The following is a 123,222-nucleotide window of genomic DNA, read 5'->3' as shown; positions in this document are numbered from 1 at the left end:
ATCGGAAAGCATTTTGATTGAGTGTGGGAAGGAGAGTAATGAGGGGGTCAGGTTCGAGGCAGCCACTTGCAAGAAAATGTCTCTTTGGCGTGGGCTTGAATGTTTTCCTGCTGGACTGGGGCAGGCGGGTGCCTGGGCATCCAGCCTGAGAGAGGTGGGCATGGAGGACACACACGGGTGTTTTTTCTAGTCCCCAAGGGTCAGGCAGGGTACAGCTCTGAAGTCTTGGTGACAGAAATTAAAAGAAACTGCTATTTGAACAAATCAGGATTATTAGAAACCAATAAGGAGAAATCTTTATTATATAAAAAGTGAAAAGTATTTAATACATATTTATGTAAATGACTTGTGAGCACAAGCCTGAGGGCAAGATTGACACGGGTGTCCCTGCCGCATCCCAAGTGCGGGCAGGGCTGTGCCTCCTGCGCCTCCTGTATTTATGGACAAGTCTGCGTGTCTGTCTGTAGCTAGGGTCTGTGTTTTTGTGAAGCTGTGCCCAAAGATCTCCGCGCTGTGTTGTGATGATGTGTGTTCACAGTAAATCTATGCTGTGGGTCCGGCGTCTCTCTGTCTCTGGTGCTGACTCGTGCAGCAGTGTGCGTGTGCCAGAGCTCACGGGTGCCTGGGGCAGCAAGCCCGGCATGTTCTCGCCACTCTGCAAGAGGAACCGTGGCAGAAGTCACAGCTGAAGTGAGTGCACGAGCGTGGGGCTTTGCTGGAGAAGGCCAGACGCCTCTTTTTTCCTCTGCAGAAGAACCGGTCGTACTGGGAAAGAGGTCCTGGCTTCCCAGGGCAGTTTGCGGCAGAACGAAGATGCTGGGGCAGCGTGTTTGGCTCCTTTCACTTGGTCCACACCTCGTCAGTTCCAAGCACATCCTGGGTACCGTGTCCTCTTCCTCGCGCCTGATAATCCCTCGCTGCCAGTTCGGGTATTTAAGAAAGGTCGTGTTTACGTGCACTTGAAGCACAGCCGTGGTGCAGTGCTGTGCCAGGAGGAAGCCTGGCCCCTCCCTTCCACAGGGCAGTGCCAGCCTGCTCGCCTATGGCTGTGTGCTGCAGGGGGGGAGCCAGGCCTGCCTCGTGCTGCCAGGGAGCCCTTTTACTTTTGTTGGCAGCTCCACATTAAAGATGTGGCAGGACAGGTACCCTGTGCCCTGGCTGGCGCCTGTCGCGCCGAGGCTGCAGGGCTGCAGTGTGCCCCTGCCCCAGCAGCTGGCTGCAGGAGCGCAGGGGGCACAACAGCACAGATACCGCCTGTGCCCCTCCGGCAATGCCTGTGCCCCTCATCCCGCCATCCTGCCGGCACCCTCCCAGGGCCTGTAGTGCATGGCACCTGCTGTGCCAGCGCCGCTGCCGCAGCAGCAGGGGCCCTGCTGGACACAAGAGCCGCGTCTCCTGCCAGGATTTGTGTGTTCCTGTTGGGGGGATGCAGCGCCTGCCTCCGCACCCACGGAGCAGAGACCATGGCCCAGGCCTGGGCAGGTGGTTGACGTGATGGACCCAGCATCACCTGCCGCAGGCTGCCATTGCCAAGTGGGGCACGGCTCGTCGGCGGTGGCACGAGCCGGTCGCAGAGCAGGATCTGTGGGGTGAGGGCACAGGGAGCTCGTCACTGCCAGGACCCTGGGGCCTGCTGGTGGGTGGCTTTGCTGTGTACAAGTGCTGGGCAAATCTGCCTGTCTGCACAGCAAGACAAGAGCCGGGGGATGCTCTCAGTGCCAGCTGCCCTCCTGCCATGCTGCCAACCTGCAGGAGGCATGCCGGCGCTAGGAGCACTTTGTAGCTGGGAACCCTTTCCCTCAGAATGTGGCTCCTGGCTGCCCTGATTGCTGAAACAAGACCAGGCTCAATGTTGCTGCTGTTGCCTTGGACACTCCTCTGGCTCATCAGTTTGCAGACATTGAAGGAGCTGATTAAGGGAGGGCCATGTCATTGCTTTACTGGGACCTGTCTTTTGCTTATCTGTTCTTCTGGTTTTCAGAGCCATGCCACTTCCCCATAAATTACTAACCTTTAGCTCCCCTAGTCCTGCACAACAAGTGATGGACATGGCAGACCAGCAGAGCACAGCTGGTTTCTGTCCTTGATGTGAGTCCCATTTCCCCCTCCTCCTGTGGTCCAGGACTGTTGGCTCCAGTGCCGCAGTGGATGCCTGCTCTATTTGCCGGCTATAGGGGAGCAATAGGAGTTTGAAGGATTGCTGCTTGTCTCTTCCTCTTTGAGCTGAGAGAAATCAATTTGTCACTGAGCTGTACCTGCTTTGGAGGTCTGGGCTGATCGAGTTCCTCCTTGCAGACACCTGCCCACAGATCAACACTGATGCTTCTATTCAGGTCCCATGGCCACTTGAAAGCTTCCTGGCCTCAGGGTACTCCTGATCATTGCTGGAGGAGCATTGCTTCCTCAGGACATGCTTATGTGACTTACAGCACTTCCCTGTGTGCTGCCGCTTGTGTTCTCCACAATGGTAACCTGATTTTGTATCCCTTCTGCAGAACAGCCTACAGTAGATGTGTTCACCACAGCCTGCATGGTCCATCTCAACAGCTGGCCGGGCAGCTCTGCTCTGCAGGATGGTGCTGAACAGGTCCTGAGACTCCCAACGCCTTTGGCAAATGCATCATATATGCATTTCAGCCTCTCAGCAGGAGCACGGCCATATCCCTATGCTGGTTTAGCTGGAAAGCAGCTGTGGAAGTAGTTCTGGTTTATGGTGACAGTTTGTGGTCCCTCCCCTGCCAGCACCAGCCCTGGCAGCTGTCCCGAGCTTGTCATTACCTGCTGTACAAGCCTGGTTTGCTCTGTGGCCATGATGACCTCTCTTCTGAGAGTCGTAGCCCAGCACCGGCTTTCCTTTCCCTCACGTTCAACTCTGCTGTTGTTTCCTCCGGAGGACACCTGGGCAGGAGCAGAGCTGACGGGGCATCGGCATGGGCAGAGCAGAGGGCTGCTGTCCGGTTTGCTGCTGAGTAGCTACAGGAGCTGAGATAAAGTGACTTCCCCTTCAGAGGTGGGTTTGGAGCTCTGCCGAGGTGCGAAGGCCCTCTGCTGCCGTAGGGACTGGCAGCGCACAGTGCCCTGTTGGTGCCAGGCTGCCTGCAGGCCCTGACCCCTGTCCCTCCCCGGGCCGGCAGCACTGCGGTGCTCTGCTTCCTGCTGGAGCAGAGACATTCCTGGTTCAAGGAGTGCCAGCAGTGCTGACGAGAGCTGTCCCCCCAGGAAGCACCGGGACAGGCAGAGCGCCGCCATGGAAAGCACGGGTCTGGAGCTGCAGCGCTGGCGGGACGCACTGTGCTGGGCTCCATACTGGAGCATCCAGGGCTGCATCAGGGCCTGGAACATCCCCGGGACGGCAGGTAGTTGGAACTATAAACCACCTTACTGGGGCCAAGGAGGGAGTGGTGAGTGGCCCAGGCCGGCTCTCTGCCCCTGCTGTGCGTGTCCCTTCCCGGGGGCCACAGGCAGCCCCAGCAGCTGCACGGGAAGGTGTCAGTGGAAAGGCCAGCACTCGGCTGGGAGGCGGCTGGGCAGTGCCGGAGTGGGGTATGGCACCGCCGGAGGGGAGTACGGCAGTGCCAGAGTGGGGTATGGCACCGCCGGAGGGGAGTACAGCAGTGCTGGAGTGGGGTATGGCAGTGCCGGAGGGGGTACGGCAGCAGTGTCTGTGTGCCCCTGCCCACAGCAGGGACTCAGCACAGAACAGTTTGAAACAGCTGGAAGTGTTCTCGCTCGCAATTTATGTGGCTTTATTATTAATGTGTTGGGCTCCTCTCTTGACAGCAGTTAGTTACAGAGTGTTTCACATGGAAATGGGCAAAAGGACAGAACTCAGGGAACTAAATTCAAATAGAAACATGATGCTGAAGAAAAGAATCAGGGCTCTGTTCTTAAAACATTTAGCATAGAAGAAGCTAGGAGCACAAGTTGCCATTTCAATACAGTTAAGACGTTCACTTTTTTAATTATAGGTTTAAAATAGTATTTTGTACCTATTACATACAGGAAGATTACGCGTTGTTGCCCACATGCAGAACAAGCAAAAGCAAAGTTTAACTGTTTCTCTCTATAGTGTTGTATTACCTCTGGCTCTGGATGGGTTCTGCTGGCTCCTGCAGGCTACGCAGGGTCAGACTCTACAAATCGGCATTTTTGCAAGTCTTTTTCCCCGTAGTTTTTTTAAGACAGGGGGAGGGGTGGGAGGAGGGATGGGAGGGAGGACGAGGGGAGGAAGACTGAGAGGGAGGGAGAGAAGCTGAAGGCAGAACAGACTGCCACAAAAGACTGAAAAAAAAAAACAAAACTGTGGAGCCTTAAAGACAGGGAAGCAAATTGGTGTAGGATAAAGCTGTCCAAGCAGCATAGCTGCGGAATGCAGGAGCACAGAACGCGGAGGGCAGGTGTCTTTATTGGAACACATGCCAACGACCATGCTCCTGCCTGGAGGATGCAGGCACCTTGCAAAGCCTCACTATAACTGCTGCTTAGTCAGAATTGCTTCAAGTTTAAAACTGAGAAAACATTCATGTGTGGGTCTATCTAAAGTTAGTGCATTAGCTTTTACATCTAGCCACGCTCAGGGAGCCAGTCAGGGAGGGTCGCGTCGTTCCTCCAGCGTCTGGCATCCCGCGCCTGCGCCGGCCGCAGCCCGTCCTAGGGCAGTGCGCAGGGTCTCCCCGAAGCACCGAAGGCAAAGCCCTCCAGGCAGTGTCCGGGGAAGCAGGAGCAGGTGTGCCACTGACCGCAAGTGTTTGCCGTAACCAACAGTCGTGGACACTGACCCCCATCAGGTCTCAGAGAAGGACATCGATTCTTCTGGCAGACATGCTGTGATCCCATGGTTGAAATGAATACAGCACAGGGCAGGGATTTGCCAAATCCCGGAGCGCGGGCTGTGTCAAAAGGGCCGCTGCTGCTAGGGGAGGGGCTGCCAGCCCCAGGCTTTGTCCTGCAGCTGCTGCGTTTTAGACACAGCCTGGCAGCCTGCAAGCAGCGACCTCTTTTGCTGCCAGCGAGTTCCCTAAGCTCTTTTTATGTTGTTGTTGTTTTAACTGCAGCATCTAAGTATTTGTACTGAGAAACCTCTGAACTGACAATAAGAGGTTAACATGTATAAATTAAAATATTAAATCCACACAAAACACAGCTTAACATAAAAAAAATAAATATATAAATTAAATGCAAAATAAACCATTTCCCTAGAAACTCCATTTTAGTCCTAGGAGCAGGTTTCTAAGCAGCATTTTCTTTGTGTCAGCTGCCAGAAAACTAGCGCTGAGACTGAAGTGCCCCAGGCAAGCACAACACGGGGTCCTGGGGTGCGTATTCTGGAGTCAGACCTGGGCTGAGGGCCAAGCGCAGTGAGCAACACAGCAGATGGAAATACCTTTTAGTTGCACGTCAAGCATTGCGGCTTTGCTTTCTGTCTCATCTCTCCTCCCCCAGAGCACACGCTACTGCTGCTCCCTTTGTCTTATAGGAAGATAAAAGCCATGCTCATGCTAAGACCTTCCTGCAGTGTTCTCAGATGTGGCAAAGGCTCACCCGTGCTGCCACCTCAACGCACCCGAGTGCTACCGCTCCTGGAGCTACTCTCCCTGCAGGGCTGGGAGCCCCACAGCTGGAGAGGGTTTGCATGCCAAGGAGGCTCTGGGTGACTGGTCAGTAGCAATGATGCACTCACGGCATACAACTATGCTGCTACCAGGAGGGCCAGAGAGCGAGGACGTAGCCCACAACAGGTGTGCCAGCCGCGGGCTGCAGGGTGTGCACAGCACCTCAGCCACGCTGGCAGCAAGAGTCTGCACGTCCCTGCCAAGGAGTGGAGAAACTAAGAGCAACTACACTTAATAAACGACTTTCCCTGCGTGTTTTTGGAAGGGGGTTCTCTTTCCTCACACCATGGGTTCTAGTCCCTGCATTCTGGACATTTACCGGGACAACAAAAAGCTTGAAGACAGCTGAGAGGCTTGGATCAGCAGCACACAGGCAGCCAGGAAACTGGTGCTGCTTGCAGAGCTGGCGCACATCCACTACGCCGGGCAGGCGCGCGCTTCTCAGTATGGCATGTGGGCTCCTCAGCTGCCTCTGCACAATCCTCAAGAAAGCCTTTGGTTTACAAAGACAGGGAGGTTTCTCATACATCTTAGGCCAACAGTGGCCGGGGTTGTTTCAGCCCTTCTGCTTTAGAGGGGGCTGTAGTTGTGCGTTTGGATACTCCTTTTGTGTGACTGTTCAGGCAACAGCCCCTTTGTGCCTCCTGCTGTTGCACCGCTGGTGTGCAGGAGTAAGTTGGCCACTGGGTGTGTGCAACGCTCAAGTTAGCAGGTTAGGAATGTGCTCTTTGTAGCAAAGAACAACAGGCTGAACCCTCCCCTCCCACCGCCACCCCCAAACAAACATGTCCTTTATCCTTCAGCATAGTGGGCAGGTGTTGCAGGATGCCACAACCAACTACTTGGGACAGAAACCTGCAGAGCTGGCAAACAGTGGTCCTGCCTAGTTGGAGTACAGGTCTCCTTGCTCAGAGCACCACCTGTGTGTTCAGGATGGGAGATGGAAGAATGACCTTCACTGTCATGTTACAGCTGGAGGGTTTTGCCTTCCCTCATCTCCTAGGTGCATTTTCTTTGCAAATTAGTTTTCTTCTCTGCCCCTCCATTCACTGTCTACATGCAGCAGCAGCACTTCAGCCCTCACCAGAAAGATGAGGTTCAGGGTGCTACAAGTTAAATGGCAAGGCAGCCAGGAAGAGGGTAGAACAAGCTCTCACAGCAGCAAGGCAGCCAAGATAGTCTGCAGAAACTGTACAGGCAGCAGAGTAAAGCAGGGAAAAGTGAGAGTGCCCCTGGCCTGCAACTGCTCTTGCACAAACTCTTAGCTCAGTCCAGAATATTACAGAGCCCTGCACTTCTTTCTCATGGCATCCAGTGCTGAGCTAGATGGATACCCGATTGCCTGACAAATGGGAACCATGTAGAGGACTAACCCAGAGAAGAACTGGACTGTGATTAGATGGTGTCTCTGATGTTGCATCGGTGATTAGAGAGTCAATGGATGAACGCAAAGTGTGGGAGATTTAGAATTCGATCTTACAGGCTGGAAAAGATTCATCCTGCATCACAACAGTGCTGCTGCTTGCCAGTACCATGATGTTTAGCTCCTGCTGTTTCTCATGGGTCTGCTGGTACCATTCTCGTGTCACCTCAGTATCATGTGTTGGGATCAACGTCACCTGGGAAAAGAAAGTAGCAGGGCTGATTGTCTGAGAACAACTGCAGTGACAAACAATGCCCATAGGAGCTGAGGCTAAAATTTCCCATTAATTTTAGAACACTGTACCCTTGGTACTGCTTGTTCTATTTAATGTCTTTCAGATGTCAGGTTCTCTAAGGCAGAGCTGGTGCTTTATTTTATGCAGTACCAGCACAATGGTGCTCTGAGCTGGCTGCAAACTGGCAGTGCCAACACCACAATGATGAACATGGCTGCAGTGCAGGGGAGAGCATCTCTCTGTAGAGCTCCAGAAACAGCCTTAGAAAGATCCCTCAGTGTGAAAAGGAACAATGCTGAGAGTGTCACTGTTCATGGCCTGTTATTAGACTTTATGTGCCTAGTGACCCCGTGTTCAACTCGGGGACCTTGAAATCTGAGGCTACTTTATCTGAAAGTACATACACACTTTCTTGTACCAGTCTTCAGAAAAGAGTGCCCACCTAGGGTGTCCTGCAAACCTGACTAAGCAAGAACTACATGTAAGGCCACTCTTACAAGATCTTCAGCAAGCAAGGCTAGCAAAAAATGCCACTGGGTGTGGGACACTGATGAAAATTCAGCCTGTGATGGTGCTTGTTTTCACTTGAGGACAGGCTCGTCCTGCAGCAGATATGGAGGAGCGTGCTTCCTCCCCTCAGAAGGATGTGGAAAGGAGGACGTATCTGCTTCCGCTCACACCATTTTGCAGGTGTCCTCCTCCTTATGATTACAAACAGTTGCTCTTCTAAGATTGCAGAGCAGGACATGCCCAATACCGTTTACTTCCTCTTAGTGTACTCCCTCTAGGAATGCTTGTGACACACACCTTCTCCTCCACACTTGTGACACAAAGAGCATCACACACACTCCTTTGTGTTTCCATGACCTACCTGCAGGTTCTCTCCCCACTGAGACTTCCCTTCCAGGAGCGCATCCAACACTGCACGGCTTGGTTCTCCATTGGCTGCATCATTCCCACTCACAACATAATACGATGCTCGAACTCGCTTGAAGAACTCCGGATCTGTGTTCTTTCCACTGCAATGGTTGGGGATGTATGCCAAGTCCACGTAGACAGGTGGACCCATGGGCACAGGCATACTGCTCTTAGGACTATTGGAAGCTTTGGAAAAAAAAGAAAACGGAGGCTATCAAAACCCTTCTGGAAAGGACAAACACTCTAACACTGAAGGACTCAAATTCCAGAAAAGTTTTTCCCTGCAGCTGCAGCAACAAAGTTAAGATTTATCGAGGCTCTGCTGCTCAGCGGTGACCTGGGTGCATTTCCGGGCCAGTGCTGCCACAGCTCTTGGGAGGGAAATGGAGTTCTGCTGTTCTTTGGGGAGGGACTGGAAGGCCTTAGGCTCAGAAGCCTTTCCTGGGGAAGGGACTAACAAAATCTCCCTTACTAGCTTTTGCAGAGTTGCCGTTCCAGTCAATATTTAGCCCTGTTTTTTGTTGTTTAATAACCTACATTTGCTAAAGAAACCCATTCTGATGGCCTTTATATGCTACCCGAGGGTATTACGGTAGTCTTTCTGGAAGCTCCATGATGGCTTTTTGTCATCTCCGTGAATCGCTGCTATTCCAAGGACTCTGTTGCTCTTTCCTATTGGCCTTTTATATCTCTTTTCTTCATTTGCTGCTGCTTATGTTTATGAGATGAGAGATAGTCAAACAAGAGTTGCTATACTCAACAATATATATGCACATATATACACACACAACCCATAGAAGGACGGTCCCTTCTCTCCCTCCTGCTCTCTGTGCAATCACAGAAGCCTCTGTCCTCTTTTTCCTTCCATATACCACCTCTGGGTAGTCTCTTCCATGAGCAGAAAGCCACTAACTACTAGCATGGCCCACTTGTGCTGCCTAGCTGCTCCACAAACAAAAAACCCCTACCTGTCTCAGTCAGTCCTACGGATGTCTAGTCCTCATCCCAAGTCTGATTTGGGCAACTCACAGCACTGCTCCATCCTATCTCTGCCTCAATCCTTCCTTGATTCGCATACCCAGGCACTGCTCTTGCCAGTCCTTTCTGTGCGGCGCCTCTAAGACATGACTGTTCTGTACAGACACACGCGGGCTCTCTTCAGGTCCTCCCCGTCAGCTGTTCTCACTCAAGATGAGCTCTCTGGAGCACTTCTGCAAACCTTCCCCGCTTCTCCTGCTACACCCTCTCTTTGCCACAGTGTCTGCAACGGGCATCTGCTGAGACCACAGCACACCCACTGTGTTTCATTTTTCTCCGTTGTCCCTGGCACTGCCCACCTGCTGCCCCTGACCTTGCACTCATCCAGAGCCAAGGATCAGTATTTGCTCTGTGTCTGCAGAGTGCCCAGCACTACGGGGTCTCAGCACAGACACGGTGGCGCAATACTGGATCACCTAATACTGGTATCATCTTGTAGGACACCAGCAGAGCACTGATCTCTGTGTGAACACTTAGCAAGAGGCCATGGGCTGTGCACATGCTTGAAGCTGAGTCCCTCTTTCATACCTTCATTTAGGAAAAAGAGAAGACCTTGGTTTCCAACAGTCAGACTGCCTGTTCAGTGCCTGGCGTGTGGCACTCAGATGTGGAGCTGTTCCCATCCCACCTCTGCTTAACGTTTCAGAGGAAAGGACATATCCAACCATGGAAGTGTCCTGTTATTCTGTGTGACAGCTTTGTCTCAGTCCAGTGCAATGCACTTACCCCACTCACAGGCTGAGGTTGCCCCCTCTTTTTAAAACACACACATATTTTGTCCTTCAGTTGCTGGCATTTCTTTGACAGCATCCACCTCCACATACCCACTGCCGCTCCACAGATGTACCCCTGAGTGGAACTGAGTCTTGGCCTATAAAGTGCTGAATTAGGTCTCACAGGTCTGTCTCTCTGCAGAGGTGGTGGCATTTATCTCTACAGAGATTGAGAGTTTTCCTCAAGGCTTTGATCTCTTTACGTGATGTGTGTGAGAACCTTTCTACCTTATCACTGCTTATAACTTTTTACACCTGACTGGGAAGTCCTGTTCTCTGTTCTGCTACATTTAACCCAATGCTTTTTCTCTGTGTTGGACCTAAAGAGAAAATGCACGCTTACGGAAAAATTTCTTACCGGGGTTTGTTTTGATGCCATTAACAAGGCTCTTGCCAGGGTTGCTGTGACTACTCCGGGATAACTCATCCTCTGTGTGAGGAGGCTGCACCAGTGCACTACGTGGTTTGGGCTTCTCTCCTCCATCTCTTTCTTTTTTGGCAGTGACAGATCTTGGAGATTTGTCCGATGGCTGTTTCACAGGAGTGGGTGATCGTTTCCCTTTCACATCTAATTTCCGGGCAGGCGAGGAAGATTTGGGTTTGCTCACAGGCTTCCTCATACCTTTGTTCTTTTCCTTTATGTCTTTCTTGGAAATTTTTTCAGTTCTGCTCATGCTTTGCTCATTGACCAACACATCAGGGTCTACCATGCAGACATCAGGGTGAGGAGGATGGGGGTGGGGATCTACCATTGGAACAGGCTGAGGATCATGGCTGGACCTAGAACTGGCATGATGAGCATTTCCAACAGCTTTGTCCACTGGAAGGAAATCGGCATCTTCATCCGAGTCCATGTTGGCATCTGCTGTGATGGATGGACATTCTTCTGTCTCAGGTGGGACATCCGAGTCTGACTGGGAGGTTCCAGAATCACTCACTGATGTTGGAGGAGTTTCCTCCACTGTGGCACTTTGCATGGGGCTACTACCTGTGAGGGGTGGTCTTCCTTGCACTGAAGGATGACCATCCTCCTGTGAGAGGTCACTGTCTTCAGAGAGCTCGTGAGGGCTCGGGTTGATGAATGAGGGAGAGAGCTCTCCCTTCCTGTGCTTGTAGTCACCTGAGGAAAATTTCTGTCCACAATCAAAACTGCCTCCTAAATGTGGCTCCATCTCATGGGAAGCATCTCCATGGTCCTCTGTTTTTCCACCCCTCTGCACATTTGGGAAAAAGGGCTGGAAACTGTGTTCAGGGGACATCAGAGAGGAAGGACGGCTCTGCCTCTCTGTGTCCTCTTTGCCTGCGCATGGAGAAAAACTGCTGTCAGAATCAGGACATGTTTTTTCATCTTTTGCCTCTGCTGCATGGTATGTACTTTGGAAAGCTTGCAGACTGGTGCTCACCTCTGTTGGACCGTTGGCTGTGGTTTCATCTTCATGCTGATGATGAGGAAATGATGTCAACACGTCAGGGAGAGATGTCAGTGTCATCAGCTGTTCTGTAAATGGTATCTTCTGCTCTGGACTGCTTACACAGGGGTGCTGTTGCTTCTCTGCAGAGCCTGGTGTGGGCTGTGAACTCTGGCACTCCTTTCTGCACGGTGAAATGCTGTCACCCATGCCACTTGTGAATGGAGAGCCACGTTCTTCAGCAAACACAAAGTCTTTGGTTTCAGGTGTATGTGTTTTCACAGCATTATCTGGAATTTGTGGGGACACATCCCAAAGATTCCTGGTACTTGGTTCCGCTCTTGCATCCGTGTATGTGGAAAGCATATGGGAGTAGAAACTTTCTGCTGTAGTCGATATCACAGGAGTGGTAGCTTCAGATGAAGGTTCCTCTGACAGGCTGGAAGAGTCATCTTTCAGCTGCTGTGGGGGCACAGACTCTCTTTCCGCAGCTTTGGAGAACAACTTATCTTCTTCATATGGACTCAGTGGTGAGAATTTAGAAAAAGATGAGTCAAGGCTGCTGATTTTCTCAGCAACCTCCAAGTACTCATCTTTTGTCCCCTTGTCTGAGAGCAAAGCACAAGGAACCTTTAAAGGAAGAGAGATATCCCCTAAACGGCTTGCTGAGGTCTGCTCATGTCTGAACATACCGGAAGTTTCACTCTTTCCTAGCAGGGAGCATTCAAACCCAGAAGAACTATCCATCACTCTGCCCTCTACTACTGGGCCCTTTTCATATGCCTCTTCCCGTTTTCCAGAAGCAGGTTTCAAGTGTATGGCTTGCTCTTGGCACTCCGAGACCACCGCTGCACTCGGGTAATCTGTTACACAGAAAGGTGATTCCTTTGTGGATTTTTCAGCAACATCTCTCTTTTGTGAAGACTCTTGTCTCACATGGCACCTTTCTGAAGCCTGCTCATCTCTGCCTACGTCTGGCAGGTCACTGTAACCAGCAACGTATGTCCCCACAACAGTGGCTGATGCAGTTGTCCTACTTCCGTATTCCTCTTTCCACCCTGGATCAGAGGGTGAAGAGGCAGTAGAACTGGGTGAAACGGACTCCTGAGGCTTGCTTTGCAGAAGGGGTTCCGATACGTGAAACTTGTCCATCGCTGAGATGTGTGCATAGACTGTGCCTGCAGCTTCAACAGGGCTGTGCAGTTTAGACTCCTTCTCAGATTTCTCCTTAGCGCCTTTTTCTAACTCAGAGTCACTCATGCTCTCTTCCCCTTGACCTGCTTTCTCATAGTATGCATCTTTGGGATCTGGGCTTTCAGATTTCGGGGACAGAGATATCCGCCGCTGGCTAGACAAAATGATGTTCTCATCTGGACAAGCAGCATCAATATAGGCAGCTGATTTTTCTTGATAAAACGTGTCAGTTGTGTCTGTGGGAGAGGGAAACGCTGTGCTTGCGGATGATGGGTGCAGCTCAGAGTCCAGTTCTTCTGGCAAAGCAGAAGACACCTTCAGTTTTTCCTGACCTTCAGATATCCTAGGCTTACCTGTTTCAGACAAGGGCAAGTATCTTTCATGGATGTCTGCATAGTCAAAGGCTGAATCTGCTCTGTCTTTAGGGGATGCTGGAGATGACAACTCCTTCTCTGCAGAGGTATAAAGACAGGACTCTTCCTCCTTTGCAGAGACATGAAAACTTTGACCTTTTTGAGTGATCAGTGCACTTGCTGGCACCTTGTCTTTGTGGCCTGGGCTGTCTGCACACTTGGGTGTGAAGGGGGAGGGTCCAACTCCAGACACAATTATCTTCTCGTAGATGTCAGCGTACTTGAAACTTCTTTCATCAGGGTAGGGAGTTGGCTCTCTTTCTTCTTCCTCTTGTCTTGCAGAACTGTCATCACCTCTGGGTCTGCAGACCTCTTCCTCATAGGAATAAGGCTCAGGGGAGCTCCTGGAATAGGTCTCTGGCGGATACGCCGCTCGGCTGGCAGAACCCACGGTGTCAGCATGGTCCATGGCAGCACTGCTTTTTTGACAAGGGCCTTGTCCTAGAGGGGAGTGTGCGCGCTGCCCTGACACTGCAGCACTTCCTTCTGATGACGCTGCTATATATTCATGTTCTGCTGGTCTTGTAGATTGCAACAGAGTAGATGCTGCTGCCATCTGCTCTTTTTTTCCTGTAGAGTCATAAAGACCCTCAGTGGATTTGTAGTCATCCTCTTGCTTTCTATCTGACTTGTATTTACAGTCTATTTCCTGATACAAACCACTGATGTCCGATTTCTTCTCTGTGTCCTTTGATGGGACTTCGTCCCGTAAAGGTGGCTTGCACTGATCTAACTTGTAAGGCTTTTCTGCTTCTGGTGTTGTGTCGATCTCCTTTTCCAGACTGGCAGCTGTTACAGACAGGGGAGATGTCGTCAGTGCTTGATCTAGTGACTTTGCATAGATATCTAGGACAGCTTTCTCCTCATCATCTAAGTAGGAGTATTCTTGTTTAGATGTCAACAACAATTCTTGCCTTTCTTTGTTTCCAGTTAATGCTTTGGCCTGATTTTCCTCACCATAGACATATGGAGAAGACAGAGAACTCTCCATTTGTGTTCTTTCTGGGAGAGTGATCTCAGGAGGAACTATTTCCACTCTCTTTGTTTCTGATGTAGGTTTGGCACTCTTCTGTGTGTCTTCTTTGTAATCACACAATTCCATCTTTAAACGTTCTGCTTCTGCTGGCAGTAGCACAGGTTTGTCTTCAGCATGACGGAGATCCTCATCCTCCTCATCGGGTAACTGCCCTCCTCTTCCAGTCTCTCTTACTTCCTGCAGATACTCAAATGCAGAGGCCCATGGTTCACTTTCTGCTCTTCTCCAGGAGTGACTGCTAGGCACTGCAGGAGACAGGATCTCCTCCTCTCCCATTTTAGGAAGGGATTTTGTTTCATAATCTGGTACCTCATCCAAGAATGTGCTCTCTCTCTCTTTGTCATATCTCTGCCGCGTTCCCTCAACAGGGATCTCCTCCACCTCTTCTGGAAACCACACTTTCTTCTCATAACTTAAATCTTTAATGTAAAAGTCTTCCATTTCTGGAGATTTTTCTTCTTGAGCTTCCTTGAACTTGCAAGATTTTACACCTTCAGCAGAAATGGGTGAAGATGTTTTATCCTCAGTCGGGCTAGATTCTGTAAAGTGTAAGCCATTTGCATCTGGAGATACTTCCTGAGAGTCCAAGCCTGTAGTTCTTCCCCTAAATGGGCCCTTTTCTGCTGCAGAAAATAAACTGCTGCCATCTGGAGACATTTCTTCAGTTGAAGTATCTCTGGGTGATGTGTCTTTAACTGAGCTACCTTCTGGGCAAGGAAAAGATTTTGACACTTCTTTCGTGAGTTCTTTGGCAGAAATTTTCAGTGATTTTTCATATGTAGCTGGGCTCTGCTCAGTGAAATCCACGGACTTCACAGCTTCTGAAGGGAATTTCTCAGTAAAGTCAAACATAGTTTTTTCTTTTGCAGTTCTCTCTTCTGTGAAACTAAGAGATTTGATGTCTTCTGGGGAAATTCCTTTAACAAAAAGGTCTGAAGAGATTTCCTTGCTGGGACTTTCAGTGAGAGAAATGGATTTGGTCTCTTCTGGAGAAATGTCTTTAATGGAAACGTGAGAAGATCTTTCTTCTTCTGAGGTGTCTCCTGTGAAATACAGCAGTTTTCCTTCTTCCACAGTCACTCCTTTAACAGAAATATCTGAGGATTTTTCTTTACCAATACTTTCTTCTGTAAAAGAAAGTGATTTGGTGTCATCTGGTGAAAATTGTGAAGACTTGTCACTTTCAGATTTGCTTTGGCTTGTGAACTGTGAAGGATCCACTCCTAGAGATGTTGCTGTGGTAGAGAATGGCTCAAAGGACAAGTGTTTTGAAACTCCCATTAAGCTTTCTGTCATGGTTTTAGTTCCTTGCTCTTTTTCTGGCTCCAGAAACACATCTGTGCCGGGATGGGGCAGCACGGGATGCTCCTCCTCCTCCCCTATCACCACTGTGTCCTGCTTGTGGTAGGAGAGCCAGGGCAGCTCCTCCTTCCCCACTGGTTCTTCCTGCACCTCCTCCCCAGGAGACACTGGAACGTCACTGCTCAAGTCCAGCTTACGCTGTACAGGTCCAGGCACTTCTTTTTCACGTCGATATTTAGCTGCAAATACCTCGTCTTCTCTGAGAGGTTCGCCCTTGGCTCCCTTCACCACAACAGAAGTTTGGCCTTCCAATGTCTTGGCAGCAGCATCTGTTTGTTTTTCAAATAGATCTGAATCTACTGTTTCTAGTTTTTCCTCCACTGGAGACTGGTGAAAAGGTGTGTGTCCTGCACTAGTGGGGCCAGATGGGGTGGGAGAGGCCATTTTGACAGTACTATCGTCAGGACTCATGCATCGTTCTTCAGCCTCTGCAGAGTCAACCTGAGAAAACGGTGTTTCTTCAGTGGATAGTGGCAGACCAGAAGTTTGCATTGCTTCTGTTGAAACACTGATTAACACATTATCAGGACATCCTTGATGAGCAAACATGGGGGCACTGTAATGCCCTCTGAGTTTCTCAGGTATTTCAACATTTGGAGTCTCATCTTCTTCCTCTTCATCTTCTGCCTCTTCATGAAGATCCTTTTTTTGAGCTTCCAGTTTTCTCTCTCCTTCTGCTAATGCGTGGAAGTCTTCAGGAGGTGGAGATTTAAAGCATTTGTCTTCCTCCAAGGATGATGTAGGAGAGATTGTGCCAGCGGAGGGAACATAGTCGAGACCTTGGGTTGCTTCAGTCCGAGAGGAGGGCATGCTGTTTACTGTGTCTAGAAGCAAAGAGCTTTTCCCAGTCTCTTCTGTTTGTGGTGCTGTTATAGATGCAACAGATTGATCTTCTGCTACTGAAGTTGCAAAAGATGAAAGCTTATCACATTCTGTAATGGAGGTAGCAGAGGATATATGCTCCTCCTCAGCTAGAGGTGCTGCCACAATGTTTGTAGGATATGCCAGGATTTCAGACTCCTGGTTGGCATAGCCCTTGGCTGAAAGGTCAGCAGTAGGCGTGGCCTGTATTCCATGTATTGCTTCAAAAGAGCCTGGGTGGTCAGGGACAGAAATGTCATAGGCATTGACATCATACTTTAAGTGTGGGATCCTCTCTTCCTGTTCATCATGTATTTCTTCATCAGAAATGGTCTGCTCTGTTTCTGAGTAGCCTGGGATAGTTTCATCTTGGATGTACGAAACATGTTCTGCTGTTGCCCCTGGTGGGACTGGCAGATATGACTCTTCCTTTGTTACGTCCTTTCCAAGTAACTTGTTTTTCTCACCCATGTCACTAAATTCTTTTTCCTTTTCTGTAGTGGTAAATATTTTGTCCTCTTTCTCACCCTGATTCAGCTCATAGAAGTCTCTACTCTTCTCCACCTTCTCCTCTGCCTTCACGTGCTGTTCTTCCTTTTCTTCCAGTTCTGCCTTTTCTATCACATCTTCTCTTTTTTCCTGCTCATGCTCTTCCTGTGCCTCTGTCCCCTCAATATACTTTTCACAAGTCTTTGTTTCTGCTTCCCTCTGTTTTCTGTCCAAAGAGATTTTCTCCTCTTCCTCCTTTTCTTCCTCTCTGAACGCTGATGACCGAACATGCTTTGCTAAGAGGTCTGTCTGTGATGGTACCTGTTCTTTGTCTGGAAACAGCCGAATTTCCTTGTCCTGCTCAGCTTTTCCCTCGCCGTATCTCATGTCACGATTTTCATCTATTGTTCTTCTTTCATCCTCTGTTTTTTCAGCATGACCTGCTCTCAGTTGTAGCTGTTGGACTGTCTTTTCTTCTGCTGGTGATTCTTTTTCCATATCAGTAGTAGTTACTCCGTGATCAGGAATGTTTGTTTTCAAAATCAGATCCACTTCAAGGCAACTCTGAGTGATCATGTCAGCAGAGTCTTTTCTCTCTGTTTCAGGTACTCTCATAATCTTATCACTAACCTCAATATCAGACATTTCTTGAGTCACCTGCAAGGCCCCTTTCTCCTCGTGCTTCAGTTCCTCAAAGTCCTTTGTAAGATCTTCTGGTGAAGACACGACTAACCTCTGTTCAGCTATGGAAGTCTCTCCCGGCTCCACCTGTACAGGTGCTGTCTCCATTTGTGATGTCTTCAGGTCAGCAGGTCCTTCCTTTTCAGGTTTGACTTTCACCTTCTCAGTTTTGAGTCTGCCTGGAACTTTTGCCTTGTATAGTGTTTTCCTTACTTCTGGGGTAAATGGTTTTAAGTCTGGTTTAGAAATTTTTTAGGCTCTGGTTTGGTTTCTTTCTTTTTATCCTCTTTCTTCGAATCTTTTTTATCCTCTTTCTTTCCATCATCTTTTTTTAAGTCCTTTTTCTCCTTCTTAATCTCTTTCTTTTCTTTGTCTTTCTTCTCCTCCAGTTTGGATACTTTCTCTTTGAGATGCTTTTTTCCAACCTTGTCTTTTGCCAATTTCCTTTTCTCAGCTTTAAGAGCATCACTTGTTTCTGTCTTTATCTTTTCATGTTTAACAGGTTTCTCAGGAATTTTCTCTGAGTGTTCTTTAACCTTTTTCTCAATTTTAGCATCCTTTATGACTTCTGGTTTTACCTCCTTAATCCCCTCCTCAACTGCCTCTTCTTTCTTAGCTTGCTTTGTCACAGATGGCTTGGGGGAAGATTTAAGACTCTCTTTACTGTCTGCTCTTTGTTTAATTTTGGTCTGCTTCAGCACAGGTGGAGGTATTCCAGAAGTGATATCTTTCTGAGTAGCCACTGGGAACCTCAGAAAATCCAGGTGCTTGAGTTTCTCAAGACCTTCCAGTATCTTATTTTGAGGAGCATTTCCAGGAAACAAAACCCTTACAATTTTTTCTGTTGGGCTAGCTGGAAGCCACACCACTAGGGCTGTGATGGATGTGAGATACGGAACAGAAATTTCACCTTCTTTCCCGCTTGCAAGAATTATGCCAGTCTTTGCTTTACTATTACCAGCCCATTTCTGCATTAGAAACTGCATTTCTTTACTGTCCTTGACAGGATTCAGTATATACATGTCCAGCTTTCCCACTCCCATTTTGTGGAAAAGCGTGATTGGTTCGATGGTACTGCTCACCACCCTGTAGAGAGGCTCTGATTTAATGCCCAGTCTGTTGAGATACTGCAGTGTCAGACAAGCTTCTTCGATGCTCCTCTTTACTTTCATGGACGATTCAGGCATCTTCAGTTTTTCAGGAACATTAAAAAAAACCACCCCTAGCTCAGGAGAAATTAGGTTCTTCATCCAGTCACTGTAGTTGGTAGAGCCCTGGGATTGTTCCTCCTCTTGCTCAGCGACTTTCCTCTGCAGCAGACCATTGATGCCAGGTAGGTTGTCTGCACCAATGTGGGTGAGCAGGATCGAGTCAATCCTATCCAAGTGCCTTACCAGCTTCCAGAAGCAAGATTTCCTGTCAGAGCCACCATCCACAAGGATGTTAAACCCATTGACAGCGAAGAGAGCAGAATCACCTCTTCCCCCAGGGAATATGTAGCAGCAGGGTTTAGAAAGCTTCAAAAAGCCCCCTGAGGTGGGTGGCTCCAGGAGATCAAACGGAGACGGCACGTCGACTGTCTCAGAGACGTATTCTGCAAACTCAGACACCCCATCCATTTCTGGCAGAACTGGATCAGGATTCAGTTTCAGATTAATAATTTCCTGAAATCGAGGATGCCCAAGGTTGCTCCAGTCTCCTTCTCCCAAGCACGACACAGTAAGGGAGGCCTTGATATCTGAGTCAGTGTTGCTAAGAATCTGGGTGACCTAATGAGACAAGCACAGACAGATAAAAGTCAAATAGAGCTCTGAGAGCAATGCAGCACTTAAAAAAATAGCCAGTTAATGCAGAAATACTGAAGATGGCACGCGCACTTTACTAACAGGAAACATTGAGGACAGATTAAATAGTCCAAAAGCTCATTGCAAATAGATGCATGGGGTCATGTTCTGCTCTCTTTTGAAATTGTAATGCTTCCTGACTGTTGGGAGTGCACAGAGACAAGACCTCAGGAAAGAAAACAAAAGCAGGAACCACCTTGTCCTCTCTCCTTACTTCTTCCTATTTAACCTGGGATATCAGTCAAAAGTAGCAGTTTCTTTGTGATTTGTGAATTCTAATCCTGAGATATCGTTTTCAACCTAAGCATCATTATCTGAACTTATCCTTGCTCATCGGCTAGTGAATGATCATACAGCACTTCGCGCAGTTCTAGTGCCATAGGACTTTCTTTTATGTTCAGATTCATTTCCTTTCCTGGGACCTATTTTGAAAGTCATGACTCTATCTCTGATATACATACGGGGCTGGGGACGTGCTACATGATTAACAAGTAAAACGAAGGTTGATATAATTTCCAAGGGTCCTTAGAGCTATGCTTAACATATCCTGAGCAAAGAAGCATTAAACCTCAGACTTCCTAAGTATCTGGAATGAGATTAGCATACTTCTTTACACTGTGTTCTCTTGCTTAGGCAGCCCTTAATTGAGTAGTTAGTGTCCAAATAAATGGGTACCAGAAAGAAATGAGAACACTTAGCCTAAAATAAATGAAAGTGGGCAGATTTGCTGATGTAATTACAGCAACAGTGATATCAGTTGTCAAAATATCACCCAGCCATTCCTGCAGCAACTGTACATTCAATCACATGGAGGCATTCTAAACATCTGGCACATAATGATCCGTGGAAGTAGAGCTTACCAAAAACAGAAGCAGCATATCTGTATTGGCAATGAGCGCCAAGAGAAAGAGTTTAAAGCCTCTGAGGAAAGCTATAGTACACCTAGCTAAGATTATTAGCATTGGAGCAGAGGTTCAGAGAAGTCCTATAAGGTTTTCAAGACCCCACTGGACAAAGCCCTGGGCAATCTTGTCTGAATTCAGTGCTGACCCTGCTCTATGCAGGAGATTGGACTACAGACTTCTCAAGTGCCCTTCCAACCTGAATGATTCTATAATCCTATGATTAAATAACAACATTTTCAGTTATTTAATCATCATGTAGTTACTTAATCAGCATTTAGTAATCCCCTCATCATCTTTACACACCCCTAAAGAACACACTGAACCTTGTGAACAGCTTATGCTTGCTGGACTGACTGTGAAATGAAGAGAAATACCCAAATTTACTAGGGTGATGATGGCCTCTGTTGGCTGGTTTTTGGAAGCTGCCCACAGATATTTTAAGACCAGCTTTAAGAAATTTTGAGTGTCTGCCCACTGCAAAGCCAGTCTGGAAGGTTATTTCATGCTAAGCACTTAAAAGGTGGAATCACCCGTGCCTGCCACCTTGGAAAACTTAAGCCAGGGAGTTAAAGCAAGATGTCCAAGACTACAGAATGAGTTATTTATGATGTGTAATTTTTTACTGGATTTCAAGCCCATTCCTCTGCAGATCTGCCACCTGAAGGAGCGGCACAGGCTACAGTGCTCTATCACGTACTCTGTGAACAGGAGGGGACATGCTGGCTTACGGCTCACACTCACCTCCGGGTCTGAAAGTATCTCAGCAAACTTCTGGTAAGTGAAGGTGCCCGTCTGCAGGATCAAGTCTCCCTCCTGGTCTGAGCTCTGACCACAGAAGATCAGTAGTTTGTGGGCTGATGTATCACACACCAGTGAGCGGACCTGTTACCATGAAACGGAGTGTTGCAGTCAAAAAGTTATCTATATGCCTCACCAGCAGCCAGAAACCAAATCACACGGACAGGCATTATTCACAAACAGCCAAAACATAAGTTCTACATACAAGAGAGCAGGTTATTGAAGAGGGAAGACACTGCTACTGCCTGCCCAACACAGCTCCCTGTCACATCATAATTCACATTGAGAAAGTAGGCCAGTGCTAAGAGAAAACTTTTGGCATTACACTGCCATGTAAGAGGTTGGCATATTTAGACTCTCATCAAACTAGAATGCTCAAGGTTCAGAAGCCTGCCACCTTGTTTGCTAGGAAATGCTACAAGCTTCTGAGAAATCCTTAAAATTGGGCAATTCTAAGGCACTAAGTCTTCCAGGAAGCAGCTCGTTCCTAAAGGGCTATCACCCACCAAACCATACGCTCTCATGTGTTTCTTTGTCTAGCAGTATATCCTGCCACAGAATACTGGTTACTGCATATATCTTATTGGCAAGACTGGCCACTTCACCACACCTTGCAGCAGCCTGGCAGCATGTTCAGACTCTCCAGAAGGTGCAAAGATCATGACTTCTATGTCAAGCAAGGGCAGGAGTGCTGATGTGGAGAAAACCCACTGGCATCTGGTCCTTACCTCAGACACGATGCTGTCCACATTGGGATTTACCAGGATCACTGTCTCCAGAGTATCGCTCCGGTGATGGAGGGTTCTTTGGCCTGGGGAGAGGCAAGGGATTAGATAGGATGGGAGAAGCTGATGAGACACTGAGACAGTGTCTGCCTACAGATGTTTTAGCCTCAAAAATTCTGCTTCAGCATGGGTTTGATTGCAAGGCTTCCACTTGTATTCTAGACTCAATTTAATAGCTGGGTCTCATAGAACAAAGCAAACTCTTCTCAGTAACAAGGAAAAAAATCTTAGTTCTGAATCAGCACAATTTGCAAGTCATCTTCAACGTGTTCTGAAGTCCACAGTGGCAGGCATGTCAAGCTGCTCACTGGTGCCAGACAGCTGTGCCCCATGAACGCTGGCACAGACCAATTATCCCCTCCAGACAGAAGTATCTTGCCTCATTGCAGCTACCATGGAAAGGTATCTCTGGATGTTGTCCAAGCCTTAGTCACCACAGGGCTCTGTGAGCCAGCTGGTGCGTGCTAACCCTTCATTAGAGTGGTGCAGCACTAATAACAAATCGCTCATCAAATAAGTTTTTTCTCTTATGAAGTGCTTTTCTTTAATTCACACGTGCACTCCTAGAGGTAAACTGCTGCTGTGGGAACAACCTCTACGGTAAGAATGCTTGCTCTCCTGTCTCCCTCCTGTGAGAGTCACAAACAGCCACCCAGATAGGACTCTGCTCTCTCTATATTTAGGCAAAAAAAAAGGAAGAGCTAAAGAAAAGCAAGCAAGAGCCTGGTAGTGCAAAAAAAGCAGTTTGTGTGCTCACCTTGGCATGGGCATTACATGGGTATTTGGCAAAATACTGACACAATGCCTAGGCCTTATTAATTTATTAGAAAGAAGAGTGGTGAGTGCCTGCCATCCTGAAAGGCGAGGCTGAAGTTCTGTACCCACCTGAAACAGCTCTGGGAAGCGGGACGATGGACAGGACCATCCTGCAGCATCTCCCTTGACGTTGCAGGCAGCACATAATTTTTTGGATTCTGTTCTTTGCAAATACCTACCTCTGGACATTACACCCATTTCACAAGCCAGGCACTTAGAACTTCACTGATGAAATGTATCATTTATAGGGTTTAAATCTTTCATAGGCTTTAATCCCTTATACAGACTGGAAGGCCATAGATCGTCACTGAAAATGGACATTTATTTCTATTTTTCGTCTTCCAGGCAACTGCTGCTTTCTGATAATGTTGTTCTTTCTACCCTCTCTATTCCATAACCTCCCATCAGCTCTCTTTCTGGGCAGATCTCAATCCTTCTAAAGTAGCTTGATCAAACTGGTATTTCAAAGACAGACACCAAAAGGATACAAAAAGAAAGAAGTCAGGGAAAGGCCAATGCTCAGTATAGAATCATAGAATCACGGAATGGTTTGGGTTGGAAGGGACCTCCAAGATCATCCAGTTCCAACCCCCCCGCCATGGGCAGGGACACCCTCCACTACACCAGGTTGCTCAAAGCCCCATCCAGTCTGGCCTTGAACACTTCCAGGGATGGGGCAGCCACAGCTTCTCTGGGCAACCTATGCCAGTGTCTCACTACCCTCAGAGGGAAAAATTTCTTCCTTATATCTAATCTAAATCTCCCCTCTTTCGGTTTAAAGTCATTGCCCCTTGTCCTATCACTACATGCCCTTGTAAAAAGTCCCTCTCCAGCTTTCCTGTAGGCTCCCTTTAAGTACTGGAAGTACTGGAAGGCTGTTCAGCCCGGAGCCTTCTCTTCTCCAGGCTGAACAGCCCCAACTCTCCCAGCCTGTCTCCATAGCAGAGGTGCTCCAGCCCTTGCATCATCTTTGTGGCCTCCTCTGGCCCCGCTCCAGCAGCTCCATGTCCTTCTTGTGCTGGGCACTCCAGAGCTGAATGCAGTATTCCAGGGGGGGTCTCACGAGAGCAGCGCAGAGGGGCACAATCACCTCCCTCAATCTGCTGCCCACGCTGCTTTGGATGCAGCCCAGGACACAGTTGGCTTTCTGGGCTGCCAGCGCGCGTTACCAGCTCATGTTGAGCTTCTCATCCACCAGCACTCCCAAGTCCTTTTCCTCAGGGCTGCTCTCAATCCATTCTCCGCCCAGCCTGTACTTGTGCTTGGGATTGCTCCGACCCACGTGCAGGAAGCTGCACTTGGCCTTGCTGAACTTCATGAGGTTCTCACAGGCCCACCTCTCCAGCCTGTCAAGGTCCCTCTGGATGGCATCCCTTCCCTCTAGCGTGTCCACCACACCACACAGTTGGTGTTGTCTAGCTTTAATCAAACTCAGTTTACTGGGATGTTTTAATCTGGCTGCCAGCAATTAAATATAAACCAGACAGATATGCCCAAAAGGCAACTTTCAGCCCAAAATGAAAGCAGCTCTAAGCTCTCAGCAGAACTATTTACACTCTGCATCTCTAGCTGCTTTGTGAACTCGTGTTCTTTCAGTTTGTCTAAAAATGCTTCCTCCAGACTAAGACAAAGCTATCACTTGTGCAAATGAAATGCTTGCGCTGAGTTCAGTGGCATTTCTGCCACTTGATGTGGGATGCGGTATACGGATGAGAGGGGCTGGGAACCGAGCCCCTGCACAAAGGGATGCTGCACGTGAGCCCGAGGGCAGCAGCGTGGCAGGGTGGCAGGTAGTGCAGACGAGGAGGGCCCACATGGCAGCCAAAAGAAGCAAAAGCCTACTCATACTCGAGGTAATGGTAATTGCGAAGGCATTGCTGACACCTCGGCGGTGCTTAGATCCCAGCAGCGAACACGAGGAGCACCTCGTTTCCGCACTGATTGCACCGAGTAGTTTTCACACAGCTCACCCCACACCAGGACCTCTACTCATATGCTGCTCAGAGCATCCAGAACAGACACAAACTGCTCCCATTTTTCAACAGTATATCTGGGACAAAGCAAAAGCCATGTCACTCCCCAGGCTCCAGCTTCTGCCACCTTGCTGCCTGTACATCCCAGACAGAAGTTTTGGCAGTTGTTACCCATGTCACTTGGAGAACACAGCTTGGTGTACAGAACCAACACCAGCAGTCTCTTCCTTGTGCCACGTGAAAGGAGAGCTCTCAGGCACAGTGTAGTCACTGGTGCCCAGCATGGGGACATCCTTCTGGGCACCAGGTTGTCAAGGCGCTGAAGCAGTGCCGCCGGCCTGAGGGCTGCAGGCTGGGCAGTGCCGGGCAGACAGTGCCAGCTGGACAGGGAAAGGGGCCTGTCTGCAGGACTAACAGGCATGAAAATTCTGCTGCTCTTCATCATTTCTGTGGTTCAAGCCCAAGCAGCTGAGCTTTCACTACTAAGACTGATGAACAAAGCGGGGCTGGTTAGCATTCAGCTCGCATCCTCTCACCCCCGGAGGGGCTGCCCCCTTCATACTTGAAAGAAAGAGAAGGGTTCAAGCTATGGGGCCAGCAGCTGCTGGCAGATGAAAGGTGGGAATGGTGACGTACTGAGTCTTGTGAAGGGTCGTGAAGGTGATTAAGGGACTGAAGCATTTTCATATGAGGTGAGGTTGAGCATGCTAAGCCTGTTTAGGCTGGAAAAGAGAACACTTGGGGTGGGGAGGGATCTTATATATAAATACCTGATGGGAGGGAATGAGGAAGAGGAAGTCAGACTATCTTCTCAGTAGTGCCCAGTGACAAAACAAGAGGCATAAATTAAGACACATGGAATTCCATCTGAACAGAAGAAAACACTTTTTTTTTACTGTCAGGGTGCTCAAACCTGGAATAGGTTGTACAAAGATTGTGGAGTATCCATCCTCAGACATATTCAGAACCCAACTGGACACAGTCCTGGGAAACCTGCTTTAGCTGACCCTTCTTGAGCAGGTGGGATTGGAATAGATGATATCAAAAGGTCCCTTTCAACCTACAATTCTGTTATTCTGTGACTGTAGCGCAACACAGCCCTCCAGACCTTTGCTCCTGACCTGCTGTTGGGCAGATTTCCCTTTTTCATTTGCAGCAGCTGGTTCTCGGAAGGATACAGGAGCACAGCCATACAGACAGGCCATTTCCAGGAACACTGAATCACTGCACACACACACATGCCAAACCCCAAAACTGTTCTTCAGCGTGATTCAGAGATAATGCAGAACAGCGCGTAAACTCCAGGCTGAACTGCAAACCGTGAGCTGGCAACACGCTGACCTAACCCAGCCTGTGAACTCCCTGGGTGTTTGCCCCAGCCCCTGCTCACCCCCCGGCTGCCAGCAGCTGCCTCCCCCCTCAGCTGCCTCCCCCAGCTCAGCGGCAGCACCCCTGTACGCGACAGAGCAAATGCTGGGCTCTGCCCAGCTGAAGGAACACCCATCATCCCAAAGTCTCTTTGAATCCGAGTGCTCAAGGAGCCCTTTGCTGGCTGTTTCCTCCACACAGGCCTGCAGAAGCAGCTGCAAAGACAAAGGATTTAAACGCAGACTGGGGCATCCTTCTTCTTGCTAACAAAAATTATGTGCAGCAGGAATGAGGAGTGGTGCAACCGACACTGCAGACTGGCATGGTGACTGGAAGCACACCGTTCGGGTCTGCCAGATGTTTGTCCTTACTAGAGCCCTGTCACAGTGAAAAGCATGCCTGGAAATACCACTGCAAATGGTAAAATACCTTAATTACATTTACTAATACGAGAATATCCTTCTCAGGCACCTGAAGACTGCTGTCTTCAACTTGCCTGGAGCAAACATCTGAACATAGCGCTCTGACCACAGCTCTCCAGGCACGTTCTGAACACAGATCCCTGACCCTGCTCGGCCCTCTCAAACTAAGCTCACAAGCTGCTACGTTAAATGAAATCTCTTCTCCCCCAGTAACTGTGGGAGTAAACTTCATTAGCACTGAATTTCTCATTTCATATGAATCTTCACTTTGTGTGTTCAGGCACATTCTGCTTACTGCAGTCATCACAATGCCTGTGTGCTTCCAGAAAATGTTTCTATTCGTCACGTCCTCACCAAGGCAGAAATGCCCAAGTCTTCACCATCTGTTCCTTAAGTTTCTCGAGTCCCTCATAACCACTGTCACCTATCTCTCAAACTCTTCTAGTTCTGCTGTCGCCATACGATGAGCAAGAGCAGAAGTATACAAGACGAGAAGGAATACAAAAGATTCACAGGGTGGCATTATTTCGTTTTCCATATTGCTCCCCATCCTATTTTTTTATGCATCATAACATAACCTGACACTAGCTTTGCACCAAATAAGATCTTCTGATGATCTGGAAGGTTTCATTTTTCTAGTGTGCTTGATTTTGTAGTTTTTGACAATGAATTTAACGAGACGTCATGATGACTGTTAAATTTAATTGCAGAAGTTCTTCACAGTCTTTTCTAGATATAAGTAACCAAGTCATCTACAAATTTAGCCATCTCCATGTTCATTCCAACCCCTTTCCTCATCACTACTGTATTGATCAGCTGTATAGTTAGCAGGAAATCATGACGCCCTTGTATTTTACCTCTGAACAAACTTGACCATATATTTGTTTTCTAATTCAGTTTCTGTCTCTTGGGTAGGATTTGACTTATGGTATGAGTTGCCTTTTACCCACACAAAGTGCTTGCTGCATAATGTATGTAAAGATTTAATACACAAACGCACCTCATTCATGACCTCACTGAAATTCCAGAAAACAGACAGGCATTCTCCTTCTCCACACAGATCATGTTACTTACCTTCGAGTAGAAGTAATATCACATCCATCCTGAAGGACCACAGAGGTTTCTCTTTCTATGGGGCAGCCACCTCTTGGATGGCAGTCAGCAGAAACTGACCATGGAGGCATTACACAAAAATGTCTCAGAGGTGATGAACAGCTTCTCTAGGCAATAGTAGCAGAACTTCCATGGCTAATACGACGGCAGAATTTCAGGATGTGCAGGCTGCGCTCATGGATCATTAGTGGGGAGGGAGGAAAAATCTGATTTTTTTAAATTTTTTATTTTTAGGAGTATGTATCACTTACATACTAGAAAGGCTGAGGAGTGACCTCATCGCAGTCCACAGCTTCCTCAAGGTGGGCAGCGGAGGGAGACGTGCTGATCTCCCCTCTCTGGTGACCAGCAATATGACACAAGGGAATGGAACAAAGCTGTGTCAGGGGAAGTTCAGATTGGACATCAGGAAAAGGTTCTGCACTCAGAGGGTGGTCAGTCACTGGAACAGGCTCCCCAGGGAAGTGGCCATGGCACCAAGCCTGTCAGAGTTCAAGGAGTGTCTGGATGATGCTCTTAGTCATATGGTTTAGTTTTACCTAGTCCTGCGAGAAGCAGGGAGTTGGACTTGATGATCCTTATGGGTCCCTTCCAACTTGAGATATTCTATGATTACGTGGCCCATTGAGTGTAGAATTAATTTGTTATGGTGGATGATAGCACGTGATGAGCAAAGCCACATAGGTTTTGGAGTCAGTGTGAACTAAGCATCCGGGGCTACATGCACAAAGAGATAGAAGGTGAGAGAATGAAAGACCAGACACTGTTGTTTTAGTGATTAGCAGTCAAGCAAAGAGGACTATGCAAGGAGGTCAGTCTAGGCTAAAACAAAGGACAGCTCTCTAGGGTGACTATGTGACAAACAGGATGCCCAAGAAAGAGATGATCCTAGAAGCAGACAGATGGCCATGGAGGCAGAAAAGGAGGTCACACTGTCAATACAGATCCTTGTATGCAATGTCTTTTGCCACTCTAATTGAAAGCATCTAAAAACCCCGGTAGCTGAATAATAAATTCTGGGCTGGTCCAAAGGGCTGGCGAGGATAGCTGCAAGAGCTGCTGATTGTCATTCGCTTTAATCTTTCAGACCATCAAACCTCAGAGGTCGTCTTATTCTGTTAATCAGAGTGGGAAGAACCGTGGTTACAACTCACCATGCTGAAATCAGAGATCAATTGTCAGGGCAGCAGGACCCAGGTTCTCACCTTTGTGAAATATGATCACCTGAGCCAGAGCACTAAAGAGTCATCTTTTGAGGGAGAGACTGTGCTGAAGTCAGTCATGACACTCAGACTGGTACACCAAATCATAATGAACGTAAGGGCCACAAAGATGATTAACGGACTGGCACATCTCTGATGAGAGAAGGGCTGAGAGGTGGGACTGTTTAGCCTGGGAAAGAGAAAGCTCAGGGGAGGGATCTTACCAATGTTTGTACACATCTGATGGCAGGGTGAAAGTCTGGGCTGCAGAGCTCTCAGGACCTTGCCATACAGAGGATGGAGACTGTTCATCTGGCCACACAGAAACCAAGCCTCTCCCCATCCAGGGAGCATTCTTTATTCTTCATTACCTCCCTTGTCCTTCCCACACCCTTTGCCTCTTTTGTCCCTAAGATTATTTGAGCTTACCAGGTGTGGTTCTACCATAAAGCAGACACCAATAGTAAATGGATCAAAAATACCAAAGTTTCAGTCTAGACATGTTATCAAGACACACAAGCCACACTGATTAAAAACTGACTCTTCCTAACTTTCTGATCTCTTACCTCATGTTATGAACATCTCTCTTCAGGGTAGCACTTCTGAAAGGACTCTCCTTACAAGACCCTAGATATTGCTATGGTTCAGTACCTTTTGCTACACTTAGCAAAGAGCTGAGCCTCGTATTACATGGTCTTCCTGATGATCTATTGAAAAAAGTCCACCTCTGAAGACAGTCAAACCATGCATGAGGGTTCTCAGAGTTCACATATTTGCATAATTAACATGAGCTAGTGCAAGCTAAAAGACTGCCATTTCCTTCATTCTGAAATGACATCATAACGCTGAGATAGTAACTGACTCTTTCATTCTGAGGCTGTGAAGTCCCCAACTGCAGCTTCTTCAGTGCCAACGGCAGAAAAAGGATCCAGCCCCAAATGGTGTCCATTCAGAGAAAATGACACAACGCATTCATTCACAAACACTTCAAGACCGTACCAAGTACAGCAAGCTACAGCTCCTTGGGACAGAGATTATAAAGACCAGAGGAAAGGGAGGAAAGGTCCTGCACAGAATTCTGAGAAGGGTCTTGCCTCTTATCTTGTCTGTGCAAATACACCTTCCTGTCTCCTACGGCAATATGGACCCACTCTACACAAGACCAAGAAAGCCCTGTGTTGTTTGGCAGTGAGGGAGAGGAGCGAACGTGCCCTTGCTTGAAGCAATGTCCTACACCCAGCACCTGAGGGCACACAGCTGCTGAAGCTCCTTCCTCCAGTGCAAATGGAACAGAACAGCGTACTGCTCATGGGACCAGCTCCAGCTAGTGTAGATTTGGAAGCTCTGCCAGCTAGTCAGATGGGCTCAGGAATTAAAAACTAAACACAAAGATTGCTTTGGCAGCCAGTGCACAAGTCAGCATCTGCTAATTCACCATTCAGCTCCTCCTTACCTACAGACCTGTGCATCTCAGAAACATCTCTCAGCTTCTCCGTGCCTGGGCATCCTTGCTGTACCGCAGGAGTGACAGCCCTGACCTGCTACAGCAGGTCAGAGGGATGGATCAGCCCTTGAGACACGCTCAGGCGGTTTATAGCTGTGGGCAGAAGTGTGGGAAACCTGTGGGCAACAACGGCACCAGCAGCACGAACTGGAACGTGCTACAGAGCAGGCAGCCCTCCTGCTGCTGTCTGCTCCAACCACCCGAGGACAGGCCTCAACAAATTTAAAAAGAAACAAACCCCTCCACAGAGGGGTGGGCAAAGAGGTTCTGAACAGCGTGAGGGCATTTGTGGTGGGTTCTAGAAAGGAAAGATTCTGGGCACATTCAATTTTAAAGAAAACTCATTTCCTCCTCTTGGCAGAGGGCAGCAGCTGCCTCAAGCAGAGCGCAGGCACGGCCCTGGCCCCGCGCGAGCGGCCGCTGCCGCAAACGCGGCGCGGAAAGCAAAGGGCTGTGCCTCGCTCCGGCTTGATGTCTAGAGGATAAACGGGAGTCCGGACCGTGCTAGCGTCGGCCTCTGCCCCAGCCGAAGGCAGCAGGCTGTCTCCACCTCTGGGAGCTCAGCCAGGCAGGAGACAGCCACCACCACCCCTTCCACACCAGATGGCCCAGACACCAGGAGAGCAGCGTGGCCGGTTCCTCGGACCAGGCAGAGGGTGACCTACAGTCTCAACCAGTTTCCACGGGCTGTCAAGTAGATTCCAAAGCTGATGTAGTGCTTATGTTGGCTGCAACAGCAACTAACGAACTGGCATTAAAAATTAACACTTAGTTTATTTCAAAGCATAATATTAAGATTTTTAGATTATAACAAAACATATTTGTTAGAGTGAAATAATGGCTAAAATTCTTGATAACAGCAATCAAAGATTTTTTTCTTAAACTTGCAGCAATTCATCAGTTATTTTTCCTTCTCTTTCTTTTCCCTAAAAACGTTGAGAAAATAATTTTCAGGATACTCAGTTTACGTACACAGAATCCTGGGCTCACAGTTGGTTTTTTTTTCAGACAACAATGGCTGTATTGGGTTCAGCATATGTTTTGATTGAGAAGATATAATAAGGTCACCACACTTCCTCAATGTGAATCCCTTTGTTCTTTCTTGCCATGACCACTTTGCTCTCTGGGCTCTTGGGATTATTTTTTCATTTGTCTTGACCGTTCAAAACACCTTCCAATTTGTGATTGGCCATGCCTAGGGTCAACATGCTGTTTACATCCCAATCCTGGTCTGCCATAAAGGAGTATTAGGGAAACTGGAAGAGCGTATTTCAGAGCAGGTCTCCCTGGACACGGGCGGCTCGGCTGCCTCAGCACTCGCAGCCCTGAGCTGAGGCTCCCACGGGGCAACCAGCCCCTGGTGGGACCCCACAGGCACGGACCAGCCAAAGAGCTGCAGAGGCAACCATCAAGGAACAAAAACTGGGCCCCTACACTACGCCACCACTTCTACAGCTCCTCCCGTGCAGCCCGGGTGGAAAGCGAGAGGCCTATACCCAGTTGCCGTCTTCCCAGAGGACGACAGACAACCCAAAAGAAGATGGCACAGGGGCCTGTTCATTGGCACCTTCTCCCAGGAGATGGGCAACCTCGGACTCCCTTCCTGCCAGAGGCAGAGCGGGACTGCTCTCAGCCCCGATGGCTCAAGCTCGTCTCTTTGGCGCACACTTGGAACACCCACTAACACAGAGACCTGAACGGGATCTCCACACATCTGCATCCAGAAGACCAGACTGTAGAGCCAGTGTCTTTGCTCCCTCCCCCAACAACTCTAAGGAATAATTAATTATGCAAGCCACAGATATCTCAACAGGGGACATAAAGATGCCCTTGGACTGGAAGCATCGCGGGGCAAGGGAGACATCTTTGCTTTGGTGCAGTCCTAAATCTAGTGTTGGTTCCAGCTCAGGGACCTCTAACACCCCAGGGGATGCTCTCAGATGCGTTTACCAGAACAACAGGACATTTCCCACTCTGTTCTCCTTACCTTTTAACCGTAGCCTTGTGTCAGATGAGATGAGACTTTCAGGCAAGGTAAGTGGAGAAACACTAGGTGAGGGCTACAGCTGGAGCTCGGTGTCAACTGCCCAGAAAAGACTGAGAGCTACTTGGAGTGCCAGGTGGGAGGCTGCAGTGCAAACCGGAGCCTCACTGTTAGATTCAGGTGCCCAAGGAGATGCAGTGATCCCAGCGATTCCAGGCACATCCAGCTCTTTGTTTCTTTTCCGGAGATGAGCAGAGCAAAGAGCACAGCCAGCTCACTGGCTGATGACAGCTGAAAGGGCTGCTCATAGCCTCCTCCCCCAACTTGTATTCAGAACATGTGACAGCTACAGTAATTACTTATCCTAATAAAAACATTATTAGGAAAGTGCTGTAGTTTTAGCTTTCTAGTGTGATTCAACAGCTGAGAATGACGAGGAATTGGCTTCAGGCAGTACTTTGTGATCCACCAGCAAGTATGCTGCTTCTCATGGTCTGAAAAAGTCTACAGGTAAGATTTATTGCATATACTTTCTATTTTTAGGTCTTCAAACACTCTGCAGAAATAGATAAATAAGTATCTATTTATTCATCAATGGCTAAATCTAAAGATCTATTTCCTTAGAGATTTTCTTTAGTGATTTTCTCTTAGCTAAAGATAATCAGTGTGTACTAGCAAAGCGAAAATGTATTTTTAGTGGGAATACGAAAATCAGCTGAAAATTGGGAGGCAAGAAGCTGTAGCAAAGCCCTGAGTCCCCATAAGGGAAGGGTAGGGCAGAGCATGCGAGCTAAAGGACAGGCTGTCACCAAGTGGGTCACAGATGAAACCACGCAGGACATAAAATGAGGGATTTTAAACTGCACCTAGAAAAGAAGGGGAAGCCAATGGTGTTTGAGCAGGAAAATACTATTGTATGTATGAGGTTTTACTTTTTACAGACATTTCAAATAATGTGTGATGATCTTTCATACTGGAATATTAAGTCACATAGTTAAAATCACAGCACCACTGAAATAAAGCCCTGCAAACGTGCAATAGGAGACACACCTTATCTGGAGGAATGGAATAAACAATTAGAAAGGACAGGAAAACACAAAACTGTGCAGAGAGAGTGAAGATAACTCAGACGTCGCTATGAAGCAAGTCATCCCCTGGGGACTGCAGACCTGACAGCACATTCACATTGGCTTCGGCCCGTTAACAAGGGGAAATCTCCAGGTGTTGGCTTTAGCTTTAGCTAACATCCCAGTCACAGACTGATGGGAAGTTTGGGTACACATGGTATATTTACCACTATTACCCATATTCCAGTTAGACTGAAGCTGGGTAGAAGAGCGCCACTCAGGAATACGACAAGACATGCCCTAAAACCCCCTTAGAGTTCAAGGGTTTCCTGATGTGTGGCTCTGCACATGGAGAAGAAGGTGACAGGCACCGCACCGACCCTGACGGGAGGCTGGGCACTATGGCACACAGCATCGAGTGGAGAAGGATGCAGCGTGTGCAAGAGCGCTGGGTCAGCTGGAACAGAGCTGGTGACACATTCTCTACTCCTTCAAGGGCTTGAGAGAGAGAGTTTCCAACCAGAGTGTCTACTCAGTTGTCTTCAGGAGGACAAAAAGGACAACTGGTCACAGACATGCTTCCAGGAAACACTGGTACCACCCAACTCTCTGTGTAAAAGGAGCCAAGAAGTGCTCCAGGGAAGAAGAGAGCAGCTGACCTGGGACAGAACAACAGGCACTGACTTCAAAACAGCTCAGAGGCAGAGAAAAAGCATTAAAAGCTGCAGAACTCTGCAAGTAGAGAACTTGGTGTAAAAAGGTACAGAAAAAGCATCAGCAAGACAACCTCAAGGACAGAAGTTTCTCAGCAGAAGCTGTCAAAAACAGTAGCATGTGGTGTGGAGACCTAGACAAAGCAGGAGAGGCACAGAATGGTCTAGGGTGAAGAAGAACAAGGTCTGGTTTCCAGAACCATTGCCGAGTCTGTCAGGATGGAGAGGGCTGAGGTGTCTGAAGGCATGTTCAGGTTTCCTTTTGTGGATCTAGCTGGAGATATTTAATAACTTACTTTACCATACTGTTACTGCATGTCAGGAGAACTGATCATGCTTTCAGGTAAGAATAGGCTCTGCAAAACAACTGACTGTCTCCTGGGGAATTACTATAAAGGTGAACCAGCAGAAGGACAAGAGAAGGAGGTGGAATACACTTTAAGGTATGGAAGGTGTGGGTACTGGCCACATCCCAGGAGATATTCCTCCTAATCATTTGCCTGTGTTTTCCTGTCTTCCCTCCTCCCTATGATATTTCCATGCCATCTACAGCTCCTCTCCCAGGCAACTTCTATTTCTATACTGTGCCAACCATAGCAACCATCTCATTGCTTCCTCTTTGCACATGCTGTCTCACTTTTATGCTAAAGAGCAATTTGATAGCTCAGCCATTTTAGAACCACTAATTGAAGACACAGATGTTCACTTTGGAAACAGCTGTATCTATTTCCAGAAGTTACTGTTCCTAACTGTTCATTAAATGCCCCTCAACTGGAAGTTACAGCACCACTGAGCCACATTAACGGGTAAGATGAGCACTTCTACCTAGTTTGCCAGGTGCAGAACTGCTCACGAGAGATTCTGTTCCCTCCAGCAGCTTTGCTGACTCCAGCTACAGCCTTGCATGCTTTTGCTGAGAAGCAGCACACGGCACGGACGCGGATCAGGAACACAGCTCTGCATAGGTGCACTGTCTGCAGCTGTGAGGAGCTGGAGCTGGAGCTTCTTACGTGTCTCCAGCTAAACCCACAAAAGGAAACCCAAACACACCTTAAGATACCCTCTTATCTGATGCTCTAACTCCTCCAACCCCGGCAGACTCATAGATTGGTCTCTTTGTAAATCAAATTAATATTTGGTGTTTACCTTGTCAGTGGGACTTCAGTTGTGATTTCCTGCCAGTCCCTGAACAGAGGATCCCACAAAACTGTTCCTGTCGGCATTGAGGCAGAGCCCTGTTCCAGATGCCAGGGCTGAAGACTCCTGTAAGTCACAGAACTGGACAGCTTCTGATTTCTTAATTTCACTAAGAATATGCATCACAGGATACATATTCTTACAACCAAAACATAGCACAGATTCAAGAAAACGGCACATTTCCCCTAGTTTTGAAGTATCTGGGTAATGCTGATTCTGACTGACTTGGAGGTACAGCTCATCATCTGTCCTATTTCTCTCTCTGATTTTTTTTTTTCAGACAGCTGATCAATATGAAACGTGTAAGCGAGCTGCCTGAGGCAGAGAGAACTTAGTTATATCAAGGCGGGGATGGCTGTCACAAATAAGGAAGTAATTCTGAGATTTCCTCTTGTTTGCCTATTGAGATGCCACATTTCTGGCAAGAGGCTCCTGCTTCTGACTTCCAGCATCTGTTTATAGACTCCTTAAACCTCCTTCCTGTTCCCTACAGTTAACAGTCTCATTCTAAGTAGCTTTTCTTCCCTTTCACCTGCTTGTTTGGAAGATAACCTGCTGAATGTCATCTCCATTTAAGACAGAGATATTAAACCAGCCGTGGACTCTGTGGCTGGGGAGGTAAAGCACAGAAAGGCTGTATTCTTCACTTGAAAGTCAATAGAGGAAAAAAATGATCCAGACTTGCCAGTTACAATGCCATTCTTTTTGGCACCATCTATTTGTAGCTATAGCATGTTGCAAAAAAACAGCTTTCACTGGAAACAATCAAAAGGACTTTTCTCAAGACTACCAAAATACATGAAAGGTAGAGCTAGCAAATACCAGCCCACGCATGCAGTGGTACCATACAGCTTCGGGACAAGTCTCCAGGTGAGAGCTAAAGCTATAGATTGTGCTACTTCTGTCCTGCCAGTTGGTATTTCCATTTTCTTGCCATGGTCAGTATCCCAGAGGCAGGAATGGACTCTCCTTTCCAATCTTAAAACAGCTACACGTTTCAGGTCAGGTATTCTATGAACATATTCAATAACAACCGTTTATGAAGCCACTGCTGCCTGAGGCATTTAGCTGACTCCCAGGGGAGTCAGAAGAGGCTCAGCCTTTTGCATAGGAGGGGTCTGAAACTGTCTTGCTGTGCCTAAGCTCTGTGATTTGTTTTCACCTTTGCTTCACACTAACAACAAGGAGATAGATTTCCTGGCTGGTGACTATAGATGAGTTCTCCTCCTGTTGCATCTTCTCCAGGATCTCAAAAATTAGTACAAATTTACAAACCATTTTTTGTTTTGCAGAATGCCAGAGACACCAAGAACCTGACATACCTGGCTGAGCTGTGAACTCAGGGCCATGAAGCAGGTTCTAGTAAATTGCTATAGACTTTGGTACTTCACAAGAAAGCTTATGAAAGATTAATATCTTCTGTTAAGTTATTCAGTAGGACATACTGATAACAGACATGCATATTAAATCCTACCCACTCTGTAACTTACATGGCTCCTTCCATTTGAGATTCTCAACCTTTGTCCCTTTAGAGGAAACATCCAAGCCTCTACTTTCAAAAGCAAAGAAAGAGCTCACTCATTTCTTTCAAAACACAGAAAATGGGATAATGATGCTTTTCAGAAAGGTAGAAGTGAAGCAAAATTGCATTCCCCATAAAAAAAAAATCCAACTCAGTACTATTCAACACATTTGAAAGATCAGTCCAGCAAGACTTCAAGGCCTGTCGCAGGAGAACTAAGAACCTGCTGGCCAAGGAAACCAATGCTCAAGTTCATCTGTGAATAAAGCCTTGGAAGGACAGAGATTTCCTGAAGAGGTGGATACACAATTAATTGTTCCATTAGTACTAACTTTTGAGATTCTGGAGATGAAGGCACAAGAGGAGGAGAACTGATCTATAGTCACCTGTCAGGACATGTAGACTTTTATCTCCATTTCTTTAGTGTGAAGCAAAGGTAAAAACAAGCCACAGAGCATAGGCACAGCAAGGCATGGAATTAACAAAGACTGCTTGTTGTGTGTCCACCCTGCACTGTCCCACTGCCATAACCCCAGCTCCCTTCCCGTCCCCTGTAATATCTTCAGTTCCTCTCATAACTACCAACTGGTCAAGTGGCAGCACGCGCGGAGATAGAAGCGCACTGTCTGACTGCTGGTGCCTAAGTGGCAAGTGCCCAGATGGCTGGCCAAACAATGGGTACTGTCCCACTAAAGGCACTGATTCGGATCACTGTCCTCTGCGGCCCCACCAGTTTTCACAAAACTGATAGAAACTTGTTACTTTTAATGCTTTCGCAGAAAAGAGTTTACTCCAGACAAACACAAAGCATGTGTATTTGCAAGAGGAATTCATAGTACTCAGCCAAGCACTTCGAAGGGGATGGAGAAAAAACTAATACAAACTGAGAAGTTAGAGCCAAAGTAGCTCAATACCTTCTCCAGTCTTTTCTGTTAACAGCTACAAGGCTTGTGCTGGTGTCCAGAAAGACATGGTCCTGTAGCTGATTCAGGATTTTTGAGGGGAAAGAAAAATAAATCCTCTTTTTCCATCTCGGTAAATTCTCCCCAGAACAATTTCTAAGCATTCATTTACCCATAATTTACTCTTTCCTTCCATACACAGTTACTGGGTTGATGGATACTCTGTCACCTCCCTTTCTTCCCCAAGTACTTTTCCTAATGAACCCTTCACAGGCTAGCAGTACACCCTTAATTTTGAGCTAGCTACTACTGCCAGGTCCCTGTGTGTTAACCAGACAATCTCGTCTTCTTCGGCCTCACATAGCAACTCCATCCAAGGGCTTGGAGGTCTCTCTCTTCTACCCATCAATTACTAGTGGAAAGCCTGTGATAACGCACAGAGCACGCTTGGCTATGCTAGCCAAGTGGGCAGAAGTAGCACCCACTAGGATCTCTGTACTCAAGACACCCATCGCAATGATATATTGCTGGATCCTTATTTGGCTCTCAGTTTCTTCTTTTGTGAGATGCAGCCACTCCAGGAGTTACCTAGGATGGTTTGTGTTTGAACATGTACAAAGAGCACAAGACTATGTCCCATAGAGCTCATGCTGAGGAACCCCTCTTCCACCTTTACTCCAGTGTCCAGCCATGCTCCTTTGAATGAGACACACTGCGCCTCTTGTTCACATACACACGGCTTCCTTGCTTTCACCAAAGAGACCCTGTGCTGGCTATTGCTCACCATACTCCTGTGATCAAGCCCATCATCCATTTACCACCATATCTGCTGAGGACATGACTCAGGCATGCCAACAACACAGACATGAGGAAGAGTGGCAAAAAGACATGATGGCACGGATTGTTTTGTGAGGAAAGAAACTACTGCAAAGCTACACATCTCTCTGTGTACAGAACGTGAGCAGGGCCTTGTCAGATCAGGGGAAAGGAAAGGATGGGAGGAAAAAAAAACATTCACGGCCTGTATACGATAGCTACTTGCTGGAGAAAGTCTAAGGGCAGACATGCAGTCTGGATGCAGCCAACCAGTATGGAGCCATCAAGGAGACAGGGAGGGAACTGACCTTATGCAGCAAAAGGTGCCCTGCCCCATCAGAAGAAAGAGGAATCCCTGTCACTCTGGATCAGTGCCCAGCCTGCAGGGCTTTTCACAGGGAATCAGAGCTACTTGGAATAGAAACAGCCTCGTCTCTGAGATCAGAGTTTAAACCGGAGCTTGTTTTTTCTGCAGTCATAAGCCAGCAGGCACCAGCTGCAGAATTTGCCGCAGTGTGTGTGTGCGCGTGTGTTTCTGCGTGTGCGAGTGTGCAGCAGCCACGCTCCTCCCCTCCAAGCTCACTGTGTGATAAATGTGTCCAGCTCCCTCCTTCTTCCCCTCCCTACATCACTGACAGTCCCACTCTGATCACTCTCAGCCCCCTCTTCTCTATTAGGAAAGCTTTTGCTGGAATCACTCCTGACTGCTTTTCATTGCTCCCTCCCTCGTCAGTGAGGTTTGCCTCTCCCCCCTCTCCCTTTTAACCAAAACAGCAGTGTCTGACAGACATTCATGGTCACGTACTCTGGTCTGTGCAACGTGCTAGCCCCCGCTCCAGCTCCTTTAGCTCTGGACCCTGGCGATGAAAGGCCCTATTCTGAAATACTTCATACATTAGCCTACCAATGATTTAGCACTTTTAACAAGACGTTTGGTGCTGGCAACACTAAAGGATGCCAAAGATACCCTATGAAAAGAGAACCCCGTGTGTCTGCGGACTGCTAAGGTGTCATTGTCACACGGTACCACCGGCGATGCAGGACTGCTGGGAGGAGCTGTAAGGGAGGAGCTGGCCCCTTACACCTCTGTGCTACATGGAAATAAGCGGGGTAAGGGACAACAAAGGACCACTGCTTGGAAAAAGAAAGCACTTTGCTATTCTTGTTTCTAAAGCACAAAATCCCTCCCTATAGCCTACTAGCATGAAAAGCAGCTCCAAGCCTGGCCACATCTCCTCTCCTCTGCTGCCCTAGAAAGGCTGCATCACTCACATTTTACAAGAACCTTCCCTTTTCCTCCCCCACTAACTGGATACATTTGGATGCTTTTTGGCTTCCTGTAGTGGAACAATGTAGTGTTGAGCAGCTCGAAGCCAGACTTCAGCTACTTCAAGACTACTCATGTGTGGGTATGCAGCACCAAAAGAAAGACAAATCGCAGAAGGGGCCCTGTATCTCTCTTCCATCTAATCAGCAGCATGACGGTCCACCTTAACAACCCTCCCCCTCCTGACTGGCATTAGCCTCATTCCAGCATCAGCGCTGAGCTGAACAGTGACACAGACATTAATACTGGCTTTCACCAAGCCTTGCCCAAAGGGAGCATCTGTGGGATGCCTTGTGCCACCTCCTCCTTTCTCCAGTTCTTCTGGAAAGAAAAAGAGCACACCATCTTCTGGAAAGACCATACCGGGATAAATCATAATGCTGCAGGACTCCCAAAGTCCCTAACAGGCAGAATATCGTCTCCAGATTCTTCTCTAGACCCATCTTCACCCGTCCTTCCCTGTGCTTGAGCTAATGACACAAGTGCAGTAAACAGCTGAGCAGCTAGGGAATTCGGTGTCTGTTCCTGGAGTCAGGACACAAGCAGCTGAGGAGGGGCGAGGTCCACACATCATAAAAAAAATACACTCCATCTGCAGCCACCTTTCCCTCTTGTCACTAGTCTTTTCAACTACCAGTCGGCCACCCCCCCTACTCCAATAGGATCACATTCCAAGGAAAGAAAAACGCATCTGCTACAGACTGCTGCACAAAGATGTCCTCACCTGCTCCTCTGCAAGGGCAGAGCAGACCCAGGAACGCAACCCTGAGGCACGGCAGAGGACAGCAGCCTGCTCAGGGCTCGGTCCGCTTGCCAGGTACCTAAATTTACAGCCGCCTCCCCCAGAACAACCCGCCCTCCCCGGGTCTACCGGCTTTCTTCAACGAACAGCACCGGAGCAAGAACAAAGCCAGCGCCGGCTCAGTCCCGCACCCTCCCACCGCCGGACGGTAACGGGACCGCCACCTCCGAGCGCCACCGCCACCCTCCGCTGCCCACTCAAGCCCCGGAGCCGCGGGCCGGGCTGGCGGGGTCGGCCGCGCCGCGCACGTACCATCGTGTCCGGGGGCGAGCGCGGAGCAGCAGCCGTCAGCGCGGGGCCCGCAGAGCCGCAGCCGCCGGCACAGCCCGGGCTGCGCAGCGGGGCCGCGCGGGCGGAGGGAGGAGCCGCCCGCGCCCCCCCGCCCCCGCCCGAGTGCGCAGGGCCGAGTTAACCCTCTCGGCGCCGCAGGCAGCGGCCCCGCAGCGCCGCTGAGGCGCTCCCCGCGGCCGGGGCCCCGCAGGCAGCTCGGCGCGGCTCCTGCGCTGCGGCAGCGGGTCCGCACGCAGGGTCGGGGCAGCCGTGAACACCGGGACGCTGCCCAGCGCTTCCCAGTGCGTAACTGCACGAACTCCTGCAAACGCAGCGTTCCCATGCTGTCAGCACGCTTTTTTCCAGCGCCCTACAGTCAGGCTACTCCTCACGGGAGCGCCCCAGAAGGACACTGCCCATTTCATCTGAGGGGGGCTTTGGTTTAAGTTACTCCTAAACTAGAACCTCATGCCTGGCTCCAACTGCAGAGCAGCTCCTCTGATTAAAGAAAAGCAACATGAAACACCCGGCACAGCATCAGCAGCCTGGCTGGGGACACTTGTGCCCAGTGTCACATTCCCAGTGCCTGGCTGCTGGCGAACGGGGATGTGTCGATGATGATCTCAGATCCCGTTGAACAAACAACAGAACCTGAACGAGCGATGCAAGAACACCAGCAACCTGACCTCTGCAGACCTATTTCCAGCATTGTTTTCAGACAAACTCTTAAATCATTTTATAAGAACCTTGCAACTCATTTCATAACCAGCATCGGTGTCTGGCTCATTTGACCTCCAAGACACTTGACAGAGAAGCATGCTTCCTTGTTCCTGCTCTGCTGGGCTTAGGCCTGTCAGCCCAGTGTTGGACTACAGAGATTACTCCATGGCAGGCTAGTTACCAATAGTGAGCTTTTTCCATAGCAAGCACTGAAGCCACTACGGGTGCCCTGCTTGCCTTCCATAAGATCCCAGCTTACTTTTAGATTCCAGAATTAACTGTGGTGGAGCTGGAGATGTCCTGCCTGCGCTACAGCAAGTCTCCCTCTCAGTGATCTTCCAAAGGCTGTCAGAGACAATGGAATGCTCAGGAATAAAAATATAACAGAATTTTGATGAGTTTAAAAAAAAAATAAAATTAGAACCTTCTCTTCTGTAGCTTTTGGATGATGCCAATGAGTGACAAATATCTGTGAACCTCAGGAAAAATTAACACACTGGAATCAAACATCTTCAATTTCTGTATGTTTCAAACAGGTAACACATCCTCATCTTAGCACTTTATTCAAAAAAGGCCAAAGATTAAAAAAATCTCAAGGGACAAACTATTGAAAAAAATAGTTCCATTCATGGGAGCTGCTGAACTGCTCCATTACATGTGTCACATCCCAGTCTCCTGCTTGACAGTTCCAACACACGGGCAGTAACACCAGCTACTTGGTGATGCCAGTTAGTCTACTGCAGTGGCTGGGAACCACTCCCAGTGGGCTGGAGCCTCTGTGGTGAGCACTGGGAAAGAACAGAGCCTTCTGGATTTCACTTTTACCTCCAACACAAAAGTCACTGCAGGGAGCAGTTCTGTAGATCTGTGCCCAACCGCTCACTCAGTCAAATCAGACAACTAACAGATGGTAAGGGACAAGGGACACAGTTCTCTTCCAGTCACCAGAATAACCAGTACAGTGTAACCTCCCAGCCACAGGAATACAGCAACAACTACAATGAAGTGATCGAGTGCTTCTTTTTAATATATGCCTTTGGATTGTTAAATCTTGGGACAAAGTGTTGGAATATTCTCTGAAAGATCTGCAGCAAGGCATACTTCCAGTGACCAGAGGGGCAGCTGGGTCTGGTCACCAATATAAACAAACACAGGTAACAGTCAACACTCTCAAGCACGATTCTCAACTGAGATACTTAAATGGGCTTCATCTTTGGAAAGAAAATGAGGGTTCAGTCTGAAGCCATCTTCTTTGGGTGAAAAAGCCTGGGTTCTGAAAAGAAGTTCAAGTTCCTGCTGTCTTCTTTGAAAGACAGCAGAGAGCTGACACTGAGTAAAGCTGACCCTTTTTCTGGTTTAGTGGAAAGTGACAGTTTTTTTGAAACATGTACTACCTATAGGGAACGAGAATCTATGGATTTACAGTTGTTTAATTCAGGAACTAATGGACTGAGTCTACTGGAAACTACAAAGACTACCTAAAGGTAAAAGCTCCTTTGGATTTATGTCAGTGCTGGGATTACAATGAAGAACAGGTCAACATATGCCAAAGAAGGGGCCACAGTCAAATGGCTACAGCCACTCATCGACCCCAGAATCTTAATATTCAGTTCAGTATCTATTGAGCACTACATGCTACTTCAGCGAAGTCTTGTCCTCATGGAACTCATGGATTCTGACAATAGCCAGGACTGTGAAACAGATGAACATAGAGATGTGGAAAAGTAAATCACTGCATAGGACAGACTGGAAGTCTCTTATCTTTGGCCACAGAAAGGCTCAGCTCCCCACCTGCAGTCAAGGGAAGAATTCCAAGTTTCACTTCTATGAAATCTTTGCCTCAAAAGAGCAGAAGCAAGCCTCCTTCATGCTGCTGCTTCTTGGTGCTGTTGTAAGTAGTTCTGTTAGTTGTAAGGAAACGATCAATCATTTCAGTCACTCTGGTTTGCTAGTTTTAATTAAAACTGTTGGGACAGCAGTCAGAACATAGCCCACCACATCTTTATTTCTGCCTGTAAAAAGTGGAGAAGACACAGATCAGGCCATGAGCCCATCTAGCCCACAGCCACGAGTGGACAGCTAGGGAGAGAGCACAAAACACACGACAGATCAATATACCTTCAGTTACACCTCTCAGCTCCTGGCAGATGCCCTCACTCACCAGCAAAAGCTGTTTCTGCATCTTTATGTAGAAATTTCATGAGCTTCTCTATTGCTTTCTGAAGCTATGTATGCTTTTGAACTTTGTGGTAATTGTTTAGCAATGCATCATGTATAAAGATTGTTTCCTCTTTTATGTTTGGTTTGTAACTTCTGCTTAGTGATCGCATTTGATATTTGCCAATTCTTAGGTTATGAGGGGAAAAAGAGAATAACTTCCCATTAACCTTCACTAGAGCATTTGTATTCTCCTATGTCACATTGCTCTTGCACTATTCTATGAAGTAAAACTGGCTAGGTTTGGGTCTTTTATTTGGTTGGTCGATCGGTTTTCAAGTCTCCTCTTGTAGTGAGGTCTTTTTGATCATCCCTATCACTTTTCTGATGTTACAACATTCTTTCTGAGACAGGGAAGGAGGGAGAGGGACCAGAACTGCACATCACATTCAAGAATTGAGAGCACTATACAACAACATAAAGGCATAATGATGTTTTCGATGGTGTTTTCTACTATTCTAATTCCTAATGTTCCATTTGCTTTTTGACTGTAGCTAAGCATTGAGACTGCTGCTACTCTCTAGAGCCAGCCCTTGATGTAGTGACCATCAATAACTTCAAATCAGGAGCCAGCTCTTGTTTCAGCATCGACACTATACTCCATTTATGAACGTGTCGAACAGCACAGACCTCGCACAGATCCAGGGCACGGTGCTCGTGACAGTGATGCTGGTAAGAACCCCGCTCACCATGATAAAGAAGAGCATCAGGATAACATCTGCCAGTATCCATCTATTCACTGAGAACACAAGTATAACACTAATCTTAGTGATCCCCAGGTCCTTCCAAGTCCCTTTTAAGTGTGTCCCATGTTCCAGGTTTTTTCTCTTGGTATTCTGAAGACATTTATGTTGATCCTTAATATATAATAACTAACTGTGGAATAACATATTCAATATAGCTTTAGCTTTAGAAAAAGTTTTAGCCACCAGTTAGCAAAAGCTTACTGATTTCCATGAAATCATAGAAGAGGAAATCTATACTACCCCTGCACAAGACAGAATTGTACTGATTCGACCCTCATCAGCCTCGTAGCTTTTTTTTTTTTTTGCATATGTATGCAGGCCATATTTGCCCCTCTTCTATCCCCCAAACATGAATATATTACCTTTGTTGTCCATGCTCCCAGCATCCTCTGCTCATCATCACTTCAGACTCATTTTCTCATCCCCTGTGCACCACAACAGACATTCTTAGAAACAGAGGTCATTATGACCATCTATTGTGCTTATCATCCCACTGTAACGAGCATGACACAAGCTAGAGAGGTTTGCACAGTCAAAGTGAATAAGGATTCAGAAGTAAAGAGCAAAGTAAACAGGTGGGGATGCAGAATGACTGCAAAACAAACATGCAGTCTCTTTTTTCAGCTTAAAGATGTACAAGGTGAGCAAAAGATATTACCTAAAAGGTCCTACATTGCAACACTGCTGAGTACAAAGCAAGAGGATGTATTTGCTACTACTGCTGCATATAAATTAGGCTTCTTAATATTTAACATCACCCACTTAAGTGTAAGAACTGCCCAGTGGCAGCCTACAGGCTGGACCTGGCCTACAGCACAATTTCATCCAGCCTACAGTTTTTCGAGTCTTTCCTAATAAACCTACAACACTGAGACATGTCTATGTCACTCCAGAGAGCAGTGCAACTGGTGCAGGCAGGACGGGAGGGGGTTAGACAGCCTTGGTCTAGAGCTGTGCTATGTTGGGAATTGCATTGCCATCAGTAGATTTTTCAGAGCATTTCAGGATCTCAGCTCACACTACCACATACAGGAAAGACATACGCATCAGGACATTTCAGACAGGGACGCACAACTCTGCAGCCTTTGCCTTTTCCTCACCCATTACAATGGTGACCAAATTTAGCCTCTAGCAGGATATTTAGGGCAGCAAGATCTCCTTCTGTATTGATTTTTTTATATTGATATAGCATATTCTATTTTAAGCAGCAAAATAAGATTTTATGTAACTGTCTAATCAGGACATTTACTGATATTAGTAATTGTTCCAAAATCCCTCTCTGTTAACAGTCATGCAAGTACACTTTTAAGCATGAACTAATCTGATGTCCTTAATTGTATTAAAACTTTTTGAATCTATAAAGTAAACAGGCCAATTTGTTATCTTCCATCCATGATCTTGTTTTATAAGGAAATGATAATTTCAACAATATCGTATCATGCACTTACCTCTCTTTGCCTCAACATCTCTGTCATAAAAATTCGGTGTCTTCCAATTGCTATTGAGAACCTACATCAGAAATAGTTATTCTTTATGAAATTCATGACTGAAGGTTGATGCAACTACTGTCTCTAATTTACCTCTCTCTTTCTGCTCCTGGTTATGTGTTCAGGCCCCAGCAGCCAGGAATGCATCTTTTTGTACTTCACAAGTGTTTTAACAAAAGAAAATTACTTATGAGGTATGGTGCTTTTCACAAAGCACAGTTCTTTGGCATATATGTACTACTTGACCATCAGGACACTTACTCAAAGCTGAAGAAGTTCTTAAAACAGTTGCTGCCGTTACCATGCACCAGTTATTTTACTGGCCTAAAAAGCCCCCTGCACAGTTCCTTGAGACAGCCCTTCTGCCTTCATGTGATCAGATAACAGGTGCAGATAACCTTTTCTTTTTAGCTTTTAAAGAAAACAACAAATGATTATTTAGCAAAAGCCTAAAAATAGCTGTCAAAAGCAGAAGTAAAGGGGCACTAATAAGGAAAGCACTTACTGAGCCTGAAGTCTCTTCCAGTTCCTAAATAGAGGGCACTTGGCTTCTAGTTTCCACTTTCTACTTTCTAAAGCCAGGAAGACCTACAGCGCTGTGATCAAGAACACTTCCATTTCTTCAGTCCTTCAGGACATCACAGACCAGGCACCAGAAACATAGAAACAGGAGTATACAGAGTCTTAGGATAAAAAACAAAACAAACACCCAACAAACCAATCTTTCCCTTTGCAAAACAATAAAAAAAACCCACACCACAACAAAACGAAAAAAAAAAACTAAACCCAAGAGAACAATGCTCTTTCCAGTGTTGAGGTAAGGCTCATTGACGTGCAATTCCAAGGACCACTCAAACATTGATATTTAAAGACACTATCATCCTCTGATGCAAGGACAGATTTATTTCAACGATGGAATTCGAGAAGAGAGACAGAGTTTTTCCTTCTTATGCTAACAAAATAAACTCTTCTCCAATTAGTCAAACAGACAAGTCACAGAGTGACTATGGTTTGAAACAAAGATCCTGTCTTTTGGCTGAGGAAGTCTCTTCCTTGCTCATGGAGCTTTGAAAAGGCCTCAGAGCTTCCTGGGATCTTAGGTGTAGTTCCCTTCTGACTAGGATATGGAATTAAACTGTTAACAACGTGAACACTTACTTCATCACTACACACCTGAGTCAGTGTCACACCGACAGGAATGTTCTGGATCACAAATACTAAGAAGCCACGGACTGGCGAATCCCCCAGGCCTGCATAAATAACAAAGTGACTTCTTAAAATGTTTTTCTGTTATTTTCAAATTTTAGAGTGCAGCCAGGGTCACGTCTCCACGCTTTTTCTCAGTGCACAGAACTGCAACCTCTCCGGTACCCTGCATCCCAGGCTGCGAGATCCCGTTACACAGGAGTGTCAGAGTAAGGACACGAGAAGAGGCTGCCACCACAGCACGCTGCACTGCACAGGAGTGCAGGGGTTTGCATGCATCCATCCTCTTGCAAGAGTTTCTTTTCTTTGACTATACAGTTACTGACTTTCACAGGCTATCTGCTTTCAGTAAACCAAATAACCAATTACTTGTTCAAATCTTTGGCAAATCTCTTCTAAAAGCCTCTTGGCTATCCTCATTTCTGTCTAGGTACAGCAATTTGTACTCTTTTCTACAGGCTTTACTAGGATGTTTTTAAAGCATACTTTTTGCTGAATAATTCTGAATCTTTCTGTGCAACTATTTAATGAATCTTCCCTACTTCCTATCTCCTTTCTTAGTTACAGATATTTGTACCTTTTTTTTCTGTATGGTTGCTTAAATTCTGACTAAGGATTTGTTTCTCACTTTTGTCAAGCTTCCTTATTTTTTAAATAACCATTTGTGAAATGAAGTGACATCTCATTAGTTGTTTGTATACTTCTATTTCAAGGAAACTTTGATCTCTTAAGTATTTTATTCCTTCAGCTGCGTTGCAGATCCAATACAGTTACATATTTAGGCTTCTCTTCCTTAATTCCTTTTAGAATTAATCTTTCTGTCTTTCTGATACATCAGGGCCTAAGGAGTAATTATCTGAGCTACTGAGATTTAGCTTCTCTAAACTTGCTGTGGTGTTTGACAAGTTTATAGGTGATCCATTACAATTAGTTCTTTATCATTTTCTTCACCAAGTAAGATTTTACTTTTGTGTCAATAGCATCGCCAATGCAGGTCCAGAGAGACTGCCAGCACCCGTGACCAGCTTCTTTTCCGATTCCTACTTTAAACAAATTCATGAACCTGTGAGTTTTCTGTGGCAACACTCTGGTCTCTCTTGTCCCAGAAAATAAGATTTTAAAAGTAGTGATCCTAATTTAACTCAGCAACTCAAAAGCTTTAGGGAAAACGACAAAAGATGACCTGTCTAGAACTCTCGGTGGAAAGGATAAAGAGGTTTATAAATCAAGGCTGCGAAACTGGAGCAAACACTGGCAGTGCTAAAAGACCAGAATGAACATGAAAAGAGGGATTGAGGGAATTACTGGGGTGTGGTAAGAACAGCAGTGTATCCCCTGCATGAGTGCAGCATGACTCCTCAGCATCCAAAAGGGTGGCTTCATGCGGCAGAGAGGAAGGAGGGACTACGATCAAATCCTAGCGATTTCTTAGCAACACTGGGATCAAACCCTGGTGTTTTCCTGGTGACACTGAGTTCAAGGAAAGACTTCTCCAAAAGTGCTTCCAATAAGCAGCATATGTCTACCTGAAGAAACGCCCGTGCCTTCTACACAGTGCTCAGGTGGGCTGTACTTCCTCAGCAGTCTTTGCCAGCATTAGCACCCGACCAGCACCCACAGGACTGCTCCAGCCAGAGGCACAGCAAAGCTTTCCATGTGTCCCAGCAGACATACAGGATGAAGGAGAAGGTACAAGCCAGGTCTAGCACTGAAAGTAAGAAAGAAATGCAACCAAGGCAATGTGAGAGAAGTGACAAGAGCCAAAATATGGTGCAAGATTCCTCTTCCTTCAGAGAGTATCCTTTCCTTCCAGATATGTTTAACTGCCTCAGATCACATTCTTTCTCCGAACCAGCCATTAATCTTGTAAAAGAGACCAGCTGCCATGAGAAGGGCCAGATTCCCAGGAACTTGCAAATGGAAGGTGGGGAGCTAAGCTTGGCAGACAAACCAAAAGGAAGGCTACGGAGCGGGTAGAGTAGGATTTAGAATTGGCAGTGGCACAGGTAAAATTTCCAAGATGAAATACACTCAGGAAAGTTGACAATTCTCTAAATATACGGTCACGCTTATGTGACTCTGTGTCAAAAACTGTAGAGGATTTAGTAAACCAGTACTGACCCCTGAGGAACACCACTCGTCACTGGTCTCCACTTGGACATGGAGTCATTGACCACAACTCTTTGAGTGTGATGATCCAGCCAATTCCTTATCCATCGAGTGGTCCATCCGTCAAATCCCTATCTCTCCAATTTAGAGACAAGGATGTCATGAAGGACAGTGTCAAATGCTTTGCACAAGACCAGGTAGATGACATCACTTGCTCTTCCCTTATGCACCAGCGCTGTAACCCCATCCCAAAAGGCCGAATTTGTCAGGCACAATTGGCCCTTAGTGAAGCCATGTTGGCTGTCACCAATCACCTCATTTTTTTTACCATGTGCTTATATTATAAGCACATATATTATTATACTATTCATATTATTATTATATTATATACTTATTATTATTATTTTTGTATTTCCATTTGTTGCTTATAAGGACTACTAGTCAAGAAAGGAAAAAAGATGCAAAATGGGCAAATTATTCTTCTTTAGATGTTCTTTAGACGGCGATCAACTAGGACATCCATTTTAGGCACTATTCCCTCCTGGCTTTATGCCCTCCTGTAGGATGAGATCAGCACTGCAGCACATGCTTTGTTGCAAGTATATAGCTCAGATGAAACCGGAGATGAAAAACAAATGGAGGAGAGGGGAAATTAAAAAAAAAAAAAAAATCAATGACCACTTTGAATTATTCATCTCCATGAAATAGGAATAAAAATGCAAGCAAGTTCCATCTTTAGAACAGTCATCCCAGGAGAATTTTCTTTATAGGAGTCAAACTGTCTACTGCAGATTTTCCTGTGGAATCATTAGTACTCAATAACATTTCAGAGGCAAATAGGTAGGATTATGTCAAACCCAGACCATTCAGCTACCTGAAGGCAAAGCAACATTGTGAATAGCCATACCCAATTTCCAAAATAACTACTGTCAAAAGTGAAGGCAGAGAAAACCCAGAACAGGCCTCAGTTTACAAAAATACAAGTAAAACTATTGAGAACAGGTCATCTGAAAGAAAAATATGGCCTTGTCCTATTATGTGGTTCATGGATTTTTTCCTGTCTCAATTTTTTTTAAACATGAGAAATTTTGTGTCTCATCCAGTTTGTCTGTCCTAGAAAGTTCTACACATAAAGATCAATATCACTGGGGAGAAAAAACAGCACTGTTTTAAATTGATTCAATATGCATTTCACCTAATCCATTTACCAAAGGACTGAAAAATCAAAATCACTGAGTTATTCACAAGCTACTACCTCAAGGACAGGCCAGTGTAGACTTAGTATTTATTTTAAAAAGAAAACACCCACATCTACCAGGACATAAAGTACTACAGAAAACAAGACAACGAAATATGCTTGTTTTCTTCTGTGTCCTGAAAAAACGTCCAACCCTTCCCCAACAATCTCATAATTATTTTCCTTTTCTATCAAATAAAATGCATTAATCTTCTCTCAAGGTCCATTCAAACAAATCGTGACACCTCAAATCCTTATCTATGAAAGACAGTACAGCAGAACTGGTTCAGCACAGTGCACTACCTCCACTTTCCCTGAAGGATGCAAAACACTGTTCCAGGACAAACCCACTTACCCTTTACTCTTTGTCTCTGTATACGCTTCAAGAATTTAAGTTCCGTGAACCGCCAACAACATTTAACCACAGTGTCTGGTTTTAGTAGCAAGAGTAATATTTAGTAGGGCAAGTTCTAACTTTAGAAAAGCTACCAGTGAATTCATGACTGCAGTGATTTCAACTGTGGGAGCTTTGATCTAAGAAATTCACAAAATTAGAAAGTTAGTTATCTGTGGAGATAAAATCCAGGAAACAAAGGAAAAACCTCACCGAGCATTATTTTTGCCTGTGTTTTATATAAAGACTATTTCTGAGTAGAAAACAACTATATCAGTTTATTTCTAGTTAAATAATTGTATCAACTCAATCTGGTTTGTGAAGACTTGTTTTCAAGTAAGTATGCCTGCATCAGGAATTCTACTGTTAGCACTGTACTGCCAGTTTTGCAAGTAGATTTCCCATATACACCAGTCTTAAGCGACGACTAAAGAAAGGAGAGAGGTGGAGCACAATAATCACCTGTATTGGCTAGGTTTTCCAGCATAGCAGTGTCTTACTGCCTCTCTGCAGCAAACGAGCCCCACGTGTAACACCTACGCCAGACAGCTCATTCTCTACCATTCCCCCCCAAGACAGGAGGAATCTTTGGTGTGCTGAACATTTTCCTCTAATGAACATGTATGCCTGTAGTACTCCATTTAGAGACAGCAGGTCAAAGAATCACACTTAGACACAAAACAAGAAATGAGCTTGTGGTGACCACTGGACCATGCAGGAACTCCTATATTACCAAATTTAGCCTCCAAGAAACCACATCTGCATGTGTCATTTTCACACACAGAGCACAGTCCTGCTCCCCATGATGTTTTTTATTACAAGCTACACCCTGCAATTTTAGGAGCCATCCTATCCTTAAGGCACGTCATCGAGTGTCCTGAAGCAAGAACCAAGATCTGGACTGTGACTCATGGTTCTATGGGGAAGCCTATTCAGGCAGCCAAGGACAGGTCTGATACATTTGTATTGTCAGGCAGAAAGAAAACAGTTCCACATTCTAGAAGAGTTTTAGCTTATATTGGGAAGGTTAAAATCAGTTTCAAATGATGGACAGCTGATGAGCAGATATATTTGTTCAAGATATTTCTAGGGGAATCTCATATAACTGTTGTTATCAAGGAATTAATTACCTGCAAGAAAATACACTAATTGTTAACTGAAACTCATGATTGGTACCAAAATCACTGATCTGATTTGTCTACTGGACTAGACATGTTACAGACAAGAGCAAGAAATTTACACTATACTTGTGCAATGATAGTTATAGATTATCTGTTTTAGAAAACTAACTTCACAGCAGAGAACAGCAGGCATGAGCTCAGGCCAGTGTACGGAGCTAGCTGAAGATGTATTGCAGGCTATTAATTTAGAGTAAGATATAATGTCATTACAGAGACCCCTCGAGGGGTTTTTGGATTTGTTTTGTTTTGTTTTGTTTTTTCCTATGGTTTTAATTTTTTGAAAGACAGATTCTAAGATTCGAAAACTGAAAAGATCCTAACAGTTACAAGCATTGTTTGAGGTCAAAACACCCAAAGTTAGTCTGATTAATACAACAGCATTATGGAATGAGTAGAGAAGACAGCTGCAGGTAGTCAGATTTCTTCCAGAAGAGAACTCAGACTTAGATACAGGCAGAATGCAATATAGTGGCTGGAAACCACAATAAACAAATTCAGCCTGGAAGTGAGGTGCAGTTTTAACCATGGGTAATTAACACTGAAACTAATTACCCATGGTTTATAGCAGACTGCTTGTAACCTGATGCATTCAAATAAAAAACAACACCTCACCTTCAACAGTTTGTATAATACAAAATTCATCACACTCTCCAAAAGACAAAGACAATCAATAGTCAAAACATGCGTTTAGTTTAAAATGAAAATACTGTCTTCAGGCAGTGAATTTATTTTCTTTGCAGTGCTCTTAGTTTTCCAAAGCTTGAACTCAGGAATTGACTCATTTGTTCTGTTACTGCTTCATACGGGCTAGCAGGATAAAGCAATAAGTAAAAAAAAAAATACAGATGGAATAGGGATCTGATGTCAATCCTCAGCAGTAGAACATTTGCCATAGCAAGAAATTACAAAAAGCTGATTGCTTTTGCACGCAGTCCCCTGAAGTTTCCAAATGAAGCAGCAAAGGTATTCCGTTACACAGAATGGAGTGAAAACAAGTCGGTACTTCAGAAGAAAGATGCCTCTAAACACAAGCCCATCACGATCCTTGTTAAATCCACTTCAGAATTCATGATTTTCTAGCACAAAGACTTATGATTTCTCAGTATCAAATACAAAGCACGTCGTCTCAGATTCGCTAGGAAAGAAGCGACACTGGATCAGGAAAGGAGAACAGTGCCTCCAGTCGGCAATGTGAAGTTCTTATGGGAGAGGAAAAAGGCCCACGTTGTGGCGAGGCCATGGTTAACAGGGCGAGACAAAGTGCTGGAGCGGGGCCAGTCGGGCTGAGGGACAGCTGCTCCGCACGGAGCGGGGAATTATGGCATTAAAATTACAATAGCGCATGACAACAATTAATCTCACGGCAAAATAGGATTAACGGGCTCCTTCCACACTGTTTTTCAGTCGTCTGAACCTGCACCCAGCGGAAGAATTTATTTCCTGAAATAGCAGCTGAGATCCTGGACGAGATGCCTTCAGGGGAGCGGAGCCAGACCCCGTGCCCCGCCGGGCGCAGCAGAGCCCAGAGCCGGCGCCATCGCCGGGCCGGGGCCGCTCCGGAGCGGGGCACACGCGCCTCGCGCGCCGGTGCGGGGAGCCGAGCGCGCAGCCCGTGCCCTGCATCGGGCACGTTAATGCCGCCCGGGGCTCGGCCCGGCAGGAGCAGGGACAGCGCTCATCCGCCGGCTGAAGTGAGGAGACTTTCCGCTTGATGAACCCGCCCGGGGAAGCACGGCGGGCACCGACGGGCAAACCTCTCCGGATGCATCCCCGAGCCCGCGGGCGGGACTGGCGCAGCCCAGCGGCCTTAGCCCAGAACGGCCGGCACTGGAACACCCGAAGCCGCCCACCCCCCGCGGCTGAAGTGTGAAATAAGGTAAAGAGGAGTCGAGAGCAGCTGGTCAGAGATTCCCCCCTCGAGCCCACGCCAATACTGTGGATTTTTAAAAGCAAAGGAAGAGAGCTGGAGAGCTGTATTCATAGCACAGTAGAGGGAAACAAATCAAGAGATCTGTCAAAAAATTATACACAGTTGTTGAAAGTATCACATCTTAAAGATTATTTTCCTGCTTAATCCTCCTTCCCCTTTGCTCTTCTTGTTTGTCTTAGCACGGTCCAGTTGACCAGGATTGGAAAAGCCTCCTCTAAGCCACTGAAGCCAGGGACGCTAGAGGAGGAATGCTTACAGAGCCCCACTGAAGTAAAGATACACCAATACTGTGTTAACAAGGCTTTCGTTACCAATCTTTGGGTATGACTGATGCTACAATCCCAGTGACATTTGTAAAAAAAAGTCACCCAAAACTTGTATTAGCTTGTAATAAGTATCTCTAGTTTCAACATCTCTGCTAAACATGGAACAACATGAAGACTCCAACAGAAGTGTGTATTAGAAGTACTCTTATTTAGGAGGTCACTGTCATTGCAGTTGTCGTGCTTACAATGCATATGGCCACCAAGAGAATGCTGCCTCGCTCAAGTTAATGAGAGGTCACTGCAGCACTAAAAAAAAACCAAAACCAAAACCACAAACAAACACCAACCCTCCCCCCTCAAGGTTATTCTGTGTGCAACTGCTGTGATGGACAGTATGACACAGTTATCAGAACACTGTTTAAAGAACTGTTCTGCATCATGCAGATCAACATAAACTGTTATCCAGTGACTGAAAGCTGCTAATTTTATAAGATGGAGAAAATGGTGTCTTCAACAGCCTTTGTTGTTTTTCTGCTGGCATTGAGTGGAAGCACATGCCCCTTCATTCTTTTTTGTTGTTGTTGTTGTTCACTGGCTCACTCAGAGCTATTGCACAGTTCTTGTTTTAAAAAAAGGTAAACAGTTTCTCAAAAAAGTAGAGATAAGAGAATAAGGCCAGACAGTCAACAAAAGAAAAGAAAATGCTATTCTAGGCAAAAAAATAGAACGAATTAAAATGGGTTACACACTAAAAGATGGCAGGTGTCTGCTGAGGGAAAAAAAATAATCTTACATAAGGTGCTAAAAACAGTACCTGCAACCCTTGAAATGCCTGAGTTGTCAGAACAATGGAACTGAGTGTTCACCAAGGTCATAAAAGATGCTGCTCTGCGTACTCAAATGCTGAGCCCTAACAGCCAGTTCAGCTTTCCAGCAAGAGGCCCCAGCTTCCAGACCCTGGGCCAGCAGTGTACTAACCTCAGCCAAATTTTATGGAAGCCAGTCAAGTTCCAGAGGATGCTCAAGTCTGGAGCGCAGGTGGGAGGGTTTAGTTTGTGGTGATGTTACTCATGAACAACAGCTGAGGATGAGAACTGGAAATCTTATATTTATTTTCAAGTTCTACAAGAAGTCACATAAGCACCATACCATAGATAAAGTCCATAGCATCACAGAGTTTTGGGTTGGAAGGGACCTTTAAGATCATCTAGTTCCAATGCCCCTGCCATGGGCAGGGACACCTTCCACTAGGTGGGGTGGTGACCCATCCAACCTGGCCTTGAACACACTGGAGCATCCACAACTTCTCTGGGCAACCTGGTCCAGTGTTTCATCACCCTTATTGTAAAAAATTTCTTTCTTAGATCTAATCTAAATCTCCCCTCTTTCAGTGTAAAGCCATTGTCCCTTGTCCTGTCACTACACACCCTTGTAAAAAGTCCCTCTCCAGCTTTCTTATGGGTGCCCTTTAGGTACTGGAAGGCTGCTGGAAAGTCTCCCTGGAGCCTTCTCTTCTCCAGGCAGAACAATCCCAACTCTCTCAGCCTGTCTCCAGAGCAGAGGTGCTCCAGCCCTCGGATCATCTCTGTGGCCTCCTCTGGACCTGCTCCAACAGCTCTGTGTCCTTCTGATGTTGGGGGTCCCAGAGTGGAATGCAGCACTCCAGGTGGGGTCTCATGATTATAGACAGGCAGTAACATTGAATATTCATTAAAATAGAGAATTCAGTATTTTTCTAAAGTTCTTATGTGATGGACCTCGTTCAAAGGTAATGTGGTTTTTTCCATTCTTTAGACTTCTAAAGTTCAGCTTCATGAACTCTCTATTATCTTCATAAGAGTAAAAGATGATCTAGGAAAGAACTGCATGCTGTTGCTGCTTATGAAGATAATGCAGAGTGTTGTGTCTATCAATTCAATTTTATCTTAGATTGTTAAAATAATTAAGAGGTTTGAACACTGGCATTATCATAAGAGTCTTAAAAGTTGAGAACTCTTCAATTTAGAAAGCTTATTATAAAAAAAATAGAGAGAGAGAGATCAGGTGGTTACTCACCAAATCCTAAAATGGTAGAAGCTAGGGAGCACTCAGTAAAGTTAAACCAACTTCAAACAGAAGAGGAATTTCTTGACAGCAGTCAGTGAATTTCAGGAACTTGCTGCTATACATGACTGTGGAAGCAGACAGCATTTGTAGATTCATGAGGGATTAAATAACTTTTACTAAAAGGAGCTGCTCGTGGTGTGCCCTTTAATACCCCTAATCCAAACATTATGCATAGTGAGAGACCTATGAGGGGGAAAAAGGGCAATCAAAAGCAGTTAGGCTCTCATGCTTCCCTGAATTCCATCTCTTGTTGCTACTTCTGGAGACAGAATATTGGGCTAGACAGACCACTGATCTGATTCAGTAAGACATTTAATTTCATCTTAATTGCTTTTAAAAAGCTGAACAGAATTTTCACCTTACTATTCAGTGGAGGAGTTTAATAGAACCAGAGCATCTATGAAAAATCATTGCTTTCACAGGAATGATGCTTCATGCAAGCAGATCCTATATGATTTTACTGAAGCCCTCAGCAGTTTCAAATATGTAAGAAATATGCACAGACATGTCAGTCACAGAGGGTCAGTTTAACACATACATGAATTTTGGAGTGAGAAAGCACCATCTGCCCTTTCAGTCAGTAATCAACATTTGGACAGAACAGCATGAAAGCAAGAAGATTAGGTTAAATTAACCTCTGCTTAGCTGAAGTGCAAAATAGCTTATTGGAGCTCTGAGTTCTTATCTTCACCAAGTAGTCTTTTGAGTATCACAGTGAGAACCATAATGGGTATTATGAACAAAGGAACATTTTAAAATACACAAAAGGAAAACAAAATTTAATCCTGATACCTTCCTAGCCTGGCCTACCAAAGAAGGTTCAGTATGCTGGCTTCAAATGCATAAAATGTAGCCAAATATTATCATCAAAGAGAACTCTGAAGATGTGTAGTTTCCAAAGAAGCTCTCTTAGCGTTAAAAACATCTGTTAAAGATGGTAAAAGTAGCATTTTGAAATAAAGCTTTATATATGACCTTATAAGTTTTTACTTTTGTGCTATCTCTTGTTTTAAAACTTAGCTCTGCAGTTCAGATAAAGCCAGATATATTCAGTAAATATTGCTGTTCTGTATTTGGAACAAATTAAGAATATATTTTAGAGACAACGAAGTTATTTCTATTTTAACAGTAATGGTGGTGGGAAGATTGCAGCAATCGGACTAAGCCTATACAAACAGATAACTTCTTTACAAAATCTAAGAGAGATTGACTAAGAAACTCTCAGCTTCCAATCTGAGCTCCAGCAGTCTGGCATTTAAGTCTAGAGGACTGAAAAACCCATCAGCAGTAAAGATTCAAACAGAATACAAAATGAATGCCCATCAGCATGGCATTTCAGAAAATATGACTTTACTTCTTAATAAAAACCAAATAAGCTTGTCAAATCTCAAAGGTTGCACTGATATAGTGTAATTATTATTTCATAAGGCATGTCACGTAAGCCTACACCAGGACTCATGCTGCTCACCATATTCATGAACAACTTGAAAAGGAGGAAAGCAGACTGGTGCCAAAGCTTTATAGATCATATCAAGTTATTAGAATGTCTGAGAGAGACTCCACAATGCTGAGTTTCATTTGCCATTTTATTTATCAGTATAAATCACACATTAAATGACGCCACCTACTGCTAACTAGAGCTAACTATTACCACTGGGAAGAGATCTTGAGGTTATGATAGTCTTAGTTCTATTCAGGAGTCAGCTCGCTGCTCAGCAGCAGTCAGAAAGTGAACAGGGATGTTAGAAAAAAGGAAAAGTAAAAAATCTTGTGATACTATGTAAAAACATAGCTCTACCCCACTTTGAATGCTACACACTTCTGATCCCAGCATCTCAAAGAGGTAGATCTAGAAGACATTAATAAAACAAGAAAGATGAAAGGTATGGAATAGCTCCCCGATAAGGAACCAGTAGGTAAGCCAGGTCTCTTCAATATGAGGAAATAATGAGAAGACAAATATGCCAAACCTGTAATAACTAGATTGTCCAGCATAGGAAGGTACAGGAAAATGAATTCAGACAGAAATGAGAATCCAAAGAAATAAGAGATTGCAGATTTCTTCCTGGAACATGTCACTGAACTGTTCCATTCCTTGCCAGATTTTCTACTTCTAGTAGAGAAAGACTGAAACTTTGTGGAAGTTAAAAAGTTCTGAGTGTTACCAAACACACAAAAGACATACCTTTCCAAGAGCTGGAAAGAGAGATAAGCTAGGATAGTCCAAGCAGGAAGTATTTTATGTGCTCATCTTACGCTCTTGCCCACACATCCATTTTTTGTCACTGGGCTGAGCGTACCTTTTGCTTAAACCAGCACAACTACCTACCCTAACATACAGCATTCTTACAGAACACATATGCTTCTAGAACACACACGTAACTGATTAAAGTACATTTAACTGCTAGGTCCTGGTGGTGCTTGCAATTCCCAGAGAGACTCTTTACCAGTTATCTGGGAGAAAAAGCTAAAGCCATTTGTAACAGAAGTCAGCTGAAAAGAACGATGCTTGGGATTGCTGCAGCCACATGTAGCAACAAGAAACATGGACTGCACTTACAGCGTGGGAAACTGTATTTTGGGAGACTGTAGTTCATGGGATCTTCGAGGTCATGCTCAGTATGGTTACAATGAGAGCAAATACAGCCCTCAAGCACATAAGGAAAAACACAGAAGCTGACAAGCGCTTGCTTTTATATTTCTCTCCTCAGAAGTATGTTGGCAGACAAATGGTGCCGAAAGGTTAATTGCTTGATGTTGTGGTTTAGACCCAGGTGGCCACTGCGCATCGCGCAGCCCCTCGCTCACTCCTCTTCCCCGATGGGCTGGAGAGGAGAAAATATAACAAAAGGCTTGAGGGATCACCCACCAACCATGGCCACAGGCAAAACAGACTCAACCTGGGGACAAATCAATTTAATTCATTACCAGTCACATTCAGAGAGGATAATGAGAAACAAAGCCAGATCTTACAAAACCACCTTCCCTCACCCCTCCCTTCCTCTCAGCTCTACCTCCTCCCCCAAGCAGCACAGGGGGACAGGGAATGGGGGCTCTGGTCAGCTCATCACACATTGTTTCTGCTGCTTCTTCCTCCTCAGGGAGAAGACTCCTCACACTCTTCCCCTGCGGCAATGTGGGGTCCCTTCCCATGGGAGACAGTTCTCCACAAACTTGTGACGTGAGTCCTTCCTGCAGAATCCAGTCCTTACCCAGACTGCTCCAGCACAGGCTTTTCCCACAGAATCACAGCTTCTTAGGGTGCAGCCACCCGCCCTGGCATGGAGTCCTCCACAGACTGCAGATACGTCTCTGTTCCACATTTATCTCCAGCAGCGTGATGTCCTTTCCCACAGGAGACAGTCCTCCATGAAGTCCTTTGGGCACAGCCACCTGCTCCCGTGTGGGGTCCTCTGTGGGCTGCAGGTGGATCTCTGCTCCACTGTTAATCTCCATGGGCAGCAGGGGGACAGCCTGCTCTCTCACCATGGGCTGCAGGAGAATCTCAGCTCCGGCACACCTCCTCCCGCTCCATCTTTGCTGACATTGGTGTCCGCACAGTTGTTTCTCTTGCATGCCTCTCCTCTCTCTGCTGCAGCCACGACAGGCCTGACAAACCTTGGCGGTCTCAGCAGGAACAAACTCCACCCAGCAGACACCCCTGAAGCAGGGCACTTCAGAGCGCTCCAAGCCACAGTGTCACAGCCACCACCAGTCAAGCAGCAGCAGTCCAGTGCAGCTAAGTACCTGTGCAGGAGGCCAGGGGCCAGGTCCCCTACCTCCTCCTTCTCTTCACTGCAGGTCCCACATGGTGCAGGGTTCTTAGTCCCTTCTTACATGTCATTCACAGAGGTGATGATTGGCTCAGCCCTGGCCAGAGGTAGGTCCAACTTGGAGCTGGGGAAGCTTCTAGTAGCTTCTTACAGGGGCTATCCCTCTAGCCCCTCCCCTGCTATCAAAACCCCACCACATAAACCCAGCACACGCGAGAACTAAAAATCACGTCTAAAAGTCCAAAGAATCATTACTGCATCTGAAAAAAAAATAATGTTAGCCATTGACTTTTTTACTACCTAAATGTGCAAATTCAGGACATAGTAGTCCTTTTACTAATAGTCAATAGCTGAACAAAATCCAGCACTGGATGATCTATGTTACAGAAGTCTCTTTAGCAAGAGGCCACAGCTGTCGGAACACACACTGTCACTGTAATCTAATTTTCACAAGCAATTGATCTTTTGCCTCTTATCTGGAACAGCTTTTGCTTGAACACAAACTGTACTATCTGAGAGATGTAATTTGAATAAACAAAGCAGCTTTTTTTTACTGTCGTGCACTTGAGATTGATCACTGAAAACTAAGCCATGTAGTGGGAAAAAAGTACAGGGACAAGCTGGCACTCAGAGCTATTGCAAGTTCCATGAAGAAGATGAGTCACTTGTACAAGTAAAAACACTAACCTATGACTTATTTGTTACTGTAAAAGGAGGATTAAATGCAAACTTTGAGAATAAGATATGCATAGTGGACTTGTGCATTTGCCTTTTCTTCTCAGCAGGTTCTCATCAACTTAACTTGCTTCTAGTAAAACTCCTTGTTCTTTAACTGTTGCAAAGTTGAATTCATAGAAGCACATAGAAAGAGACCTGAAAAGATCATCTGGTCCAACTTTTAATGAGAAAAGGAGCATAAATGATATTATCTAGCACCCTGTCCAATCACATCTTGAAAACCTCCCGAGTTGGAGACTCTACTATGTCCCTGGGAAGGTTGTGCCTGTGACCGACTGTTCTCACAGTAAAAAGACTTGTGTCTTACCGTGAGTTGAAACCTCTCCCAATGCAACTTGCACTCATTGCCTCTTGTGAAGAGAAAGCCTCCATCCTCTTTGTAGCTGCCCATAAGTTCTAGAGAGGCAGTAAAAACAGATTCTTCTCCTAGCTTGAGTTAATAGCATTTTAGGAGCACTCATCCAAGATGACAGCTGCCTTCAGGAACTCTAATGCAACTTTACCACATCCTCAGTGGGCTGTGGCAGATATATCTGTATCCTCAATTGGCATTAAATGTAAAATGAAGGCATCAGTAGGATGTGAAGCCTGTGTATTAGGTCGAATATGATATGTTTCAGAGGCTGCAGGCCATCTGCCTGTAAAGCAGCTAGTTACTAGACTGTTACACAAACCCTGCTGGCTTTCAGCATAAAACATTAAGTTTGCAAAGAAATATGCAAGCTAATACTTGAAAGTGTTTAATATTTCTGATAATCCTTTTACAGAGGCAAGAAAAGTATCTCAATGTTTCATTATTTCAAGCATTTGTTCCATCAAATTCAACTTGAATGTTGTTCTTAATTGCTTGATTTTCAATTACGTCATTAGTTCTTTGTAAAAAGTTTTCTGAAGACTAACACGAAGTACAATTTGAGAGGAAAGATCACTGGGATGGCTGTTGAGCTATTAAAAATCCCCTAGTCAGACTGAAAACAGCTTCTAATTTTCATGTAGAGAGAACTGTTTTCAGAAGAAGCAGCTGTTTTCGCTGAACATCAAAACCAGATATCAGAAAGCGTACTTCCCTTGTGCTGAGAAGTAATTATTTGGAGCATTTCACCTTGCACCATGTCAATTTTTATTGGAAAGAGACAGCCTCTCTCAGCTGTCTGTGGTTTGGGTTGGAAGGGACCTTCAAGATCACCCAGTTCCAATCCCCCTGCCATGGGCAGGGACACCTTCCACTACACCAGGTTGCTCAAAGCCTCATCCAACCTGGCCTTGAACACTTCCAGGGATGGGGCAGCCACAGCTTCTCTGGGCAACCTGGTCCAGTGCCTCACCCACCTTCATTGTAAAAAATTTCTTTCTTGGATCTAATCTAAATCTCCCCTCTTTCAGTTTAAATCCATTGTCCCGTGTCCTATCACTACATGCCCTTGTCCAAAGCCCCTCTCCAGCTTTCTTGTAGCCACTTTAGGTACTGCAAGGCTGCTTGAAGGTCTCCCTGGAGCCTTCTCTTCTCCAGACTGAACATCCTCAACTCTCCCAGCCTGTCTCCAGAGCAGAGGTGCTCCAGCCCTCGGATCATCTTCGTGGCCTCCTCTGGATGTGCTCCAACAGCTCCATGTCCTTCTGATGTTGGAAGCCCCAGAGCTGAACGCAGCAGAGAGCTAAGAGCAAAGTTCCAGTTAGTTCGTGCCTCAGCTTTTCTCCTCTCATTTGTGCCACATTTGAGATTCATTTGTTCTTCATCATCTCTAACAGACTACAAAACTTGTCAGAAGGATAACTGTGCCCTCCTTGATTCCATAGAATACTGCAGTTACATTTTGATTTCAGCTTCAAACACTAAGCATTAACATAACACAAATACAGTTTGGAAGTAACTACTGTAATCAAGTGAGAAATTGCAGATAGGAAAGTCTTGTAATACTCTTGTCAGGCAGACTGCTTTACTTAGTTGTATTGTATTACCAGCCTTTATTTTTTGTTTCTTCTCAGTGGCGTCAAACTTGTACTGGTTGTTACAAGCCTGTAGAGTGAGAAGCCTTTTGCATTAAATAGAAGGTCAAAGAACTCCTCTGGCTTGACAGTAACTGCTGTGCTCCAGCTGACTTTTCCCTAATCACAGAGCACAAACATCAATCATTAAGGGAATGATATTCTGAGATTAATGCACATACTTCTGAAAATAAGTTTCATCCTCCAGAGACACTGCTAAGCATATCAATGTAGAGGTGCATGTCCCCCACACAAGCAAGACTAGGATCTTTTAAGTAGTATGGAATCAAAACATGAACTGGAAGGGATTTCAGGAGATCTCTAGAACAGCCTTCTGCTCAGAGGAGCTAAGACCAAGCTATGAATGCTAAGAGGAAAATCAGTTGCAGCCACTCTTCTCTATGCCCACTGCAGGAACAAAAGGCATGTACAGTGTGGAGCTGAACAACTCCTCCTGTTAAAAAATTTCTAGTTTTATATATGTCCATCTGGAGCAGAATGGTGATGAACACACATCTTCATAGCGCTGTTACAGGATATAAAGCAATGAATTTGCAGGAAGTTGCAACAGCAGTTAAAAAATAAATTAGAAATATTCTTAACCATGAAAGTAATCAGTATAGAATAGCTGCTCAAGCAGAAGCAGCATAGCTAAAAGAGCAATTGTTTAAGACTGCAGCTGTCTTCCAAAGGGTATTATCTGATGGTACATATGGAATGCAGTCAAGACTGTTCCCAGTTCACATTTAGAGCTTCTTCCTGATTATATTATCAGTTGTGATCTGAAATTTCTCTTGTAGCAGTCTTTCCCACATCTGCTCCCCAAACCATGCCATAATCATAGCTTCTTGCTAACTGTCACTGGGAGAAACCTGTCTACACTTAAGGTCCACCACCATGAAGTAAATCCTGGGATTATAGCATCACTCCTCAGTTTAAGCCTTTCAGCACTCATTTCTAAACTACACTATCTCCTGATGCAATCTTCAGCTGTACAGACTGTCGTTATTTTCTACAGCTCTAGACTCAGTATTACTGAGTCCTGAATGACTTTGGATTATCAAACTTGCCTCACTGCTCATCCTTTAATGTTTAAGTAGCTATGTTAAGTAGCATGTACTTTGCTGAACTCAACTGGCAATCCATCTCCATTGACAGAGCTGGCTATTTACATCAGAACTTCCGTTTACCCAGCCGCCTGGCCCCTAACTCTATGGCCAAGAGATTTCCTTAAATAGACTTCATGGGCTTAGATTCCCAAAACATTTTTGGCTAGTAGACTAAATCACTCATCTATTTGTTTGCTGATCTCTCCAGAGATCTTCAAGACATTTGAAAAGCAGGACTTGTTTGCAGAACCAATGGTGACTCTTCCCAGGTAGACATCAATTCTGCCTTCTATTATAGTAACTACTGATTTGACCAGTAGACCTGACAGTTAGTTGCTTAATAGATCTGCGATTCCCTAGATCCCTCATGGAACCTTCTTTATAGACTGGCATCACATTTATCACCCTTTGCTCCCCAGGAACCAAGCAAGGGAAGAGACAGACCTTCAAAAAAGGGATTCAGAAAATCATTTGACCAGTCGTACACACTACTTGCAACCCGTTTTGTTCATACAGAAGTACACTCTAAAATCCAAAAGGAGAAGATAGATAATAAATAGCTTACAAAGTAAAACTGTATTGTGCCACCTGAATAAGGTACAGAAGATAGATAGACAAATTCTAACTTACTAGCTTAATAGGCTTTTAAACAGCAGATGTTTCTATTCACTCTGTTCTCAGAATTTTAAGTTAAATTCCTTGCATCTAACAGATCGTTAAGATGACTTTTCTTCTTTAGTATTCATATCTGCAGAATCCCCAGCAAACAATTCACTAATTGAATTTGCCATTCTAAATCACAGTCGGCTTTATTCTGGTTTGGGTTTTTGGTTTTGTTTTTATTTTCAAACCTAAAAGAAAATTTAAAAGTTAATGCTGATAAACCAAAAATCTGACCTTTGACTTCTGAAGAAAACTGAGCCAGGTGTCGGGTTACAAAGAGCCGCAGTTGCTGATTGAGGTCACAGGACAGAATGTTAATGTTCCAGGAACGAATTCCTGCCCAACAACAGAACAAAAAGAAAAAGAATAGTGAGCTGTTATTACATTTACTCTAGAAACAGCAGTGGAGATACAGAAGTTAACAGGACACAAAAGCACCAGCGATGGTCTTCCAAAAGAGCATATTTAGAATGGAGAAAATCTTCTGAAGCAGAGGGCCATAAGATGCTTACCTTCCATAAAACATCTAACCCTGAAGTACATGCAGTGAGCAAGTCTCCATTCAGCTTGGGCTTCATGCACGTGAAACTAACAAGCTACAAGGGATTGAGGCTAAATAAATTACCCTGCTGCCTAACCAAGCAAATATGTTATGTTAATTTTACAGCTGCATTATCCAGCATTGGTCGCTAGTGGAGATGGTCTATGGGACGATTAAACTACTAAACAGCTCAGACACCAGCTTCTCTGCTCTTACAGCCTGTGCATCCTCTGATTCACAAAGGGCCTCCCCCCAACTTGCTCTGCCTAATCACTCCTTCAAAGGCCCTGATCCCACTGAGACCCTTTGAGTTTGCTCTTTAATCTATATAATCTTTGTAAGCTAATCGCCTTCATATCACAGCAGGAAGCAGCATCTGCTCCCAGAGCAAGTGGCACCATGCCATGCTGGGGAAGTAACCTTCAGACCTCAGTGTGAGGAGTTGTACATTCTGGATGACACCAAACACTACAGATTGCAGATCTTCACATCCCAGTAAGAAGCAGCCTCTCCTAGATGGTGTGATACTACACTTTGGCACCATGAACAAAACCAGGATAGCCTCTTGTGCTGCTGCCTGCAGATGTTGAAGGCCAATGCCACAGACTTCTAAGAGTTAACCGAAACAAGAATTTCAGCCCCAGTGTTCATTGATGGCATCCTCACTGAGAGTTCTTCCACCATCTCCTGAATACATGTCCTCTCTTGCATAAAATACAGTTTTATTGCATGTGATATCTGCCTTCTTTCAGGCGAAGCATGTTGATTTTTCATGGAGGTATAATCCCCAGTTACTGCAGCTTTAGGTCTCTAGCACAGTAACTCCACATTGTGCAAGAGCTTCTGCTGGCCACTGGTGGGAAACAGGATCTTCTAGGATACAAGTTCCAGTTTTCTACACATAACCAAGATAGAGTTAGCAATCATTGATTTAGACAGTTCAGTAGTCTCAAGGCCTGTAGAATCTACAGCAGGCTCAAGACAACTTTGTTTCTTTTTCTGGTGACAGCTGACACAGTAGAGTAATATAGCTTATTTATTGCCTGACAGTCTCCACTGCAGAGTGCGCAAAAACCCCTCAGTAAACTCTCTGAACATCATCGGGGAGTGGGGGGGCACGGGGCAGGAACAAAAAAAAATTAAAAAAGGCAAAACAACATAAAAACCCCAAACAACAAATTACCACCACCTTCAGTGTCACAGAACATCTATTTCTTTCAGTTTGGGCATCAGAGGAACAAATGAAACATGGAATAAAAGACAGGGAGCAAGGTGAACACAATGTTTTCCTGTACTATACTCTTGGAAAGCATGATTGCTTGAACAAATGTGCAATATAAGTGTATCTTAACACAGTATAGATGAGCATTCTGACCTGGACAGGGACAAGGTGGCATGCTGCAGGGCAAATCCTGCTGACTCTAGCTGCTGTGTCACTGTCATGGTGTCCTACTGCAGCAATAAATGCTATTGGAGGTACTGATACCTCTAGGATGCAGAAAGAAGAGATCCTCTTTCAGAGCAAGGAAAGGGAAGAGTGAAATCATCTCACTCATTATCCTACTTGCAACAATTTATTCAGCATTTTCCCCGCTCCAGGTAGTCTGAAGTTACTCCTAATCTCTCCCAATTTGCCACAATTTCAATTTATCATCCCATGCCACAGGAGCCAGAACATTGTCCTTGCTGATTCAGATCCTCTACCTCCTGATACAAGACATACCATAATAAGGTTTCTAAATATTCATGCTCTTTGCACATGCGCAGCTTGGGTAAGACACCATGTGACTTATCAGTTTTCCATCTCTTTCCTTATGCCCTTTTTTATTTCCTGCTGAAGTAATTGGCTTATAAGATCTGGCATTTCCCCCTAATACCAGACCTAGTCTTCCAGATATTATTTCTAAAGTGGACAAAAGTTACACAGGACCAGAAAAAGACCACCAATATTAATTAGACAGCATTTTAGAATAAGTGTTGTTCAAGCATCCCACAGTTACACAATGCCACTGCCTAAGAAGCACTACACATGAAATCGAGCAGGTTCTCATAATGTCCTATATTCACTGTTCCATTCCCCTAACCAAGGGATAGGAAGAAGTCTGGGAAAGCACACTTTTTGGATCAGCCAGAGCAAGAGATTTATTGACTGAAAAAAATCTTTGTGGTGTTTTGGTTTTTTTTTTTTTTTTGCACAGACAGGGCACCATGGCCCGCAGAACAAAGACACAAAACAAAACCTGGCTTTTTCATTCCTTAGAAAACCCTATCTAGATGTATAGTATGTAACACTTACGACCAACTTTGCTTGCCAACTTTATTTGCCAATTTTGTTAATCTGATTGTTATCAGGGGTATAAGCCCCTTACCATACTTACCAAGTTGCAGAAAAATGCTTTTCTGAAGGGCAGAAGCATTTTCCTATTTACACTGCTTTGTTTCCTGAAGAAATCAAATCTTCTGCTTAGTAGTCTGTTCTACCTTCACATGAACCTCATGTGAACCCTCTCCAGCAAACTATCACTTAAGAAATGGGAATCATCATGTGTGTAGCATTTCCACATTTCTTGAACTCCCTGAATCAAGAGTATAGCTGTCGCCAACGTTATAATATGCTGTCTGTTGACAGATCTCAAGAACCTGGTGTCATTTTAACTGTTCTTATTTTTTATATTCATCTTCCAATTTGCAGATCTTGGTCTATTTCAAGAAGAGGTCATTCTCTCACTTCACAGTGGGGAAAACTCTATGACCTGCGGGAGGTCTTACTCCAAGTCAGTGACAGAGGAAAGTACGAAATCCAGGTTTTCTACCTCCTTCAGTAGTTCACCTCTACTGTTAGTAACTCACCAGTATTGCTTAAATGGCTCTCATGCAGAGAAGTGTCTGTACTTGGCAGAATTTCAGTAGGTTTCTGGTCAGACAAAACTGTAGAACTTACTTCTCCTTGGCAATTACAATTTATGTTGCAAAATTGGTATTTATTTTTTCTCTTCAATGGGAATTCCCAGGTTATTAGCATACAGCTGCAGAATCAAAGAGCAAAATCCATTCATTTACAGTCTGATCTGCCACTATTTCAAATATTCAGAAAATGGATAAGGTTGCTGGTTGGCACACCACTCCAGTGAAGGGCCAAGTAAAGATGATCATCCTGTTGTGCAGAAATCAGGAGCAGCCCCTCTGAAGAAGGGCTTGCAGAGGACAAATGGTCATAATATGACCTACCCCTACTGAATAAAGCCATCCCTTGCAAAAGGGAATGAAACACTGCTCTCAAAGTAGCTGGTAAGTGTCCTGCCAGCAGAGATGGAGAGAAAAGATGCTGAAGTGGAGAAATGGGACAAGATTTGACATTTTTACACCCATCCCCTCTCAAATTGCACTGCCCATCTGTTCCTCAGTACTGTTGATACTCGAGAGGAAAACAGTCACAGAAGCAACTCCAAATAACACAGTTTAGCCAATAGTTACAACTGTTATCACTGGCATCTTTTAAACCAATGCGTCTTGGAAATGGCGGGCGGGGGGAGAAGAAGCGTATGCAAAGTCAAAACGCTGCTACTTTATTTCTCAGAAGTGTACTAAACTGCTTATTAGAACAGGGATTCCCTTACAGTCCTGATGCAGCCAACAGCCTCTCCTTTCTCTTTTTCTTAGGAGCATCAGAAACTACCACAAAGCAAGAACTACCATCTCACCACCTCCTGCCCCCTCACTTTTAAACAACACTGCATGTAACGCACAAAGACTAATTCATTGCCAAGGCCTCTGGGCGCTGCCACAATACGGATAACAAAGGAGAAAAACGTTATGGCAGTCCTGTCCTGCCCTGTGTCATTCCTGAAGCAGTTCCCCTCACTGCTGTGGCTCATCCTCCCCCAGCCTCTCTGCTCCACACGTTGCTCCTTAGGGAGCGGCCATGGCACAAGAGGCCCCGTCTGCAGCTGTCCCCTCGCACCGCAGCGGACAGCCACGCAAGACAACTCCCCCAACGAATACGACAGAAATTTTTGACGTAAAATGAAAATGCAATGTAACACACTGACCCACTAATAAAAGGGAAGCTTTGGGAAGTTAGAACCATCAGATGTCTTCAAGGTTTAAGACATTCGAAACCAGCTTAACTGCATTTCACTGGTGCAGATGAAGGAATGCTCAGGGGGGATAAGAGCAGCTGATGGTCCGAACGCCTGCCAGCACGCCAGCCGGCAGGAGCAGCGCCAGACTGACCCGTCATTGACGCCATCTGTCGCGGGGCTCGTCCGCGCTGGAGCCGACACTCCGGTCACCCCAGGGACCGGCCGCGCCACCCCTGCGGCACGCGCCACCGGGGCGCGGGCCACGCCCGAGCCCGTGAAGCCCGCCCGAGCGCAGCAGGGCTTCTCCCCCAGCCCCAGGCCCTTCCCAGGATCTGCGGCCCCAGGGCGTGCTCACAAGCGGCCTCCATCTCCTCCGCCCCCACCTCCCGCCGAGCGGCCCCGGCAGAGCACCAGCCCTTCCCTCAGCAGCTGCCCGGGGGCCTCCTCCCGGGCCCGCACCGGCGGGCCCGCACCGCCGCCCCTCCAGGAGGAGGAGGGCGAAACTCTGCGGCGGGGCGGCGGTGCCGCAGGGCAGGGCGGGCACCGGCGGCCCCGCCTTGGGCCGGGCGACGGCGGGGCACCAGGCGGCAGGCGCGGGCGGACTCGCATCCCCGCGGCACTCGGAGGCGCCCCTGCCCCGCCCCAGCCGCGGGGCCTTCCGCCGCGGCCCCGCTCCTCACCGCGCTCCAAGGCGCCGCGGAGCGCCCCTCGCTCCGGCTCCGTCCCGATCTCCCCGATCACGACGAGCAGGGAATGCCTCCGCGGCTCCCGGCGGCGCCGCCCGCCCAGCAGCCAGGGCGCTGCCGTCTCCATAGCGACCTCCCCGGCCGTGGTCTCCATGGCAACCCCGACGGCCGCTACTGCAGCGCGCGGTGACTGGCGCACGGCTCTTAAAGAGCCCTGAGCGCCTCCCCGATTGGCCGAGCCGGCACGTGGTGCTGCGCTACTGCGGAGGGGGGGGCGTGGCCTCTGGGCCCCGGCCCCGGCCCCGGCCCCGGCCCTTCTCCGTCCGGCGCCTCCGCTCGCTGCGCGACCGGCTCTCGGGCTCCGTCCGGGCCTCGGCGGCCGCGCCGCCATCGGGCACGCGGCCCGGTGCCCGCGCAGGGCCCGGGCAGACCCTCGGCTCCTGGCGACACCGGTGCCGCCCCGGCTCAGGCAGTCCGCAGCGCGGGCGGCGCTGACCGGCCGCACCCGGCTGCCGGCCCGAAGCCGGTCTGTCCGCAGGCGCGGAGCGCGGTGCTGCCCCTCACGGGACCGCGGCTGCCGGTGGGCTCCAGCTGGCGTTGGGGGAGCGGGGCTCCCGGCCCCGGCTGGGCGCGCCCGCGCTCTCTTCTGGCATCGGGGCGAGAACGGTACCGCTGCCGAGCTCGAATGCTCGAACGCCCGTGTGCCGGGCTCGTGAGCCTTGAAGGAATAATGCAGAGGGGAGTTTAGTTTGCCGGCATGATTTGAGGTTGAGAGAGTTATACTTCAATACCGAAATCCACGGAGATTTTTAAATGCCCGGTGTTGAGTTGTTGCAATATCCACAGTAAAGTCATGTCAGCCAGCAGTGCTAAAAGATGCCTGGCCTGGCATCATTGTTCACATTCCTTCGTTCTTCTCCATCACTTGGTAGTAAGCAGAACAATCAGATCTTCATCTCTTCCTGTTGGTTCTTCTTCCTGTTCAATGAAAAACAAGTGGAATGGTCTCAAATGGAAAGTGTTGAGATTTCCTAGATTCCAGAAACATGAGATACGAGAAAAATCTCTGAACTTTGCTAGCCACCAGTGTAAAATTGTTGTGAGCTGTCAACTGCTGTGAAGACAGACAGCTATGTAGACAGGAGTTCTTAACGTCCAGGGTGACCAGAGAGGGCCTTAACTCAGGGCACAAGTCCCTGTCTCTAACAGTCAGTTCTAACTAGCCACATCTTCAGAGCACTTCAATGCAGTATGTGGAAAAGCTGAAAAAACTCAAAAGTATGAGACTTCTGCATGCTGAGCAAGGGAGAGCCACCAGAAAGTAGTTTCAGATAGAAAATCCATGTCTTTTCTGACAAAGAAAGGAAGATCCATCCTGTGCTGATGCAGCTGGGTGGAAAAGCAACCCAGCTACTGTAAAACAAGAGTCAAGTCAGCAATAATCTGCAGCGTTTCCTAAAACAGTGTCCGGTTCTGCCCCCTGTGGTCTGCAAGATTTCCACAGAGACGAGCTACCATTCAGGAGGCTTGATGGGTACATAACCCCGTGTCCTGACCTGTTTTGTTCCTTAGTACCCACCAGGCCCGCAGTGAGGACACAGTTGAAACCTCAGAAAGTTCGGACAGTCGGCATTTTGGCAAGCATATGCGAATCTATAGTGTCATAAGACTCTGATAGAAGATAGTCAGGGAAAAAAGCCAACCACAGAAAGGGGGAAAAATCCAGAATAATTATCTCTGCAGGCTACAACTGATGTTACTAGCTTACAGAGTTTTCTCAAATTGAGATCTTTAATAAAAAGGTGCTGTAGGTCTCAACAGATAACTTAGATGATGCAAAAGGTCTTTTTCACATTGAATTGTGGTGACAGCACTGGCTGTGATCTTTATGAAATGAATCTTGTAAACAGAAGTAGCGCATCAAAAGGTTTTAATTTATTTCTGTATGTTGTAACTTGCATAGCAGCATTAATTTAGTTTATCTCAAAGGATTGCACTGAAGTAGGTACATATGTGAATAGCAATAAACCTGCAAATAAACACCAGCATACAATAAATTCTATAATCGAAGTAGGATTGTAGATCATGACGACAAAACATGAAGATGAAGGATTTTCAGAGATTTTTATACCAGCTGGTATAAGTGTCTTCTGTTTTCAGGTGATTCAGTCTTAATACTTGCTGCTTATTTTTGACATGGTGGCTTTCCAGAGCTGCAGCTTTTCACTGCAGTGCAGAGACGCTCCTCCAGCTGGCTTTCAGCCAAGGAGGAAAGAAACCAGAGACATGCAAACTGGAGTGAAAGCTTAAAAAGAATATCCAAGCATGGCTCTGTACCATAGAGACTGTTTACAATGAAGAGATGGGTTTTTATTATGTGATCCATTTGCATTCTTCTACTCTACCATCAAATGGCAAAATAATTATATTTGTGTTACCTTCTGATGTGAATCAGAGCGGTCTGTGGTCACAGTAGAATTGGGGTGGCTTGAGTCCTAGTGTGTGTGCACTGCGTAAGACAGTGAAATGAGGGATTTCCAGCCCAATAAGTTCGTTCTTTTCCCTGTAAATTCACACTCTGGATCCATATAATAGATCTGTATAGCAATGATGGTATAAGTTTCTGCTTTCATGCGCTGCAGCAGTAGCTGGCACCCCCGTGAAATACCAAAAGCTGACTGGACTGGTTACAGATGTCAGAGGTCCTGAGAAACATTACAGAATGAGAAGTGAAAAAAACCCACACAAAAGGATTACCTCTAAACAGTGAAGGACAATGAATCATGGGTAAATGACTATTATAAAAATGGATTTAGAAAGTAGCTTCAAAATAGCACAAAAGGATCTTCATAATATCAATGGCAAGAACAATCTACACAATTTCAGTTTCTCAGTCCTTTAGCCTGGAATGATGGCTTTCTGTCCTCCTCAGATAAATATGTCCATATAAATAAAAATACTTCTGGGAACCAGAGATCTACAGCAGTATCTGAATGAGGATAACACCTTTAACTGAGGTAAAATATCATGTCATTTTGGCTGTGACATTTCTAAGAAGCAGGGAAAAAGAGGTGACTGCCTAAAGGGACTTTATTCTTTGTTCAGGCCTTGATCTCTCCTGTGATGAACACAGCTATCCTTACGTGGAGCAGAAGAACCCAACTTTAATAATGCTTCCATGTAGACATGGAGCCGTGTGGTCATTTATACCGTCACTTCCAGAATGTTTTGTAAGATTAAGAAAGAGAAACAGGGCCTAAGTCCTTCAGTTTGACCAAACCACATATATTTTTGCTTCTATTTAACCTCATGGGTGATTTATCAGAGTAGCAGTTTGGAACGACTACAGCTCTGATCAAGAATAAGATCTAAGTGCCTATGAAATGATCAGGTATATTCATCATGTCATTTCCAGTGATCCAGAGCTTTGGAATTAAAATAGATATTTATGATAATAGATATTTAAGATACTAATTTGTACTGATGGAGCAATCCCTCTTTGAAGCCAAGGTGATTTTTAATTGATTAAATATTAAATACAAAGTGGCCAGAATTCTTACCTCTGTTTCATCTTTCCTCATAACTACAAACAGTCAATATAATGCAGCTGAAACAGTCAGGCAAAGCACAAGCATAAAAAATGAGAACAAATGGAATATTACTAAGATTTTTGCAGACTGAACTGTATGGGTTGCCAGCAGCCTCACTGAACAGTATAGAGAAACTATGGTGCTACACTTTCCACCTTAGCTGTGTATGTATCTTTCACAATTTCCCCTGCTCAGTAAAGACATGCAGGGATTTTAAGACTTGTCCAGAAGAAAGTGCAGAGAAGCTATGTGATCCTGGCTTATAGAGAAATAGCTGAATTGCAGTATTACATGGTGCATTTTGTGTTACTGAATATGTTAGGAGTATTCAAAGGAAGTGATACGCAAGTCAGTAAGTAAAACCTATGCTTAAGAAGGAAGTTAATTTGCAGTGGCAACCTTAGCCACCAAAGGCTTGCAAGATTAAATATGTCTTTTTTTTTTTTTTTATTCATATGGTGAACACTTCTTTGTGGTCAGTCTTTCGCAAATTAAGAAAATAGATGCATCGCATTAATGGTAAGAGCCTTTGCCTGAAGGCAAAGGAGAGCAATAAATTGCATTGTCATTCATAGTTGGTGCTAGTCCCACTGTGTCTCTTTCAGTGTTCTACTACTCCTGGAGCACACAGTCTCTGAACACTGGTTAAGTGATCAACTAAACCACAAATCTTGTATGTTTGCACTGAAATTCAACAGCAATAAAAGATTAAGTAAACCAACTGTAGAATTAATACAGATACCCGCTCCAACAGCTCCATGTCCTTCTGATGTTAGGGACCCCACAGCTGAACACAGTACTCCAGGTGGGTCTAGCTGCATGCTGGTCATTTTGTCCAGAAAGATACTGTGACAGACAGTATCAAAAGCTTTGCTAAAATAAAAACCCCAAACATATCCACTGCCTTCCCTCCATCCACTAGGCAGGTAATCCTGTCGTAAAAGGATATAAAGTTAGTAAGGCATGCCTTTCCCTTCATGAACCCATGTTGGCTTTGACTGACGACTGCCTTGTCTTTCAAGTGATCTTCAATAACTCCTGGAATAATCTTCTCCATAATTTTACCAGGCACCAAAGCGAGACTGACAGCCCTGTAATTACCAGGGCTTCTTTCTTGCCCTTCTTGAAACTTGGAATAACATTTCCAGTTGACTGAGACCTCTCCAGATTCCCAAGAGTGTTGATAAATAACTGAGAAAGGTCTCACAATAACATGGGCAAACTCTTTCAATACCCTGGGATGAATCACATCAGGCCCCATTGACTTATGTGCATTCAGTTAGAGCAGCAAATCCCATCCAAGTTTCAAGGTGACTGGGAGCTTATCACTCCCCCAGTGACAGTTCTCTAACCCAGGGCTCTGGGCATCCCAGGGCCCATCACTGGTGTTAAAGACAGAGCTGAAGAAGGCTTTAAATGTCTCTGCTTTATCTTTGTCCTTATTTATGAGGTGAGCAACCTCATCGAGTATCAGACCAATGTTTTCTTTGTCCTCCTTTTGCCGTTAGCGTGCTTAGAAAAGCCTTTTTTGTTATCCACCACAGCACCGACCAGCTTCAACTGCAATTGAGCTTTGGCCATACGAATTTTCTCCCTACAGTGTGGAACAGCATTTCCGTAGTCCTCCTGGGTAGCCTGACCTTGCCTCCAAAGTCCATATGTTTTTTTTTTCTTCCTAAGTTAGGAGAAGCTTTCTAGCCAATAGACGAGTCAAGTTTGGAAGACTCTCTCTGGTGGTCAGACACACACTAAGTCTGAAGGTAGAATTTAACATATTTATGAGGTTTATGTCGTAGGGATGCCTGTGATGTTAAAAGCTTGGGCCTCCTGGAAGAGGAGATTCCTTTTAGTTACGTTTCCTAAACTCCTTTGTAACACTGTTACTGTCTCTTATAGCTATGTAAAGTTCACAATGTCTCACTTTCAGTTGTTTTCACCTCTGAGAGGGAAGCTATCATGTCCCTGACATGTCAAACTAAACCTCATTTTGAGGTTTAGTCCTTATCCTTTGTGCCCTTTATGCTCACTAATGAAACTCTGCTAGGAGATGGTCTTCTCTGACACTGTAATATCCACTGCTCTTTAAGCCAATAATTCAACAGCTTACTAATATCTCCTGAATCAAACATCTCTAGAAAAGGATGTCAGTAACTTACAAGTTACATGGCCAAATTCAATCATCCTAAGGAAACTAGACTTCTGAAGACACAACTTAATCAGCAAAATGCTTGAATAAATGTTTACAGTGAAGAAGCTCTAAAATGTTTTAACAGTTTTTGGTTTACATTAGCTGTCTTTTTTCTGGAGTTGCATACTAGAACTAGAGTTCCCAATCTTTTTGCAGCCAAATCTCCTCTGAGAAACTGCTATTTATTCAAAAACAGAGAGCTGCAAAGGAACATGAACATGTTATAATGTCATAAATGAACCATCACTTGGTGAATGAGATTACTATGTTAAAAACAAAAGCCAAGCGAATCATTCTTAATTAACATGTTGGTACCGGCTCTGTGACACAGTCCTGCAGGAAGGTGACAGCTCTAACAGCTTACAGGAACTCCAAAGCAGCACACTGCAGGGAGGTGTCAAGGCCTTGGTCACACACTAGGCAATGCCCAAGGATGCTGCTGTCCCTCCGGATGCCATCCAGAACCCAGGAGGGCAGCACAAGGTACTGACGTGGGCCACACCTGACAGCATGTCCAGACCCCTCGGTCCTGCCCGGGCTCGCACACCTCAGGCAGCCTCATGAGAGAAACGCGGAGTGTGGCCCTCCCCGTGCCGCCCCGCAGATAAGGTGGAGCAGAGTCCCGCGTCGGGCCGGGAGCCGGCCGCGGCTCAGGCGGCTGCCGCGCTCATGGGAGAGGGACGCGGCCTGTTCCGCCACGCTGCGGTGCCAGCCCCGGCCGCCCGCCCCACGCCTTCGGGTACAGCCCGCCACGGGCCGCGCCCCCGCCGCTCGGGGCGTCGGGGTGGGCCTCGTCCCCCGGGCGATCCGCGGCCGGCCCCGCGGCCGGCCTGCCCCGCAGCTCTGCCCGCCTCCCGCTCCGCCTCGCGGCCGCCGCTGCCGCTGGGCCCTGGCCCGGGCGCCACAGCCCCGTAGCCCCAGGCCCGGCGCGGACGGCGGGCGGGGCCCGGCCCGTTGCCGCCCGCCTGATGTCAGCGGGGCGGGCCCGGCCGGGCGGGCGGTGCGGCTCCGGCACCTCTGCCTGCGCCCGAAGCGGCGGCTCCCGGCTGAGACCAGGTAAAGCGCGGCCGGGCCGCGCCGCGGTTCTCCGGCCGGCAAAGCCCGACCCGGCAAGCGGCCGGCGCAGCTCCGTCTGGCCCGCCGGGCGCACGGGGCCGGCGGGAGCCGCGGGCAGCCGCGCGGCGGGGCCTCGGGGACGCTGGGGCGCCGCGGGGCCCGGCCAGCCCCTCGGCGCGGCCCGCGTCCTGTGCGGGGAGCTCCGGCCGTGGTGCGGCCGCCTCGCCGGTGGGGCGGAGCGGGGCTGCGGCCGCGGGGCAGGAGCAGGGCCGGGTCGCGGCGCGGGCGCCGTGAGGACGAGCGCCTTCTGGGGCGCCGTGAGCAGCGGCGTTTGGGAGGCGCACGCCGGGGTGGCGGCGGTGCCGCGCCGCGGCCGCCGGTGCGCTGCCAGCCGGCCGGGACAGCGGCCTGCAGGGCGCTCGCGGCGCTTTCCGTTCTCCGAAGCACGTCGGCGCTCGGTGCCCTGCGGTCCGCAGCGTGCCGGGCTCCCTCGCTTGCCACTAGGCTCATGGACCCCGAGAACGGTGAATGCTCCGCCGTGTTTATTCTCAAATTGACAGAGGATAACGCGTACAGAAATTGGCCAGGTAATTTTTAGGTGCGTCTCCCCTGTAAATAATAACAATCGTAATAATACAGTACAATACTTCAGCCTAGGTTTTCAAAGACAAGTAGCATCCTTACTCCTTTAATAAGTTTAGCTATCTTGTCAGGTATCGTAATTTAGTTATCTAATTCCCACTTAGAATCAGGATCTGGAATTTGGTGCTTTTCTCGGCACCTGTTTTGAAGATGGGGTATGGGGCTCCGCCGAGACACACAGAAATGGATTCATGGTGGAAGAAATGAGAATGAGCACCAGGAGTCCTGTTTCTCGGGTTGCCCATCCTAATTAGTAGACTACATTGGAGACGAGTATCCAGAACAAAATATAGCTTCAACGGTTCACTGCAGATTCTGTAAGAAACAAGAAAGTTGGAAAAAATACTCTAAATATGAAAAATCAGACTGTCTTCATACTGTCGTTCATTGAAAGTCTGGTGATGGACAGGTTTTGTTTGAAAGGAAACAAAGATTAATTTTGCTCTTTTATCCTCTTTCTTAGAGCAAGGTGGCCACACCCTATTCATAATTTATGATAAGACTCAGAAAAAAGACAGTCTGCAAGCTGAGGGGGGATATTTAGATCAAAGATTTGTATATTGTAAATAAAGCAGACTGCTTTTTTCATAGCATATAAAAAAATGGAGAAAAAAGGAGATTACAAATGTAACACAAAAAAATATTCAGTCAGCTTTAATACTCACATGCAGATTTGGCATTTACTAATTCAACTACCTGGACTGAGGTTTCAATTTTGTCCTACACGGGTTCATGCAAAAGTATTGAATTGCAGAAAAATGAGACTGGAAGGGAATCCTGGAGATGATCTAGTCCAACTTTCTGTTTCAGACCAAGATCAACATACCTGTCTTTACTACCTAAAAAAAAAAAGTCTTAAATGTTAGAGACTGCATAATTTTCAGAGCTTCATTAGCTTTGGTTTTTAAACATTCTTGCTTATTTCTGTTTTGTCTTACTTTAGTTTTAACCTATTTGCAGTTCATATAAACAAATTCACAGTCGTCCTCTAAACTGTGAATATGAAAAACAAATTATATGTCATCGACTTTTCCTTTGTCAGGCACTATAACCCCCGATTGCTTTATTTTACGGTAATGCCACATAGCCTAGCAGCCCCATCCTGAATTTGTGCAGTCAGTTCTTTCCTTTTGTATAATATTGTTCTTTCTTGCATTGCACTTTGTCCATTTTTCAGACCATTTTAATTTTTTTTTCTTCTATTACTTATAGTCTGTCTCAATTTCAGGTTGCTTGTGGGTTTAATAAGTGTACTCCTTATTTTGTGACCAAGGTTATTAAGGAAAACAGTGAACAGAAGAGGAATAGCACATTGATGTTGGAATGCTCACTCAAATATACTTATTTTGAAATAGAACTGATGATTACTTTCTGGGGATGGATATTCAACAGGTTTTTTCCTTATATTCCTGAAATTTCATCACAGCTGTGCTTCTCTTGTTCGCTTATGAGAACCCCATATAGATACTGCTAAAAGTCTTACTACAGTAAAGTTGTTTCGCTGCCACATTTCTTCTGTCCATAAGACCTGTTGCTCTGACATGAGAAGAAATCAGATTGATGTCATGTGCCTTGCCTTTACAGATCTATGTTGGCTGCTAACTCCTCTCCTTGTTATCTTCTAGATACAAACTGGCAATTTGATGATTTGTTATCAAAGTTTTCAAGGATTTGAAGGGAATTTTGAGAGAGAGTGACTGGCACAGTTGCCACTTCTAGTCTTCAGATACCTCATTATCCTCCGGGAGTTTTGAAAGGTAACTGTTAAGATTTCTAAGGCAACATTTTTTGGGAAGAAGTCTAGACTCAACAGTTTTTGAAACATCTGGCTTAGATAAGCACTCTTTAAGCCGTTTCAGCTTTATTTCAAGGCTGAAATCTTGCCCTTTGTCATTGTTTAACTGAACTAGCTCCCGCTTTCTGTTAACCTTTTTAGAGAGGAACAGTAAATGCTTCTGCCTTCTTGACATTAGCCACCCAGTAGTGTTCCCTCAGAACAGCAGACCAACAATTCTTATGGTTGTTGTTTTCCTACGTAGTATGTCTATAGATAATTTTCTCGTTGCTCTTGATATCTCTGGCCTTTTTAATTTTTGTCGTTCTGTGCTTCTGCCATTCTTTTATACTGATCCTTTAAGAAAGCTGATACGGTTCTGATTGCCGTGTTGTTTCCTTTCCTCTGTTTTCTTGTCATACCTGAGTCAAATCACCTCCTCCTATTACTTTTCTTATCCTTTCTTTGCATTATGATAGCTTGTACTTGTGCTTTTAGTAAAGAAACTGCCATTTCTTTGTAACTCTTTTTGTGCTGCAAGATCCTGCCGGTTAACTGTTTATTGTCATCTACTTCTCAGAATCCATTCTTTGTTTTTCTGCTCTTATTTTCTGCCCAAAGATACATTATGCATGGCCAATATTTGCCCAATTACATGTACTTCTCGTGTTGTTATAAACACAATCGTTTTGTCTCTTTTTTCCCCCCCAGTTAGTAGTTAACTGTATCTATTCTAGAAACACCTTCAGATGAAAATCTGGAGTTTGAAGAAGGACTTGGCTTAGGTAGGCATTTTAAATGCCCTAATGAAGAGCACGTATTCTCTAGGAGAAGCTGATAAAGAAGAGGTGGTGGCAGAAGTGCAAAAGAAGATGCTATGAGGAAGGATATAGTTGTTTAATGTTCAGTTGGTAAGAAAAGGACCTTAAAACGCTAAAGCGAAAGACAGTACCAACCTTGGAAACCCGTTAGTAAGTCCAGCAAGGATCAGTAGTGGAGTACCATAAACTAGCTTAAAAAAATGAGGGCTTAAAGCTATGCTTGTGCTTGGAAGACCTATTTTGCCAAGAAAAAAAAAGAACTGGAATTTTATATTTTATTTAATTTCGAGAGTAAGCATAAAAGAAGAGCATTTGAAGTGTTTTCATTCTGATGGAAGCAGAACTCTGCTTGAAGGGAACTGAACAAACTGCAAGAACCTATTCTAAAACTTCTGAGACACTTGAGGATCATAGACAGCCAACTGTCCCATCACGATCCCAGACTCCTTTTCAGTTCCCTGGAATAAAATATTTTGTGAACATGAAATCTGTCTTCTCCAGATGGCTAGCAAAAGCCAATGAACAACTTCATCTTTCACAAGAAGGATTTGGTAATCATGGGCCTCGTAGTGGTCTTTGGCATTGTGGCAAATTTCAGACAATATTTCAAGTTGTATGTATTTTTGAAACTGGTATACCAGAAAAGCTTTTCAATAATACACCTTAATGTGTGCTAAAGGAACATCTTCTGGGAGCTGAACAACCAGCCCCTAGAGTATCCTTCCTGTGTAGGAACTGTAAATATTTATACCCTGTTTAATGTTCTTAACATGTATGTGCGAACTCGGAGTTCACATCACGCACACAGTTTGTTAACACAAACTCGTATTTACAGTGTTTCACTATGTATAACCTTTTGTCTATAACTTCACATAATAACGGTTTCTTCCAGGCCAGATACCGTTTTTTTCAGTCTTCTGTGTTTTTGGTTCTACAATAGGATTTAAAATAAAATATATAGAATTCTCATCTATAAAATACAGAGAGATGCAGAAGTAGAAAAGGGAACTTGCAAAAGCGGATTTAAATTAGTCTATTCAAACTAACTAGTTTTTAGGCAAAAACTTTAATGCTGAAAGACACAATTTGTGCCCAAGGCTTCTTCAGTAACTGCTGTTTATTAATACAACACAGGGAAAATCACCAGATTTCACTCCCTGCGATACCTGGAAGTGTTCACGGTTGTGGTTGTCGGGGACGAGCAGCGCTCGGCTCCGGGCCGGGGCCGGGGCTGTGTCGTACGGCTGATGACGAGGAGGTCGGTGCGGCACCGCGCGGAACCTCTTTGGCCTGACTCCCCCGGGCTGTCCAGCGGCGGCGGGCGGCCCGAGGCGCCGGGACGGAGGGGGCGGGGCTGCTTTCTCGCCGGCGTTCGGCGGAGAGGCCGAGGTCTCCGTTCGCTGAAGGAAGCGAGGAGCGGGGCGGCGCCAGATCCGCCGCCGTTACCGCTCCGTGAGCGCCGCTGCCGGTGCGGAGCCTCGTCCCGCCTGCTGCGCGCTCCCGCCGCGGCGAGACCGTCCCCGGGCCCCGGCCCCCCCCGGCCGCCGGGCGGAGCGCGGGAACCGCTTGGCGGCGCCCGGGCCGGCGTCTCCCTGGTAACGGTGGCGCGGGGCGGGCGGGTCGCGCGCCGCCAATCGGCGCCCTGCAAGATGGTGGCCGCGGGAATCGCGGCGCGGGGCGGCGGGCGGGCGGCGTAGGGCCGCGGCGGGGCTGCGCCGGGCGTTACCTCCCGCGGCCCTGCATGGAGCGCGGCGGCAGCAGCCAGCTGGAGCCCGGCTTTTCGCAGCAGGGCACGCCCCGCCTGATCGTGGAGGACTCGCAGCCCCAGAGCGCGGGCGCGGCGGAGGACGCGGAGCAGGCCTGCCTCGGCGTGCTGGCCCGCCGGCTGCCGGTCCGGCGGAGCCCGAGCCCCGTGCTGGTGAGAGCCCGGCGCGGGGGCGGCGCGGCCCGGCCCGGCCCGGCCCTGACGCGGCCCGTGCGCCTGTTTTGCAGGAGATCGTCTGCGGTCCTGCGGGCAGCCGGGCACTCGCGGGTGGCGGAGCAGCCCGGGAGCGACCCGCAGGTAAGAGCCGGGCGCGGGGCCGCGGGGCGCCCGGGGGCCGCAGCCGTAGCCGTGCTAATGGCGCTGTGCTTGCAGAGCCGATGGAGAGCCCTGCCCGCCCAGGCGCCGCCGGCGCTGAGGAGGTGCTGCCGCCCGGACGGGAGAGCAGGTGCGTGTGCCGGGCCGCGGGGACCGCCATCCCGTGGTGAGGCGCGCCCGCGCTCGGCCGCCTCTTCCTGGGCCTCTCTCGGCGTAGCGCGCCGAGGACGGGCCTCAGCGGGGGGCTTGGTGCTGGCTGCGGCCGCGCCCGGCCCGCCCAGCGTCAGTGGCCCGCGCCGCGCGGGGTGCCGCGGTTCGCAGGGCTCGGCAGGGCCCGCCCGGGTGCCGCCGCTGCGGAGCCATCCTCCGGGACGCGAGCAGGCTGCAAGAAGGCAGCCTGCAGGAAAGCCCAGAGCGCGGTGAATAAGCCTTTCTGTTGCAGTACCCTTGGAAAGGCTGGAGAAGGAGGTGAAGGTGATGCTGAGGACTGTACTGCTTCGCCGTGCGTAGAAGGTAACTTCTTGGGGCTGCGAATCTGACCGGCCGTCTGTGTAGTTTTTCAGTTCGGCTGCCCCCCTTGTGTCATTGCGCGTAGTTGTGCTGGTAATAATGGGTCAGAAAGTGGCTGCTTTGTCCAGAAGTTCATCTGCGTGCTTTGGTGTTCGGAGGGGAAAAAAAAAAAAAAAAAAAAGGTGATTTCAATTGTTAAGCAGGATCTTGGAGGCAGGAAATAGATTAGAAAAGGCATAGATGCATCGTGACCATTAGGAAATGAAGCCTTTCTATGGCAGAGTAAAGAGCTCTTGGCATAGTATTGTCATCAAAGGACTTTCAAGCACAGGCTGTGTATTATCAGGCTTGTTTTCTCATCACAGAATCCAAATCTGCTACAGTACCTAATGATGTTACGTAAGAGCTTGCTGATTAACACTGGTTTCTGAGTTAATGGCCCCTGTCCCTCTTCTGTTACCATATTTTTAATTAGTACAGCTGAGATCAGAGTCTGTTAGTTTATTCAGAGTTTCAACAATACCCTAAATACTTTTCTTGTTAGAGGGTGTATCTTTTGCCCTTGTAAAGTGATAGATGGCTCTTTGATTTTTTTTTTTTTTAGTATATATATATGTTATTTATGGATGTTTGGTGTTAGATACAGGCATGTCACAGCTGCATTTTGGAGCTCTAGAGCTCTCACAGAGCCAGGACTTTGAGAGTGACTTTGTTCCCAATGAAGGAGATGCTAGGCATCAGTTTCCCTCTGGAGTTGCTGTCCCGTCTTCCAGACTTGTGAAGAACGATGCTATAGATGGTATGTGAAAACTATCTTAGATGTTTCGTTGCTCTGTCAATTCTGTCTGGTTTTCTTATTTTTTTTTTTAAATTATAGATGTTATGTTTCTTTGACAGGAAACGCAGTATTAGTAGTTTTCAAAAATGGGTTCACAGCTCATTGGTAGTTGCAAAGAATTTTGCCTTCTCTTTTCTTTGACCTTGTTCATTTGTTTTCTTGTAGCTGTCCAAGTGCTGTCATTGATTCTCTTTCCTAATTTGTTTCTAGAGTATTTAGACAATTTGATATTGAATTCCCTCCCTGGTAAAAACTTCATCCTGTCTGTTGTTGTTGTTGTTATCATTGATAGTTCAAGATTAAGCTTGTCTTGATATTTGCATAATTTACAGAACTACATTTTCTTCTCTTTATTTATTAATCCAGGTGACCAAAGTAACATTTTTTTTTTCTCCTCTCTCTTGCTAGAATTGTGTGAAGACAGCATGGAAACTGTCTCCGACACAGAAGCACATAATGCTTTGGAAGGCCAGCCAGAGAAGTCTGAAAGGTAAACCGGTCCATGTTCTTTGTAGGTCTTGCTGATGTTCTGGAAGTTGATTTGTGTCCTTTTTTTACCAGATTTTTAGACTTAGGAGAGTTCAGGCTTCAAGGCAAAAGAGAAAAATGACGGGAGAGATGTAGTACTGATGAGGCCTTTTTGCAGCAGTGCTGACTGAGGAGTGCTTTCACCATTCCTAGCTTAGGTGGTGTCAAACTCTAACACACGAAGATATCAATAGGCTTATTTTTAAGGGAGAGTGCACTGTATAATAGAATATACTAATAATTTTTGTAAACAATTGGAGTATATTAAAAGTAGTAGCTCGATTTAAGTCACAAAAGTTATTTTGAAATAGCTTAATCACTGCAGTGGAGGCTTTGATCTCACAGGAGAAATCTAGAGGCTAAGTGGTGGCTATTCCAGGATGCTTTTCAGTGTTTGCAATTGTAAGCTTTATAGTTTTAATTATTTTTAAATGTGAAACTTCAGTTTGAAAACTCTTTCTATATCTTTTATGCCAGATAGAATAATATTTAGCTCATCTTGTATTGTCATATTCTGTCACAAAATAATGTTTAAAAGGAGATGATACAAAATTCCTAGAATCTGTGTTGAACAGAAGTCAGTAGAAAAATCTGCGGTCCATTTACGCATCACTTAGATTAGTAGAAAACTTTCAAAATAGTTCTGAAAACATAACTTGTCAAGGATGAACATGTTATTTTTTCAAGGGAGAGATACCAGTCTTCCTTTTTTTCTTTTTAATGATTTTTTAATTCTTTTTCCCCTGTAGTAGACACAAGTGAATACCTTTCATCTGTGCTGATAAATTTTCTTTACAATGTTGCAGTATTACTTCATACATCTAATTTCTTGGGTGAGTGGCTGTGTCTTGCTTTTCCAGAACTCTGCAGGAAGCAGAAGAGCATACCAGGAAACAAATTCCTGTCTATGACCCCGGTAAAACTGAGAAATCCCTTGATTCTGGTCACGAGGAGTCAGATGTCTTGTCAACTCAGGAAGAGATGTTCCCTGAAAATAATGCAGCAGGTAACAATAGACAAGCAGAGCCAGTGTCCATCCCAGTGATCATGATAACCATCTTCCCTACTTAATCTTTTAAGTAGTGTTTTAGGGTGCAGAGCGCTGTGAGTATTTTTTACGTATTTTCTGCTAAAATTGAGGATGCTTTGGAAATGGAAGGCCACAACCTCTTTCACTATACTACGAAACAGTGTCTAAATGTCACTTATTGGTAGAACAGCTACACTGGCTTGTTAGATACGTTGAACTTCCTTTCTTTCTGTGCCTTTTGAAGAACAAAACAAAAAAAAAGCCCTTTTACCCTCTTCTGAAACTGGCAGTGATAATGCTTACCCTTTGTAGTGACACACAGTCTAAAGTGTAGATAAGAGGTGTAGGCAAATACTGTAGACTTTCTTATTCTGTGTAACTTTGGCAAAGCATTCCACCTTACTTCTCTGAATTTGCCTTCCTGTTTGGGATAGGACAGGATTCTGCAATCAGAATCTTCATACCACAACTTTAGTCAGTTTTATTTGTCGTCTAGGTTAATGCTCCTTCCCTGAAGGGAAGAGATTACATGGAATAGGATCAGGGGAGAGCTCATCACTGTATGTCTTGCTAGGAGGATGTCTGAGTCTGGTTTTCGTATCCACAACTGAAGAAAAATAAAGAAAAAGGCTAATAAAGAAATAGAAAGGTTCTTAACAATCTTAATAGTGAAAGGTCTAGAAAGTAAAGTTTTGAAAGACACCTTTGCCACTGTTTATAAAGAATGAGCTAAATGAAGTCTCACTTTATGCTTTTCGTTTCTAGTTTTAATTTGTGCACAACTGTGTCTATATTAGTATGACCTTGTGCATGAGCCCTCTGTATCCAAAAGGTTCAATAACAACCTCCTACTCACGTGGAGTCAGTGGTGAATGCAAGGTGTCTTTTCTTGTGAGAACCTTGGCGGTGTTTGCGTTCTAGTGCTGAGTCAAATGTGCTGATACTGGAGCCGTTGAGGATTTTTCTTATAAAATTCCCAAGTAGGAAGACTTGTACAGTCTGGCCTGATAAGTTTGTACCTACAGAATAGATTTTTATCTTTTTCATCTTAACATACTGAACTTTCATGTACAGTCCTCCAACTCTGTGTGAAAATCAGCGTGTCCTCGCCTACCTGAGAAGTAACTGTGCAGTAGTGTGAATATCATTCTTTGGAATTTTCAGATCAACTTGGTTATTGGCCAGGTTTATAATCTTATTTCCTTTGGTTCAAAACCTCTGCAGGGAGTGGCTGTCTGATAAGCAGGGTGGAAGAGGGAAGTTCACTGGCATGCACTCCAGCCCGCAGTCTGCAACTCCTGCAGCTCTCTGGACAGGGATCCCTTCCTCAGGAGAGTCATTCCATGTAAGCAAAAAATCCCTAAACTACTGCAATAGCTTAATTGCAATAGTGCATTTCCACCACTTTTTTCTTTATTCAAGGATTTGTGCTTGATTTTAAGCATTGACTGTTTTAATTTTGCACTCTGAGAGGAGCGTGGCTTTGTTTTGCAATGAAATGAACTAATGATGCCTAGCTGGTCAATGGCCATTTCTCAGGTCTCTCGCTAGTGAACACCTGGCACTCCTGCTTTATGAGAATACTCCTGTTGTGACAAGCTGGAGCTACCTTTGGGGAGAAGTTAATGCATTTTCTAGTGATGTATGGTCTTCTTTTCCATGTTCCCTTTCCTTGGTCTGCAGTGTCTCTTCTGGCCTAGTTATTCCACCTCCTGTTGCCTTTGGGTCCAATGCTCTTGTCCCCAGCAGTCCTACTGAACAGGAGCAAGCAAAAGGTAAATTTTTCTGCATACTGGTCTGTGGTTGTGTTTCTGTGCTCTGTGGTTTAGTCTGAGCATGCAGCCTTTTCAAAACCTGCGAAAAGTTTGCTTAAAGAGTAAAGCAAGATTTGGAACACGGGAAGAGGTAGATGAAGGGAGATCTGAATTTATGACTCAGATGCTGATGTGCTATAAATATTTCTTGCGTAGCTATCATATTAACATTAGCCTTGTCAGCTAGCTGCCCTTCACTTGAAAGATGGGAAATACTTCATATGGGGTATGGATTGCTGCTTGCAATTGTCCTCCTTTCTCAGGGACAAGCCATTCTTGCTACAGGCAGGTATCAGTATTAAGTATATAATGTTATGGCGATAGAAAGGACAGAGGAGGGCTGCTCCGTAACAGTTATTTTACCTTGGATGACTTGCACAATATCTTAAAAAGCTTTCATAGGTTATATATGTGCACTCTAGAATGCTATGCCAAAAGAGGGATTGTTCTATATGATACCTTGGTTCGTAAACGTTTTCTCCAAGCACTCGTTCGCCATCAGGGATAAGATATCCATCCACACATGCTTTTTAGTATGACAGAAAATCACTGTTTCTTTCTGTGAGATTTCTGTCACAGAATGTGAAATACTTTTAGAATAGATATTTTGTTAGTCGGGGTCTTAATTTAGTTGCATTTTAATAAAGATAGCAAAAGGAAAAATAATCCTCAGAGAAATGCTTTTTATAAATTTCAGATACCTTTTTCTAATTGTAGAAGTTCTAGACCTGTAGCAAAATAGATATATGAATTCTTAACAAAACACTTTGTCCCTCCCTTAAACTTAAGGATATGGATGTTTCTGTTAATTTCTGCCCCCTCTCCAAAAAGAATACACCCAAAGAGAATATTTTAGGTTCACTCGTTAAAGTAGCCAAAAGTTGCATACGCCGCTGAAGACAAGTCTTTTAATAGAATGTTGGAAACTTTAGGTACAACGCAAGAATTTGCTAGTGATGTATTTTCTGCTCTTTTGAACCAGATGAACAGATAGATGTATCTATCCCTGCAGAAGGAAGAGAGCTGATGCAGAAGCAGAGAGGAGATACGCTAGTGGAGATGGCCATCCCGTGTATCCCACCAGGACCTCTTGTCTTGCCGCAGGCATCAACTCCAGTGTCCCAGAGTGCCCCAACCTTCTCTCCTGGATCTTTACCTATACCATCACAACCAGAGTTTTCTCATGTAAGGGTTCATGTAGATACCTTCTCTGAGGTTTTTATGCGGCTGTTGTGGAAGATGTATGTTTGAGTCAGCCTCTGTGCTTCTGTGTTGAGCTTCCGTACTAAGCTGGTTCTTACGAGCTTCCCTGTTAGATGTTGATCATACTACGTGGCAGTTTATCCTGCAGAGAAAATGCGGAAGAGCTTAAGATGGCATAGCAAGTTACTGAATGTAGAATTTGTTGTCTTTTAATCTGTGCTAGAAACTGGTTTTGTGCTTTTTTCTTTCTGTCTTTGAAAGGCTGTTGCTTTCTGATGCTGGGCTCTGTGTCCTGCATCTCAAACTGCGTCATAAATTAGACTTTTATCAGGATAGCCCTTGGCATCATTTATCATGGAGAAAGTGAAACTGTTTTGTAATAAAGCATTTGTATTCTCCTACAAAGCTACAAATTGTTTACTGCAGTTTTCAAGTTGCTTATTCTTATTATCTGTGGTTTCATTTGTGCTTTTCGATTCTGGAAGTTACTGTTCAAAGGGGTTTAACAGACAGTGGCTTTATGGCTTAATACTACAAATTTCATCAACTTAAGGCAGAAAATAAAGGTTGTACTGGAGACTTCAGTAGTTGAAGCAGGGCTTCTCCTTAGCTGCAAGTGGCTTTCATGCTATTGTAATGGGTTCCTCTAGAGAATCTTTCCAGAACCCGTGGTTGTTTGACTAAAAATAGCTACTAATTTGCCATGCTTGACCTATACTTCATGATTTGGTACTGTAGGAGGTGTACCAAAGATTGTGTCTGACTTTGCCACAGGAGTACTAAAAAGTAATGAGTGGTGAAAATTTTTCTCAGCAAGAACAGGTAAATTACGACTCACATAAATGGGGTGGGAGGGGGAAGTGTGGAGGTTTCTTTTATCTGTAGTTTTGTGCTGAACTTGCTCTGCTCCATAATCCAGTGTAATGTTATAGGAATAACAAACAGTCCTGCTCGAGATGCACTGATGTTCCATGTCCCACTTTTTCCATTTTAGGATATCTTTGTTCCAACTCAGAGCCCAGAGGAGAAGCATGAAGGAGAAGAAAAAGCTGCTGCTTTAACCCATTTATGCTTACGAGGAGATCTCTCTGGACCTACAGATGCTTTGTCAAAGATGTCTGCAGGTGACTCTGTGTCACAGCCTTCTGAGTCCTGTAAGCTGATGCTTTCTGCAAGTGAATGTAGCCAGCCCACAAATGCAGAGGTCAGTTCAGGCTCTCTGAACATGGACCAAGGTAGTGAAACCACACAGGTAGAGGTGATTTCTGAATGCAAAGCCTCAGAATTGGGACTCTGTTCTGTGGAGAATGACAACGTAAAACTGAGGCCTGATGCAGGTGATCAAGCCCTCTCTGAAAACTGTAAAAAAGCTAAGGAGGAGGATTTACAGACTGCAGGAAAGCCTGTAATGCAGTTAGTTGATGCAGATGTAGCAGGAGATGGGTCATTAGCCCCTACAGCTCATCGGGAGATGGAGTGTGTTTCTGCAAGTCAGGCTACTGTAGATCAGTCTGGTCTGCCAGAGATTTTGTCACACACTCAAGGTAGAGGAGTGCAGTCTGGGGATTATCCATTGGAAGAGACTTCTGAACCTGAGGCAGTTCCTGAGACTCAATGTGAAGAACCAGAAGAAAAACCGCAAGTAAAAGAGAAGCAAAGAAATGAAGATGGGTCTCTTGTCAATATAACACTTTCTCAAAGGTTTATTCTTGAAAGGGAAGTACAGTGTCGTGAAGATATGGAAGTGGAATTTGCTGATGGTTCCTGTAAAAATAGCAAAAATTTGTCTCATCAGGCCCAGGAGTTAGAAAAAATTGGACCAGACAGTTGGGGAAAAGAAACTTCAAAAGGTTGTACTTTTGACACTGGAGACGCAAAGAGCATGGATAAACTGTCCTTTAAGGCTGCTTTGGAAAACATTCCAAAGCTCAATAAAGTTTTATCTAAGCCTTGTGTAGGGGAGTTACTGGAACAGCAAAACAATTTGTTTCCGAAGTTCAAGAGTGACGTTGCATCAGAAGAGGCATTGTGTGCCAAAAAACATCCAGGTTGTTCAGAATTAGGACAGATAGTAATAATAAGGAATCAACCACCACTTCAAGAGAGAGGGGTTGACCTGCTGGTGACTCAGCAGGAGAATCCTGTGCCAAAGAATATGGACGATACTGGTACAACAAGGAACCTGGAGCAAGAAGAGCAGATGCAGTCACAGGAGAAGGCAACTGCTAAATCCCCCAGTCCTTCCACTGGTAAGTGAATTTAGGTTAATAGTTCACAGTTGTATGTTTGGAATATGTCAAGGACAGCTGTGTACAATCCTCAGTGTTTTTAGGGAGCTCTGATCTTGGATGCGTGTTGAATAGTGGAAGAGTGAAGAGCAGCACTGCGAGTTACTGTGTTACCTGCATAAGATGCCGTTGCTGTTTTTCCCCTTTGTCACACTACTGCAGGCAAGAATGAGAAGGTCGTTCTTGTTCCTAACACTGTCTCACTGTTTTATGGCAGAAGCACAGAGCAGCTTTGAAAACTCAGAATGTTGTCACCTTGGCAATGCTCAGGGATTTTTGTAACTTCCCCTCACTCCCCCAAAAGCAACGACAGTAGTGTCCTTGAAAGGTTGTGTAGTAATCTGTACTCTCCCTCTTGTAGGTCTCCTTACTGTTTTTTTTTTTTTTCTTTCATTATCGGAGGAGAATTTTCTTTGTGGAGGTGTACAGAGCAGCTTTGAGCTAGAAAAAAAATACAGCAAATTTATCTTGAGATTATTTTAAAGTAGCATGGCTTTTCACTCATGCGTAAGCTATGGCTCAGCAGGTATCCTCATGATGGGTGGAAATCCCTTTAATGGGCCGTTGTGTAGTTATGCAAGAAAGGTGGGATGCTGTACCTGAGTTTTGTGGAGCTTTTGCCTCTTAGTTGGCTTCATTTTGAAACAGAGTCTGTACTCATCAAATGAGAAAGTAATAGAAAATGAAGTTTTACTAGGGCTTTGGTTTGAATTGTACATGTTTTTGAGACCTAAGTAATCTTTAATTAAACTGCAGATCAGAGAGTGAGAGAGTTTTCCGCCTCTTACGAGGATGGTAGGTGACTTCTGTCTCCTGAAGTTGGTGACTATGAAAGTTGAGGGTCTGAAAATGTTACTTGTCAAGAGATGATGGTTGTCTTTACGTCTCCTGAACAGACTGGTATGTTAGTAGAGGTTTATTTAACTCTTTTCACTGATTTGCTGGTTAGTTTATGCTCTGCGAATTATCTAAGTCCTTCAGTTAGAGTACGATGGAAGATCAATAGAGTTGTGCAATGCTGTTAGAATTAGATGTCTAGCAGGGAAGATGTTTGTGAACCATCTGGTAGGTTCAGATTAACCAGTCTGTGATTTTGATTTGTGGAACCTATAAAGCCGTGGGCTAAATAGAATTTCTCTTACCACTGAAATGTCACGGTATTGTTATATAGCCCTATAGTCTGTTCTGCAGAGCTTTGTTCAAGTGATACCGTTTTCTAGTTTTTCCTTTTGATAAATTAGTGTAAGATATACTGCTTAAAAAAACGTTTCCTAACACTCAGCCTTCTTTTTCCCCTTTACGTACTGAATTGATAACTGTCTATTCTTTGTTAGCGAGGGACATCTCTCTTATTTTCTCTGCCAATTTATATTTGGAGGTTTTTTTGAGAGCTGCACATTTCTTCAAAACTTCTTCAAAACTTCTCTTGTCAGTCTCATGAGTCCAGTATTTTTTGTTACTGTTTTCTGAACTACTTGCTTAATTTTTCCAGTTACGAACTGATCCTTACTGCCATTTATGGCAGTTTTGGCTATTTCTTTCTGAAAGCCTTTTGAGCTCTTTCTTATATGGTTCCCTCCCCTTTTCTTCAGTTCTTGTGACCTTGAACCGTGCTGACTTCTGGAACATGTGATCCTGTTTGGAAAGGTCAAAATGGCAGATTACAAAAAGGAGCAAGATGAAGAGCTTTCTTCTTTATGTCTGAACAGAAGTAGGTGAGATGACTTTGAAGTGCTAGATGGAGACTTGGATGAAAAGGGAAGTGTAATACTTATGTGTGTTTTAATACCAAATTTGCTGACAAGTTTGAGAAAGATGACCATTCAATAGTGTGGAACTGGCTGGTCAGGAAAAACTCAAGATACTGAAAAATAGGATGAAGGTAGTATGTTATGTTGTAAGAAGATAAGAATGACAGGTCAATATTGATACCTGTAGAAGTTAGATTACAGCGAGATGTGGAAAAGAGATTTAAATGCAGGTCATCAGTTTTGGAGAGACTTCTAGTAAAAAATAATAGCAGTTTTCAAGGTAGACTTCTCTGTAAGTATCTGTTGACCCATTTAAAAAAGAAAATAAAGCTCAAATTATTTTAAAGGAGTATGGATCCTTGTGGCCACAGCTTTTTAATATCACTGACATCTGAGAACAACTTCTGCAGTGGTTACTTTATTTTGAACTAAAAATATGTTTAGTCATGTAAAAGTTCCCATGCTTTAGGGATTCTGATGTATTCTTTTGTTCAGATGTAAAAATTCCACTTTCCCAATAACATAGTCATATGAATTAAGCTGTATTGTTGAGCACTGCTATTAAGCTATTAATACCAGCTATTATAGCAATTACTTGACGTAACTTTTGCACGTATTCTTCTGAATGTGGTAGGACCAGTCAGACGTTTGGGAGCTCTTGCTTTTGCATTCTTTAACATCCGGTAACTAGTGACCATCACTTTCTTTCATAACGTTATAGCAAAGTGCTTTGTTGTTGAGTGTGAAAGTAGAATATTTCAGTTGACCAGAAATGGAATTTTTTTTTTTTTTTTTACTTTAGCACATTCTCTGACAGTAGAGTTTGTTGGCTTAGGGAACCAGTGCTGGAGGCAATTCAGTGGGTGGTTTTGTCAGTCAAGATAGTAGTGTCATCAATTTCAGGTTTAAGTTCTTAATTTGCGGTATTTAGATGCGTCTTAGCAACATCTTATCCAAAGTTTGAAGACTGCCTCTCTAATGATACTTAGGGAAAGCTCTGAATGTTGTTTGTAAGTGGTACAATTGAATCATGCTGTATTTTTCAAATTAGGGAAAAAAAAGCTTCAGTGACAGATTCTGGAGACTGCACACTAAATATGAATCACCAGGGTTTGAGATACTCTGTGGACCAGGACGACCAGCTTCTTTGTTACATTATTCTGTTGTCTTTTAATGGGATGGGTTTTTTTCAGTCTTTCCTGTTCAGTGACTTGCAATAGGTCTTTGTGCCTTTGTGATAACTCTAAACTAAAGACTGAAAATCACGGTCTCCGTGAATTGAGATACTGTACCAATCTAGCTCGCTATACAAATTCCCTCAATAATGAATAGCAGATGCATGTAGATGAATATAAGGGCAAAATTGCAGTGGGGAGATACTTCTGAGGAAATCTTGCTTGCATCATCAAGAAGAGTATCGTTTAGGAACATGCTGTGTCTGAAGTGATGTCTTTGTTTATCTTAGATAGGTGTGTTGTTCTGCTCGACCATGGAATTTCAGTGTGTGATTTTTTTTTTTTCGAACCTCTGTAAAGTTTTTGGCTTCAAAGCTTCGTGCAATAGGAAGTTTGACAGCTTAAATTGTATACTGGATAAAAACACCAACTCTGTTTCACCCGGTGTTAGTTTCGTTTGATGCCCCCTAATTCTGAGAACGTTAAAATCTGAGAACTTAAGTTTTATGTAGAAAGTCGCACATGGCAAGAATGAAGGAACTTGATACTGGTATTAGAAAATCTATTTTCCTTCTATTAAACCTGTTAGGGAAGTGCAAAGATTGCAGGAGCTCAAATGTTATTTAACATAAAGCTGCATGATGATGTTTTAGATACAGTATTCTTAATTTCCTTTAGCTGAAAGAAGAAAAAGAGCTTTATTATTTAGAAAGTAATGCTTTGAGGAGATCTGGTCAAAATACTGTTCAGGAAGTTCAAAGGTGTTCTGATCCTGTTGCATTTTGTGATCTCAAATTAACTTTTCTGTGAACACGTCCAGGGCATTTTGCATGCTGGGATTGCGTGTTTCTTAAGATAATTTAACATAGTCAGAGAACAGTACTGGTCTTTGAACTTAAGAACAGTATAGGTTTTATTGAATAAAATTTATGTTTGGCAGTACACTGCTGAAATGATGATTAAAATAAAGATGAGTGGCTGTAGTTACATAACAAGGTTGAATGTTATGTTCCACTTCAGTATGGCCTTTCACAGAATTCACGATCCAAAACTTCCTTTTTAAGAGAATGTGAACAAAATTGCATTTAACTTGAGGTAACGTTTCCCTTCTTATATTGTACTTGAAATGTTTTTTCGTAGGTAGATCTAATTGCAACTTAAACACATCACACTTGGCTGGATTTACTTTCAAAAGAGAACAATAAGCCACTGTTTGGAGAAAATGAACTCGGAAGTTAATGCTGGTGGTTGTGTTTTGCACATTTGTATTACACTAAAGGGCTGATGGGTTTTAGGAGAGAGTTCAGGCTTTTGAGGTGTTCTCCTGATGTCTTCAGACTCATGAAGCATGGTGGAAAAGTAGTTGTTCTCTTACCATCACTCATTCCATAAGGTGTGAAGAGCTTTAGAACATCCCTTTTCTCTTAAAGTAGCTTTGTTCTCATAGTAGTTATTTCCAACAGGACTCTAATCCCTGATCAACTGATTATGAAGCATACATCAGTAAGCACAAACTTTGGGTGAGGACTAGAAGGATCTTGGAGAAGAGTCCAAGAAGCAGGAGTAGAAACTGGATGTTGAGGTTTGGGGGTTGTCTTTCTGTTTTTGAAGTTGCCTTGAATGAGGTATTAACTGAAAAAGGCTCAAAAGTGAGAACATGTTATAGTGATACGTAAAATCACTCTATAGAGAATATAGTGATATGTAAAATATGTTTACTCATTGAAGTCTGTTTCTAGGACTCCATAGAGTTTATAGAAGTTGTGGTTGTTTGTAAAATCTTTTTTGTAGGTTGTACGACTTTGTGCATACAAAATCTTATTCAGAAAGTTATCTTTTAACTGGTACTATAAAATAAAGAAGAAACAGATAAGCAGTGAGTTAACATAATTATGATAAAGTTTAAGCATACTAGGTTAAGTAAGAAGTTAATATTTTTATTAAAATATGAAGAGTTGGGTCGTCAAGCTCTTAAGTCTTTCTAACGTTGTCTTAGGCCTGGCTAGAGTGATGATTCTTCATCTGGAAGACTCTGGAAATAAAGTTGTTTTTATTTTCTAATGAAGTCCTTTGATATATCAACACCTAGGTATGAATTACCAATGGAGAAGAATGTATGTAATCAAGCTTTTGTCCTGTCTATTAAACAGTTGTGCTAGTGAGTTAAGAACAGAGCTAAAAAAGGGCTTTTTGAAAGAGAAAGCAAAAGTTCTTAATTAGAAGGCATGAGGTTCTTTGGGGTGGTGGATTTTGGTGGGTTTTTTTTCCCCTCCCTTCTGTATGCCGAGAAAACAGAGCGGCCATCCACTACTACTGGCCTTCTCTGTAGGTTTTCTTGTGGCTGAGAGCTACGGTAGATGTGCCACGTCCCTTGTAGAGGTGATGGGTGGGAGAGAGGAACTACAGCAGAGGGAGCTGCGCTTGAGCTGCTGGAGCTCTGCACGCCGGCCGGCCGTGTAGGAGTAGCGTGCAAGAGGCATCGCAGTACACAGAAAAGGTGGTAGGACTTATCTCTTCATCTCAAAGAGAAGAAGACAGTAGCTCTGCTTCATTTAGTTTGACGGAGAGTTGGGAGATTTCTTTGGCTCCGTCTATTACCGTGCAGGGTAATAGGGTGTCTATTGGGCTCCGTCTATTAGGGTGCAGTTTTGTCTAGTTGCCATCTACACTGTGCTGGAAGCTTCCGGCTCTCCCTGCAAAAGTGTTGCCCAAGCAAATGAAGTATTTTGTACCTTAGCATTAACAAGCTTGAGAGAGACAAAGTGGGCCAAAGCAAGACCCAATCTTTTGATGCTGAAAGATAAAAGGAAATCTTAGAGGATGATGGTCTTAAGGACATAAGAAAAGTTTGTAGAGAAAATTAAGCTTTTTTGTTAAAACAGTTCATGCAGTTACGTGAAAGCACTTAAGCTTTCAGGCATACATTTTTTTTTCAGGTCTTGTGAGTGTGAAAGCTTGTTTGTTTTCTCTAATTGTATCTGTTGGTTTAGTAACTAGATTATCTCTTACTAAAACGCAGGCCGATTGTGTCAGAAATTCTTCTGATCATTTGTTACTAGCCTGCCAAATGCGGATTTGTAGGCTAGAAGGGATTGTGGTAGCTAAATCGATCAAAATTTGGTGGAGTTTCTAAAGACTTCAGTTTTTACATAGAACACTTAAAAAGAGATCCGCTGTAGGTCATGATATGGCAGGTGTTCATCATCTGTTTATGAACAGTGGTAGCTGGCCTTTCAGTGTGTGGGTACCGTGAAGCGTGAGTAGCACTGTGCTGTGAAACACCTACCCACTGCACAAACACACTGAAGTCTTCAGGTTGATCTCAAGGATGTTGCAATTGCTGAACATTATCTTTAAAACTTGTGACAGCAGGGCAGGTGATGGTTTTTACAGTTTTCAAACGGACAAGAGAGAGCTTTTCGCTGGTCGGATTCTTTTCTGAGGGGATTATGTCTTTGTCATGTGTTTATGGCTTCATTTGCTATGAGATAGTTGTGTAAATTGTGTCAGCATCTTGTGTAGCTGAAGAACAATGCGGTGTGTCTGGCTGTAACTAAAAATTGTATCTGAATATCTAGTGCTAGCTCCTGAATTTAAGTAACTTGAATTTGTGGGGTTTTAATACATATTAAATTCAGGAGTTTAATATTAAATTAACTTATGAGGAGCGGCTGAGGGAGTTGGGGCTGTTTAGCCTGGAGAAGAGGAGGCTGAGGGGAGACCTGATTACGGCCTATAAATACTTGAGAAAAGATGGTGGGGAGGTAGGGGAAGGGCTCTTTACATTAGTGACGGGTGATAGAACAAGAGGAAATGGGCATAAGCTTAGTCAGGGGAGGTTCAGGTTGGATGTTAGGAAGTATTTCTTCTCTGAAAGGGTTGTCAGCCACTGGAATAGGCTGCCCAGGGAGGTGGTTGAGTCCCCATCCCTGGATGTGTTTAAGAATAGGGTGGATGAGCTACTTGAGGATATGGTTTAATGGGGATTAGGGATGGTTGGACTCGATGATCTCTAAGGTCTTTTCCAACCTAGAAATCTATGAATCTATGAATCTATGAAATGTGACTTGCATTATTCAAGTAGCATCTTGAATGAAATCCAAAGAACAAATGCAGTTTTAGGACAAAGGGAAGAGGAAGGATAGTGACAAAGATGATGAAAACCCATTTTGACCTCAGTGTGGGGAAGCAAGGGTTTATTCTGTTAGTTTTGTTAAGTACTTCTGTGCAACTTGGAAAGAATGAAGCCTGCAAATTACTGATCTATGATGTCGAAGGTTTGCAAATAAATGACACGGAGTGAGGCAAAAGGAGGGAGCTGAGATTTTAATGTATTTTATCTGTTAAATCCTGCAAGATCCACACATGGTAAATCCAGAAAGGTGTGATTTCCCTGATGGGATAGGCTACCTCAGCCCATAGACCCTGCAGACCCTTTGTGCTGGAGACTGCACAAGAAGGGGCAGAAGTATTGGAGAGGACAGGAGGATGGGGTCAGCCCTTTGGCAGCCTGCAGCTGGTCACAAAACTGCAGTATCTGTTATTTCTCTTAAAGCTGACTTTCCAGGCAAGTTTCTGCTGTCATCGTCTAACCATTAATTGTCTGCTGCTAATCGTTCGGGCTCATAGGTGGCTGTCTGAAGTGTATCTGCTGACCTTTTATCCAAGGCTGTTTGGTGATAAAGCATCGTTCTGTGTAAGTTTCAGGTTATTAATTCAGGCAACACATAGCTCTGCCAGTTCACTTCTATCCTAACCTTCATTTCTGTTTCTGGCCTTGTCCCCCTTTTCTGTGGAAAATCCTGAGCATTTCTGTAGCAAAGGTGCATTCTGTCCTGTTCATGTCCTTTTATCTAGGACCCAGGGACAGCTTCATTGAGTTGACCACAGCCCAGATTTTCGCTGGGAGAAACTTTCCACACGAAACGTGGGGAAGATCAGTTAGAGCAGCGGTCCTGAAGCTAGTAACTGTTAAGGAGGTTTTTATACAGGGCAGCACCAGGATTATGCTTTTCACCATTTCCACAGCACAGTAAAACTGTGCTTTTGGTATTTGAACCAAAATAGTCCCCTGGAATTACTAATCCTGGCAGTCTCTGTCTTTTAGGAACCCCATTTCATTTTACTTTGCCGAAGGAGGGTGATGTCCTTCAGCCCTTGACTAGCATAACACCACCTCTTACTGGCCAGCTGAAAATGGGACCCAGAAGACACAGCACACCAATTGGTGAGTTTGACCCAAACTACTCTGTTCTGCAATTAAAGCCTAATTGGAAGCTTTCCATTCTTGGATTCTTGGATCTGATGAGATAACTCAAACCTACCTTGGCAGAAAACATCACTGTTCTATGGGGAGGTCTCATCCCTTCTTCTGACTTGCCTTGTTATGTTCTCTTCTTGATCTCTAGTGAAGGTGTTTGCTCCCTGAGTACAGGGTGGTATGGAACATGTCTTCCTCACACTCACTGTGTTCCCACGTTCAACTCCATTAAAGAACGCAAAAGACCCCTTTGAGTAGTGAAAGAGGTTAGACTAAAAGAAGATTGTTCGTAGTATTCATTATCTTTTAGCAGTACTTTCTCTGCTATGTTCACAAAACAACACCCTTAATTTGCTGGATGAAAGGAAGTGTGTGTTTCTGCTTGCATAATAGTAAAGTATCTCAAGCTAAGGTCGATAGCTGTGCTACAGAACTTTCATGCTTCAGGACTCTAGATAGAAATTTCCACTACCACACTAGTGCTAACAGCACATGCAGTGAAGCGTCTTCAGAACAGAACCAGCACCTGAACCTCAGCAGTGTGAATGACAGTAGCTACTTTTTGTCTTACTTTTTTTTTTTTTTTTTTCAGTGGATGATAGTTGCCCAGACAGCACTATAGCAACGAGTGACGTTACAGCAGAGGGCACAATGGGGACCAGCAATGTCACTGTGGAAAGTGCAGTGGTGTCAGCAGATGTGTCAGAAGTGTGTGAGAAAGGAGATTCTCATATGGTTCCTGAGGCTGATACAAAACTCTCTCTGCGAATGAATCTCATTACCCCTGTAAATGATGGAAGCGAGGAGTCCCTGCCATTCAGCTTGGAAAGTAAGAGGGTGAAACCTCAAAATTTACAAGTCCTACTAGATCTCAGCCCTAACTCAAAACCTCTTTGTGGCATTCCCTGAGACGGTCTCTGAGTCTCTCTAATTTTTCTCATTTTTCTTTTTGGGCAGTGTCACTTAAATTTGTTTCTCTGTTTCTGCAATGCTCTACGCAAGGACGGAGTGAGAGGAGAGGCCTCTGTTGTGAGGAAAGATGTTTCCAGTAGACTAAAAGTAGTGGTCATGTCACAGGGCAGGAACTGAAGTTTGATTATATTGGGAGGGAAAAGATTTTAAAAGCATCATCTGGACAATAAAGTGTGACAGCATTTTAATCAGAACAGTGACATTCAGTCTAATAGTCTAAAACCTGTAGAAACTCAGGTCTGTGAGGAGGGGTTGGGCGGAGAGGCCTGGGCACCCTTTGTCCAGTGTTACTCATCCTCACTCTTCGCTGAGTGTGAGGGGCTGAGAAGGGACAGGAGGGTCTGTTCAGGAGACACCGAGATCATCCTTCCCTTCCTTCTTGTTTCAGAGCCTGCAGCCAGCGACAGGAAGGATGGATCCTCTGCTGCTGCTGGGGCTGCTGCCAGGTAACTGGGCTTTCGGCTGCGCAGAGTTAATACGAAGGTCTGGCTAGAGCCTTTTTCTGCTTGAAGAGAAAAAAAATGAGACACAAAGGAGGGAGTACTTTTAGCAGTAGCCACGACATTGACTCCCGTTAATGCTGCTTTCACAGCAGGTTTTAAAGGCGGGTGCCTCACGTGCTCTTTCACTACAGGCTTTGTGCTTCCTACTAATGCCAGCATTTTTCCTCCTTCTGATTGTAGTCAAAGCAGAAATTCATGTCTTGTGCAGTCTGGAATGCAAGTCTGCCCTATCTACCTCTTAAATTTCAAACACATGGTTTTCTGCTTTCTTTCCTTATTGTGCAATTTTCTGCAACAAATCTCTGAGGAGTTCTGAAGGAGAATTCTCTTTTTGATACGAAGCTGATAGAAACACAACCAGGTCATTGATATACTGAAATCACAGTTTAACATGTTGACCAAAACATAAGTTACTCCCTTGGTCTTTTGATTTGTACGTATCTATGTTATCTCACATTTAATGCCTAGCATTGTTTGATTTTAGCTTTTAGGGAGTATGGATTGTAAGTACTAATAAGAATCTGAGTCAGAATATAGTGACCTGTAGTCATCTGAGTGAGGTGTAACAGTTTGAAGCAGTAAGAAATAAACTCAGGATCTCTCGTCACAAGATTGCATGCTGGATGGTAATCGTGCCTCAGCGCTGAGGATGAGTGGCAGCCTTTCCTTACTAGTTGAGGACGGGTTGCCTTTGTGGATATAGGTCGAACTTGATCTCTCAGGATCTGCTTTATGACTGTCATTCCCAGTATTTTTGCAGTGTCATGAAAGTCTTGAGAAGTAAGCCATAAATGTCTGTGTTCCCTGGTGGGTACCAGAGGTAGTAGATGGTGAAACTCCTGATGGCGCTGCAGTTTTCCACGCTATGTTTTCTGGAATTGTTACATTTCTCTTGACTGTTAGGGTGTCTGCAAAGATGACAGAAATGCTTATGCAATTGCAGCTTGTTTCTTGACCTTTGAGACTTGAGTGTCTCACTCATTCTGTGGCTGTATAGGTCAATAAGCTCGATACCAGTTGTTGCTTTCCCAAGGGGCTAGAGAATTCTTGTTTTGCTGTACAAGGGATTTTTCTCACTCCCTGATGCTTTTTTGTTTTTTTGTTTGTTTTAAATCTGCACTGCTAGCTCCCAGAAAGCATCATCTGTGTTTAGTCGTGTCTGTGAAGTTCGTCGAGAGGATGAGGCCAGAGGTCATGGTCTTTCCACTTCTCCGTTTAGGTAACTTCTCACAGTCTTTGCCTGCCAGTCCTGGTTGGATTTATATGCACGTGTGTATTTTCAACATCAAAGAAATAGCACTAAGTCATTGTCTTTCGGTGACTTAGAAGGTTGGGGACAATGGGGTAAGTAAAATAAGTACTGTATGTTTGTATCTCACATGGTAATCAGGCTTACCTTTTTGGCTGAGCAGTGATGTGATTCCAGCTGGCTAACATGCTTTGGTAAAATCTGGGGCTTAAGAGAACTGAAATGATACTTAACAGCTGTTTAAATACCTTTTTTTTCTCATGTTCCAAGATCTTCTTACCTGTTGTGTTTTTTATTGTTTCTGCTATTGTTTCCCTTTCAAGTCCGTCAGTTTTTGCCATCTCGTTGCTTTGAAAAGGCCTATACTGCTGCGTATCTTAGGGTGAAAAGGGTGCTGACTGGAGGACCAGGTGTAGAAATCTGCTTCTACGGTGTTTTCCGTTGTCTCTTGATGGGACAGTGAGGTCTTGGTCTATGGAGAAAGAGTAACCTATATTTCAAGAACACTGAACAGTTATATTAAAGACCATAATGATAGGGAGTTCCAGTGCTGGGCAATGTACAGACAGTCACTCCTTAAAGTCTCAAGTACACGCGGGAAGCCAATTGTATACGTCTAGTAAGGTTCAGTATACAGTCCCATATAGTACCTGGTAACACTTCCAGCAGGGCACCCAAATTCTAATGAAAACATTAGGCAGCATTTGCGTTTATGCTCCTGCCTCCTCTCGCTAGGTGTGATTACTGGTTTCAAGCAAATGCAGTGCTGAAACAGCCTGTAGCAACCTCGGGACAGCATGACTTCCACGAGCATGTTGCGTAGTTGATGCCTGACGTTTGGGGTGTAGATTGCTTTATTCGTGTTTGGAAAAGTACCCAGTTCTCTACAGGTGTCAGCCATTCTTCTTGCCACCATGTGAATTGCTTGAGAGATGTTGAAAGGTTATTTTATAATTTGAGACTCACCGAGTTCTATGCAGTCTTAAGAAGTAATTAAATGACTGCCAGGGTTTCTTTTTTTTAATAGTTATTTCACTTGAGTGGCAGCACATTGGTTATTTTGCTTTTTTAATCAATCATTTTGATCTCTATATAACTGGTTTGCAGGGGAAGTCTGTTCAGTTTTCCTAGCACACAAGAAGATGCTGAATTACATAAAAATCCCAGTGGTTGGCAGTACCAGCAACACAAGGCAGATGACACTGGTGGACAGGTCCTAACTCCTCAGAGGATGCAGCAGGACTGCCATCAACAACCTTCTGGTGCAGAGGATGAGGAGTCTGTGAAGACTGGTATTGTAAGCACTCAGGCAGAAGAAGGGACAATAACGCAGAAGAAACCAAGAAAGGCTGTTAGAATTGATGAAGGCCAAGAGAGGTGGGCAAACACCAAGAATAAAGGGATTCAGACTACAGCAGACTGTCTTTTTACCCCAACAACTGTTACAACAGCAACACAAACATCAGAAGAAATCAGTAGGCAGGTGGAGGTGGGAACCAGTATGTCTGGCCAAAGACCTGGGCGACAAGATGCGAATGTCCAAACTGAGGAGAGTGGGGAAAAGCTCGTGAACACCTCTGGAGAGGACACACACTCTCTGCATAGTCAGGTGGGATGAAGGCTCCCTGTATTTAATTTTACTGCTTTAGAACAGTAAAGTATCCCTTCAGCCAGTAAATTCACTAGCAGTAGGTTCCCTGTCAAAAAAAGCCAGAAGACCACTTTAAAATGTGAACGTTGCAAGCTTTCCTGTATCAACTGTACACAACTGCTAAGGTAGCAACACTCAGTGGACAGGATAAGTTTGGAAAGTAAATGTCTCTGTATTTATTTTCTGGAAAAACATTACAAGTTTTGTTTGATTGGTTGTTTTTTTTTGGGGGGGGGGAGGGTTTGTGTCCAGATGTAGTTAACACTAAAAAATTTTTCACTTTTTTTGGATGAAGATGGCATGAAATTTTGAAAGAAGGTTTTTATGCCTTCTGTTTTGCACCAGCCAACTTGTGACAGCTTGTTCTGCCACTCCGTCCAGTGTCAATGGATAGACACACAAGAGGAGAGCTTTTCCAGAGCAATGCTAACAAAGTTAATAACTTTGAATTAGTATTTCAGAAAGTGTTGCAGACTCAAGAAAATTCACTTCTTTGCAGTTAATGGCTTGTGTATTTTCTTGCAAACGCAAAGACTAGAAAAATGATTTTTTTTTTCTGAACTTAAGAATAGTGCATCATAGAGGAGATTAACAGGGCCATAAATACACAGTGCAACACTGATGTGGTATGTCTGAGAGTCCACTGAATGAAAGACTATCAGAAGCCGTGCTAAGCAAGTTTGCTGTTTCCCCCTTGGACTGCTATGATTTTCCTTCCTCTGCCTGTCAGCAAAATGTGTTCAGTTCTCCCTTGTTTAGGGTCTCTTGTGTTGTTGTGTCTAATTTGAACAAGATGATGAAAGGTTCCCTTCCCCAGTACTTGGACATGATATGAAGAAACTGTACTGCAGAGAGAACTCTACCCAGAAATTATTCGCTTTTCATTGTGGTCTCTTTTGGTTTTAATTTGTCCTGTTTATTACAGGGAGAGGAGGAGTTTAACCTTCTTCACCCACCCAAAGGCCGAGTTCAGCATCGCCACACGCGAACTATTCGAGAAGTGCGCACTGTTGTTACGCGTGTTATAACAGATGTTTACTACATAAATGGTGCAGAGGTGGAACGAAAGGTAGTTGAGGTAAGTTCCTGTTTTCAGGGCTAAGTATAATGATATGTTGGCTGAAAAATAAAATTAATTGAAATAAGAATGTGTTGTGGCTGCAGAAAATGAGTGAACAAGTCAGTGTGCTGTGATGACAAACTTTTCATGAGCAAACACAGAGACCATTTAATGCATGGCAAAAGCTGTGTATTTGTTGCTGGTGTATTTCATGCCCATTACTGTATTCTGAAGACACTGACTTTTTCTTCCCAAAGAACTGAACAAAATACTTCACTGTGTGCATCCAGCTGTTGTAAAACTCTTGGGGTTTTGTCAGAATAGAGATATTTCAGAATGGGCAGAAATTGTATTAGTAAACTAAGATCACTTCTGCCTGTAAAATTGAAATAAGTAAGGTAGTTCAGCCTGTTTTACAGCTTAGTGTAATTTTTTAACCGCACTCTTTTGAGTCCTGTGGACTAGATTCTGTAAGAGGTCTACAAAAAGCGACTTAAAACCAAAAAACAAACAAGCCTATTGTTAGTACACTTGTGTTAACGTACGGCCGTTCATTAATCAGAAAATCTTCAGGGAATCTCAAAAGATAGCTGGCAAATGCTGATTTGATGTGCACAGTAACCATACCAGCCTGCTAGCAATGAAATGTTACTGCTATTCTGTTGTAAAGGTAAATAACATCAGTGTCTTGTGCTGTGTTGTTACAGTGAGCAAGGACACAAAAGGATAAATTAGTTCAGTGCAAAGCTTATACTTTCACACCTGATCCTACACACTAAATTGCTTATTGTAACATGAAAATAGAGAATTAAGTTTCCTGAAATGTGCTTACATAGGTTGCGTTATCACAATCATATAACCATTTCCAATTTATCTACCAACACTTGATATCACTCCTTTGTGATTTTTATATGTATTTTTATATCCATAAAACTTCAATGGCTCCAAATGACCAGCTGTCTGAAACTGATCTTGGCTTATTAGTAACCAAAGGCTGCTAGTATCTCATGTAGTTGTTGCCCACTCACACTCTTGAAGGGTGGGAATTATTCAAAGCCAGGCTAACTTGATACCAACCAAGCTCTGTCCTGTTGACTGATTTCTTAATGTGACTTCTTTACATAGAACAGCTACGGGCAGGTAGTGAGAGACACGCTGCTGCCATTGATCAGTCCAGACGCAGATCTGCACGGCTGTCTGGGATTTCTCAACTTGCCTGCACTTTCGCCTGGTGATTGTAGAACTTCCATTTAGCAAGTGCAGCACCTTTGATGAACTGTTTTTTGTTTGTTTGTTTGTTTTTTGTTTTGTTTTGTTTTTTTTCTCTTAAGGAAACAGAGGAGCCGATAGTGGAGTGCCAGGAGTGTGAGACTGACACATCCTCCCCAAGAACTGCAGTGGGCTCATCACTGACCTCTGGGGACCTTGGTGATGTCAGCTCCTTCTCATCTAAGGCCTCAATCCTCCACCGTACTACATCCAGTGGAGCAAGCAGTGGTCACTCTGCTACACACAGCAGCAGCAGCAGCTCAGGGCGAGGAACTGGAGCTGTCAAAGGGAAAGTGTGTGGGACAGAAACCGGAGAGTTTGCTTTACCCGTTGGCAGAGGCGTCTTAGGAAAATTAAGGTACGTGCAGAGCCTTGGGAAAGGAAAAGTAGGTATTTTGCAGAAGTGAATAGCTGGCTTGAGTGGAGTGTGAAGCAGGGTAGACCCCAAACCAAGAATTTTCTGGGAAGGATCTAGCTTGATGAACAGAAATAAGGAGATAGTCTTTGCTTTCACGTCTGTTCTTCCAAAAGGAGTAGTTCGTTTCCTTGTGAGGCATTACTTTGCCTAAGCTCTTTCCAGTTTAGCAGTGATGAGGCAAATTTCTTGACCAGTTGTGAGATCACAGAGAAAATGGGGGAATCCTAATAAGCTGGCTTCTTTTTTCAGAACAGTTAACTCATAAATTCTCTAGCCCTAGGAAAGGAGCTGGTCAGCCAGCATCTCCACTCAGAGTTAGCCATACAGGAGCACTGCCTTGTGAGGAAGAGGAGGAGTCTACGCCTGGCACTCGTCAGGGTGGCAGAGCACCTGTAACACCTCGTGGGCGAGGAAGAAGAGGCCGCCCACCATCTCGAACAACAGGAACAAGGTACCCTGGAGAAGGAGACTAATTTTTAATTTGTTGTGAAGGAAGAGAATGGGGAGCTGCTGTCTTAATGTGACAGAGAAAAAGAAGTACTGAATGTTTCAGGAGCTAGTTTTTAGTGATAGCATATAGCAGCTGCAAGCACCTTGCCCAAGTATTCTTTGTTTAGTAACTGTTTTTCCTGATCCTTCTGGCAGTGCTTTTTTTCTTCTTTCCTTCTGGGACTGCCTTTCTCTTTTCTACAGAGATTTGGCTGGACTCCTAGGTGTGGAGGATCTCTCAACTACAGCATCACCTGAAGAGAAATCATTTACTCGTTCAGTTCGCCTGCCAGATGGAGGGGAGAAATCTGACACTGCTGGCTTCTGTGCCTTACGTCGAAGTGACTCTCCAGAAATCCCATTACAAGTGGTGACCAGTCCTTTGGACTGTGCAGACTCATCCTCTGGGAACAGCTTTGTGGGCCTCAGGGTTGTAGCAAAGTGGTCCTCAAATGGGTACTTCTATTCTGGGATGATTACCCAAGATGTTGGGGCAGGAAAGTACAAGCTGCTTTTTGATGATGGATATGAATGTGATGTGCTAGGAAAAGATATTTTACTCTGTGATCCTATCCCACTGGAGACTGAGGTGACCGCGCTCTCAGAGGATGAGTACTTTAGTGCAGGTAAGAGCAGTGCTTGAGCTCCATCCTTGGCTTTTCTGAGTTGCTGAATGCAATGGGAGATGGATGCTTGTCCAGGAGGATGGGAAGCCTGCGTCTAGATGGTTAATGGGTGTTACTTGGTGTCTTTGTCAGGTGTGGTGAAGGGACACCGGAAGGAGTCTGGAGAGCTGTACTATTGCATTGAAAAGGAAGGCCAGAGGAAGTGGTACAAACGAATGGCTGTTATCCTGTCTCTGGAACAAGGAAATAAGCTCCGGGAGCAGTTTGGGCTGGGTCCTTATGAACCTGTCACCCCCCTCACCAAAGCAGCTGACATCAGTCTTGGTAAGGAGAGGTGCTGTTGAGCTGCTGCCTGTGCTGTTCTGCATCTTGTGCCTTTGAGGTGCTTCTAGCTCCTGATCTGAATTACTCATGTTTAAATCTTTCTGGATATTCAGCAATGCCTTTGGTACTTTATAATGGGATCTTTGAGATACTTTTATTGTTTTGTGTCTTGCTCTGAGACTTAGTGGTGTTGACTGGTTTGTAGAAAGTGACCTGCTTCTAGGACAGTGGTGCTTGTTATACTCATTTACACTCGGTGGATGGCTGCTATGATAAAAGCTCTGCAGCAGTACTGGGAGGAAAAGAGACGGGCAGGGTCGTGGGCTTGAGAAGAAAGATACACAAGCAAGAGATCTTTTTTTTTTCTTGCTCTTCTCTGTCAGAGGGTGGTGGTGTGTACCTTCTAGGTACTATTCATTTTAGCCACCTCTGTACATAAAGGTAGGGTGAAAGCTTGTGGAGTTAAGAGACAGCCAGTGACTGATCTGCGTGTACTGTATTACAGATAATCTTGTGGAGGGGAAGCGGAAGCGACGTAGTAACCTTGGTTCTCCTAGCACTTCCAGTAGCAGCACAACTCCCACTCGTAAAGGGCAGGAGAGTCCACGCATCCCGCCAGGCACACTATCTGGGAAAAGGAAACTTGTTGCTTCTGAAGATGAGAGATCTCCAGCTAAACGTGGCCGCAAGTCAGCAATGATAAAGCCTGGTGAGAACCTTATTTTCTGCTCTTAAACTTGCATTCAGCTATTTTTCCCTTCCCTGTTATTTCTGTAGTTGATCTTTCCACTGCCCATAAGCAAAAAGTAGATGACATTGCTTGTTTGCCGTGCAGGATTTGAGACTGATTCTCTCTGAATGCTTTCAGCAGCCAGAGATATTTTTAGCATGGTCTGAGTACTTACCTGCCATCTTTTCAGTTCTGCCTTTTATAAACGTTCTGACTTTAATGGAATCACAGAATGGGTTGGGTTGGAAGGGACCTCAAAGATCATCTAGTTCCAACCCCCCTGCCATGGGCAGGGAAACCCTGAAATGTTGTGATTTGCCTCTGTCCTTTCATATCTGTTTAGTCAGTCCTGAAACGCAGAGCTGTTAAAGGGACCCTTCACAGCAGTAAGTGTTGTTTCAGGGTGTTGATAGACTGGTGAATGTTGTCCTATTAGTCATTCAGGTTTTGATTTGAAGATTCTTTGCAACCAGAAGGGTAAAAGATCCCTACCTATCCTAGTGTAATCCTAACCCAATCCTGCCTCCCTCTGTCTCCTCCAGTAAAATATCTGAAGTTGAACATATCCCAAATCTTACTCAGGGTCTTTGTGCTGAACCTGACTTTTGAAACTCAGGGTGCTTCTGTCTCTCTGCAGGGGCTGTGAGAGCCGGAGAGTTTGTAAGTGTCTGTGAAGGTGTAGATGTTGTAGACCACCCAGTACTGGAGGATCATCATGGACCCTTGCCCCAGAATAAGACCCTCTTTTTGGGCTATGCTTTTCTCCTCACCATGGCAACGCCCAGTGACAAATTGGTCGATCACCAGAAGCCATCAGATGGTCCTGCAGGGAGTAGTGAGGAGGAAGAAGGTGAGGCAAATCTTAACCATTGCATTTCCAAGTGGAATGCTGTGGCTTTAGGAAAAATGCTGGATGCTGTCTGATCAGGTCTTTGTGTGAGTGCTTGTTTTACGCTTTTGCTCTTTAATCCTTTGCAGAAAGGACCTGAGACTGAGTCTTTGTTTTAGAGAATTTACAGCCTGAAATGTGGCAAACCTCAATGATGATCATAGAGCTGTTCAGCAAGTTAAGAAAGGTGTGAAAATTGGTGAGATCAGCAGTCTCAGAATAGTATAATATGAGAAGGAAGGTTTTGAGAGACAGGGATAGTGCTGGGAAACACAGGACGTGAAAACATGAATGGGTTGCTCCAGTTTACCTTTGCTGGGGTCATGTTTCATTCAATGAACTGCAGCATAAAAAAAAACGTGACAAGGTGCTCACTCGGCTAGTTTGGCCAGTGCTGTGCTTCCCTTTCCGTTGCTGCCTTTTTTTTTTTTCTTTTTTTTTTTTTTTTCCCTCTCCTCATATTGCCTCTTCCAAGGGTTTTCTGTAGATATGATTCTTGGTAGAAAACGTGGGGCCCCTTACTGGAATGGATGAGGGCTCTGTAGACTGAGGAGTGTATGGACATAAGCAGATAGATTATAGCCAAAAATTGAATTTTCTGTTTCTGCTGTAGAATTTCTAGAGATAACTCCATATGACAAACACTACATAGCACAGCAGCTGCGAGCAGGAGCTGGCTATATCCTGGAAGACTTCAATGAAACCCAGGTAAGGGCTCCCTTACTAATCTAGAATGATAGTCACAGAATAGTTGAGATTGGAAGGAGTTACTATAGCTCACCTTGTCCAAACCCACTGCTGAAAGCAGGATCAAACAGAGCAGATTGCCTAGGTCCTTGTCCAGTTGGTTTTGAGTACCCTCAAGGATGGAAACTCCACAGCCCCTCTGGGCAACTTGATCCCATGTTTGACTGTCCACAATTTAAAAAAAAAAAAAAAAAAAAAAAAGGAATTTCCTGTATTTCACTTTGTACCTGTTGCTTCTTGTCCTTTTAGTGGATAATACCAAGAAGACTCTGCCTCCATCTTTTGTATAGCCTCCTCTCAGTCACAAGTATGCATTGATGAAACCACCCAGGCCTTCCCTTCTTGACCTTAAACAAGCTCAGTACTCTTAGCCTCTTCTTGTATGTCACATGCTCCAGTGCCTGGACATCTTAGTGGCCCTTGGCTAGGCCTGCTCTAGTATGTCTTGTGGCTTTGTTGTACTGTGGAACCTAGGAGTGGATGCTGTACTGCAGATGTGCACGTCTGTGCCTCGGAACACTTAGAAGTAGAGCTCTTCATTCACCAGATCTACTTGGACAACTAATTTCATTTAGTGTCATTTTACTTAAATTTAGATTTTTTTAATAGAGAGGGTAAGTTGGTTTTGGAGCATCTTGCCTGAGGATGCAGAGTCTTCTCTAGTGACTTACTGAGTCTCAAACTAAAAGATGAATCTTCTCCTTTGTCTGAACTGAGAGTTGTGATACAAAAACTACTAGGCAAAGTTTTTACCTGTGACCTGCATAGCTTGGAATAGGTGATTATTATAGGTATTCCTGATTTCAGGATCTGTTTATCTAATTCACCTTTCACATAACATGGCTGTGAAAATCAAGGTTTCAATTGTTTTCTTCTTTTAAAGTGTTTGCAGCAGGATAACTCGTAGATTTTTTTGCAAGCATCGTCTCCTGTTTACATGTCTCTTTATCTCCCCTGAAGTGTAATGCAGCATATCAGTGTCTTTTAATTGCGGACCAGCATTGTCGAACTCGGAAATACTTGCTGTGCCTTGCCAGAGGGATTCCTTGTGTATCTCATATCTGGGTCCATGATAGCTGTCATGCTAACCAGCTTCAAAATTATCGGAATTACCTTTTACCAGCTGGTTATAGCCTGCAGGAGCAAAAATTACTGGAGTGGTAAGTGCCAAATAACCATGATCTGAGTCCACAAACAGGATTTAATCAGAGATAATTGTTATGCTTGGGAGGCTCTTGAACACTACAAGGACTGAAGGTGTCCCTGGTACTGCTCCCCATGCTTTCCCTTTCATATAGGAACAGCACTGTAAATCCTTGGATTTACAGTGACTTCTAATACTAAGGTACATTTGGGTGCCATATATGCAAAAAAGACAAGTCTCCTGGGAATTAAGAAAGATGTCAGTCTCCTCATGATGAAGACAGAATTCAGGCAAGGCTTCTCACACATCTGGCTGACTTCTCTTAATTGCTCGGAAATAGATAAAGGAGAGCAATACTATTGCAATTTCCTTTTCCCTTGGTACGTTTTGAAGCCAGCTTCTGCATTTTCTATGCAGAACATGCATGGAGTCTAATCCAGTAGGTCTGTTCTGAGAGAACAATTGTGTCTCCTCTCCTCTGTGAGGACGTCGGACTCCTCAGGCAAGGTGAGGGGTGGACAAAAGCAGTTTGTAAATCCCTGTGGGCTTTTTGGGCAGGAGACTGATGCCTGCACGCTCAGCCCTGTCAAAGCAGAGGCATTTTGGATATGCACAGAAAAGGTAGTTCAGGATTAAGGAGGAGTTTAGCCTAACTTTGGATTTGGGCTGCTGCACACACACCCCACCAATGCTGTCTATTTTACTATCTATAAACAGAGGATAATTGTTCCAAGTATTTCAGGAGAGGTGTTAAGAGAGCAGGTCACTGTATGCAAGGTATTCAGAGAACCAATATGGGAGCAAATCACGTGACTAGAAGTAGATAATGGTCCTCAAATAAAGTCTCAGACTGCTGGATATTCTTAGCAGTCTGTATTTCTCTTCCTTATTCTACAGGCACCCACGAGAAAACCCATTCCATAACTTGAAAGTTCTCCTGGTGTCAGACCAGCAGCAGAATTTCCTGGATCTGTGGTCTGAAATCCTCATGACAGGGGGAGCAGCATCTGTTAAACAGCATTACTCAAATGCTCACAACAAAGGTACTCATTGACCAGTTTCTCAAGCCTAGTAGTTGGGAATCCCATGCCACTGTGGTCTCTAGGATGGTTTAAAACCCTTTCAGATCGCTTACAAGGTTGTGTATAAGCATAAAGGAAGGCAAAGTGCAGACACTAGCTCTCTGCTTGAATGTAATCTGGAAGATTGTATCTAGAAGACCTGCCTTCCAGAGGAGATGCTGCAGCAATTCAGGACAGAAGCCATCAGATTCCAGCCTATGTTGAAAGGAGGAAATAGGCAAGAGTTGCTCCTGGACCTTTTGTAGGCCACTAAAATTGTGCTTCCTTGTCCTTTTGAACTCGGCTGTCTCTCCATCTCCATATGGGATGTAGGCCCTAGTACTCACAGCCTGAGGTCAGGACTCATGGTTACCTAGTTCTGCCTGTAATGTTGGCTACTGGTTTTCTGTTGATTTCTATCTGGACTAGAGGGAATCTTTTACTTGCAAGGTGCAGTGTTGCATGTCTTAACTTTTACAAAGAGAATTCACTGGCTAGGAATGAGAGGACATGGAAGAGAGTTCATAGTCGTGAAACACACTGATCTTCTACTGCAGAGAAGATCCTTTTTCTTTTTTTCACCTGACAGATACCTGTCTTTTCTCCTGTGCAGATATTGCTTTGGGTGTTTATGACGTGGTGGTGACTGATTTTTCCTGCCCAGCTGGTGTCTTGAAGTGTGCAGAAGCTTTACGGCTGCCTGTTGTCTCACAAGAGTGGGTGATCCAGAGCCTTATTGCTGGGGAGAGAGTAGGCTACAACAAGCATCCAAAATATAAACATGACTATGTCCCCCACTAAACTAAAACTTCGCCCTGCTGTCCCACTGTTGTGCAAGACGGTATTTTAATCAGGTTTTAAATGTTTGTGTAATTGGACAGTGTGCATGGATTACTGTATATAGTTTTATCTGCTGGACTTTTATGATGGAATAAATGTTCAATCTCTTGTGGTAGCTGCTGGGACTCCTCATTTACCTAAACTTACTCCAGGGCTGTGCCTCCAGAGAAGATGGGTAGAGAGAAAAGAAATGCTTACGTTTATCTGAGCTGAATAGCACTAATATTCTACTTTCAGTAAAGGCTGACCTCAACACAAAGTCAATTATAAAGGGAAAGGTGTTCTCAATGGGCAGCCTGTATTTACAGAAGTCAATAACCTATGACCAAATTCAGGGCAGCAGCAGCACTTCTGCTTGGAAGAATAGCACGTTGTGCACTTCTCCACTTTGCTGTTGTTCTTTTCCATTCATCTCATCGAGATGTTGCTGAAGTGACTGGTAAGAATTTCTAGGACAAAGTGCCATTTTGTTTTGGCTACCTCTCTTTTTTTGTTGTTGTGTGTATAGGTGCAGACTGGCACTATCTAAGTAGAGATACAGACACAGGGACCTAGGACAACTAAACTGCTGGGAGACTGTACTTTGTTTATGTGGTGGGGTTTTGATAGCGGGGGAGAGAGAGTGGCTGCAGAGAGAGCCCCTGTAAGGGGCTGCGAGAATCTTCCCCAGAGAAGCTTCCCTGGCTCCAAAACCTTTGTGCCCGGCAAGACCATAGGGCAGATCTTCCTGGAAATTATGCTAAGGCACATGGAAAAAAAAGATGATTAGTGACAGCCAACATGGCTTCACTAAGGGCCAATTGTGCCTGACAAATTCAGCCTTTTATGATAGGGTTACAGCGCTGGTGCATAAGGGAAGAGCAAGTGTTGTCATCTACCTGGACTTGTGCAAAGCATTTAACGCTGTCCTGCACGACATCCTTGTCTCTAAACGCAGCATCCTTGTCTCTACTTGCACCCCCTGCAGCGCTGCGTTCAGCTCTGGGAGCCCCCAAAATCAGGACATGGAGCTGTTGGAGCGGGTCCTTAAAAGGGCCAAGAAGATGATCTGAGGGCTGGAGCACCTCTGCTATGGAGACAGGCTGAGAGAGCTGGGGCTGTTCAGCCTGGAGAAGAGAAGGCTCCGGGGAGACCTTCCAGCACCTCCCAGTACCTAAAGGGGCTACAGGAAAGCTGGAGAGGGGCTTTGGGCAAGGGCATGTAGTGCTAAGACAAGGGACAATGGCTTTAAACTGAAAGAGGGGAGATTTCGATGGGATCTAAGGAAGAAATTCTTCCCTCTGAGGGTGGTGAGGCACTGGACCAGGTTGCCCAGAGAAGTTGTGGCTGCCCCATCCCTGGCAGTGTTCAAGGCCAGGTTGGATGAAGCTTTGAGCAACCTGATCTAGTAGAAGGTGTCTCTTCCAACCCAAACCATTCTATGATTTAAACATGTCGGATCTGTCTCTGTCTGAGTCGGGCCCACCTCTGGCCAGGGCCCATCAGTGCCTCTGTGGATGACGTTTAAGAAGGGGCTGAAGGAAGCCAAGCCAGGCGAGAGCTGCAGTGAAGAGAGGGGCCGGTGGGCTGGCTGTCCCACCTCACCCCACCCCCCATGCAGGTGCTGCCCACGCTGAGCTGCTGCCACTTGGCTGGAGAGGGCCATGGTGGTGCAGCTTGGAGAGCTCCAAAGCCCCCGCTCCCAGGATGCCAGGGCGTTCATTCCTGTCGGGACTGCCGAGGTTCATCAGGCCCGGTGCGGCTGCAGAGCAGAGGGCTGAGCTCTGAGAGAAACAGCTACGCAGACACCAAGGTGAGTGAAGATGGTGCCGGAGTAGGGATCGCCCTCAGCCCGCAGTGAGATGGCAGTCACCCCCCTACCGCCTGTGAGAGACACACTGGAGCCGAGACCCACCTGCAGCCAGTGAGGGAGGACCTCACACTGCAGCAGAGATGCCTGTGCCTGAAGGAATTCCTAGAGGACTGTCTTCCATGGGAAAGGATGCCCGGGCTGCTGGAGATTGATAGTGGAGCAGAGATGCATCTGTAGTCCGTGGTGATGGATGCCACGCCAGAACGGGTGCCTGCACCCGAAGGAGGCATGACTTTCTGGAAAACGCTCGCTCTGGAGCAATCTGATGGGTAAAGGATGCCATCCTGTGCAAAGGACTCACATCAGAGAAATTCATGGAGAGCTGTCTCCTGTGGGAAGGCGCCCCCAGTTTGGAGCAGGGGAAGAGTGTGAGTCCTGCCCCTTACAGGAGCGGCAGAGACAGCATGTGATGAACTGACCTGCGGCCCCCATTCCCCATCCCCCTGCACCACTGGGGGGGCAGGGGGGGAAAGTGTTTTTAAGATCTGGCTGTGTTTCTCATTACCCTCTCTGAAGTAACTGATAAATTGCTGAGTCTGTTTTGCCCCCGGGGCCATGGTCGGTGGGTGATCCCTCCCTGTTCCTATCTCCACCCTCAGCCCTTTTGTTCCGTGTTTCTCCTCTCCACTCTGCAGTGTGTGCAGGAGCGAGCGCCTGTGCGGCAGCTCAGCTGCTGGCGGGGCTACACCATGGCAGAGACTGAGGTGCAGAGTAAGCGCTGTGTTTCTTTGTTTAAATGGTAATGGGGCAAATCATCTGCTCTGAGCATCTGCACTCACAGCCAGGCACTTTGTCCTAGCAGTCGACTGGCATAAAGGCAAAGGCCAAGTTCAACAGCTCTTCGCTCCAACAGTGTTTTAGGCTCGAGGTCTACCCAGGCCTCCACCAGCCTCGTAGAGAGGCTTTAGTCCTCTGCTTCAAAAGTTCATGTTTCTTGATGCATATTTTTTCCCCCGTTGTTTCCTAACTTGGCCACCTTCTGACTGTTGATCTGTAAATCCCACATCCAAACTTCAACACCCTGTCACTGATTTTCTAGCTTTTTTCACAGCCACAGGATTTTAAACAGCCATAGTCCTACCACGAACAGCTGTAGTGCACTGAAGATGACAGGCCTCACACTTAACTTGCTGGCTGTTGTTACTCTGTCTTTTTGAGGGAGCAGAGAGGACTTTTCCCCCCTAAGGACACATAACTTTCTTGAAAGCTGCTTCTTTGGGCACAGTGAAAATATCAACCCTTTGACGGGAGGGCTGGTTTCCTGGCAGCCTTTGTGTTCAAATTGGGAAACCTATACTACACCCTAGTGACAGAGATGAGGGCTCTCTTCTGCCACTCATCCAAATGGACTTACAGCAAGATAGTCTGTTATCACAAGGCTAGGAAATCTTAGTAACATGCAAGGAGTTCCTACCAGATACTGCTTTTCCTTGAAATAAGAGGCTGTGCCACTCTAGTCCCTTTGCACCTGGGTACAGACATTGATAGTGTTCCACATAATTGCATGACAAGATGGTTTTATTTTGGTTCAGTAGGATAGTCACTAGTAGCATTCTAAATAGTCTTGAATGAAAACAGTACACTTAGAGCTGGTACCCTAGTTGTTTCTCCTTGGTCTTCAGTTCTCCCACACTTGTCTGCCAGCAGAGGGAGAGTTGTACTTAGAAGAGGGCAAAGGTCCTACTTCCTTCTTGAGGTGTGTAATTTTAGCACACAAAAGGTATTAAGTTTTATAGAGAAAGCATGTGACATCACTAGTGGCTCCTTTACCTATACACATAGGCTAGAACAGTGCACTGTATGAGAAGCGATTCTTAAAATCTATTCCTTCTTCTCTCACACTTTACCTCAAACTGCTATTGCAGTTGTTTCATTTACCTGGAGGTATGCATTTGATTAGCAGACATTGTGTACTGTAAATCAGTTTACAGCACAATCAGAACTTCTGAATACAGCCAAAACTTCATTCATAGTCAAGAACAATAGACTACTTCTTCCATACTCCAAACTTGCCAAGGATCATAGTCAAGCTGAAGAGCCAAGACATTGTAATTCTTGTTTTTTCACTTTCTGAAGAGGCACAGACTGCCTCCCTAGAAGCATTTATAAGTATACGCAAAGCTGCAGAAAGTATGTTTTCACTAGCTCAGAAAAAACGGAGTAGATTTCTCCAGTCACTGGGCAGCCTCACGTAAGTGGCGCTTCCTCCCGCTTCCTTCTGAAACAGTGGTTCACCCAGCAAGACCCATCTATGAAGAAAAATTCAGTGGAGTGCAAACTCTCCAAGAGCACCAGTCTCCGCTGCTTGACACATTGCTGCTCATAGCCTGAAGAAAAGGTCTTCGTGCTTAAACCCCAAAACTGCAAGACAAGAACTACATGTTGAAAGAAACTCACTTTATCAAACCACATCAGCATTTTTCAGCCAATATGAGCTACCAGCTAGCTCAACTTCATGCCAAAACAAACTTGAGAGGGAGAAGGCATATAAAACCCAAAACTTAATTCATGCTGATTTGTTACTTTTCTGTCATAGTATTTAGCAACACTTTGCTTCTAATTATTTTGGCTTAAACAATCAATAAAAATGACTTAGGATCATATAGATCACTTTGTACTTCAAGTACCTCAGCATAATGCTACAAGCAACTCTGAAGATATGCCTACCTGCCCAAGGTTCCTCCAGCCTGGGTGTAGTATTTGTTATAATCCAAGCGTAGCAGCAGTTGAGCTAAGTCAGAGTTTATCTGATGGTTGCGAACACTAGAGAGAATCTTGAAGAGAAGTGATGACTGACGACTGAATCCCTACAAATTAGAAGTCGTCAGTTCTGAGCGCTCTCAAGAGACTTGAAAGACAGAAAGCAAGCGTTTCATCTCTGTTCCTGCCTAAACAATCCTTTAAGAGCCTGCAGAAGAAAATCACTGCAAGAGAAGTGATGCTTGTGGTCCAGTATAAGGTAAGCTGCCTCAAAAATCATCTCCCTATCCAAAAGGAGGGGTAGAGACACAGGCTGATATCCACCTCCTTTCTATTCCAGTAGGGTAATTTCTGCGTATCTGCCCATGTTCCACCCCTCTGTGCACATAGAATTTTTGACTCAGGAACAGTTGATTGATTAAAATAGTTGCACGCACTCCTATAGAAGGTCTCAGCTTAAACTCACTCCTGTTCTACGGCTGTTAAAGCCAAAATGACTGCTTAGGCAAACGTTTGCATGGGAGAAAAACAGATCCATATAAACATAGATTCACCTTCACCAAAATACTGAGTTGTGCAGCTCCTCGTTCATCTAATGGGCCCAGGTTCTGACTGACCAAAGAACAAAAACTATGACAAAGATCCAGAATTTCATTTAAGCAGTGGAAAACCTGCATGGGATAAAAAGTACAAGGTAGTAGTACGAACAGAGTTCAAACCCAGAGAAGGCTGTTCTTAGTATCTGAAAAGATGCAGCATTCATCATTAAGATGTTGCTGATACCATGTTTTTCAATCAGTAAGGAAGATGTTAAAGCACCTGTAGCATTTTCTACGGAAAAAGGACTTAAATGTTACGCTGCATCTTTCCCCCCCACCCTCAACCTTTTGCAGACATTCCTGGGGAAACAGCAATTGGCATGAGCCATCCACATTGGCACAGAAGTTGAACATTGGCTTCCCTATCCAACCAGCAAGCCATCATTGCAGCTTCAGGATTGAAAAGGAAGAATAAAGAACAGCAAGAGCTGTGGTTCAAGGCCTTGGTTTCACTGTTCACAAAGCCTGGAATTTCTTTTGCATCAGTTGATCAAGGTAACTTCCATTCAAGAGCATTAAGAAAGCCCAAATACCTTACAGACATAACTACTGGAACACTTACAAGTTCCAGACTGGATAATTAGTGTTCTGCCACCTTTATGCTGCAGCCTCATAAACTGAGCAAAATAATTAAACAGACAAGATCTGTGGTATCGTTGTCTTTCATTGATACCAACCTTCTTTAGAAATGTTTTTTGTGAGGCTACATGTTTAATAAAAATGCCAGCAACACTGTAATGTATTTTTGGCTGAAACGACAATAAAAAACACCCTTAAAGTCCACTCAGGAACATCTCAACTATTTTTATCCTCTAAAGTGTAAGTAAGAGTGGCAATTTTTCCTAATCTAATGCATTTCAGAATAAGTCCCTCAGAAATACAGTTCCCAGCACTATGCTAATTAGTACTTCTTTAATAAAATTGCCTCTGAGAAAAATACAGCAATAGAATTTAAGATAATAATAATTTTGATTTTAAATTGCCAGGAATGCAGCATCCACACTCACCAAGTGTAAATTAAGTGATCTTAATTCAGTTATCTGTTCTAGTTTATACCAGCTTTATTCCTAGAATTGTAGTCTGTGTTCTACAGGAAATTATCACTCATCTGTTTCAAAAGAGATAGTTTGTCATACCTGTTCAAAAAGGTGTGTTTCTTAGGGGAGTTGGAAAATTTGTAGAAAAAGGTGAAAACAAGACTGACTTACAGGTTTTAAGAGGATGAAAGACTGAGCCAACAGATTACTCAGGAAATGATCATGAGCCAATCGTATACTCTCAAAATCTCGCGTGGCATTTATCTGCTGCAGAAGCTGTGAGAACTGAGATTCCAGTACATCCACCTGATGGATATGGAAAGAAATCTCATTCGTATCTTGAGGAATGGGAGTACTTCAGACCAGCCAGAAGCTTTGTGTAAGAAACTTACTTTCCTTATTGCTACTCTTACCTTAGAGGCTGAGGATCACCTTCTCTCTGCCTCCTGAATGGGGAATTATATACAACAGTAGTACGTAATGGAGGGGAACAATTTTTGATGCTTAAGTGTTATCTAAGTAGAAAGGGTCACTTTCTTTAAGATTAACTATTGAAAAAGTGTATAGCTAGCATGTAAACAATTGAAAAAGTATATAGCTAGCATCTAAACAAAGGTATTTGTAGTCATTTCTGAATTTTACACTGGGAGATACTATCTGGAATTTTGGACAAATGCTGCAGTGCAAAAGCTCAGCCAGATTACTCTGGAGAATCTGGAAAGCCAAGCCCTCTCAACTCAGCTGTTATGGCTATTCACAAAATGATAAGCAATTCTCACAAAATCATGCTACTAATAACTGCTATTTACATTTGAAAAGTCTCTTTTTACTTCAGATGGGGAGAATATGGCTTCTTTGGATTCTTAAAAAAAGAACAAAACAAACAGAAAAAAAACCCAACACAAAACCCAAAACAAACCCCAAAACAACAACTTAACTCAAAATGGAGTTTACTTAAAGGGGCAAGGGATCTTAATGATGCTACTTCAGAAGTGACTGTGGCTTCTCACAAATGCTTAGTAGCACTAGAGTGCCAAAACTCCTGCGTTTCCAGTAACACTCACTGATGCACAAGTCAAAAAACTTTATAATTGTAGTACTAAGTCTGGGAACTCGAGAAAGTTCTGGACTTGTTCCAAAGGAAATCCTGATTTTCTTAAGGTACAAAGAATCTTAACCCTGAAAGGACGGACTCCAGTGCCCTCTCCATGAATTCCTGTCAAGAACTGATACAGTTTACCTTTCTCTGTAATCCTGACCTGCAGATAATACTGAAGATTGTCCACAAGGAAAGCCATGTGATCCCTCAGACGCCACTTGATGGCATCAGTTCTGTTAGATTTCAGGTGTTTGCGTTGCATCTGGAGAGCCCAGCAGTGCTGTAGCTCAGCTTGGACTCGTCGCACACTCAGCAGGTATTTGAACACAACATTGTACCTACAGTCAAAAAATACAAAATTGTTTAAGATTAAAATCTTCCTTTGGTGCAGGTACTGAAGAACATAATGCCAGATTGGAAAAAGAAACAGGGAGTAGCTGCCTGCCAACAGACAGGGTACTTCAGGTGATGGCCCATCTCAGAATAACAGATCTCTGCTTGTATCAGTTACTGTCCTAAAAACCACAAAGTTAATTTCACTATGAGGGAAGAGCTGACGATGTTTTGTCAAAGTAGCACTACTCCTAAAATACTGCAGATCTGTCAGCATCTTGCAGGTCTTACTGTCATTATAACAAGTATTCTCAGTATGAATAAGTGGAAAGAGCCATTTTAAGGTTCAAGGAGCAAGCTCTACCTTTCTCTCCAGAGAGAGGGAAAAAAACCCAACACATTAGTGAATTCCTGAGATCAGGGAACCTATAGATGAATATACAAAGACTATACCTAGTACTTACTTCTCCAGAACAGCAGGAGTAAAGAGAATGTGCAGTGGCCACTGAACTTTGTAAGAAAGGCCCAGAGCTGCCCATCCAGATGTGGGGGCTTCACGTGGAGATAACTCCCGGGAAGGCCCTTCACGAGTCTGAGAAGTATCTGAAAACAAATGAGGTACCGAATTAAGTCATCTTCTCAGTCAAGACAACCATGGTGAGGAAGGGGAAAGAATAAAATAAGAGGAGCCAAAGAAGGCTAGGCCATCACGTAAGGTTGCAAAGGCAACAAAGTTAGTATTTCTTTAACTTCAGAGAAGGGTGAATAATTGGACTTGAAAACAAGGTCATCATCTCCCCTCTTAACTCACTACTCAAAATGCAAGTAGATACCTTTATGCTCCTTTCCATGATACTCAATGGTTAAGTGAAGCAGAGGAAGAAGGTTGTCATCATCTAACAGTACCTTATGAGCAGACTGTTGAAACGCAACATTGACATCTGACAATGAAAGAGCACAAATATCAACACGAGATGATGCAGCTATTGCTAATTTTGCAGCTATTACTTATTTATGCTCAGACATAAAAGACAGCACTGACATGTTACTTCCACTATTTTCATTTAATTCCAGTTTCAAATACGGAGAGAAACCTGTCATCTGAAAGTTTCTGAGATGTTATTTTCACTCACTCTGTGAGACATTCTACTTCACAGGTGCTGTCCTTTCAAAACTAACGACAACTTCTAGAGGATAAGATAGAGCTTTTTTTACTGGAGATGGCTAACCATTTTCCTGCTATACTGCAGTGAGGACAGTGTGCCAAGTAAGTAAGTAACACTCACCATGTTCAGTTACAGCCGTAGGTGGTGTTTTTAGCATGTGCTGTGCAGTGTCAATGAAGGCCTGAAACAGCTCACCTCTTCCCAAAAGGTAAAAGTCTTTTATAATCTGTGGAGATAAATTTTTTGTATATAAACATATAGAAAACTGAGCAGAAGTTTTAAGCATCCTAGCTGATAGCATCCATTTTTATTATTGCTTGGACAACTTCTGCCATTTCAAAACACAGCTGGAGAGCTATGACTTTAATCCAGTGCCCAAAAAGTCTCCGCTGCCTTTCCTTCAAGATGCCAACTACAAAACCACGTACACATACCCCTCTAACTAGGTCCCTGACCAAGTTCTATCACTGTGCTCATTCTTGAGACCTGGAAAATGAGAACAGCTTTACCTAAAAGAAGAAAGCACAGAATCTAAGACAGTAAAGTATTTAATGAAAGTGATTAAAAAAAGATAGAAAGAAAAAAAAGTTTAAGCTGCTTTAGCAAAAACAAGCTAGCAGTTACATTACCTTCAGTTGTCCTAGTAAATCTGATTCCTCCACCATCAGTTTCCAAAGATGCTAGTGAGGAAACAAACAAACAAAACAAAAACCAAAAAGATTTCCCTCAGATTTATCTAAACCCATTCAGTCAGAAGAGTAGCTGTCTTAAAATACTTGTGATGCATACAAAAAAGCACCTATATAAAATGCTATATAAAGCACAAGAGAAGACACTAGAAATCCTGTGTGCAGGCAGCCCATGCTACAAGTTAGAACATTCTTGGTGTACACCAGCAAGAAACTCTGCCCAAGAACATGAAAACCCATGACAAAAAATAAGCAAATTCTTATGAAGTCAGTTCCACCCTAGCTTTGTTCTTGGTTCTCTGATTTCCCGATCTTCTCCGGTTTCTCCCCTGCCACAGACCAAAAAAAAAAATTAAAAATTGCCAAAGCAAAGAATTTGTCCAGTGAGAGGTTATCTATTATGCTGAAAGCATGATGAAAAATTCTGAAGTCGTTGCAAGTGAAATAATAAAAAAAAATAATAACATAAAAATCCCCCTCTTTCCCCTGTGAAAGTGAATAGTATTTGTTAATGTCCTTTTGTCATTAGAAGTTGGGGTAACATGAAGCTCTGAGCCCCCTAAGAACATGAAAGCTACCTGCAGCGTTCACACCCTTATTGAATCACTGATTCTAAAGAGCCACCTCCTTCTCCCAGTCATTCACAAAACTGAAGAGCTCTCCTCAGCCTGCACAGTAATCCTTCCTAGGATCCTTACCTCAGCAACAGTGCTCCGTATCCAGTCAACCACTGATTCAAAGTCCACCAAACTAAAGAGTGGTTGCTGCTTGAGTCGATGTAGCTCTGCTGCAAAAGTGTCCTCCTGGTTTTTTAGGATGGAGCCTGTGCAGCAATGAGAAAAGTGTTTTGGACAACAAAAAGGAATACCTTTTGGAGAAACGCAGACCCCTTCCAGCAAAACAGGGCAGAAAAGGCTGTCCAGGCAGCACCATCTCAGGTCTGGCAAGGAATGTAAAGTTGAGGATACCTCAAAGTACAAGTACCAAGGTACAAGATGACTATTGCAAGTACGGTTACAGTATAGACACTTAACATGGCAGTGCTGTGGTTATCAGTAAAAACCCAGAACATTTTCTATGTAAATGATTGCCACTAACAGCCCTTTTCCTAGGATCGTGCTAGATCTTTGAACCCACAACTTCTCTGCCACATTAACCAGTTGATTTGGTTCTCCACCTAACCCTGGCCCCTTTCAAATCTATCCTACTGCTTGAACTTGGGGATTTTTTTTTTTTTAACCAAATAAGCTAGAAGACCAATTTCTTTTCACCTTGC

General features: G+C 45.0%; 3 protein-coding genes across 6 annotated transcripts in view; 1 reads left to right on the top strand and 2 right to left on the bottom strand.

The window, feature by feature from the left end:
• Positions 1 to 7,075: 7,075 nt before the first annotated feature.
• On the bottom strand, positions 7,076 to 73,532 carry MAP1A (microtubule associated protein 1A). Its single transcript, XM_086620542.1, is given in 9 exon segments — positions 7,076 to 7,231; positions 8,142 to 8,374; positions 10,358 to 17,692; positions 17,695 to 19,213; positions 20,935 to 21,075; positions 21,720 to 21,802; positions 64,877 to 64,978; positions 69,946 to 70,669; positions 73,512 to 73,532. Coding segments are annotated over 9 exon segments (10,314 nt in total).
• Positions 73,533 to 81,763: 8,231 nt separating this feature from the next.
• Positions 81,764 to 112,552, top strand: TP53BP1 (tumor protein p53 binding protein 1). Of its 2 annotated transcripts, none has more exons than XM_086620188.1 (26): positions 81,764 to 81,940; positions 82,015 to 82,232; positions 82,545 to 82,615; positions 83,253 to 83,411; positions 83,859 to 83,940; positions 84,839 to 84,984; positions 86,233 to 86,353; positions 86,692 to 86,783; positions 87,805 to 88,007; positions 89,020 to 90,274; positions 98,347 to 98,466; positions 99,092 to 99,328; positions 99,860 to 99,917; positions 101,101 to 101,193; positions 102,331 to 102,832; positions 103,800 to 103,952; positions 105,266 to 105,561; positions 105,896 to 106,072; positions 106,315 to 106,736; positions 106,869 to 107,060; positions 107,566 to 107,769; positions 108,428 to 108,640; positions 109,293 to 109,387; positions 110,387 to 110,586; positions 111,468 to 111,613; positions 112,245 to 112,552. In XM_086620188.1, exons 1-26 carry the CDS (start codon positions 81,764 to 81,766, stop codon positions 112,430 to 112,432), a joined length of 5,820 nt encoding a protein of 1,939 aa, XP_086476314.1. In that variant the 3' UTR covers positions 112,433 to 112,552. The 2 variants fall into 2 exon arrangements, with proteins under 2 accessions (XP_086476314.1, XP_086476313.1); XM_086620187.1 differs by having other exon boundaries at positions 112,221 to 112,552.
• A 3,292-nt stretch (positions 112,553 to 115,844) lies between these two features.
• TUBGCP4 (tubulin gamma complex component 4) overlaps positions 115,845 to 123,222 on the bottom strand; it is a 14,542-nt gene continuing 7,164 nt past the window's right edge. Inside the window, exons 9-18 of one of the 3 annotated variants that reach the window (XM_086620046.1) lie at positions 122,645 to 122,769; positions 121,887 to 121,937; positions 121,378 to 121,483; positions 120,925 to 121,032; positions 120,556 to 120,694; positions 119,919 to 120,096; positions 118,831 to 118,965; positions 117,578 to 117,694; positions 116,991 to 117,130; positions 115,845 to 116,572 (exon numbers count right to left, since the gene is read on the bottom strand). In XM_086620046.1, coding sequence (XP_086476172.1) covers positions 116,470 to 116,572; positions 116,991 to 117,130; positions 117,578 to 117,694; positions 118,831 to 118,965; positions 119,919 to 120,096; positions 120,556 to 120,694; positions 120,925 to 121,032; positions 121,378 to 121,483; positions 121,887 to 121,937; positions 122,645 to 122,769 — 1,202 coding nt within the window. In that variant the 3' untranslated portion in view covers positions 115,845 to 116,469. Of the gene's footprint in view, positions 116,685 to 116,986; positions 117,131 to 117,577; positions 117,695 to 118,830; positions 118,966 to 119,918; positions 120,097 to 120,555; positions 120,695 to 120,924; positions 121,033 to 121,377; positions 121,484 to 121,886; positions 121,938 to 122,644; positions 122,770 to 123,222 lie in introns of those variants that run through there. The other 2 variants (XM_086620047.1, XM_086620048.1) reach the window with 2 other exon arrangements.

This window comes from Tauraco erythrolophus, chromosome 14 (assembly GCF_009769465.1).
Source record: "Tauraco erythrolophus isolate bTauEry1 chromosome 14, bTauEry1.pri, whole genome shotgun sequence".
In the NCBI taxonomy this organism is placed as follows: domain Eukaryota; kingdom Metazoa; phylum Chordata; class Aves; order Musophagiformes; family Musophagidae; genus Tauraco; species Tauraco erythrolophus.
This window is presented reverse-complemented; position numbering and strand designations above follow the sequence as displayed.

What these genes read in the sequence shown, in the direction of transcription:
- TP53BP1 (XM_086620187.1), top strand. Translation starts at nt 81,764, where the DNA reads ATGGAGCGCGGCGGCAGCAGCCAGCTGGAGCCCGGCTTTTCGCAGCAG. An exon ending in GAAGAACGATGCTATAGATG is followed by an intron (nt 83,412 to 83,858) that starts GTATGTGAAAAC and finishes CTCTCTTGCTAG; the next exon opens with AATTGTGTGAAGACAGCATG. An exon ending in CCCTGAAAATAATGCAGCAG is followed by an intron (nt 84,985 to 86,232) that starts GTAACAATAGAC and finishes AAACCTCTGCAG; the next exon opens with GGAGTGGCTGTCTGATAAGC.